Source organism: Hyla sarda, chromosome 12, assembly GCF_029499605.1.
Source record: "Hyla sarda isolate aHylSar1 chromosome 12, aHylSar1.hap1, whole genome shotgun sequence".
Taxonomy (NCBI): domain Eukaryota; kingdom Metazoa; phylum Chordata; class Amphibia; order Anura; family Hylidae; genus Hyla; species Hyla sarda.
The window spans coordinates 64700816-64844994 of NC_079200.1; the positions used below are offsets into that span (position 1 = coordinate 64700816).

At 45.0% G+C, this 144179-nt stretch overlaps 2 protein-coding genes across 4 annotated transcripts; both read right to left on the reverse strand.

Moving 5' to 3' along the window:
- Positions 1–7625: 7625 nt before the first annotated feature.
- Positions 7626–77388, reverse strand: PTK6 (protein tyrosine kinase 6). Of its 3 annotated transcripts, XM_056548262.1 has the most exons (9): positions 77174–77388; positions 76910–77005; positions 40202–40323; positions 18356–18519; positions 16342–16513; positions 14081–14239; positions 10436–10617; positions 10116–10269; positions 7626–8635 (listed from the first exon to the last, which is right to left on the reverse strand). In XM_056548262.1, exons 3-9 carry the CDS (start codon positions 40275–40277, stop codon positions 8382–8384), a joined length of 1161 nt encoding a protein of 386 aa, XP_056404237.1. In that variant the 5' UTR covers positions 40278–40323; positions 76910–77005; positions 77174–77388; the 3' UTR covers positions 7626–8381. The 3 variants fall into 3 exon arrangements, with proteins under 3 accessions (XP_056404237.1, XP_056404239.1, XP_056404238.1); XM_056548264.1 differs by lacking the exon at positions 76910–77005; XM_056548263.1 differs by lacking the exons at positions 76910–77005; positions 77174–77388 and adding an exon at positions 45903–45992.
- Positions 77389–98110: 20722 nt separating this feature from the next.
- LOC130296618 (tyrosine-protein kinase Srms-like) lies at positions 98111–116437 on the reverse strand. The gene is made up of 8 exons (XM_056548350.1): positions 116028–116437; positions 112954–113075; positions 108783–108949; positions 103862–103994; positions 103622–103780; positions 101876–102057; positions 99392–99548; positions 98111–98673 (listed from the first exon to the last, which is right to left on the reverse strand). Exons 1-8 carry the CDS (start codon positions 116411–116413, stop codon positions 98492–98494), a joined length of 1488 nt encoding a protein of 495 aa, XP_056404325.1. The 5' UTR covers positions 116414–116437; the 3' UTR covers positions 98111–98491.
- Positions 116438–144179: the final 27742 nt, after the last annotated feature.

Sequence of the window (144179 nt, forward strand, 5' to 3'; positions counted from 1 at the left end):
GCCTTGGTGGATGGAGCGAGACATAATGTCCCGCATGTACTCAATCGGATTCAGGTCTGGGGAACGAGCGGGCCAGTCCATAGCATCAATGCCGTCCTCTTGCAGGAACTGCTGACACACTCCAGCCACATGAGGCCTAGCATTGTCTTGCATTAGGAGGAACCCAGGGCCAACCGCACCAGCATATGGTCTCACAAGGGGTCTGAGGATTTTATCTCTGTACCTAATGGCAGTCAGGCTACCTCTGGCAACTGGCAAGCACATTGAGGGCTGTGCAGCCCCCCAAAGAAATGCCACCCCACAACATTACTGACCCACTGCCAAACCGGTCATGCTGGAGGATGTTGCAGGCAGTAGAATGTTCTCCACTGCGTCTCCAGACTCTGTCATGTCTGTTACAGGCTCAGTGTGCCTTCATCTAGGAAGAGCACAGGGCACCAGTGGCAAATTTTCCTATCTTGGTGTCCTCTGGCAAATGCCAAATGTCCTGAACTGTGTTGGGCTGTAAGCGCAACCCCCACGTGTGGATGTCGGGCCCTCATACCACCCTCATGGAGTCTGTTTCTGACCATTTGAGTGGACACATGCACATTTGTGGCCTGCTGGAGGTCATTTTGCAGGGCTCTGGCAGTGCTCCTCCTGCTCCTCCTTGCACAAAGGCGGAAGTAGCGGTCCTGCTGCTGGGTTGTTGCCCTCCTACAGCCTCCTCCACATCTTCTGATGTACTGGCCTGTTTCCTGGTAGTGCCTCCATGCTCTGGCCACTAAAGCAAACCTTCTTGCCACAGTTCACATTGATGTGCCATCCTGGACGAGTTGCACTACGTGAACCACTTGTGTGGGTTGTAGACTCCGTCTCATGCTACCACTAGAGTGAAAGCACCGCCAGCATTCAAAAGTGACCAAAACATCAGCCAGGAAGCACAGGTACTGAGAAGTGGTCTGTGGTCACCACCTGCAGAACCACTCCTTTATTGGGGGTGTCTTGCTAATTGCCTATAATTTCCACCTGTTGTCTGTTCCATTTGCACAACAGCATGTGAAATTGATTGTCAATCAGTGTTGCTTCCTGAGTGGACAGTGTGATTTCACAGAAGTGTGACTGACTTGGAGTTACATTGTGTTGTTTAAGTGTTCCCTTTAGTTTTTTTGAGCAGTGTATTATGCCTTCCGCTCCCTGTTTGGATCTGCTTGGTTCCTAAAATCCTTTCCCTTCTCTGCCCTTTTCTTACCTGGAAGGCCACTTAAAGGGGGTACTCTGCCCCTAGACATCTTATTCCCTATCCAAATGATAGGGCATAAGATGTCTGATTGTGGGGGTCCCAATGCTGGGGACCTCCGCGATCTTGGCTGTGGCACAGAGCAAACTTCGCTCCGTGTCGGATGACTGACAATGCAGGGCGGAGGCTCGTGACGTCACAGTCACTCAATGGTAGTCTATGGGGCGCCATCCCCCTCCCATAGACTTGCATTGAGGGGGCGTGGCCGTGACGTCACAAGTGGGGCGTGACCGTGACATCACGAGCCTCTGGCACTGCACCCAATGCTCTAAACGAACGCAGGGGTCCCCAGTGGCGTGACCCCCATGATCAGTCATCTTATGCCCTATCATTTGGATAGGGGATAAGATGTCTAGGGGCCGAGCACCCCTTTAATGCCAGTCATAACCTTAGAATTTCCCAAACGGACTACTGCAACTCTCTCCTAGGTTAGGTTTCCCCACAGGTTTTTTTCTGGTGTTTTTTGGGGTAGTGCCCATGCAGTTTTTGAGCCAAAAGTGGATCAAGTAAGTAGGAAAAGTATAAATCCTTCCTTTATATGTCCTATTCCTTTTGAATACACTTCTAGCTTTGCCTCAAAAACTGCAGTGGTTTTTCAAAAGCACCAGAAAAAACCTGCATGGAATCCTAGCCTTATGGGGTCTACCACCAACCAGCCCAATAGCAATACCTAATCCACATGAAGACCAACTTTCCTCACTATTCTATAGTCCCTGTACCATGTCAGTCTCTCCATAGTTGTCTGCAACCTATCAAATAGAATAACAACTCTTAGGGGGGATTTAATATGAGGGGCTTTTCACATACTGGCTTTCATCATCAGCACACGGGCATGCTGGATTTATGTAGAAGAGCTTGGCGCAAAATGTTTTTGCGCAAGGTGGGCATTTGCACAAAAATGTTGAGACTTTTTACTATATACACCAAAGCAGGGATGATAAGTCCCCTTTAAAGGGATTGTCCAGTCAAATACAACTATCTGCAAGAGATAAGTGTATGAATGCAGGGGCCTGACCACTGGGACTCCCCTGCAATCTCTATTACGGGATCCTCTGCTTCTATTAACTCTTCATAATATTACCACCAGCACCTATCTTTTTTCCAATTGCAACCAATTCAATGGTGTCCTACCTGGTCAACCATTTTCTGGTTACTTAGGATTAGAAAAATACATCAGTTCACAGGTTGTAAGTGGTATTGCAGCTCAGCCCTATTTATTTTCTTTGATCTAGAATCTATGTACTGCCACACACAACCTTTGGACAGGGGTGGCGCTATTTGTCTAATTCTGGACAATCCCTTTAAACCTGATGAAAAAACAGAACCCCACGCTCCAGTTTGACATGGACCAGTTCTGGTGTCTTCTCTAAAGCTTCTACACACAACACAATTGTAGATTGCAAGTTCGTATGGTCAAGTTTGTCTTTCCTCTGGTGTTGTATAGCTGCTGTTTTAGAACTGTTGCTGCCTCATTGCCATATTGTCTTAACATTAGTAGTTTTTTACAGAGGAACAAACTTACCCTCAGTATGGCTATAAAAAGCCATGTGATGTGATTTAAGATATTAAGTATTATATTTCTGCAGGTCACCCAGATGACTGGAGGCCATCATATTGTCACTGTACAGTACAGTGTGCTTCTATAGTGGGTTCTGTAGACCTTTAGATAAAGTATTTAAAGGGGTACTCTGCCCCTAGACATCTTATCCCCTACCCACAGGATAAGGGATAAGATGTCTGATTGCGGTCCCGCCGCAAGGCACTCCCGTGATCTCCGTGCTGCCCTAGCATTCCTGTTTAGAGCATTGGGTTCAGCACCGGAGGCTTGTGACATCACAGCCGCGCCCTGCTCATGACGTCACGGCCACGCCCCCTCAATGCCATCACACCCCCTCCCATAGACTTGCATTGAGGGGCATGGCTGTGACGACACAAGCGGGGCGTGATCGTGACATCAGCAGCCTCTGCCCCACATCGCCAGTCATCCGGCACAGAGCGAAGTTCACTCCATGCAACGGATGTCTGGGGTGCTGCAGCCGAGATCGCGAGGGTCTCCAGCTGCGGGATCCTTTGGATAGGGGATAAGATGTCTAGGGTTGGAGCACCCCTTTAAATACTGGGTCTACACTTTTAGAGGCGACAATTTTCTACTCCACTTTATATTACTTGAACATCTTGACCAATCATGGACCGGTGAAACCATCCTATATTTTCTTTTCTTGGAAAAATGTTAAATTGTTACAAAATCGGACAATACATGGAAGGTATCATTTTATCATGTTGCTGTACCAACCATTCCTACACGGGAATAATTTTTACATAGATACTGTATTAATAGCTACTTTGACTGCTTTCCTAAAACAACCCGGTAAGTGACTGGCATCTATTTCATGGTTATTGTACTGTTCATGTGTTAGTTCATGCAATAATAAAGGGGTTTTCCCATAATCAAAGCTTTTTTTTACCTATTTACAGGATGGATTATAAGAATTTGACTGTTGGAATCTCCACTGATAACAAAAACAAGGATCCCAAATCCATTTGAGTCTTAACAGAACAGCAAAACACTCCCATTTCTGCAATAGGAAGGGGTCCCATAGGTCAGACCCCCACCAACTAGGCACTTATCACCTATCCTGTGGATGACTTTTAGAGATAAAAGAACACTGAGTAATACAGCCATATTAACTTTTAAATAATAGTGCCATACTTTACTTAAAAAGAAAAAAAATCAACCTCTTAAGAGAGTCAAATAATAGCACCAAGGACTGCAAACATCTGTGCCGCACAGTAAACACATAATTCTGCCATATACTAGTGACATACAGTGTACAGAAAATAAAGCATTATAGTGAACACATAACATGGCTAGACATTGAAGACAAAGCATGAAAATAGAGAGAATATATAACAGTGCCATACCGTTCCTTAATCGTATCGCCATACCGCAAACACATAACATGTCATTGTAGCTAGATTACTAAAACATCATCTATGAATACAAGAGCTTTACTGACAAATGACAAAGAACATTGGGGGGCAGACATCCTATTAAAATTGAGATAGAATTCGGTGACATATGCCTTGGGCCACATGTGGAGTGTTTTAGACACTTTTTGCACTTCACTAGCCTAGCATTGTGGTAGGAAGCAGACTTGGCTTAAATGTTTCAAATTGCAACAAAATTTTGGTTTAAAAAAGTGGCACCAAGATAGACAAAAGATGTGCCATATTTAAATGCGCACCGCCAGGTTCAAGACCTTTTTATATGTTGTTCTTCTTGGCAAAACTTTGTAAGCAACTTTTATTTCCTTTTTATAGAAATCCTAGCTTATAAAAAGGACCATTTGGGGTCCTCATACCACTCAGAACATAATCCTGTCTGGCCACAGCATCATCTTTGTCCCAGCTGAGACACAGGCATGGACAAAGTCCAGAAAGTGAAGGTGGGACTAGCACTCCTCTGTGCTCACTCCTGTCCTATTCGACTGCAGCATAAAAACTGAGAGGGGGGGGATTAAAGAGCAGCCTGCAGTGATTGGATGAAGAGCAGCACAACACAGCAGACTCAGGGAGGTAGATGAGTCATTAAGAGTGAGGACACCCCCGTTGGAGCACAGAATGACAGTGAAAGAAAGTGATCAACAAATAGAAGGTATTTGTGAGAGAAATATAAGTGCTAAACACATACAAATTATATGTACATGATCAGGATAAGGTACTAAGTAACATGTTGCATTTTTTTGTGGGACATGACAGGTGCTCTTTAATATACGAGTCACTGTGATAACTTTTGTGCATCTAGTTTAGTCTACTGTCGCCTAAATTTAAGGTAGTATTAATAAATCTTCCCCATGTGTAACCATACATGTTGCTTTATAGTGTCAAGTAGTGATGAGCGGCAGGGGCCATATTCGAATTTGCGATATTTCATGAATATATTGACAATTATTCGTCCTATATTCGCAAAGTTCGCATGTTCGCTATGTTCAGTCGCCTTTTTTCAGTCGGAAAATTTGCATAAAATTTGCATGTGGAAAAAAAAATGTGCTTGGAAAATTTGCATAAACATTTGCATAAAAATTTGAATGGAAAAAAAACAAAAAAAACGAATATTCGTCATTACAAATATATAGCACTATATTCCAAATATTTGCTAAATCGCAAATTGCCGATATTCGCAGTAAAAATTTGAATTACGAATATTCGTGCTCAACACTAATGTCAAGTAGTACATACTTGTCCAGATTTATCAATCAGCCCGAAACCCTAATTGTCTGTTTTTTTTCCCACAGTAACCAATCACAGCTCAGCTTTCATATATTAACGAGCTCTTGTAAAGTTATAGCTGTGATTGGTTGCTATGGGAAAAACCAGACAATTAGGGTTTCAGGCTGATTGATAAATAAGAACCACTGTGTCCAAAAGAAAGTAACGGAAATAGAAAAAGTCATGTCAAATATCGGTCAAAAGGGAAAAAATCTAGAGGGAGGAGTTTTTTAGCACCCTTCATAGCTAGAACTTAGGATCCTATTATACGGGCACTTATTGACTGAACCGGCCAATATTACCCTATGGAGTACGTCCGGCTCTCAGCTGACAGCGGGGATTTTTTTACTACTGAAAATGAAAAATATATATTATCCGCCAGTTAATAAGCATTTGCTCGTTCATTGACTGATCTTGTCTATTTAAAAAATCATCACCGGTCAGCTATGCATCTCTCCGTGTAATAGTAGATGTGCGGCCGATGACCTGTAACACCTAAGGGCCGCATGAATGATTCAGCAATCTTTAGTGCCTACATGATGCTTGAGCTATATAAAGGGGCACCATTAAAGGGGTACTCCCATGGAAAACTTTTTTTTTTTTTTTTTTAATCAACTGGTGCCAGAAAGTTAAACAGATTTGTAAATCACTTCTATTAAAAAAATCTTAATCCTTCCAGTACTTTTTAGAGGCTGTATACTACAGAGAAATCCAAAAAAGAAATGCATTTCCTCTGATGTCAAGACCACAGTGCTCTCTGCTGACCTCTGCGGTCCATTTCAGGAACTGTCCATAGCAGAAGAAAATCCCGATAGCAAACATATACTGCTTCCTAAAATGGACAGCAGAGGTCAGCAGAGAGCACTGTGGTCATGATGTCAGAGGAAATGCATTTCTTTTTTGGATTTCTCTTTAGTATACAGCCCCTAAAAAGTACTGGAAGGATTAAGATTTTTTAATAGAAGTGATTTACTAATCTGTTTAACTTTATGGCACCAGTTGATTTAAAAATAAATAAATAAAGTTTTCCATGGGAGTACACCTTTGAACAGGATCTACACTTATTTAAAGAGCGGGGTCAGGATATGTAATAGGACACATATGTAAAATACTTTTGCACCCGCTGTATTTCTGAAGCAAAAGGCATACAAATAGAGAATAGCAAGATGAGGACCTTGGGGGAATCTTAAAGGGGTATTCCACGAAAAATCTTTTTTTTATATATCAACTGGCTCCAGAAAGTTAAACAGATTTGTAAATTACTTCTGTTAAAAAATCTTAATCCTTTCAATAATAATCAGCTGCTGAAGTTGAGTTGTTTTTTTCTGTCTGGCAACAGTGCTCTCTGCTGACATCTCTGCTTGTCTCGGGAACTGCACAGAGTAGAAGAGGTTTGCTATGGGGATTTGGTGCTAAACTGGGCGGTTCCCGAGACACGTGTCATCAGAGAGAACTTAGACAGAAAAGAACAACTCAACTTCAGAAGCTCATAAGTACTGAAAGGATGAAGATTTTTTAATAGAAGTCATTTACAAATCTGTATAACTTTCTGGAGCCAGTTGATATTTAAAAAAAAGTTTTTTCCTGGATAACCCCTTTAACCATTAACCCTTCCCATGTAGGCTCAGAAAAGCTTGATGCAGTAGAAGAGATAGGTGGTGGTAACTCTCTGGGAGGTTCCTTCTTATGTTCCTGTGGTGGTCCACATTATCTATCAATAAAGATAGAGGTGGACTAATCTGAGCAGAGGTAACATTAAAAGGGGTACTTCACTGGCCAGGGTTCAGAAGTAAATGTTCCGAACGCTGTTTTCGCGTTGTGGGGGTCAGCCACGCCCCTCGTGACATCACGACCACACCCTCTAAATGTAAGTCTATGGGAGGGGGCGTGACAGAAGTCACGCCCCCTCCAATAGACTTGCATTGAGTGTGTGTGGCCATGGTGTCACGGGGGACGTGGCCGACCCCCGCAGCACGAAAACCGTGTTTGGAACACTTACATCTGAACACTGGCCAGTGGAGTACCCCTATAAGATTGGTGTTGGCAGATCCCACCATGTGAGGAAGGGGGCCTTATTACGTACTGTCTATGAGAATCTCACTGAAAAATGAATCAGCCATGTCAGAACTAAGTTGTCTTGAGATAAGAGCCATCGGAGGTATCTGAAAGCTACTCCAGCTTCCAGAGAAGAAGCAATGGGCCATTTAGCCAAGTCTTTTGCATACAATAAAGGGGGTCTCTGCTATGGAAAATCCCTATTTGTTAGAAGGATTCCTTTACAAATAGCTGATGACAAAGTGTCCCCCAGCTGTGATCTTCAGTGATCAGTTGCAGTCTATGGAAAAACCTGGATGTAAGGGCACAATTTCCCTGTAGCGCCTCCACAGGGGAAATGAAGCATTACATAATGTCCATTGATATGAAAGGGTTCTTCATGTAATGCAGGACTGGTCCTCCAGAGTGAAGGACATTCTTTGTACCCAGCCAAGAGATGAGGATCCTCTATTAACTCCCAAAAAGTGTCTCCAAGAACTGGACAGCCCCTTTAATAGAGGAACGGATAAACAAAGAATAAGATATGTTAGAGTCCAGAGAACTGCCCTTGTATAAGGGTTTATCTATATCAGACAGCTGCAGGCGGGGTTACTAAGAAGGCCCATTAAGTCTTTATTGTGGCAAATCGCCTAAAGAAAATGTGAGCATAGATAGACTTTCCTTTTACCTTGACCTTCCAATATTTTAGGATATAGGGCAACTCTGTAGGCGCTAGTAAGATAATAGTTGCACATTGATTACTCCTTCCAGCTGTCTTGGGTTGTTGGTGGCTCACGTCTCATTGCATAACTGGCTTCTTCAACTTGTTTAGCCATTCCTTTAGCTTAGCTGGATGTTTGGGGGATTCTTCTGAGGGCTCATAGTTGGCCAGGTTGTCTATAGAGATCTTAAGGTCATTAAAGGTTGGTCTCTTCTGAGGGTTTTCCTGCCAACAATCCAACATAACCTTATAGATTTTATCTGAGCAGTTATGTGGAGCTTCCATGCGGTTGCCTTTTTTGAGGTATCGAAGCAATTCTGAGTTATGGAGACCTAGAGACAAAAAGAATAAAGCGGTTGGCAGCACTATATAAAGCCCTATATAACAAATACTTGCTGCTGCCAACTTATACCAGCTATACATACATAATTATATACCCAAGCTATACCAGCTATACATACATATTTATATACCCAGATTATACCAGCATGGCCATATCACTATATACAGAAGATATATAACTTATACCAGCTGTACATATATAATTATATACAGTATATACCCATGTTATACCAGCATGGTCCATATCACTATATACAGAAGATATATAACTTATACCAGCTGTACATATATAATTATATACAGTATATACCCAGGTTATACCAGCATGGTCCATATCCTGATATACAGAAGATATATAACTTATACCAGCTGTATATATATATAATTATATACAGTATATACCCAGGTTATACCAGCATGGTCCATATCACTAAATACAGAAGATATATAACTTATACCAGCTGCACATATATAATTATATACAGTATATGCCCAGGTTATACCAGCATGGACCCTATCACTATATACAGGAGATATATAACTTATACCAGCTGTACATATATAATTATATACAGTATATACACAGGTTATACCGGCATGGTCCATATCACTATATACAGGAGATATATAACTTATACCAGCTGTACATATATAATTATATACAGTATATACACAGGTTATACCGGCATGGTCCATATCACTATATACAGAACATATATAACTTATACCAGCTATACATATATAATTATATACAGTATATACCAGGTTATACCAGCATGGTCCATATCACTATATACAGAAGATATATAACTTATACCAGCTGTACATATCTAATTATATACAGTATATACCCAGGTTATACCAGCATGGTCCATATCACTATATACAGGAGATATATAACTTATACCAGCTGTACATATATAATTATACACAGTATATACCCAGGTTATACCAGCATGGTCCATATCACTATATACAGGAGATATATAACTTATACCAGCTGTACATATCTAATTATATACAGTATATACCCAGGTTATACCAGCATGGTCCATATCACTATATACAGGAGATATATAACTTATACCAGCTGTACATATATAATTATACACAGTATATACCCAGGTTATACCAGCATGGTCCATATCACTATATACAGGAGATATATAACTTATACCAGCTGTACATATCTAATTATATACAGTATATACCCAGGTTATACCAGCATGGTCCATATCACTATATACAGGATATATATAACTTATACCAGCTGTACATATATATAATTATATACAGTATATACCCAGATTACACCAGCATGGTCCATATCACTATATACAGAATATATATAACTTATACCAGCTGTACAGATATAATTATATACAGTATATACCCAGGTTATGCCAGCATGGTCCATATCACTGTACATAGAAGACAGGATATCAGAAATATGACAGTAACCACAATTACCTGGATATGGGTTCATGCCTTTTGACATAATCTCATATAATAAAACTCCAAAGGACCAGACATCAGACTTGAGGGTGTACTGACCATAGGCCAATGCCTCGGGTGCTGTCCATTTATAAGGCATTTCCTTGGATTGAGATACATAGACTTCATCCTGAGAAGAAAAGCAACAACAACTTTTATGTCAATGCCACAATGATGATGCACACGTTGTGCATGTGACACTGTGGCGGAACTCTGACCTCAGCGTTCGCATTCATTAAACACAGGAGCCTGGACTTCCCTACAACGTTATTTGTGGTCAGCTGGGCTTTTCTTACCTTAATAAACCTTGCCATGCCAAAGTCTGCGATCTTGCAGATGTTGTTTTTTCCAATGAGGATATTTCTGGCGGCCAAGTCACGATGAACACAACTGTTTATCTCCAGGTAATGCATTCCGTCTACTACCTGCCCTGCGATATCCAGGAGCGCGTCCAGATTTAGCTTCTCCCCCTCGCAACCTGAAGGAATATTCAACAAGGGAGGGTAAGATGCAAAATATGGGAATGAATGGGGATCTTCACCTCATGAGAGTTCATACATCTCACCACCTTAGAAACTAAAAAATACACTCTAAGGCTAGGTTCACACTGTGGAATTTCTGGGCAGAATTTCTGCCGGAGATCTAGCATAGCATTGATCAGTGTTTTCGGTGCTCTGTTGCTCCAGCCTAGATCTTAGGCATGGAGCAGCAGAGCGATGATCGGACAGCGGGAAGCGTGTTAAGAAGCCTCCCGCTAACCTCCCAGCTGTTCGGGATGCTGCAATTTCACCACGGTAGTCCCAAACAGCCCACTGAGCTAACCGGCAACTGTTTTCTCCCATTTTAGACGCCCCGATCAACTTTGATCGGGGTGTCTAAAGGGTTAATAGTGGACACCTGCCTAATCGGCAATGTTGAGTATTAGCCGCGGGTCCTGGTTGTTGATAGCAACTGGGACCCACCGGGTATGACGCGCACTAAGCCCCTGACTGCACTTTACATAGCAGGAGCCAACGCAGGATGTAAATATACCCCCTGCGTCGTTAAAGGGGTTAAATGGGGTAAACTATATTTTTTTTTTAAATCAACTGATGCCAGCAAGGTTAACAGATTTTTTAATTACTTCTATTAAAAAATCTTAATCCTTCCAGTACTTATCAGCTGCTGTATGCCCCAGAGGAAGTTGAATTGTTCTTTTCTGTCTGACCACAGTGCTCTCTGCTGACATCTCTGTCCATGTCAGGAACTGTCCGGAGTAGAAGCAAATCGCCATAGCAAACCTCTCCTGCTCTGGACAGTCCCAGAGGTGTCAGCAGAGAGCACTGTGGTCAGACAGAAAAGAACACGTCAACTTCCTGTGGATCATACAGCAGCTGATAAGTACTGGAAGGGTTAAGATTTTTAAATAGAAGTCATTTATAAATCTTTTTAACTTGCTGGCACCAGTTGATTTAAAAAAAAATGTTTTCCGTCAGAGTATCCCTTTAACGTTAAAAGAGGTTGTCCAGGAATGGAACAAAATGGATAATTTCTTCCAGAAACCACACCACTTTTGTCCACAGGCTGTGCTTGGTATTGCAGCTGAGCTCCACTGAAATGAACGATGCTGAACTACAATAACTGATACAATGCAAGGACAGATGTGCTGTTTTGGGAAGAAAAGTTGTGTACCCTGAAGCACTCAAACTCTACACACATCTTTAAATAGTCACATAAATTTCCTCCATTTGATACCTACCATATTTGAAAATTACTCCATTTACCAAAAATGGCTTCTTACCCGAGAAAAAATAAAAAAAATAAAAGTCTAGGCGTCTCCCTTCCCTGCAATCTGCTGTCCATTGCCTGTTGTTAAGGGAAATCTGTCTCCAGCTAGATTAGGACAAATAAAGGAAGTGGGATGTGGCTTAGCATGTGCTGTGTTGAGGAGAGAGGGCCTGGGCCATGTGCCTGAAAACAACTAAACCAGTCTGTAGTCTCCCACCTTTAGCTTCTTAGTTGCAGCAGTAGCTCAGTGCTAATTGTAACCTTTTTGCTGTGCTGCTGTTTATTTAACTCCTGCTTACATAGCACCTTGCAAACCCAGAAATCACAAATCCCTTCTCCCTCCACATGTCAACTATAGTCGTGTACTGTGTAAATATCCCCAGCTCCGTGCCAGCCTGTTCATTCCAGTGCACTTTCCCCAGCTCAATGTAATGGCATTGCAGAAAGGAGTATTTTCTGAGATAGGCCAGAGGTTTAAGGGAGAGGAAATTACTATGTGTGTACTACTGGCAAACAGCCAAGCTCTGGTCCCATCCTTTGAAATGGAGAGAATAAGAAACTGCTGTGCACTATAGAGGAGGGTCTCAGGAGCTTTTAATTTTATATTTTACCATTATGCCAGGGCGGCCACAATTAAAATACAAGCCTTACATCCTGATGCTCCTCCGTTGCCGATGAAATCGCTCTTCCATCTTCTTTTGGGGCCTGACATGTCACACTGCGGTTCAGCTACTGTCCGCAGCGATATCCCACCTTGGCTGGTGGTAGGCTGAGTGGCAGTGTGGTATACTGAACCCGCCTTTTTCTGGTGCCTGAACCCAATACATCACTATGCTGCTCAGCCTATCACTGGTCAAGGCGGGACATCGCTGCAGATATTAGCTGAGCCGCAGTATGATGTGTTGGGAGACCGGAAAAGTAATACCAGCAGCATCGGGGTTGCGATGGGAGATAAAGGTGTATTATGTAATTGTGGCTGCCAGGGCATAATGGGATGATAAACAATTTAGCTGGACAACCCCTTTTAAAGAGGTACTCCAGTGGAAAACATTTTTTTAATCATCTGGTGCCAGAAAGTTAAACAGATTAGTAAATTACTTCTATTTAAAAATCTTAATCATTCCAGTACTTATCAGCTGCTGTATGCTCCAGAGGAAGTTCTTTTCTTTTTGAATTTCTTTTCTGTCTGACCACAGTGCTCTCTGCTGACACCTCTGTCCATGTAAGGAACTGTCCAAAGTAGGAGCAAATTCCCCATAGCAAACCTATCCTGGACAGCTCCTGAAATGGACAGAGGTGTCAGCAGAGAGCAGAACATAAATTTAAAAAGAAACTAACTTCCTCTGTAGTATACAGCAGCTAATAAGTACTGGAAGGATTAAGATTTTTAAATAGAAGTCAATTACAAATCTGTTTAATTTTCTGGAGCCAGTTGATTAAGAAAAAAATGTTTTCCACTAGAGTACACTGGAGTACCCCTTTAATGCAAGCAGCAAGAGCATAAATCACCTTGGCACTCCCTATCTATCAAACAAATCTTTCGAAAATATGTGCTTGAAATATGTATTTGACAACTACCAAGTCTGAGATTTTTGGATCACAACTGTGGAATTGGATGAAGGGAATGATACAATAACAGTGCAGTGTATTGTCTATTCCGCTGACTGAGTTTACTCTATGGCACCATCTACAGGTACTGATGAGTACTGCACTCTGGCAACAATTAAAGGGGTATTCCAGGAAAAAAACTTTTTATATATCAACTGGCTCCAGAAAGTTAAACAGATTTGTAAATTACTTCTATTAAAAAAAATCTTAATCATTTCAGTACTTATGAGCTTCTGAACTTAAGGTTGTTCTTTTCTGTCTAAATCCTCTCTGATGACACCTGTCTCGGGAAATGCCCAGTTTAGAAGAGGTTTGTTATGGGGATTTGCTTCTAAACTGGGCGTTTCCCGAGACAGGTGTCATCAGAGAGGATTTAGACAGAAAAGAACAACCTTAAGTTCAGAAGCTCATAAGTACTGAAAGGATTTAGATTTTTTTAATAGAAGTAATTTACAAATCTGTTTAACTTTCTGGAGCCAGTTGATATATAAAAAAGTTTTTTTTCCTGGAATACCCCTTTAAGCATAGTAATATAATAACCAATATTTCCTATAAGTTACACTTACCTCTCAGAAAGTTAAGCAGGTCCCCCTTGGACAGAAGCTCAGTGATTATATAAAAAGGGTTTCCCACTGAACATACTGCATACAGGGATAAGAGGTTACGATGCCGAAGGGTCTTCAGAAATGTTGTTTCCCTTATAAAGGTTTCCTGAGTGACCACATCTGAGGAATAATGGAGAGAGCAGAATTTTAAAAGAAATGCATTTTGTATTTGCTGTTGCATTGATGTCTATGAAAAACACTGCATGTGACCGCATGAAGAGGGATACAGTGCTGTGCATTAAAGAGAGGGGCCCATATAGCAAAGAGTAATATGGGTCCTACTAAGATGCATTTTACTTGTCTTATTCTAATAGTTCACTGGTCTCCAAATTGTGGACCACTTTTTGTTGCAAAACTACAACTCCTTGCATGTTATACTGGGAGTTGTAGTGTTGAAACATTTGGAAGTCCACAGTTTTCAGACCACTGCTATAGTTAAAGGTACCTCTCATCAAATAAACTTTTGATATATTTTAGATTAATGAATGTTGAATAACTTTCCAATAGCGTGTTAATGAAAAATATGCTTCTTTCTATTGTATTTTTCCCGATCAGTCCTGTCAGCAAGCATTTCTGACTCATGCTGGAGTCCTAAACACTCAAACAGGCTGTGAACAAAGCAGGCTGGCAGCTCTGAGTGTTCTCCTTTGTGAACAAAGCAGACTGGCAGCTCGTAGTGTTTAGGACACCAGCATGAGTCTGAAATGCTTGCTGCCAGGACTGGTAGGGAGACCCCTAGTGGTCATTTCTTCAAAGTGGAAAATTAAATAGAAAGAAGCATATTTTTTAATAACATGCAATTGTAAAGTTATTCTGCATGCATTAATCTATAATATATCAAAAGTTTTTTTGATGAGAGGCACCCTTTAACCCTTCTGCGCACAGGAGGCCCCTACATCTCGGTCAGAATTGCCACATGACATCCCACATGACCCTTAGGAACTAGAAGTGGACACATATGACATTTAGACTTCTATTTCTTGCATAAGTAAGACACTGAAAGTTGAAAATCTGCATTAAATGTTTTCAGGAATTATGGACTTGCATTTAAAAGTAGAAGGTATGATAATCTATGCTACATAACATTATATTATACAACAGAAAATAAATTGTGACACTTTCCCTTTAAGAAAACGCATCATTTATATATATATATATATATATATATATATATATATATATATATATATATATTTAGTTCATGGTACAGTTGGTTTATTGTAGTCTGAGCAGATGACAGGTTTAACCTGAATATTCAGTCAGTCAGTGCTCCACATATTTGAGGTCATGGCAAGACTGGAAGCTCCATTGACTTTCTTTTTTGTAAAATGCTTCCACCTAGTGGTCAGTTGTGTAAATCGCATAATGTTTATTAAACAGTATGGTTACTTTATAAAAGTGGTCTCCAACCTGCGGACCTCCAGATGTTGCAAAACTACAACTCCCAGCATGCCCGGACAGCCTTTGGCTGTCCGGGAATGCTGGGAGTTGTAGTTTTGCAACAGCTGGAGGCTCCCTGCTCTGGAAACGCTGGTATAGACAGGGATTTACAGCTCCCAGCAGATATTTCCTACTTTTATATGTAAGGACTTGCTTTATCTATATTAGTTATCTAATTTTTCTTTAATTCTCACTTTTTCCTATTTTTGGATGACATTTTGGTGCCTTTAGAACCAATTACCAGGTTTCCATAGAGTTCTGGTCTCAACATACAATGGTTTCAACATACAATGGTCGTCCCAGAACCAATTAATATTGTAATTTGAGGGACCACTGTATAGCTATCTGAAGGTGCTATACAAAAAGACACAGTGATAATGTCACGTAGATTGCATCTTGCCCTACAGAGGCAGTAGCATTGTAAATAAAGTGCTGCTGCCGTGTGAGAACACATATACTGACCAGGTAGAAATAAAGCGCACGTCCCAGTGTTCCCCCACCTCTCACTCCAACGCGTTTTGCCCCGCTTCGTCCGAAGCGTTCTGCACATTTTGTTCAGAAAATACGGGACCGGAGGCCGTGATCGTGATGTATCGGTCACGCCCTCTTGTGATGTCACATCATGATCATTTTGTTTTGTTTGTTAGTTTGTTTGTTTTATGTTAATTGTATTAACTTGTACTTGACATGTGAACAAACACAAACTTAGGAAGAAATCTTTTGAAAAGTAGTCCCCTGAAAGTGAACATCCCCTTTAAATCCCTCCAGAATGTGTCACTCACCTTGACTAATCGTCTTGATTGCCACTTTAATTTTGAGTTTTCCAATCCAATACCCTTCATAGACCTGGGAAAAATTCCCTGATCCCAGCTTCTCTGTCAGTTCGAACTCCTTCCTGGGTCGTTCCCACTCATCAAGGGGAATTAAGCTCATTTCAGAGCCTGTAGACTCATCCTGCACAGACAATGCAAAAAACAGTGCAAAATCTATAGATATAGAACTCAACGTATGTGTGTGTATACATGTGTATATATGAATGTGTGAGATATTTCGATTAAACTTGGTACACATCTTTCTTGGAACTTCTGGTACATCTCTTGACATGTAAGAAAGATGTGTACAAAGTTTTGCCTCCTGAAGAGAATATCTTTCTGGAGGGCTGTGCAGGCCCCCAAAGAAATGCCACCCCACACCATTACTGACCCACTGCCAAACTGGTCATGCTGGAGGATGTTGCAGGCAGCAGAACATTCTCCACGGCGTCACCAGACTCTGTCACATCTGTCACATGTGCTCAGTGTGAACCTGCTTTCATCTGTGAAGAGCACAGGGCGCCAGTGGCGAATTTGCCAATCGTGGTGTTCTGTGGCAAATGCCAAATGTCCTGCACTGTGTTGGGCTGTAAGCACAACCCCCACCCGTGGACGTTGGGCCCTCATACCACCCTCATGGAGTCTGTTTCTGACCGTTTGAGTGGACACATGCACATTTGTGGCCTGCTGGAGGTCATTTTGCAGGGATCTGGCAGTTCTCCTCCTGCTCCTCCTTGCACAAAGGCAGAGGTAGCGGTCCTGCTGCTGGGTTGTTGCCCCCTCCTACAGCCTCATCCATGTCTCCTGATGTACTGGCCTGTTTCCTGGTAGCGCCTCCATGCTCTGGTTTAGGGATCGACTGATTATCGGTTTGGCCGATATTATCGGCCGATATTCACGATTTTGGACGTTATCAATAATTATCTTGCCGATAATGCCCCGGCCAGAAACCGCCACCGCCGCTGCCCTATTGTCTCCCCCATCCCCGGTTTCATAATTACCTGTTCCCGGGGTCCAGGCCACTTCTGGCTCCTGCGGCGTCCTGCGCTATTGCTGTGCGCTGTACAATGACGAGTGACGTCCTCAATGCGACGTCACCATCAGTGCGCACAGTGACAGCTCAGGACAGGAGAAGTAGCGCGGACCCCGAGAACAGGTAATTATAAAACCGGGGATGCGGGAGGCAATGGGGCAGCGGCAGTGGTTGGACTCAGGACCGGCAGGGGGAGAGAAGCGGGCGGCGGCGGTCTCTCGCCAGAGGATAGGCAGGGGGGCAGCGGTGGTGGTGGTTGGACTCATGAGGACCCCAGGACAGGCAGGGGGGAGAAGCGGGTGGCGGCGGTGGTCTCTGGCCCCGCAAAAGCTGCTGCAGTTCATTGTTTTAAAGCGCCCGCTTTAAATCATTGATCTGCAGCGGCTTCTGCGGGGCCGGGGGGAGAGAAATTGCCGATAACTTATACTGGAATATCGGTATAAGTTATCGGTTATTGGCCTGAAAGTTCACAGATTATCGGTATTGGCCCTAAAAAAATCAATATCGGTCGATCCCTACTCTGGATACTACGCTGACAGACACAGCAAACCTTCTTGTCACAGCTCGCATTGATGTGCCATCCTGGATGAGCTGCACTACCTGAGCCAATTGTGTGGGTTGTAGACTCCGTTTCATGCTACCACTAGAGTGAAAGCACCACCAGCATTCAAAAGGGACCAAAACATCAGCCAGGGAGCATAGGAACTGAGAAGTGGTCTGTGGTCACCACCTGCAGAACCACTCCTTTATTGGGGGTGTCTTGCTGATTGCCTATCATTTCCACCTGTTGTCTGTTCCATTTGCACAACAGCATGTGAAATTGATTGTCAATCATTGTTGCTTCCTGAGTGGACAGTGTGATTTCACAGAAGTGTCATTGACTTGGAGTTACATTGTGTTGTTTAAGTGTTCCCTTTATTTTTGTGAGCAGTGTCCATTAGGGTCACTCACCTTCAGGCAGGGAGTTGTCAGCAGCAGACCCTTTGCTACCGGCTTCCCTTTGTAGAATTCAATTAATTCATACAAATCCTTAAAAAAGCTGGTGGAGTTCACATGATATTCCCTGTCCTCATTCTGAAAGATCTTGAAGTGTCTCACAGTGTCCTGAGAGCGAACTGGAACATAAAGATGTATCACACTTGTTACTTCACATACATAATACTAAAGAGGTGCACTGCATTTTGGTGCTGGGGTCATAATCATATGATGACATTTATTATATTTCATTTAGTGCTTATATTGATGAGTTACTTTACTTACAACCTTATAACTCTTTAAAAGGAATATTCCTGGACATTTATATAGAGGGCCTATACTACCGTGTTTCCCCGAAAATAAACCCTACCCCGAAAGTAAGCCCTAGCAGGATTATGGGGTAGGGCTGCAATATAAGCCCTACCCCGAAAATAAGACCTAGTCCAGGGGTAATCTGCTGGCGGACCGCGGTCCAGATCCGGACCGCGGCCGCCAGTAATGCCGGCAGACCCCACATGGCCACCACAGTAATGCCCGCAGACTCCATAGCCCCCCCCCCCTGGCCGCCACAGTAATGCCCGCAGACCCGACACCGCGCCCAGCCACCAGAGCGCGGTAATGCCCACAGATTCCACATCCCCCCGGCCACCCCAGTAATGCTCGCAGACCCCACAGCCCCCCTCGGTCGGAGAAACACGGTATGGGTCTCATCGCTGGCAATCCGGAAGGAAGTGGTCTTTTGAAGAGGTTTGACTGTTTTACCTATCTTGCACAGATAAGTTATTTCCTGTATTATGCCCCAGAGCTGCGCTCACTATTCTGCTGGTGGAGTCACTGTGTACATACATTACATTACTTATCCTGTACTGATCCTGAGTTATATCCTGTATTATACTCCAGAGCTGTACTCACTATTCTGCTGGTGTAGTAACTGTGTACATATATTACATTACTGATCCTGTACTGATCCTGAGTTATCTCCTGTATTATACTCCAGAACTGCACTCATTATTCTGCTGGTGAGGTCACTGTATACATACATTACTTATCCTGTACTGCTCCTGAGTTATCTCCTGTATTATACTCCAGAACTGCACTCACTATTCTGCTGGTGGGGTCACTGTGTACATACTGTGGTGGCGGAGTGCCCGCGACCCGGCGGTCTCCGACTTGCCTTGTCCCACGCCTGCGGCGGTGGTGAAGTGGTTCTTCCAGCTGTTGGCTTCTCCATCTTCTGGAATTGGTGAGTGTTCTGATGCGGGGCTTGGCCCCTTCCCCGGTTAGTGTGCTTATGGCTGCGTTCTGTGCAGTGTTCGTCCTTTTGTTTCTGTGTGTATGTTGAGTTTGGTCTCTGGTTGGGAGTTGGGTACGTCTCTTCTTGGGTTCTGGCTGTAGGTCAGTGGTCTGAGCAGCCATCAGTTGAATGTGTATTGTGTGGGAGACCAGAGTTCTAATCCTGCTTTCCTCCTCTATTTCAGGGTGCTTTGGTAGGGTATCGTAAAAAAAAAAAAAAACAGTTTTCTGCGGTGAGTGCTCTTTTGGCCTTACGCTCTGGGTGGCCGGGGTTTGGCAGACTTGGCCCCTGCGGCTTGTTCCTTTTCCTGATTCGGTGGGTGCCGCCCAGTTACGGTTTTGTTTCTTTTGGTTTTCTCCCCCTTTTGTTTGGTTTATCTCTCCGTATTTTCCCAATCTCTGGTAGGCATGGGACTTCTGTATGTCGTTTTGGGTGCTTTAGCTGATGTGTTCGCTTGAGTCTCCGGGGGTAGGTTCGCTTGAGTCTCTGTTTGCCTTGCCTTGTGAGTTTTTCTGTTCGTGGTGGTATTCCGGATAGTGTTGCTCGCGAATATTCGCAATTCGAATATTATTCGCGAATATCGCATATTCGCGAATTCGCGAATTTCGCGAATTTCGCGCTATATATTCGTAATTACGAATATTCGTTTTTTTTTTGTTTTTTTTTTCTTCACAGTACACATCACAGTGATCACCCCTCTCTGCTTCCAGCTTGTGTGGTGTAAAGAAGGCTCTAATATTACTGTGTGAGACTGGCGTGCGAAAATTCGCATATGCGAAAATTAGCATATGCGAATATTCGTATATGCGAATATTCGTATATGCGAATTTTACCTTATGCTAATTTTGTATATACTAATTTTCACATCTGTAAATTTTCGCATACGTGAATATTCGCATATGCGAAAATAAAACGAGGATATAACGAATATGCGAATATTCGCGAATATATGACGAATATTCGTCCATATATTCGCGAATATTCGCGAATTCGAATATGGCCTATGCCGCTCAACACTAATTCCGGAGGGCGATTCTCCTGTGCTCTGCGCTTGTGGGGGTGTGGTTTGTTGATGCAAGGCTGACATGCAAATTGTGAAGCGTTCCATATTTGGTGCTCGCTTCGGCAGCACATATGTTAAAATTGGAACAATACTGAGTAGATTAGCATGGGTTCCGCATGCCGCGTTGGCGTTGGTCTGCTGCTTTACTGTGGTCAGGGTGTGATTGCGTTTTCTCTGTTTTGGTTTCTTCGGGGCTCGCTGGGTGCCCTGGTTACGGTCCTTGCTGGTTTCCTGATTGTTCCATGTGGAATATGGTTCTGGACGGAGTTTTTTCCTCCAGGTTGTCTCTGGCCGCCGAGGGTGTGTGGTATCTGTGCCCCCGCATATGTGCCCCGGGTGCGCTAAGGGCTGACGTTTCGGCTGGTTGGGGTTTTTTCATGTGTCGTGCAGTGGACAGGCCTGCTTTCTGTCCCCCGTTGCAGCTCACGGGAAGCTCGCTCTGTTTCCGGATGTGGCCGGTTTGGTTGGTTGTTGGTGTGGTTTGGTTTCCCTGTGGTGCTGCTGGGTGGTTTAGCCCTGGGTCTTGGTAGTTAGTGGGTTTCTGCCATGCTTGGGTTTTGTTAGCGCTTTTGCCTTGGTATTGGTTGTGGGACTTTGGGTGCTTGCTTCGGCAGCTCATGTTCTGGACTTGTAACGATACTGTGTGGGTTGGCTTGGCCCCTGCGCTTGGTAGCGCTCTAATTTGGTGTTACTTTTCTTCTTTTCTGGGGTGCTTTGAGTGATCGTGGCGTGTTGTCGGTCTGACATTCGGGGAGTTGTCACTGATATTACTCTTGCGGATTTCTTCCTGTGTTCGGCTTGTTGCACTTAGTGCTTCGCTGTTGTGAGTTACTATTTATTTTGGGGCTGTGCTCCCTGGGGTCGGTATTGGGTGTTGACGCTTTGTCTCGTTTTTCTCTGGCAGTGGTTCCGGAGGTTGCTCCCTCGGGCGGAGTCGGAAGGTTTGCCTGTGTGGCTGGCCCGTGGGTCATCGTGGAGTTTGGTGTGTATTTCTTGGTCCGCTTTGGTGGCTCCTGCGACTTGGTCACACTCACGGTAAGGCGTTTGCGAGTGGTTGGTGGTGTGGAGGCCGGGATGTCTACAGTGGAGGGGGGACCCGGAGGTTCCAAATGTGTCTGTGGATAGGGGATTTGTTTTTCGTACCTGGAATGCCCTTTGTAGTTACCTTCCGGGCTCTGATGTTTATTCCTATTTCGTTTTCATATGATGTGATGACGGAAGTTGACTGCTGTGTCACCTCTCCAAGGAGGTTCGAGATTTGGGCTGTGTTCTCTGTGCATCCAAATAACATTCTTAGTACATGACGCCGGGTATCTTCACCTGTTCATGTGAATCACCTTCTATTCAAGAAAAAAAAAAAGGAGAAAACAGGTGGGTGGCTTTCCCACTGTGCTGCGACCCAGTGGGGTGCGGTTGGCGCATGGCGGGGGGTAATTTTTTCTTTTCTACTTTGCGGTTGGTGGGATGTTGGTGCGTACCTAGGGGCTGGGCCCGCGAGTGGGTGGCCTTGCTGTCGGCGACCGGTTTTTCCTATCAGTTTTGGGTCACTTGGTTGCAGCTGCGGGTCGGATTTTTGGTTGTCGCTTTTGCGTCGTTTTGCTCACCCGAGGTTTGCGCTGGCTTTTTTCGGGGCAATGTGGATGGGGCACTTCCCTTCTCCTCATCTGAGACTGGGGTGTCTGTTTTTTGGGTGCCTATTTTATGCAATTTGCGACACATTAAAAAATAAATAAATAAATAAAATAAATAATAATAAAAATTAAAGGCCCCCTTTTTTGTCCGAGACTGCTTCGGCGATCCAGGTAGCGCAGCTTGTGCTGCATGGGGGTCAGCGAATGACTGTTTTTTCGGGTTGTCGTCCTATTGCTTCATGGGGCGGCTGTGGGGCGCCTCCCCCTTTTTTCTTTTTTGCTCCCCGCCCCGATTATTCAGTTTCGAGTTTTTTGTCTGTTTTGGGTTTTGCTTTTCTTTGATAGGATGGGGTGTTGTGAGTTTGAGATTCGCCCTCTTTTTGTATCGGGGCCGGCGGAGATGGCTTTCCGGAGAGGGTAGCGCAGCGCGTGGGGCGCTGACGATCTGCATGTTGCGTTGCTATTTTTGCCCAGTTTGATGTTTCCCATATGTGTTATGTTTTGCGATCGGTTTTCCGCAAGGTGGTGCGAGTGCTGCGGCTCTCTTCGGTGTATGGGTGAGTCTGAGAGATGTGTTCGCACAAGAGTTAATAAAGAAAATTAAAAAAAAAAAAAAAAAAAAAGATTAATAAATACTGTAAAATGAATGAATACAAATTAGTATAAGAAATAGGTCCTGGCGGCAGGTACCTCGGTTTTCCTGGAGAGGAAAAGTGTTGGGCGGTTTTCCTGGAGAGGAAATGTGTTGGGCGGATTTCCTGGAGAGGAAATGTGTTGAGCGGATTTCCTGGAGAGGAAATGTGTTGAGCGGATTTCCTGGAGAGGAAATGTGTTGGGTGTGTTCGGGGGGCTGAAGTGGCCCCAGGTGTTGGCTATCCAGTATCTCTTGGGTGGGGGTCGGAGCCCAGTGTAGGGCTATACTGGTCTCCTCCGTGGCGGTAAGAAGACGGTGAAAGCGGGGTCAACCCGGGGTAGACCTCCACACAGGACAGTGTGGCAGCACCTCTCGGGTTGGCAAGAAGCCAATCGGTGTCTTTGTTACAGTTAAATTGTTATTTATATAAGTAATTTTATAAATAAAGCTGTGGCCGATCCCCACCCATAAAAAAGTTGAATTGTTGTTGTGTCAGTTATTATTTAATTAATTATTGTAATAAGGGGGAGGGGTAGTTATAGCCTGCTAGGAGCTAATTGGGTCTCAACAGTCTGGAGGGGCAAGCTGTGCATAACTAGCTTGCCCCCTGACTGGTGAGCAGTTAAGGGGTTAAGAAATATACAGGCAAGGTTTTTAGCCCCCTCCCCCGTCTGTAAAAACTTGTTGGTAACTATAGTGGTATGTCCCATGGGTGGGGGGGAAGGAGTGCACCAATCAGTGGTGTAATAGTTTCCCGGGCTTTCAGGGGCCCTCCCCTGGGTATTTATAGCTGTGGTGCCTCCCTTCCCCCCTCAATCTGCCCAGGACCCGGAGTTTTGCCCTCCCTCCCTCCCTTTTTGTATCTCTGTTTATTGTAAGTCACAGCTTGGCGGTAAGAAGACGGTGAAAGCGGGGTCAACCCGGGGTAGACCTCCACACAGGACGGTGTGGCAGCACCTCTCGGGTTGGCAAGAAGCCAATCGGTGTCTTTGTTACAGTTAAATTGTTATTTATATAAGTAATTTTATAAATAAAGCTGTGGCCGATCCCCACCCATAAAAAAGTTGAATTGTTGTTGTGTCAGTTATTATTTAATTAATTATTGTAATAAGGGGGAGGGGTAGTTATAGCCTGCTAGGAGCTAATTGGGTCTCAACAGTCATGAATAACCCACAACAAATCTACACCCTCTATCCAAGATAAGTAACTAAGAAATGAGTGTACACAAATAGTATCCAAAAATAAAAATTTTATTAAATATATAAATTCATGTAGACAACAAATACACCCCCCACCCCCCCCCCCATAAAAAAAACATATGACACTCAGACAAGATTAAAAACAGCACAGTGGGGGAACACTGAGTAGAAATTAATGTATATACCGTATATATCAATGCAGATAAATAGGTTAACAAATTACAAACACTGGTAAACATAGGTATATTGTATGTTTATGCCAACATCATGCACCGACTGAATAAAGTCACATAAAAGTATACATTGCTTCTATTAAGTCTAATTTACCAGTCTATCTCCAGCCTGTCATAGTAAAGATACAAGGTAACACAGCAAAGATATATAAAGTGCTGCGTGCAACAGCACAATACTGACCAAATAAAGTAGTGTGGCCTACTCCAGTGTTCCCCCACCTCACACTCCAACGCGTTTCGCCGGCTTCGTCCGGGAGTGATCACTTTACTGTGACAGGCTGGAGATAGACTGGTAACTTATTTTATGTGGTTGTACACCTTATCCATACGGACTTAATAGAAGCAATGTATACTTTTATGTGACTTTATTAAGTCGGTGCATGATGTTGGCATAAACATACAATATACCTATATTTACCAGTGCTTGTCATTTGTTAACCTATTTATCTGCATTGATATATATATACATTAATTTCTACTCAGTGTTCCCCCACTGTGCTGGTTTTAATCTTGTCTGAGCATCAAATGTTTTTTATGGGGGTTTATTGATTATACTCACTATATACACCTATAAATATACAGAAAGCACACCAACAAATATAATAGAGCATCCTACTCTAATCTGTCCCTTCATCCACCCCACCCGCCCTCCTGTACATGGGTCACAGTCCATACAGTTCATCGTTCTCAATATCCAGTCCACAACTGACCCATGCCAAGTCCACAAACAAAAACAAAAAAACACCACCCACAAATACACCCTCCCAACCTAGAACTCCTCCTGACCAACTTTACCATTACCAGCTTTGGAACATACATAAACAAACAATACAACCCACTTTAGGCCCAAGTTTGGTGCCTGTAAGCCCTTCATAACCTTAATATCTGAAAACAAAACTAAAATCTATGGTGCACAAGCATTAGCCCACCACCAGGAAGAAGGATGGCAATCCTGATACATACAAAATTTACATTCTTTCCCTAACTGCACCCTACCTCTCACCCTACCATTATCCCTAAAGATAAACTGACCCTTCTATCACCCTAACCCTGTCCCGACATCACTGTCCCTAACCAAAACAAGGATACTCTACCCAAACGGTCTAGTACCTAGAGCACAGCAAAACAAAACCCTCTCCATAGGAGAGAAGCCCTACTGGTACCAAGACTGCCAGGGTCACCTGTGATATTCCTACAGACCTCCACCTCTTAGAGGACTTTCCGCTGTGTAGACACTAAACACCGTGCGTTCCACATGTTGAATCTAACCACTAAGCTGACTAAGAAAGAAGTGCCCCGATCACGGCCACCCAGGTTCCTGAATGCTCCTTAAGCCCACTCCGGATAGGTAAGGCCCGCAAGTTGACTCCAGCCTATAGAAGCGCCCATCCGATTGTAAACCCCTATATTAAAGGGACAATGAAGCAGGAAGTGGTCCATGCTTTCCAGCATGTCCACACACTCTTCTTGGGGGCATTCCCGGTCATCAGATCTTCTACACTTCAAATTGTCCCTCACATATAGTTTCCACTGAAAGCAGTGCCAGGCCAAGTCCCAAAACTTCTGGGGGATCCTTTTTATGTTTAAAAGATACAACCCCACCCTCAGATCCCGATCTGGGCAGACACTGAGCGCCAGAGGCTTCTGGAAGTGTGAACCCATTTGTCAAGGAACTGCCTTGACTGGGTCCTGATCTCCCTCACTCCCAGACCCCACCAACGTATTGGCTCCAGAGTAGCGTAAGCCGGAATATGCCCATGGGGTGTACGGAGGTCCTTCACTTGCCCTCCTGTCCCCCATTCCTGGAAGAAATGCTGAAACCATTCACTGCAGGAGAGTACCCACGAAGGAGCCCTCTCTGACCAGAGTTTTGTTATGTTCGTTTTGAAGAAGGTGTTCATTAAGAACACCACCGGGTTCACCATAGATAAACCCCCCTAGTCTCCTTGTGTGGTACGTAACCTCCCTCTTGACTAGATTCAACCTGTTCCCCATAACAGTTGGAAAAACAGGCTGTAGATCCTAGTGTAGTAAGCTTCTGGAAAGATACATACGCTGCCCAGATAGATAAGCAAGGGGAGTAGGTACAATTTGATCAGGTGCACCCTTTCCCTGAGGGTCATAGACCAACCCTTCCACTGGTCCATCCTGGAGCTTACCATGCCAGTTTTTAGTGGGATAATCATTATGGCTGAATGTGATGCCTAGAATTTTTGCTGACTCTCGGGGCCCTGGAAGGGTGTCCGTGATATCAAACTTAGGATCTCCCCTTCCCAACCAGAGACTTTCACACTTATCCCGGTTGATCTTCCGAGCAGCGTTCCACCTCCGACATCACCACATCGACCTCCTCTCTCTCGAGGACATGAAAATGGTTACATCATCAGCATACACTACTACTCTCTGGGCGACATCCAGCTCTGCCAGACTCCTCCCGACTCCCCCCAACGGCCCACAATCTACCCTCCGGATGAAGGGATCGATTGCAAACACGTATAAAAGCAAACTGAAAGAACAACCCTCACGGACTCTGGACCCCACCTCAAAAGAGCGGCCAGACCAACCGTTCACAAGAGGGAAACTCTCTGCCCCTGCATACAAGATCTTAAGACAATTGTGGTAGCCTGGGGTTGTAGGGTATAAGGAGTATAGCTGTGAGGTAACTAAAGGGTGCTTGTTTAACCCTTATCACTCGTGACGCCAGGGTGAGGGCTCCTCTGTACATACTTGTCCTATCGCCACCTGTCCCAAGAGCGATAGGGAAGTATTAAATAATGATTGTCCACAACCGGAGATTTTGTAGAGAACTGTCGGAACTTTTACTGCAGCTTTTATGCAGACTTAAACAGGAATAGTCCATATAACAGAGTCTATCTGAAGTTTGACAGCTGGTTGGGACCTCGTGAGTTTCTAGAGCTTAGGAGATTTATATGCGCTGTTCCACTGGATTAAGGCGATTGATATTAGGTCCAGTAGTCACGCTAGCTTTAGTGGGGATTGATATTTAAACTCACGGTTTTGCAAGTTGCGGAATTTTCAGGGTTTAGGCCTGGTCTTGTCTTTGTAAGTTGCACGGATCCACTCTCTCTCTCTCTGCTAGTCCGGAACCCAAGAGAGCTGTTACTGATTTGCAGTACAGGAGCAAGAGCCGGAGACAAGAGAGCGAGGATTGGCTGGCAGCTCCCTTATATGGGTAGGGGCTGGCATTAAGCTCATTGGTCCATACCATATGTCAATTCTCCTTAAAATTAGGATTATGGTCTGACAAGTGACTATACCATGGGACCTTGGAAGGTCCTTAAGCATAACTTAAAGAAGTAACATTAGTCATGTGACCTAAGGTCCTGCGACACTATATAGACAATTAAATATATAATTACTTATACATGTAAAAATCATAAAATTAAAGAAAGAAGAGGCGACTAGGGGTTATCCCACCAGGAGGATGCTACTGGAACAAAGTAACTCTGACTTTGGGGATCACCATACAAGGTACAGTATACCATACGGTACCGGGACACCACACAATTAACATAATTACTTGGTAAGCCATATCTCAGCAGGAGGGACCAGAGGTACTCGTGGTTCACCTGATCAAATGCTTTGGCCTGATCCAGGGACAGCATTTACCCCTTCCAGAGACCTGCACTACTCCGCTCCACTGCCTCCCAGACACCGAGAACAGCACTTAAGGTGCTTCGGCCTGGAACAGAGCAGTGCTGGGCCCCCGAAAGGAGCCGGGGTGCAAACTTCACCAGTATAAACTTATTTTAGCCAGAAGCTTAAACAGTATCTTAGCCAGAAGCTTCCTCTCCATATTGAGAAGAGCTATGGTCCTCCAATTCTCAATACGGCTGGGATCTTTACCCTTTGAGAGAAGAATCAAGGCTGACCTCCTCACTGACTTCAGCAGAGTGCCCGAGGATAGACACTCATTGAACACCTCAGTCAAGAGGGGAGCTAAAGACTCCTTAAAGGGGTACTCCGGTGCTTAGACATCTTATTCCCTATCCAAAGGATAGGGGATAAGATGCCTGATCGCGGTAGTCCCGCCGCTGGGGACCCCCGGGATCTTACACGTGGCACCCCGTTTGTAATCAGTCCCCGGAGGGTGTTCGCTCCGGGTCTGATTACCGACGACCACACGGCCGGCGGCGTGTGACGTCACGCCTCTGCACCCGTGTGACGTCACGCTCCGCCCCTCAATGCAAGCCTACGGGAGGGGGCATGATAGCTGTCACGCCCCCTCCCATAGACTTGCATTGAGGAACGGAGAGTGACGTCACACGGGGGCGGCCGTGTGGTCGCCCGTAATCAGACCCGGAGCGACCATGCTCTGGGGACTGATTACAAACGGGGTGCCGTGTGCAAGATCCCGGGGGTCCCCAGCGGCGGAACTCCCGCGATCAGGCATCTTATCCCCTATCCTTTGGATAGGGGATAAGATGTCTAAGCACCGGAGTACCCCTTTAAAAGTCCTGTACCACTAGCATGTTAAGCCATCTGAACCTGGCGACTTCTTAGGGGCGAGCCCCTCGATTGCCAGTCTCACTTCCTCTTCCCTGATTTCTTCTGCCAAAACACCAAGAGAGGGGTCTACTCCTGGCTCAGGAATGGTGTCAGCCAGGAAAACCAACATCTTGTCTCAATCCAGATCCCTCCTTCCCAAAAGGTGCGAGTAGAAGGATCTGACGACCTCCAAGATCCCTGATCTAGACCGATTCAGAGATCCCATACTATCAATAAGTCCCAAGATGATCTTACTACTCAGTGACATCTTACAGTTTCTGTAAGGGTTGGGCAAGCAGTACTTCCCGAAATTCCTTTCAAAAAACCAAACATGCGTGCCTCCTTCACCTTCCTCCATCTCTTCCTCCTCACTCCGGCAGTCATCTTGGTTACTCACTTCTCTACAGACCCGCATATTGGATAATCGATCATCAAGTTTCTCGCTGAATATACCAGCACCATCCACAATGTCCGATCTTAACTGCACAATCTCATCCACCTTTTTCTTCAGAGTTCTCACCTTGGCAGAAAATGCTGCCCTCTTGGTCTTAGCTGCATGATTTGCTTGGTAGCTTGCAAACTTTAGCTCCTCTAAGGCCTCTTAGCTGCTTGCCGAGCTGTTCATACTGTGCCATCTTGGCCTGGATTCTGGACCCAAAACTGGCCAGCAATTCTCTTGGCCCCTTTACCCCCTATTGCTGGGGTTCTGAGGAACCAGAGGTAGAAGCAATTCCTCCACTCCTTTGCCTGGAAGAGCTTCTGCTGGAAGCTTTGCAGCTCCCAGCTGAGTTTGGGGGAGGGGGCCCCACATTTCTGTAGGCCCTGGTGAGTCTTCTCACCCCCTCCTGGCTACTGGCCATTGCATGGTCCCCCAAACGCCCTGCCGGCCAAGTGCGGGGAGTGGAAGAAGAAGCCCTGGCTTCCCGGGGCTCCATAGCAGAAAACCCTGCCCAGGAGTCTGCCATACACCTGAGGAGGGGCTGATGGATTCTCTGCTTCTCTGGAAGTCTGCTGGAAGTAACAGGAGCACAGGCACACCCAACCTCACTCCAGAGCTGGACTCACTATTCTTCTGGTGAAGTTACTGTGTACATACATTACATTACTGATCCTGTACTGATCCTGAGCTATATCCTTTATTTTACTCCAGAGCTGTACGAACTATTCTGCTGGTAAAGTCACTGTGTACATACATTACTTTACTGATCCTGTACTGATCCTGAGTTATATCCTGTATTATATTCCAGAGCTGTACGCACTAGTCTGCTGGTAGAGTCACTGTGTACATACATTACATTACTGATCCTGTACTGATCCTGAGTTATACCCTGCAAGTAAATAATTGTACACAGTGACCCCACCAGCAGAACAGTGAGTGCAGCTCTGGTGTATATCACATGTTACCCCTAAGTTACATCCTATATTAAATAGAGGATGTAACTCAGGATCAGAATTAACATCTGGTATACTCCAGAGCTGCACTCACTATTCTGCTGATGAAGTCACTGTGTACATGCATTACATTACTGATCCTGCTTTGACCCAGAGTTACATTCTGTATTATACTCCAGAGCTGCACTCACTATTCTGCTAGTGGAGTCACTGTGTGCATACATTACATTACTTATCCTGTACTGATCCTGAGTTATATCCTGTAGATCTTTTATTAAAAAATGTAAAACATTACAATAATTATAGACAACACCATAACAATAATACAAACAACATACAATATATACAAGTAATGAGTCCATATAAGGATGCAGCCCTTTTTCACCTTAAGGACTGAGACCTTTTTCGCAGTTCTGACCACCGTCGCTTTACAAATTAATAACGCAAAAACGCTTTTACCGAATATTCTGATTCTAAGACAGTTTTTTCGTAACATATTCTACTTTATTTTGGTGGTAAATTTTCGGCGTTACTTGCATCCTTTTTTGGTGAAAAATCCCCAAATTTCATGAAAATCTTTCTACTTGTAAGGAAATGGATATGCCCAATACATTTTATTTTTCTTCACAAACACAATATGTCCACTTGATGTTGGCATCATAAAACGGACATATTTTTGCTTTTAGAAAAAATTAGAGGGCTTCAAAGTAGAGCAGCAATTTTCAAAAATTTTATGAAAATTGCTAAATCTGTAGGGACAGATGTTACAGAACTACAATTATCAGCATGCCTGGGCAGTCCAGGCATGCTGAGAGTTGTAGTTCTGTAACATCTGTCTCCAAACTGTGACCCTCCAGATGTTGCAAAACTACAACTCCCAGTATGCCCAGACAGCCTTTGGCTGTCGGGCATGCTGGGAGTTGCAGTTTGGCCTTCCTAGTGGTTGCCACAGTAAAGATCACTTTACTTTCACTTTCAATTCAGATCTGACCAAATCAGTTCTGACCAATGGCAGGGGATAGGAGGAGATTGCAGCACTGCAACCTCACTCCTAGTCCTCAGGATGATCAGGGCTGTCTCTGACAGCTCCGATCATCCCTATTTTCCGGGTGATCGGGTCACCAGAGACCCGATCAGCCCGAAATAGCAGAAAATCGCATGTCTGAATTGACATGCGATTTTCTGCAGTCACCAACATGGGGGGGTCTCAGAATGATTTCAGCAGGCATTCCAGTCCAGTCCCCAACCGGCTAGCGGCGGGGACTGGAATTCCCACGGGCGTATGCATACGCCCACGTCCTTAAGGACTCAGGATGCAGGGCGTATGCATACGCCCGGCGTCCTGAACAGGTTAAATGTCCATCAAAGTATTTCCTGGTCCAGCCACATTTTCACCAAACACACCACTATGATAACAACCCCACAAATGTAAACTACTAAATACTACTTAATAATAATAATAATCATAATAATTATAACCTTAATACTGATAATTAAGCTAAAATCCCCTGGCCCGGTTGCATTTTTCTCACCCAAAATAAATAAATAATTAATTTGTGTCACAAGCCACTAAACATCATAAACGGAAAATACAATTTATATTTTTGGCCCTGAGCTGGTCCCGCATCCTATGCCCCCAGTACATGATAACAGACGTCCATGAACCAGTCCAGGATATTTTGTATATATAGAGTCCCATAGAAACCCCCACCCCCTTTTTCCCACCACCCAATCTAAACTAAACCCCAACACAATGTGATAAACCAACCCCTAGAAAAAAAAATGATAAGCTAATATACAAACACTAAATATATAAACACTAAATATATATAAATACACAAACAGAAATATATACAAAATAGTACAAACTTTACAAATAACAGACAACAATGAGGCTTTCCTGCCACACAGCCCAAATTCAGCGCCTGCAAGCCCTATATTATCATATACCTACAACACAAAACAAAAAGACTAATGTGTCAGCATCAGCCCACCACCAGGGGGAGACAACAGGCTAAGGCACTTTAAAGGCAGAGCCCCTCCACAGACAAAAAGCCCTGCAAGCACCAAGCCTCTCGTACTCCAGAGAATGCACCTTCACCAGGTCACCCAGTATGTTCCTAACCACCTCTGCGACGACATTAAACACTGTGCGTTCCACATGTACTACCTGACCACTGACCTTACTAGGAATAAAGTGCTCGGGTCCCAGCCTCCAAGGTTTCTGAATGCCCCATTGGCCCATTCTGCATAGGAGAGACTGGCCAGCCTAGGCCAACCAATGGAAGCGCCCACCCTGTTGTAAACCTCTGTGTTAAAGGGACAATGAAGCAGAAAATAATCCATGCTTTCCAGCATGCCTCCACACTCTTCGCAGGGACATCACTGGTCCTCAGAGGTCCTGCACTTCAGATTGTCCCTCACAGACACACAGTTTCCCATGGAAACAGCACCAAATCAAGGCCCAAAACTTCAAGGGGACCCTGATAGAATTCAAAAGCCCTAAACCCACCTCCAGATCCTGACTTGGGCAATCCTTGAGCACCAATGGCCTCTGGAAATGAGAAGACAGAACCTTATTGTCAAGGAATTTCCTCGACAGAGTCCTAATCTCCCTCATCCCCAGACCCCACCAACGAATAACCTTCAGAACCGGGGTAGCATAAGCTGGGAGATGCCCCTGTGGTGTGCGAAGATCCTTCACTTTCCCTCATGTCTCCCATTCCTGGAAGAAAGGCCTAAACCATCCCCTACAGGAGGATACCCACGGAAGAGCCCTCTCTTTCCAGAAGTTTGCAATATTGGTCTTAAGAAAGGTATTCACTAAGAATACCACGGGGTTGACCATACACAACCCCCCTAGTCTCCTCGTACGGTAAGGAACCTCCCTCTTCACTAGGTTCAGTCTATTCCCCCATAACATTTGGAAGAACACACTGTAGATATATCAGCAAAGGGAGCAGGAATGTTTTGATTAGGTTAACCCTTTCCCGGAGGGTCAAAGACCAACCCTTCCACTGATCCACCTTCTGAGCGGCAATCTTAAGCCTGCTGTCCCAGTTTTGTTTGGGGTAATCCCCTTGGCCAAATTCAATGCCGAGCACTTTTGCAGATTCCTGGGGCGTCCAGGAGATCAAAACCAGGATCTCCCCCATCCAGCCAGAGACTCTCACACTTATCCCGGTTGATCTTGGACCCGGATGCCTTCAAGTAGCGGTCCACCTCTGACATCAACCATCGGTCCTCCTCTTGTGAGGAGACAAACACGGTGACATCATCAGCATACGCTACCGCCTTCAGAGCCAAATCCAGGTCCATTCTCACCCCCGCCAATGGTTCACAATAAATCCTCCTAAGGAAAGGATCAAATGCAAACACATACAGCAACAGGCTCAAAGGACAACCCTGACGGACGCCAGACCCAACCTCAAAAAAAGCGGCCAATCCAATCATTCAGAAGTGGGAAACTCTCTGCCCCTACATACAAGGTCTTAAGCCAATCAACAAACCCCCCTGGCAGGCCATATCTCAGAAGAACAGACCAGAGGTACTCATGGTTGACCCGATCAAATACTTTTGCCAGCCCTACCCTGCTCCACAGCCTCTCGGACACTGAGCACAGCACTAAAGGTACTGCGGCCCGGAACCGAGCAATGCTGAGTCCCCGAAAGAAGCCGAGGAGCAAACTCCACCATCCAATTAAACAGCACTTTTGCCAGAATCTTTCTGTCCCCTCTGAGAAGCGCTTTGGAATGCCAATTCTCAATGCGGGACGGCTCTTTACCCTTTGACAAGTTGATCAGTGCTGACCTCCTCATTGACTTTGGCAGAGTGCCTGAGGATGACTCCCTCTTCCCGGATCATCTCTGTCAAAACGTCAAGAGAGGGGTCTACTCCTGGTTCAGGGACAGTTTCAGCAAAGAAAGCTGATACCTTATCCCGATCTAGATCCTTCCTTCCCTCTCAAGAGGTGCGAGTAAAAGGATCTGACGACCTCCAGGATCTCTGATCTGGACCTTTTCAAGGAACCCGTACTATCAATCAGTCCTGAGACTACTTTACTATTCACTGACATCTTGCAGTTTCTGTAAGGGTCAGCTGAGCGGTACTTCTTGTAATCCCTCTCAAAAACCAAAGATGCGTGTCTGGCACTTCATCAGAAAGGACTTCACTCTGGAGATATCATCACGACTACCTCCAGTCGACACAAGGTGCTCAAGTTTCTTCCTCAGGCTCTGGTACAAGCGGTACCTGTTTAGGCTTCTGAGGCCTGAGAACTGGCGGAAGAATTTCGCAACCCCTTTTTTTGAATGTCTCCCACCACTCTGACTTACTGCTACAAAGGCCCAGCAATGGTATCTGGCTCTGAAGAAAATCCTCAAAGGACTTTCTTATCTCCACTTCTTCCAAGAGAGATGAATTGAGCTTCCAATAGCCTCTGCCCATCCGGGGGGTCTCTGTGACATTCAGAGAGAACAAAATTAAACAGTGATCGGAGAACTCCAATGGACACTGCTGAAGAGACAGCTTCCTCCTTTGAATAAAAACTGTCTATTCTGGACCTACAACTACCCCTATGATAGGTGAATCCCACGTGGTCTGGGGTGTGCCGGATGTGGACATCCACCAGACGAGTCTCACTCGCTACGCTATTAAGAGCGACGCTATCATTAGTCATCTTGTCTCAGGAACCTCCCCTGTCTTGGGGCCTCATGATAGCATTAAAGTCCCTTCCAAAGACCACCTGCCGACTTGTAAAAAGATAGGGCTTGATCCTCATAAAAAGACACTTCCGGTCCCACTTAGACTGTGGGCCATAGATGTTAATAAGGCGAAGTTCTTGTCCCTTCATGAGTACATCTAAGATCAAGCACTTCCCAATTTCTAACTCAATAACCCGTCAGCATTCTACTGCTGCAGTAAAAAAGACTGCCACTCCACCATAGGCCTCAGCTGCAAGAGACCAGTAGCCCATGCCTCCACTCCCTTCTGACTTTAAATATAGATGACATATCTGTTAACCTGGTCTCCTGCAAAAATAAAAATCAAAGGCCGCAAATCGAGCCGTATCTGACTTAATGCTGATGACATTAATGGATGCCAGTGTCAATAGAGAGGGTGCCGCCATCGAGGGTGATTGAGTTAGATGGCTTTCTTTTTCCCACTCCCCTTCTCACTCTCCACATCCGAAGAACTCTTTTCCCCCTTTAGAGATACTGAAGTATTCATCACACCAAACACATTTTTACTTTCCTCATCCCTGGACTCTAGGCCAGTCCCTTCTCCCGAGGACATAACCTCCTCAGAAGAAAAGGCCTCGGTGCCCCCTGGAAGCCCCACTGTCACCTTCAGAACCTCACCCTCAGCCTCCCCTTCCAAATAAGAGGAAGAGATGTCCTTGAGGGGTCGGAAACAATTGGAAAGGCCAATCAGAGGGGAGTCAGTTTTGCCTTCCTTTGGCACCTGGACCAGGGTGGGAGAAGATCTCAAATCTCCCCTTTTTCTACTTGTACCCCGCTTTCGTGTCTCCTTCTGACATCCCGCATAATCCTCCTCCACGCTATCTGAGGAGATGGCACCTTCCTCATTCTGGATCCTCCTGACCTCCTCATCCAGCTCATCATTCCTCAGGGTCTCAGCAGCAAGGTTGGCCTCTGGGACAGGATGAGAGGTAGTCCCGGTAACCCGGGCTTTCCCCATCATCCAATCCCTTTGGCGTTTATCAAGATGTCTTAGTTGGGCTGGGGTCTTTTTCTTGCTGTTTCTGACTGACCCCTCAGTTCCCTCCCCTCTGCTAGCCCCCTCTCCAGCAAATTTCGGCTCGTGATCTTCATCCGCTGGGGCCAAGACCACATTAGCAAAGGCTGAATGGGTGACCTAAGTCACCACACAGGTGTTACGCCTAGCGCTCCGGGTCCCCGCTCCTCCCCGGAGCGCTCACGGCGTCTTTCTCCCTGCAGCTCCCCGGTCAGTCCCGCTGACCGGGAGCGCTGCACTGTCATGGCCGTTGGGGACGCGATTCGCACAGCGGGACGCGCCCGCTCGCGAATCGCGTCCCAGGTCACTTACCCGTTCCCGTCCCCTGGTGTCATGTGCTGGCGCGCGCGGCTCCGCTCTCTAGGGCGCGCGCGCGCCAGCTCCCTGAGACTTAAAGGGCCAGTGCACCAATGATTGGTGCCTGGCCCAATTAGCTTAATTGGATTCCACCTGGTCCCTGACTATATCTAACCTCCTCCCATGCACTCCCTTGCCGGATCTTGTTGCCCTTGTGCCTAGTGAAAGCGTTTTGTGTGTCTAAAGCCTGTGTACCAGAACTTCTGCTATCCACCCTGACTACGAACCTTGCCGCCTGCCCCCGACCTTCTGCTACGTCCGACCTTGCTTCTGTCTACTCCCTTGTACCTCGCCTATCATCAGCAGTCAGAGAGGTGAGCCGTTGCTAGTGGATACGACCTGGTCACTACCGCCGCAGCAAGACCATCCCGCTTTGCGGCGGGCTCTGGTGAAAACCAGTAGTGACTTAGAACCGGTCCACTAGCGCGGCCCTCGCCAATCCCTCTCTGGCACAGAGGATCCACTACCTGCCAGCCGGCATCGTGACAACAGGTGACACCTAATCTCTGCACAAAATGCGGCAAGATGGCCTAGACCCCCACACAAGGCACATTTCTGTACCGTATAGTTTGCACTGAAGTGTGTGGGGTCACGACACCTGTGACAGAGCTTCGGCTGACCCCGGCAGAAAATCTGAATATGATCCCTACCGAGAAAGGCACAGGATGGAATATGGGTAACTGTATTTCCTGAACGCTTAAGTTTTACCAAAAACATCCAGATGCCAAACTCATCCTTGTTCTTCCGGGCAACCCCCTTCACCTCGCCATACCGTCCTAACCAGGTGATGATGTCTACACAAGAGAGTGATTCGTTACGGGTCAAAACGGTCACTCTCTTGATTTAGTTTTGACGAGACAATGCCTGCACAACAAAGTCTCGCCAGCCAGGCTCATTCTTTACCAATTCATAGTTCGACCAGAAAAGCTCAAGCCCCTCCGGCCAAACAAAACTGGTATCAAATTCAGGAAAACCATAGGGATGTATGAAGGCATAGATATCAACTGACTTGAAGCCCATCCTCAGCAAGAGCTCAACCACTTTGGTCCTTGAAGGACACATATCTTAGCCCTGCCACCGAAGACGAACCACATTCTTACAGTTACTACCTGGCCCGGCTGTTGGGAGGGACTACACCGTATCCCCCCCCCTCTTTCCTCTCGGAAGGCAGAGAGACCATGTTTCTCTATCCAGAAGGACAGATCAACTGCTCTACCTTCTATTTTGATCGATCTTTCCCCCTTTTTCAGAGCTTCCAGGAGATGTTGTTGCAATACACCGTCACTAGAGTCAGGAGACGAGAAAAGTATCCTACTTCCCCCAGCAGTGACATTTGCATAACTCCTAGGGTCTGTCACCACTAGGGGAGCAACTGGACCAGACCCTACGCTTACACCACCATTTTTAACAATACCCTTATTCCCAGTCACATCTTCACCAACACCAATAACATAATCTATAAGCACATCACCACCCTCAATGACAACATCAGCATCAACCCCAATAACATGGACCCCAACAAAAAAAATTCTAATTCCATCACCACCACCCCAACAAGAACACCACCACCTTCCCCAAAAACACTTTCGCTGGTAACATCAACTTCCATCCTCTCCCCAGTCATACACCCCGCACCCCCATTTACCTTCTCACTCACACTGGCTGGACCAGCAACAGATAAACTGTCCGCAGCAGATGTTGATGATCATGACGATGATGATGATGAATTTTCAGTCCATTTTGCCTCGGTATCACGGGGCACTAGGGCTGGGACAACCTCCGCTAGCCCTTTAATGGACCGGGCAGCATGTTTACCCAGTCTAGAGGAGGCCCCAAGCCCTGTTCTTATTAGTGCCTTCCACCTCATTAGCATTATCTCCAGTCTTTTCAATGCGATCAGCAAGATTTTCCCTTCATTTTTGGGAGCGTTCGTAACAACGTCCATAGCCACCGCAACTACCTCCAGCACTAAGTCACCCCCATCACCCACAGGGGAGTGAACTACAGCTCCGGAATCTGCCACTCTGCCCACCGCTGGGCCGCCCTCACTGTCCGGCCTTTGGGACGATGCCTTCTCTGCCCCATCCCTGCTACTGCAAACAGGCATGGAGCTCTGCGCCCTACCTGTACTCTCCCCTCACCTTTGCACCGAGTCCACTACAGAACACGGCTGGGCTGGGTAAAGGGGCTCGCATAATGACCTGACCCTGCGGCCGACTCAGGGTTTACAGGGAAGGGGGTGTAGATGTAACTCACCACTTCTTGCTGATTTGGCTTGGTCTTCTTCTTACCCCCAGGTGCCTCGTCTGGAAGTTCATCTCTGAATACCAGGTTCTCAGGGCACACTGGGGATTCCAGCATTTTGATCTGGGCCATCGGCACCCCTCCCTGGCTGCAGCTGTCACTGTCCTCCCCTGAGTCGGCAGGGGACACTGCTGGCTGCTGTGCAGGGGGCCCACTGTACGGGGCCTGCTGGTCTTGCTTCAGGCTACCAGGTGGATCTGGCTGTTGGTCTCCATCTATCTCCTCCGCATCATCCACCTGGCTCTCAGGTTGCAGCCCCATCAACCTTCTCTCTTTGTTGTCAGCCATCTCCCTGAAGCGGTCATTTTTTTCCAATTTCTCTTTAAATGGTCCACTCATCTCCCTTAACAATGCTTTACACTCGTCTAAGGCATACATTTCAGCCATTATTCTTTTTATTTGTGCCTGAATTTCTGTCTTCCTCTTCTTTGGAGGAACATCAGCCCTGGCACAGGCACACCTTAGCTCCTCCTGAAGTCTCCTGGCAGCTTTGCTGGCATCTTCATACTCACGGAGGTGACTTATTACCTGGGTGCCATAGGTGGAAATAGACTTCACCCCCACATCCTCCGATGTACAGGCTGCTTGCTGGCCTCTCCTGCTCCCCTGCGGCCTAGTCCAGGGAGCAGACGCCTGGGCCTTGCCTCCCTCCATCATCCCTGGAAACTCACTACCTCCCTAGGGAGGAGGAAGCAGACTCCAGGTGGAAAAGATGGTAACTTCCTGGAGCACAGGAGGCACAGCTGAACTGAAGCATGATGACACCCACCACTTATTGGTCAGCCCTCCAGAGCTGTACGCACTATTCTGCTGGTGCAGTCACTGTGTACATACATCATATTACTGATCCTGTACTGATCCTGAGTTACATCCTGTAATATACTCCAAGGCTCCACTAACTATTCTGCTAGTGAGGTCACCGTGTACATACATTACATTACTTATACTGTACTGATCCTGAGTTATATCCTGTATTATACTCCAGAGCTGTGTACATACATTATTTATCATGTACTGATCCTAAATTACAAATTGCAGAGCTGAATTAATATGTTTGCAGGCTGTAGAGCTGTGATCTCACAGCATTCCCTTTATGCTGTATCATTTGCACAGAGATTGCTCTGGTCATTTGCATTCACAGTTTTGCTGGTTGCTATTGGAAACAGTCAGCAAGCTTTTCACCATAGACATCCCTAACAGCCCACAGTTTTTTGTGAAGTGTCTGGTGTAAAGACAATACTTCCCCAAGGGAAAATTATCAAAGAAGCTTTGGTGCAGATATATATTCAGTACAAATAGGTAATGCAATACTTATCTAGGCATATTTTCCATTCTGGGTGACAACCCCCTATCAGAGGTAACTTAGAAAGCCTATAAGTTGTCACCCAACTTTCCCAGGAACAGAAACCACTGAAAGCTCCAAGAGTAGAAACAATAAGGTTGGTTTACCTGAAAGAGCATACAAAAACCCTTGCTTATCGCTGCCTCTTATCAGATAAGATCCCGTCATGTTTCCAGCTTTCATAAGGAGATTTACAGCCTCTGTCCGCGTCAGGTCTCCGAAAAACCATCTGTAAGGACAAGTAACAGAATAACCTCATGCTGCTATATGATGACATCACACATTAAAAGATTTAAAGGTTTGAGTAAAATGGTTTATCACTGCAAAATTATCTCAACCTTAACTACCTCATCTTGACACCATCTACATATTGTACAGAAGAGACGTTTACTTCTGTGGATGAAAAAACCTTGTGGGTTCCCCATAAATTGGGCAACATTAAAGGGGTACTCCGCCCCTAGACATTTTATCCCCTATCGAAAGGATAGGGGATAAGATGTCTGATCGCAGGGGTCCTGCCGATGGGGACCCCTGCAATCTCGGCTGCGACACCCCAGATATCCGGTGCACGGAGCTAACTTCGCTCCGTACCAGATGACTGGCGATGCGGGGCGGAGGCTCGTGATGTCACAGTCTTGACCCGCTCGTGACGTCTTGGCCATGCCCCCTCAATGCAAGTCTATGGGAGGAAGACTTGCATTGAGGGGGCGCGGCCGTGATGTCACAAGCGGGGCACGGGCACGACATCATGAGTCTCCGGCGCTGCACCCGACACTCTAAACGAATGCCGGGTGCAGCAAGGGAGATTGCGTGGGTCCCCAGCGGCGGGACCCCGCGATCAGACATCTTATCCCCTTTCCTTTGGATAGGAGATAAGATGTCTTGGGGCAGAGTACCCCTTTAATGCAGTAGACAATTGTCATGAATAACTCTCAGGTTCCACTTTTTTCTAAGAAAGTTGGATGACAAAAGATATGGCTGCCAGTATGACTTCAGGTAGGGTTCTCGATGCTACACAACATTCTAAGGCCCTAAATGGGATATAAAGTGAAAGGGGCTACATGTAGGGAACCATGTACAATATGCTGGATGATGTGTCTGAACCTTAACAGTAGGGGGCAGATGAAAGTATGGCCCAAAAGGTCAATTGCCCCAACCAACTAGTGACCTCCACCATCTCCACAAGTGTGTAACATTCATTATTGTGAAGGTGCTAGAACTCTTTTCAATCCTATTGTAACTGGCGGACCCACAAAGTTTACCCAAGGATTCCACTAGACCTTTATTTTAGTCCAGTAACTTGAAACCCTGCATGGTGTCTTTGTTTAAAAGAACCAATGAAGAATCCCCCACTGGTGTTATCTTCGGTCATTGGAGAAGACAAATGTAGATGTAGAACAGCAGAGATAGACTCTCAAGGCAACATGAAGAAGCCAATGGGGAGCCTAAAGACCCCCAACAGAAGACTTGTTTTAGTAGTCACCAGAAGAGATAAATGACAGGCCTGCTAATAAATTGCTGGAATTTTCCCAGTAGTCATGTGGCCAGTGATCTGTGATAAAAGAGCAAAGTTCATAAAGATTGAGCTTAGTCGACACAAAAATTCCCCAGAAACTCTATGAAGAAAGCTGCCAAGATATTTTTGCAGTAGATTACATATTTCTTAATGGAGAAATAAGGTCATATGTAGCACGTTGGCATTTGCCTGGGTGGTATTGTTATTGTAGAATGGATCATGCTAGAACTACAAAGGAAATTGTGGTGTGCCACTCTAGTGGGTAGTGGCAGGGCCACGGGTGTTGCAGTGAGTGGTGGGATCAGATGTTATTAACCCCGGGGGGTCGGATGGTATTAACCCCTATGTGTTTGTGATGCCAGTGTGGTTTTCGGGTTCCGGAACACCACACGCCCGGATTATCTGCTATCCCATGTGCTAGTAGTTGTTACGCCGAGCGCTCCGGGTCCCCGCTCCTCCCCGGAGCACTCGCAGCATCCTCTCATTCGCAGCGCCCCGGTCAGACCTGCTGACCGGGTGCGCTGCAATATCTCTCCCAGCCGGGATGCGATTCGCGACGCGGGAGGCGCTCGCTCGCGATGCGCATCCCGGCTCCCGTACCTGACCCGTTCCCCTCTGTCTTGTCCCGGCGCGCGCGGCCCCGCTCCTTAGGGCGCGCACGCGCCGAGTCTCTGCAATTTAAAGGCCCACTGCGCCACTGATTGGCGCAGCAGGCCTAATCAGTGTTATCACCTGTGCACTCCCTACTTATACATCACTTCCCCTGCACTCCCTTGCCGGATCTTGTTGCCATTGTGCCAGTGAAAGCGTTTCCTTGTGTGTTCCTAGCCTGTGTTCCAGACCTCCTGCCGTTGCCCCTGACTACGATCCTTGCTGCCTGCCCTGACCTTCTGCTACGTCCGACCTTGCTCTTGTCTACTCCCTTGTACCGCGCCTATCTTCAGCAGTCAGAGAGGTTGAGCCGTTGCTGGTGGATACGACCTGGTTGCTACTGCCGCTGCAAGACCATCCCGCTTTGCGGCGGGCTCTGGTGAATACCAGTAGCAACTTAGAACCGGTCCACCAACACGGTCCACGCCAATCCCTCTCTGGCACAGAGGATCCACCTCCAGTCAGCCGAATCGTGACAGTAGTGAATAAAGAGTCCACAACCAGTTGCAGGTAAACGGAGGCTTTACTGAATAGAAGACAGGTGTAATTATCTTCACAGCTATGGACAGATTATCCCAGAGATGTATATACACAAAAAAAAGTAGGTGAAACCCACACCTCAAAATGTAAACAAAACATGGCTTATCAGCATAACATATCCCCTATAAAATAAGCCAATACATTTTCACCAAATTTCATATGCAAAATTTATTTTTATTTAAACATGAAATTTTACCCAATAATGACCCATAAAAACAAACACACATAGGATGATTAAAATATTTTTTTAGGATGGAGGAGCACAGTGCAGAACAATTTAAACAAACAATTCATGTATTCAGATGTACACATATAGCAAATAAATAAATGAAAAATTCATAAGGAAAGGTAATAAATATGTATATGTACCATGACTTTAAAGAGCCAATTTTTCTATAAGACGCACTTTTTGGTGCGTCATATACGGCGAATACACACTTATCGCGGCGGTCCCTGCGGCCATCAACGTCCGGGACCCGCAGCTAATATAGGACATCACCGATCGCAGTGATGCCCTCTATTAACCCTTCAGACGCAGCGATCAAAGCTGACCGCCGCGTCTGAAGCGAAAGTAACATTATTCAACACTGTTCAGTCGGGCTGTTCGTGACCGCCGCGGTGAAATTTCACCGCGGCGTGCCGAACAGCTTACAGGACACCGGAAGGGACATTACCTGCCTCCTCGGTGTCTGCTCCGTGCCGGGATCCCCTGCATGGCCGGCGACGTCCCGTCATCCAATAGGAACGACGTGCGTGATGACGGCGACGGCGAGGGAAGAAGACGTCCGGAGCGTCAGGGACACCACGGGGACGTGGCGACAGCGATGGAGCGACATTCAGGGCAGCGGTGACGGGTCCGGAGCGGCGGGGACACGTGAGTATTACCTCCTATACCAGTGGTCTTCAACCTGCGGACCTCCAGATGTTGCAAAACTACAACTCCCAGCATGCCCGGACAGCCAACGGCTGTCCGGGCATGCTGGGAGTTGTAGTTTTGCAACATCTGGAGGTCCGCAGGTTGAAGATCACTGTTGGGTTCAGAATCTTTTTTTTCTAGATTTTGCACCTTTAAAATTGGGTGCATCTTATATGCCGGTGCGTCCTATAGGGCGAAAAATACGGTAATCAACAAATCAATATATATGGCATGTAAACAGGTATAATATTGCACCGTATATAAGCGTAGCAAGATAATGTAAATAGAGGTAGTAAACACAGACTATATTGCACTAGTAAAAGAAATGAAGCTGCAAGGTAAATACCTATATTGCACTAGTATAAGATATATTGCACTAACAATAAAGTGCAATGAGTGATAGGACTGGCACTACTACTACTCATTGCACTTTATTGTTAGTGCAATATTTCTTTTACTAGTGCAATATAGTCTGTGTTTACTACCTCTGTTTACATTATCTTGCTATGCACCTTATATGCAGTGCAATATTATACCTGTTTACATGCCATATATATTGATTTGATGATTAATTTGGCTCTTTAAGGTCATGGTACATATATATATATATTTATTACCTTTCCTTATGAATTTTTCATTTAATTATTTGCTATATGTGTACATCTGAATACATGAATTGTTTGTTTAAATTGTTCTGCACTGTGCCCCTCCATCCTAACAAATATTTTAATCGTCCTATGTGTGTTTGTTTTTATGGGTCATTATTGGGTAAAATTTCATGTTTAAATAAAAATTAATTTTGTATATAAAATTTGGTGGAAATGTATTGGCTTATTTTATATGGGATATGTCCCAGAGATCTCAGCAGCACACTTGGTCAACAAAATGGAGGCTCTTAGCGCACTTTTTGATCAAAACGTGTCCCCCATCCACCACGTGGAGGTGGCCTCATATAGGATGGGACCCTAACATTCACTTACCTCAGGCTGGGCGACATGCTGGATCCACTAACAACCTAAAACCACCTCCTGTGAAATAGGGGAGGGGATGCACGGCTACAGGGGGAGCCACGCCCCCCCATATTGCACAGCAAAAACAAAATGAAACTAAAATGTAGCCAGCACCTAGCCCAATACACGGGTGCACGCTGCTGTGGCAAGTACAAGACAAGTAAAAAAACAAAAAAGAGAATGGCAGCAGCACACTTGGTCAACAAAATGGAGGCTCTTAGCGCACTTTTTGATCAAAACGTGTCCCCCATCCACCACGTGGAGGTGGCCTCATATAGGATGGGACCCTAACATTCACTCACCTCAGGCTGGGCGACATGCTGGATCCACTAACAACCTAAAAATGGGGGGGAGTGGCTCCCCCTGTAGCCGTGCATCCCCTCCCCTATTTCACAGGAGGTGCTTTTAGGTTGTTAGTGGATCCAGCATGTCGCCCAGCCTGAGGTGAGTGAATGTTAGGGTCCCATCCTATATGAGGCCACCTCCACGTGGTGGATGGGGGAGACGTTTTGATCAAAAAGTGCGCTAAGAGCCTCCATTTTGTTGACCAAGTGTGCTGCTGCCATTTTCTTTTTCTTTTTTTACATGTTTTGTACTTACCACAGCTGCGTGCACCCGTGTATTGGGCTAGGTGCTGGCTACATTTTTGTTCCATTTTGTTTTTGCTGTGCAATATGGGGGGGGGGGGAGTGGCTCCCCCTCTAGCCCTGCATCCCCTCCCCTATTTCACAGGAGGTGGTTTTAGGTTGTTAGTGGATCCAGCATGTCGCCCAGCCTGAGGTGAGTGAATGTTAGGGTCCCATCCTATATGAGGCCACCTCCACGTGGTGGATGGGGGACACGTTTTGATCAAAAAGTGGGCTAAGAGCCTCCATTTTGTTGACCAAGTGTGCTGCTGCCATTTTCTTTTTTTTCTTTTACATGTCTTGTACTTGCCACAGCAGCGTGCATCAGTGTATTGGGCTAGGTGCTGGCTTCATTTTTGTTTCATTTTGTTTTTGCTATGTCCCAGAGATGTGACCAGTACCCACAGTGCCTCGTAGCTTGCTGGACCAATACTTGTAAGTAACTTGACTTGGACTTGTAATTTAGACTTGGCTGTCATTAGACTGGACTTGACTATGTGCAGGACTTGACTATATGCAGTGACAGCAGACATAGACTTGTAGACTTACTGGAGAGTTGTAGCTTTGTGGAACTCCAGATGCTGAACACTTATCTCTAAGGTCTCTGGTAGCTGCTTAAGCAAAGAAGTTGATGTTACTCTCAGAAGAGTCTGAGGAAAGAGAGTGAATTAAAAATGGCTGCCCCTTATATAGTGAGGTGGCTGGACTACAGCCCATTGGTCAAGCTGTGGGTCATAGGTTAAACCTGGTGCTCTCTGGGAGTACATGTTGAAACAAATCACATAACTGCATAACATAACATGTGATCAGGTTTACTCACAGGTCCGTGGAGTCCTCCAAAGGTCCTATATACTATCTATACATTAGAATCCTATCTATGGTCTTAAGGTAACATACACAACATTTAATAAACCAGCAAGATAACACAAGGAGTCCCTGCATGGGAGCCCCCAGGTCACTGGGGGACTCAACCTGACAGGGCCTACAGGTAATACAGGACTATGTACCTGTAGTGGGATGCCACAAAATCATAACCTAGGGCAATCAGGTTACTGACACCTACACACAAAAAAATTCAGCCTAACTGCAATGCCATGTTGGGAACTCCCCACATCAGATACAATGTAGCATTTAAGGGGGTTTCTAACTTAAAACACTTGTTTCCCATCCACATGATAGGGAATAAGTATGAGATCACTGGGGGTCTAACTGTTAGGATCCCCAGCAATCTCAAAGAATGGAGACCTGTCGGAAGGTCATGCATGTGTGAGGTCGCTCCTTTCATTTTCTTTGGGAGCGCAGGAAATAGCCTAGCTATTGCTGGCCAATCTCCGGTTCTCTCATAGGCAATAAATGGAGCAGTGACTCATTCCTCCATTTTTGAGATTGCGGGGGTCCCAGGGTTTGGACCCCCCGCAATCTGACACCTAATTCCTATCCTGTAGATAGGATATACATGTTTAGGTAAGAAAACTCCTTTAAAAGGGCTATCCTTTAGGTCAGCAGATTACATCCAAACAGTTCCACACCTGTCCTCAGGTTGTGTGTAGTATTACAACTCCTTTCACTTCAATAGAACTGAGCTGTGATGCCACACAAACTAAGGAAAAGAGTGGTAGTGGAAGAATCCAGCAATGTTTTTTTTCTAATTCTGGATTACACCTTTGAAGCACTTTGAAGGAACTCAGTGTTGCCCTTGAAAAGATAAAGACAACGTGAAACAGCTGGACCAAATTAAAAAGAAATAATTATAAATTAATTATGCAAGATTACAGTTAAAAACACATATACATAGCATCTCCCACACATCTAATCAGCATATGTGTCACGATGCCGGCTGGCAGGTAGTGGATCCTCTGTGCCAGAGAGGGATTGGCGTGGACCGTGCTAGTGGATCGGTTCTAAGTCACTACTGGTTTTCACCAGAGCCCGCCGCAAAGCGGGATGGTCTTGCTGCGGCGGTAGTGACCAGGTCGTATCCACTAGCAACGGCTCAACCTCTCTGACTGCTGAAGATAGGCGCGGTACAAGGGAGTAGACAGAAGCAAGGTCGGACGTAGCAGAAGGTCGGGGCAGGCAGCAAGGATCGTAGTCAGGGGCAACGGCAGGAGGTCTGGAACACAGGCTAGGAACACACAAGGAAACGCTTTCACTGGCACAATGGCAACAAGATCCGGCGAGGGAGTGAAGGGGAAGTGAGGTATAAATAGGGAGTGCACAGGTGAACACACTAATTGGAACCACTGCGCCAATCAGCGGCGCAGTGGCCCTTTAAATCGCAGAGACCCGGCGCGCGCGCGCCCTAGGGAGCGGGGCCGCGCGCGCCGGGACAGGACAGACGGAGAGCGAGTCAGGTACGGGAGCCGGGATGCGCATCGCGAGCGGGCGCTACCCGCATCGCGAATCGCATCCCGGCTGGAGACGGTATCGCAGCGCACCGGGTCAGTGGAGCTGCCCGGAGCGCTGCGGTAGCGAGAGAGAAGCGAGCGCTCCGGGGAGGAGCGGGGACCCGGAGCGCTCGGCGTAACAATATGCAATTTGATCAGATAACAGCCCTGTCTTTTATAGTGTAAATTGTCCATTATAACATCCGGAGACAAAAAAAACATCTACATTGCATAGTCTTCTTATCCTTATTCCATATGGTTCTTGGCAGGGTGTGATCACATGGGCGTATTACACTCATAAGCAAAACTTAGAAGGAGTACATTATGTAAGAAAAACCAAAAATCCTCATGACAAAGCAAAGTGTAATTGTTTCATTGTTTTTTAAGAATCCACTTGATATTAAACTCATTAATTGATTTCTTTAGCACCCTAGGATAGATTACACAGCCTTTTCATGAACAAAAGTTTAACATAGAAACATAGAATGTGTCGGCAGATGAGAACCATTTGGCCCATCTAGTCTGCCCAATAATCTGAGTCCTATCAATAGTCCCTGGCCCTATCTTATATGAAGGATAGCCTTATGCCTATCCAATACATGTTTAAACTCCTTCACTGTATTTGCCGCGACCACTTCTGCAGGAAGGCTAAGTTTGACCTTGAGTGTAGTTGTTCAACCATGACTATGAGGTTACTTGCTGAATGCTATGCTGATACAGGAATGGAACAACCAAAAATCAAGTAGCAGTCAATGGATGCCAATGAGTCCAAATTAAGGGTCCACTTCCCATTGTTACTGATGCACGTGAAAGAAACCATGGCCACATGCTGTAGTCAATGATGCATGGTTTTGCTTGAAAAATGTGGTATTGCCAGCAAAATCACGAGGGCATTGTCCACCACGTGGGCATTGTGTGCATGTGCCAGGAGCAATGTGCTAGCCGCAATTGCCCACTTCTTCATTCTTGGTCATTCCAAGAGTCTGTCGCCTGTTAGATCTATGTGCTGGAGACAGCAAAACCACAACTACATAGACCACCAATCTCTTTGGAGTCTGTCCATGCCTTGCATTGATGTCTATAGGGGCAGTGCAATGCTCTAATCTTCCTGTGGTGGTGCTGCAGTGAAAGTGAACACTTGCTGCAAGATTCCTGCAGAGATTTCAGGGATTGCAAGAAATATTAGCAGGTGGTTGGTAGGAACTGTTTATCACTCATCTTAGAATGTCTTTGTACGATGAAAATGAGCATTCCTCTTAGATTACCAGTGTGACAAAGGCTTAACCCCTTAAGGACCCAGCCATTTTACACCTCAGGACCCGGCCATTTTTTGCAATTCTGACCACTGTCACTTTAAACATTAATAACTCTGGAATGCTTTTAGTTATCATTCTGATTCCGAGACTGTTTTTTCGTGACATATTCTACTTTAACATAGTGGTAAAATTTTGTGGTAACTTGCATCCTTTCTTGGTGAAAAATCCCAACATTTTATGAAAAATTTGAAAATTTTGCATTTTTTTAACTTTGAAGCTCTCTGCTTGTAAGGAAAATGGATATTCCAAATAATTTTTTTTTTATTCACATATACAATATGTCTACTTTATGATTGCATCATAAAATTTACGTGTTTTTACTTTTGGAAGTCACCAGAGGGCTTCAAAGTTCAGCAGCAATTTTCCAATTTTTCACAAAATTTCCAAACTCACAATTTTTCATGGACCAGTTCAGGTTTGAAGTGGATTTGAAGGGTCTTCATATTAGAAATACCCCACAAATTACCCCATTATAAAAACTGCACCCCCCAGAGTATTCAAAATGACATTCAGTCCGCGTTTTAACCCTTTAGGTGTTTCACAGGAATAACAGCAAAGTGAAGGAGAAAATTCACAATCTCCATTTTTTACACTCGCATGTTCTTGTAGACCCAATTTTTGAATTTTTACAAGGGGAAAAAGGAGAAAATGTATACTTATATTTGTAGCCCAATTTCTCTCGAGTAAGCACATACCTCATATGTCTATGTAAAGTGTTCGGCGGGCGCAGTAGAGGGCTCAGAAGCGAAGGAGCGACAAGGGGATTTTGGAGAGTACGTTTTTTTGAAATGGTTTTTGGGAGGCATGTTGCATTTAGGAAGCCCCTATGGTGCCAGAACAGCAAAAATCCCCCACATGGCATACCATTTTGGAAACTAGACCCCTTGAGGTACGTAACAAGGAATAAAGTGAGCCTTAATACCCCACAGGGGTTTCACAACTTTTGCATATGTAAAAAAATAAAAATAAAATTTCACTAAAATGTGTGTTTCCCCCCAAATTTCACATTTTTGCAAGGGTTAATAGCAGAAAATACCCCCCAAACATTGTAACCCCATCTCTTCTGAGTATGGAGGTATCCCATAAGTTGACCTGAGGTGTACTATGGGTGAACTACAATGCTCAGAAGAGAAGGAGTCATATTTGGCTTTTTGAGAGCAAATTTTGCTCGGGGGCATGTCGCATTTAGGAAGCCCCTATGGTGCCAGGACAGCAAAAAAAAAACACATGGCATACCATTTTGGAAACTAGACCCCTTGTGGAACGTAACAAGGAATAAAGTGAGCCTTAATACCCCACAGGGGTTTCACGACTTTTGCATACGTAAAAAAAAAATAAAAAAAATCACTAAAATGTGTGTTTCCCCCCAAATTTCACATTTTTACAAGGGTTAATAGCAGAAAATACCCCCCAAAATTTGTAACCACATCTCTTCTGAGTATGGAGGTACCCCATAAGTTGACCTGAAGTGCACTACGGGCGAACTACAATGCTCAGAAGAGAAGGAGTCATATTTGGCTTTTTGAGAGCAAATTTTGCTCGGGGGGCATGTCGCATTTAGGAAGCCCATATGGTGCCAGGACAGCAAAATAACCCCCACATGGCATACCATTTTGGAAACTAGACCCCTTGAGGAACATAACAAGGCATAAAATGAGCATTTACCCCCCACTGGTGTCTGTCAAATCTTTGGAACAGTGGGCTGTACAACATTTTTAATTTGCACAGCCCACTGTTCCAAAGATCTGTCAGACACCAGTGGGGTGTAAATTCTCACTGCACCCCTCATTACATTCCATGAGGGGTCTAGTTTCCGAAATGGGGTCACATGTGGGGTTTTGTTTTTTTTGCGTTTGTCAAAACCGCTGTAACAATCAGCCACCCCTGTGCAAATCACCTCAAATGTACATGGTGCACTTTCCCTTCTGGGCCTTGTTGTGCGCCCCCAGAGCACTTTGTGCCCACATATGGGGTATCTCCGTAGTCGGGAGAAATTGCGTTACAAATTTTGGGGGGCTTTTTTCCCCTTTACCTCTTGTCAAAATGAAAAGTATAGGGCAACACCAGCATGTTAGTGTAAAAAGTTTATTTTTTTTACACTAACATGCTGGTGTAGACCCCAACTTCACCTTTTCATAAGGGGTGAAAGGAGAAAAAGACCCCCAAGATTTGTAAGGCAATTTCTCCCGAGTACGGCGATACCCCATATGTGGCCCTAAACTGTTGCCTTGAAATACGACAGGGCTCCAAAGTGAGAGAGCGCCATGCGCATTTGAGGCCTGAATTAGGGATTTGCATAGGGGTGGACATAGGGGTATTCTACGCCAGTGATTCCCAAACAGGGTGCCTCCAGCTGTTGCAAAACTCCCAGCATGCCTGGACAGTCAACGGCTGTCTGGCAATACTGGGAGTTGTTGTTTTGCAACAGCTGGAGGCTCCATTTTGGAAAGAGTGGCGTACCAGACGTTTTTCATTTTTATTGGGGAGGGAGGGGGGCTGTGTAGGGGTATGTGTATATGTAGTGTTTTTTACTTTTTATTTTATTTTGTGTTAGTGTAGTGTAGTGTTTTTAGGGTACAGTCACACGGGCGGGGGGATTACAGCGAGTTTGAGCTGCCGTGCAAAATTTGCTGCATCGCAAACTTGCAGCCCGATACTCACTGTAAGCCCCCTGCCCATGTGAATGTACCCTGTACATTCACAGGGGGGGGACCTCCAGCTGTTGCAAAACTACAACTCCCAGCATGCCTGAGAATGTTTGGGAGTTGTGGTTTTGCAACAGCTGGAGGCACACGGGTTGGGAAACACTGAGTTAGGAAACAATGTTTCCCAACCAGTGTGCCTCCAGCTGTTGCAAAACCACAACTCCCAAACATTCTCAGGCATGCTGGGAGTAGTAGTTCGGCAACATCTTTAGAGCCAGATGTTGCCGAACTACAACTCCCAGCATGCTTGGAGTTGTAGTTTTGCAACATCTGGAGGACTACAGTTTGCAGACCACTAATACTGTGGTTCCCAATCTGTGCCCTTCCAGATGTTGCAAAACTACAACTCCCAGTATGCCAAAACTGTCCAGGCATGCTGGGAGTTGTAGTTCTGCAACATCTGAAGGGCCAGATGTTACAGAACTACAACTCCCAGCATGCCTGGACAGTAAGGGCATGCTGAGGATGTGTAGTTTTGCAACATCTGGAAGGGCACAGTGGTCTCCAAACTGTGGACCTCCAGATGTTGCAAAACTGCAACTCCCAGCATGCCCAGACGCCAAGAGCTGTCTGGGCATGCTGGGAGTTGTAGTTTACAGGGTCCTATTACAGCAATGCATGTCGCTTTACGGCGACGTGCATTGCTGTAAAGGGCCCGACCGTGGCTGAAGATCTACTCACCTGTCGCCGCCGCCGTCTTCATCGTCTGGATCCGGGTCTTCAGGGACGAGGTAAGTACCGGGGCCGGTCCCCAGCACTCCCCCGTCCCCCGCCTCGTCCTCCGGTCTTCCTCCCGTCCTCTCCGGACTTTCAGGGGCCGGGCAGGACGGGAGGAAGTAACCGCCCCCCTCCTGCGATTGGTCGGTTAACTAACCGACAGATCGCAGGGGATCGGAGGAGGTGGCCGGCTTGCCACCTCGCTCCGATACTCCAGCATGGTCCTGGCTGCCTGTGACAGCCGGGATCATGCGAAATTACCAGGCGGTCGGGTCCCAGAGACCCGATCAGCCCGGTATCGCCGCAGATCGCAAGGGCGATTTTCCTTGCGATTTGCGGCGATCGCCGACATGGGGGGCCTACATGGCCCCCCTCGGCGTTTGCCCTGGATGCCTGCTGAAGGATTTCAGCAGGCATCCAGTTCCGATCTCTGCCCGGCGAGCGGCAGAGACCGGAAAACGCCATGACGTATGCATACGTCATGGGTCCTTAAGACCCAGGGTGTGAAGACGTATGCATACGTCATGGGTCCTGAAGAGGTTAAAGGGGTACTCTGGTGGAAAACTTTTTTTTTTTTTTTTTTTAAATCAACTGGTGCCAGAAAGTTAAACAGATTTGTAAATCACTTCTATTAAAAAATCTTAATTCTTCCAGTACTTATTAACTGCTGAGTACTACAGAAGAAATTATCTTCTTTTTGGAACACAGAGCTCTCTGCTGACATCACAAGCACAGTGCTCTCTGCTGATATATCTGTCCATTTTAAGAACTGTCCAAAGTAGGAGAAAATCCCCACAGAAAACATATGCTGCTCTGGTCAGTTCCTAAAATGGACAGAGATGTCAGCAGAGAGCTCGTGATCTCAACAGAGAGCTCTGTGTTCCAAAAAGAAAATAATTTCTTCTGTAATATTCAGCAGCTAATAAGTACTGGAAGGATTAAGATTTTTTTATTAGAAGTAATTTACAAATCTGTTTAACTTTCTGGCACCAGTTGATTAAAAAAAAAAAAGGTTTTCCACCGGAGTACCCCTTTAATAGAAGAGGAGCACTGTAGTGTACAACTTAAAAGCACCCAATATAATGGAAGGAGGAAGAGATCAGTGATGGATCTGCCTCTCACAATGCGCAGCTTTATCTGGTTTCTGTGGCTGATTTGTGCGTCACCTCATAGCAACATAAACACAAGGCTTCTGGGTGCCGGGAAAGCCCCAAAATATTGGCCGGGGTTTAATCTTTCACCATATCCTTCTCCGTAGTGCAGATATTCTCTTCAGGCAGCTCCTTTGAACCTGAAGATCAGGTTTGAGTAGAATTTGATTCATGCCGTCCGAGCAAACCTTGAACAGTCATGCTACTTGTACTTTCCTACATAGTATCTCAGTGAATTTCAGAAGCATTTATAGCCAATAAAATGCAAAATTCACACCTCCATAAATTTCTGACCACTGCATGCACAGCCAGTGAAAACTAAGTCAGTGTAGCAAAAATGACTTGAAATACAGAGATGTTAAAATTACATTTTTTTTGTGCAAAGCTGTACATTTAAACAAATATGTGGACAATATGAGGAAAAAAGTCCATGAGAAATTCCCCCATATTCTACATGTTGAAAGAAAAAAGACTATGGGGGTAGATTTATCAAAACCTGTCCAGAGGAAAAGTTGCTGAGTTGCCCATAGCAACCAATCAGATCACTTCTTTAATCTTTCAGAGGCCTTTTCAAAAATGAAAGAAGGAATCTGATTGGTTGCTATGGGCAACTCAGCAACTTTTACTCTGGACAGGGTTTGATAAATCTCCCCCTATGTTATCGGCTCATAGGTATTAGAACAATATTTACGTTGGTATATTGCGCGTTACTTTAGCTAACAGCTATTTCTCTTGACTCATTCATGCTCAGCTGGGCCAAGCATGCATGTATAAATAATGTTAAAGAAGTAGTAGGCAGCACTCACCAGGTTCATTTCAATCTTGACAGAAAAACAGCGTGGAGCACGGTCGCACGACCGTGCTCCACTCTGTTTTTATGTCAAGATTGAAATAAAGTCGGTTTTGCACAGAAGAACCTGGTGAGTGCTACCTACTACTTTAACATTATTTATAAAAGAAGCGTTTTGTGCCTTATGGGTTCAGCACCCAGGTGTGCACTTAGATGTTAGATGTTGTCCTTCCTACCGAAGTACTTAAAGGGGTACTCCAATGGAATTTTTTTTTTTTTTAAATAAACTGGTGCCAGAAAGTTAAGCAGATTTGTAGATTACTTCTATTAAATCTTAATCCTCTTAAATCTTAAATTACTTCCATTAAATCTTAATCCTTCCAGTACTTATCAGAAGCTGTATGCTCCACAGGAAGTTCTTTTCTTTTGCATTTTCTTCTCTGTCTGACCACAGTGCTCTCTGCTGACACCTCTGCCCATGTCAGGAACTGTCCAGAGCAGGAGAGGTTTGCTATGGGGATTTGCTCCTACTCTGGACAGTTCCTGACATGGACAGAGGTGTAAGCAGAGAGCACTGTGGTCAGACTGATAAGAAATTCAAAAAGAAAAGAACTTCCTATGTAATATACAGCAGCTGATAAGTACTGGAAGGATTAAGATTTTTTAATAGACGTAATTTACAAACCTTTTTAACTTTCTGGCACCAGTTGATTTAAAAAAAAAAAAAAAAAGTTATCCACTGGAGTACCCCTTTAAATGGGGCAATAGAAATCAGGGTTAGCAGTGCCAAGCATACCTGTCTCTTCTGTATGCCAAGCATGCATGTGTTTTAATGGGGGGGAGTAAACTGCCACCACACTCCTTCAGTGGAAGATTATCTCCCTGAATACAATCGGATGGGGCATTTGAATTCAACTCACCCAACCTCATCTGTCAAGGGACACTAAATGGTTGTCCAGTCCAGCTAAGTTGTGGCGATTTGTGTATGGAGACCTTTACAGTGCAGTTTGCTTATAAGGCTGCGTTCACATCACGATTTCTCCATCCGACTTGAGTAAACGATTTTATAACTTAAAATGGTATGAAATCGTTTATTAAGTCGGATCCATTGACCTCCATTAAAAAATCGGATCAATTACACACATCCGATTTGATCCACATCCGATTTCACACGATTTTTGTTCAGGTCTGAAATTGTGGCCAAACCTGATTTCAGACTCGAACAAAAATCGTGTGAAATTGGATGTGGATCAAATCGGATGAGTGTAATTGATCCGATTTTTTAATGGAGGTCAATGGATCCGACTTTATATAAGATTTTAAGTTATAAAATCGTTTACTCAAGTCGGATGGAGAAATCGTGATGTGAACGCAGCCAAAGTCAGTTCAAAAAGACTGACAGGACGCACCATATAATATAACAAAGCTGACCTTATTAGACATAGTAGTTAAATATTGTCCATGCTGTGATGTATTATCTTTTTCCCATGCAGAGAGTAATAACAGCGTGGAAACCATCCAGCCTCAAAATGACAAATTCAGCTCCGCTACATCTGTAGAGTCACAACAAACATTTACACAGATTCCTCTTTAGTGAACCAATACATTGTGTCATGCTAGTTCCATGTGTTGACATAACCTACCATATGTTCTGTAGTTCTGGCATACTTACGGCTGCGCTTCCACCGTTCCTTCTGGCGCCAAATAGTTATATGGCACAAGTCCCTGCTCTCTGTTGCCGTCTGCTCTCAGTCTCTCCACCAGCCACCAGTCTCCGGTCGTGTTCACAGCTTGAAAACGTTCTCCAGCTTCGAAACTCAACTGTTGATGGCAAGTACCCTTAAAGTCCCATTGGCTTACATATGTATGGGATGGCCGTATCACTTCTTCATAGTCACCCATCATTTATGGACAACTTTACAACCTGACATATAATCAGCTAGGAAGAGACTGTGTCACCTCAACTGCCTGGATTCTCTAGTTCGGTAGTCATTATAAGATGAGTGTCAAAGAGAAAGCCTTGAAGACGAAGGAGGCAAGGTCTTGTGAATATGTAAATTTCCAGGTAATTCTGCAAAGTGTTTGCTGGCTTCTGGCATTGGAAATATTACTCGTACTTCCTCATTGCTATCACTGTTAGAAGTCACACACCTTGCAAGGGAGGAGACAAGTGAAGGAAATTCACCTGTTGTTATGAAGGAGGAAGAAAACACAGAGAAACAGCATTTCACCTACAAGATGATTATTTAGTAAGACTATTTAGTCAGTCAATAGTACTATTTAGAAAATCTATGATGTCAAGTTATATAAAGTATTCAGCCAATTCTGCATCTGGAAAAGCTCAAAAAAGACTTTACCCAGACAAGGGATTCTTGAATGACAAATCTAATGTAGACATGTAAGACAATTTCCATATCACAGTATAACTGGGTAGAATTGTCATTGAATTGTGACGTGCAAGGTTTTCAATGGAAAGTCCGCAAGATTTCGGCAAAAAGTTTGGACTAAACTAGTTTGAACTAGACCTGAAAAAGTTGTATATAACACTAAGGGGGAAATTTATCAAAGAATTTAGACTGTTTTTTCCTGTCTAAATTTGTCTCACAGAAAGTCGCTGTCACGATTCGACTGGCTGGAGGTGGATCCTCTGTGCCAGAGAGGGATTGGTGTGGACCATGTCGGTGGACCGGTTCTAAGTTGCTACTGGTATTCACCAGAGCCTGCCGCAAAGCGGGATGGTCTTGCAGCGGCGGTAGCAACCAGGTCGTATCCACCGGCAACGGCTCAACCTCTCTGACTGCTGAGATATGCGCGGTACAAGGGAGTAGACAAGAGCAAGGTCGGACGTAGCAGAAGGTCAGGGCAGGCAGCAAGGATCGTAGTCAGGGGCAACGGCAGGAGGTCTGGAACACAGGCTAGGAACACACAAGGAAACGCTTTCACTGGCACAATGGCAACAAGATCCGGCAAGGGAGTGCAGGGGAAGTGAGGTATAAGTAGGGAAGTGCACAGGTGAAGGTACTGATTAAAAACTCATGCGCCAATCAGTGGCGCACCGGCCCTTTAAATCGCAAAGACCCGGCGCGCGCGTGCCCTAAGGAGCGGGGCCGCGCACACCAGGAAAGCACAGACGGGGAACGGGTCTGGTAAGCGAGTCGGGATGCGCATCGCGAGCGGGCGCGTCCCGCATCGCGAATCGCATCCCGGCTGGGAACATTATCGCAGCGCACCCGGTCGGCAGGTCTGACCGGGGCGCTGCGATTAGGAGAATGCTGTGAGCGCTTCGGGGAGGAGCGGGGACCTGGAGCGCTCGGCGTAACTGACCATCTTGGATGCCAGAATTTTTTTCACCGAAAAAACGTCAGAGGACCCGGAAACTGGAGTGGGAGAAACAACTTTGGGAGAGAAGCGGTTAAGGATGAGTGGTTTAAGGAGAGAGATATGGAAAGCATTGGGAATACGGAGAGAAGGAGGAAGAAGGAGTTTGTAAGAGACAGGGTTGATTTGGCACTTGATTTTGAAAGGACCAAGATAACGTGGTCCCAGTTTATAACTGGGGACACGAAAGCGGACATACTTGGCGGAGAGCCATACTTTGTCTCCGGGAGAAAAAATGGGGGGATTTCTTCTTTTCCTATCGGCATGTTTTTTCATCCAGGATGAGGCCTGTAAGAGAGAATTCTGAGTCTCTTTCCATATGGTGGAGAAGTCCCGAGTCACCTCATCAACAGCGGGCAAACTAGAGGGCATGGGAGTGGGAAGGGGGGGAAGGGGGGGAAGAGGGTGACGGCCATACACCACGAAGAATGGGGATTTAGCGGAAGATTCAGAGACTCTGAAATTGTACGAGAATTCGGCCCATGGTAGATCTGCCCAGTCATCCTGGTGTGAGGAAACAAAATGTCACAAATAGTCACCCAGAACCTGATTAATTCTTTCTACTTGCCCATTGGATTGGGGAGGATAAGAAGACGAGAAGTTTAATTTGATTTTGAGCTGATTACAGAGGGCCCTCCAGAATTTAGACACAAATTGTAGCTTCTATCCGAGACGATATGCGTAGGCAGCCCGTGAAGGCGAAAAATGTGTATAAAAAATTGTTTCGCCAACTGAGGCGCAGAAGGAAGACCTGGAAGAGGGATAAAATGTGCCATCTTGGAGAATCGATCAACGACCACCCAAACAACTGTGTTGCCATGGGATAAAGGTAAGTCAGTAATAAAGTCCATACCAATCTGAGACCATGGTCGTTCAGGAACAGGCAGAGGATGGAGGAGACCAGCAGGCTTCTGGCGAGGGGTCTTGTCCCGGGCACAGACTGTACAAGCCCAAGCCCCCACGAAATCAACAACATCAGCTTCCAGGGTAGGCCACCAATAAAATCGAGAGATGAGCTGGATGGATTTTTTGATGCCAGCATGGCCTGCGAGGTGTGAGGAGTTTCCCCACTTGAGAATCCTGAGGCGCTGGCGTGAAGAGACGAAGGTCTTCCCTGGAGGGGTTTGTCTGATGGAAGCTGGAGAAGTGGAGATCAGACAGTCCGGAGGAATAATGTGTTGCGGGGAAGCTTCCACTTCAGAGGTATCCGATGAACGAGAGAGGGCATCAGCCCTAATGTTCTTGTCAGCAGGGCGAAAATGAATTTCAAAGTTAAAACGGGCAAAGAACAACGACCACCTAGCCTGGCAAGGGTTCAACCATTGGGCAGACTGAAGATAAGAGAGATTCTTGTGATCAGTGTATATAATAACTGGATATTTGGATCCCTCCAGCAGGTGCCTCCATTCCTCAAGCGACAATTTTATGGCCAGTAGTTCTCGATCACCAATGGAGTAGTTTTACTCCGCCGGAGAAAAGGTCCTAGAAAAGAAACCACAAGTAACAGCATGCCCGGAAGAATTTTTTTTGTAGGAGTACTACTCCCGCTCCCACCGAGGAGGCGTCTACCTCCAGCGAGAAGGGCTTAGATGGATCAGGTCTGGAGAGTACGGGAGCAGAAGAAAAGGCAGTCTTGAGACGATTGAATGCGTCTTCCGCTTGAGGAGGCCAGGACTTAGGGTTGGCGTTTTTCTTGGTTAGGGCCACGATAGGAGCCACAATAGTGGAAAAGTGCGGAATAAATTGTCTGTAATAATTGGCAAACCCCAAAAAACGTTGGATAGCACGGAGTCCGGAGGGGCGTGGCCAATCCAATACGGCTGATAGTTTATCTGGGTCCATTTGTAGTCCCTGGCCAGAGACTAAGTATCCTAGGAAGGGAAGAGATTGACATTCAAAGAGACATTTCTCCATTTTGGCATATAATTGATTGTCCCGAAGTCTCTGAAGAACCATGTGGACATGCTGGCGGTGTTCTTCTAGGTTAGCAGAAAAAATCTAAATATCGTCTAGGTAAACCACAACACAGGTATATAGAAGATCACGAAAAATTTCATTTACAAAGTCTTGGAAGACGGCAGGGGCGTTGCAAAGCCCAAAGGGCATAACCAGATATTCAAAGTGTCCATCTCTGGTGTTAAATGCGGTCTTCCACTCGTCCCCCTCCCTGATGCGGATGAGATTATATGCACCTCTTAAGTCCAGCTTGGTAAAGATGTGGGCGCCTCGTAGGCGATCAAAGAGTTCCGAGATAAGAGGTAGGGGATAGCGTTTTTTTACAGTGATTTTATTAAGTCCGCGGTAATCAATGCAAGGGCGTAAGGAGCAGTCTTTTTTGGAAACGAAAAAAAATCCAGCTCCGGCAGGGGAGGAAGACTTGCGGATAAACCCCTTTTTAAATTCTCTTGGATGTACTCCGACATGGCTTGTGTTTCCGGAGCAGACAGAGGATAGATTCTGCCCCAGGGTGGAGTAGTACCAGGGAGGAGGTCAATAGGACAGTCATAAGGCCTGTGAGGAGGCAAAGTCTCTGCTTGTTTTTTGCAAAAAACATCAGCATAATCTAGATAGGCCTTGGGGAGACCAGATATCGGAGGAACCACAGGGTCTTGACTGACAGTACAGGGAGCAGGCTGAAGACAGTCCTTGTGGCAAGAAGTACCCGGGTTCTTGATTTCCCTGGTGGTCCAATCGAGGGTTGGGGAATGGCGTTGAAGCCACGGTAGTCCAAGAAGAATTTCCGAAGTGCAGTTAGAGAGGACCAGAAATTAAATTTTTTCGTGATGGGGTCTGATGCACATTAAGAGGGGTTCCGTGCGGTAACGCACAGTACAGTCCAATCTTTCATTATTAACAGAGGCGATGTAGAGGGGTCTGGCGAGACTGGTCACCGGGATGTTGAACCTGTTGATGAAGGAGGCCAAAATAAAATTTCCTGCAGATCCGGAATCCAAGAAGGCCATAGCTGAGAAGGAGAAGGTAGAAGAAGAAATCCGCACAGGCACAGTAAGACGTGGAGAAGCAGAGTTCACATCAAGAGCTGTCTCACCTTTGTGCGGAGTCAGCGTGCGTCTTTCCTGATGTGGAGGTCGGATAGGACAATCCTTCAAGAAATGTTCGGTACTGGCACAGTACAGGCAAAGGTTCTCCATGCGGCGTCGTGTCCTCTCTTGAGATGTCAAGCGAGACCGGTCAACTTGCATAGCCTCCACGGCGGAAGGCACAGGAACGGATTGCAGTGGACCAGAGGAGAGAGGAGCCGGGGAGAGAAACCGCCTCGTGCGAACAAAGTCCATATCCTGGCGGAGCTCCTGACGCCTTTCGGAAAAACGCATGTCAATGCGGGTGGCAAGATGAATAAGTTCATGCAGGTTAGCAGGGATTTCTCGTGCGGCCAGCACATCTTTGATGTTACTGGATAGGCCTTTTTTAAAGGTCACGCAGAGGGCCTCGTTATTCCAGGACAATTCGGAGTCGAGAGTACGGAATTGGATGGCGTACTCGCCAACAGAAGAATTACCCTGGACCAGGTTCAGCAGGGCAGTCTCGGCAGAAGAGGCTCGGGCAGGTTCCTCGAAGACACTTCGAATCTCCGTGAAGAAAGAGTGTACAGAGGCAGTGACAGGATCATTGCGGTCCCAGAGCGGTGTGGCCCATGACAGGGCTTTCCCAGACAGAAGGCTGACTACGAAAGCCACCTTAGACCTTTCAGTTGGAAACTGGTCCGACATCATCTCCAAATGCAGGGAACATTGTGAAAGAAAACCACGGCAAAATTTAGAGTCCCCATCAAATTTGTCCGGCAAAGATAAACGGAGGCTGGATGCGGCTACTCGCTGCGGAGGAGGTGCAGGAGCTGGCGGAGGAGATGATTGTTGAAGCTGTGGTAGTAGCTGCTGTAGCATCACGGTCAATTGAGACAGCTGGTGGCCTTGTTGCGCTATCTGTTGCGACTGCTGGGCGACCACCGTGGTGAGGTCAGCGACAACTGGCAGTGGGACCTCAGCGGGATCCATGGCCGGATCTACTGTCACGATTCGGCTGGCTGGAGGTGGATCCTCTGTGCCAGAGAGAGATTGGCGGGGACCGTGTCGGTGGACCGGTTCTAAGTTGCTACTGGTATTCACCAGAGCCCGCCGCAAAGCGGGATGGTTTTGCAGCGGCGGTAGCAACCAGGTCGTATCCACCGGCAACGGCTCAACCTCTCTGACTGCTGAGATAAGCGCGGTACAAGGGAGTAGACAAGAGCAAGGTCGGACGTAGCAGAAGGTCAGGGCAGGCAGCAAGGATCGTAGTCAGGGGCAACGGCAGGAGGTCTGGAACACAGGCTAGGAACACACAAGGAAACGCTTTCACTGGCACAATGGCAACAAGATCCGGCAAGGGAGTGCAGGGGAAGTGAGGTATAAGTAGGGAAGTGCACAGGTGAAGGTACTGATTAAAACCTCATGCGCCAATCAGTGGCGCACCGGCCCTTTAAATCGCAAAGACCCGGCACGCGCATGCCCTAAGGAGCGGGGCCGCGCACGCCGGGAAAGCACAGACGGGGAACGGGTCTGGTAAGCGAGTCAAGATGCGCATCGCGAGCGGGCGCGTCCCGCATCGCGAATCGCATCCCGGCTGGGAACATTATCGCAGCGCACCCGGTCGGCAGGTCTGACCGGGGCGCTGCGAATAGGAGAACGCTGTGAGCGCTCCGGGGAGGAGCGGGGACCCGGAGCGCTCGGCGTAACAGTCGCAGTCTAAATATGTGCGACTTTTCTGAGACTTTTGCTGTAGAAGATTTTTGGAACATGATGCATGCAAGTCTATTTTAGACGGAAATGCATTGGAAAATGCATTGGTGCTGAATTTATCAAGTGCCATTTTTGTGCGACAAGTCGCATCTGCCCAAAATACGCTGAAATGTCAGACCATGTTGGAGCAGGTCTAAATGCAGTTTAAGCTGTAGACCCTGAAGTCTGAGCACAGAATTTATCAAGGGCTGTGAGACCTTTGATAAATTAGGAGCACAATAGACAGGAGACTACCACATACGCTGGTCTATAAGCATACCCAGAATAGACTAGATTAGTAAATGTCCCCCTAAGAGTCCTAAAATCCCTGTATGACACTTTAAGCTATGTTTAAGGCAACGTTTATGTCAAAGTTGAGGCAACATGTATAGCTATGGGTAAAGAGATAGGGGGGTATTTATCAATTTTGCCTATTGACAGTTTCTTTTTACCCTTTTTTTATTTTTTTTCACTTTGGTTTTTGTGGACTTGCACCAAATTTATCATTTGGTGCAAGTTGTTAGTAATTTTAGTGTAAATGTTGAAATCAGCTATTCACAGCGCCATTTACACAGAACTTACCACCACAGAGGACGCGTATTTTACCCTGTAGAGCAGCCATTTCGGAGTCCCTCCTGCAGTATATCAGCAAGCGACGTGAGTTATTTTCTTTTGTGGGGTTTATAGTCACCATGTGAAATGGATTTTATTTTCAACTTGGGTATTTTTTTTTTTTTGTTACTTTAGTGCAGTGGTCTTCAACCTGCGGACCTCCAGATGTTGCAAAACTACAATTCCCAGCATTCCCGGACAGCCGTTGGATGTCCGGGCATGCTGGGAGTTGTAGTTTTGCAACATCTGGAGGTCCGCAGGTTGGAGACCACTGCTTTAGTGCTTACCTTTCCTGAACCTGTGTGGCCATGTCCAATGCTGGCTCAACGGAGGGTGAAGGTTCCTCAGAGACAACTATGTCGCAGGATAGTATTGCGCAGCCCTGGAGGCGTTGCTGCTTTCACAAAAAAAAATTTTTTAATGTACATTGACGCCTTTACATTTTCTGACATGGCTAAATGTGTTTTCCATGTGCAAAATTTCTTGGTGGGGATTTGCGCCCAAAAAATGTGATTTGCGCCAAAATTGGCGCAAATGATGAATTACTGACTAAAGTTGAAATCACACACAGGACAGTGTGATTTTGAGAAAGTTGTAAAAATGACAGTGGAGAAGATGCACCAAACTTTGGCGCAAAAAGACACTGCGCCAAAGTATTGCACCAAAGTTACGTTAAAAAAACACATAAATCCTTTGATAAATACCCCCCCCCCCCCCCATAGTACCCGATGACAACTGTTTAACCACAAATTGAAGTGTTTCGTTTTTAGTGTGATTTATTTGCACACATTCTATGTTGTCTGCATGCAGTGAGCCTGAAAAGTGTAAGGGGTTAACATTCTCTACTCAAAAGTTCTGGTAATATGTCACATGTCTACCCATTAAGTTTATAGTCTTTGGTCCTAAAGCACATGTTCAGGCCTTTAGAGGGAGATTTCCTCCATCTTCAATATTTCAGCAAAAGGCAACACAGGTTCTACCTGTCTAGCATGTCCCACTACAGGGGTTCCACAAGTGGTAGCATTAGACACAACTGCAAACCTAACATGCCCTATCACAATGAAAAGACAAGGTGCAACTATCCCTCCATGACCTGGCCTGGTCAAGATTCACAACTGGGGATACGATAAAGTGACCTCATTTGGGATGGACCCTACACTATAGATATGCCTCTCTTGGGCTAGTACTAAGCCTACAATTTCTGGGCATGTAAGATCCAGCTATTTACTACTTAAAAACACCTGGTGGAATGGGTGGAGTGCATGAACCAAGATGGAGGCAGCCACTCCCTCCACATATGTGACATAAAAAGAAAATATGTCCCAAATGAGGTCACCTTATCGTGGTGGGATGGTACACACTATTTGGCCAAATGGTAAGCTAAGAACCTCTATTTTTCTCTTTAGCAGTATTGCAATGAAAAAAGTGTCATATTACACATATATCTTAGCACTAGCATTATGTTGCTGTAATTCTTTTGTTTGTACATTTAGTTCAGCTGCAGCAGCTCGCACTTGTATACTTGATATATATAATTGTTTGTAGGATGTGCCGACCAATTTTTTCTTTTTATATTACATATGTGAAGGGAGTGGCTGCCTCCATCTTGGTTCGTGCACTCCACCCATTCCACCAGGTGTTTTTAAGTCGGGAATAGCTGGATCTTACATACCCAGAAATTGTAGGCTTAGTGCTGATCCCAACTGAGGTCAATTATCGTGGTGGGATGGTACACACTATTTGGCCAAATGGTAAGCTAAGAACCTCTATTCTTCTCTATAGCAGTATTGCAATGAAAAAAGTGTTATATTACACATATATCTGTGTGCTATATAGTGTGCTTCTGTCATTCTTTTGTTTCCCATTGGACAAATAACCTAGTACAGATTACCAGTCTAGTACAAAGTCTCAGTGATAAGTCAGGTCTCAATTCCTCAGTCACAAGTCTCATCTCAAAGGACAGTGGAGAACAAGCCAATCACAGAGCTAACACATAGTAGGTCCAGGTTACCGAAAAGTCTCTGAGTTTTACACGTACCACAAGGGAGAGAGATAGTCTGCACGCCACGGTGCCAGCTCACAAACAGCCGGGTGGTGACCACAGGGCCGGAGTATCGTGACGTCCCGACTCCGCCCCCGTGGGCCGTCACGCCCCCTCCCATAGACTTGCATAGCGGGGGATGATGTCACACGGGGGCAGAGTAGTGACGTCACAATACTCCGGCCCCATAGTCGCCACCTGGCTGTTTGTGAGCTGGCTCCGCGGCGTGCAGCTCAAACAGGTGGATGGCGAATACAAGATTGCGGGGGTCCCCAGCGGTGGGATCCCCGCGGAGAGACATCTTATCCCCTATCCAAAGGATAGGGGATAAGATATCTCAGGGCCGGAGTACCCCTTTAAAATTTTGGGACTTGACTTGGAGCTGCTTCCATGGAAAACTGTAAGTGACAATTTTTGAATACCAAACTGTAAGTGAGGGACAATTTTGAATACCATTTATTTAGCACATATAAGCAAAATCCATTAAATTACTTCATAACAACACTTTGTAACACCACCTTCTCTCCTTTGTGACTTTTCTGCTCTAAAATCGCAGTTGTGAAAAAAATGTGCAAAATATAAATATTTTTTTAACCCCTTTTGGACACAGGGTTTTTCTTATTTTTGCACTTTCGTTTTTTTTTCTCCTCCCCTTCTAAAAATTGTAACACTTTCAATTTTCCACCTTACATATAAAGCCTTGTTTTTGCACCACCAATTTTACTTTGAAATGGCATTAACAATTTCACCACAAGATCTACAACGAAACAAAAAAATATATATTTGTGGGACAAAATTGGGGGGGGGGGGGGGGGGACGCAATTTTGTAACTTTTAGGGCCTCCTGTTTCTACCCAGTGCACTTTTCTGTAAAAATGACACATTCTATGTATTCTGTAGGGCCATAAAATTGAAATGATATCCAACAAGGCTTCTTTCACACTGCAGTGTGATGTCCATCGGGGAACCCTAAGAGAATAGCAGGAGGAAAAATAAATCATGCAACCCCCATAATAGTGAATGGCATCTGTCGGGACCCATTGTTTCTTGTTGAGCCCGGTCAAAAATAACGTGTGTTAAGGCACATAAAAAAGTGTCTGACGGACGTTTGTAGCAGTTTGAAAGGGGCCTTATATAGGTTTGATTAGCATGTTTAAAATTGTCCTCTTCTGACCGCTCTAACTTTTTTATTTTTCCATATACGGGGATGTGTGAAGGCTAATTTTTTCATCACGAGAGTTGTAGTTTGGAAACAGCGAGACTCCAGCTGTTGCTAAATTACAACTTATATCTTTCCCAGATAGCCAAAGGCTGTCTGGAAATGATGGGGTTGTAGCTTAGCAACAGCTGGAGGCCCCCTGTTAGAAAAAGCTGGATTATAGGCTATAGGCACTATAAATGTACTAACCAAATTTCAATTTTTTTTCTTATTATTTCAGATCCGTTTATGCAGAGGACTTCTTCGGATTTGGTGTACCACTTCGATGCCCAGCGGTTTTTATTTTTTGTTTAATATTAATAAAATGGTTAACAAGGGTTTGTGGGGGAATGTTTTTTGGACTAAAAGTTTTTTAAAAGTGTTGTTTTTTTTTTGTTTAAATTTACTTTACAGGCTTAGTAGTGAAAGCAAAAACAGCTAGCACTAACCCCCAATTATTACCTCGGTACCCACCACTACAGGCGTGCATGGAAGAGCTGGTATCAACATGCCCGGAGTGTAATAAAATGGCACTCCTGGGCCTAGACAGTAACAGGCTGGCGTTATTTAGGCTGGGAAGGGCCAATAACAATTGTCCTTGCCCACCCTGGTAACGTCAGGGTATAATAAAAAAAAAAAAACATGTGGGGTTCCCCCTATTTTAATTCTCAGCCAGATACTAACTAAACAGCAACACCCTGATGTTACCAGGGTGGGCAAGGACCATTGTTACTGGTCCTCCCCAGCCTAAATAACGCCAATATTACTAGCCATTACAGGAGTACAATTTCCAGCATGCCCTGTCAGTGAGGACATGCTGGGAGTTGTAGATGGAACAGCTGGTAGTTGTGGGCGGGTGGCCGGGCAACGGAGCTGGCCGGCTGCAAGGAATATGAAACTACACTGTAACTTCATAGTTCCCGGCCTGAGCTGTAATTGGCCGAGACCGACCAGCCAATTACAGCTCAGGCCGGGAAATATGAAGTTAACGTGTAGTTTCATATTCCTTGCAGCTGGACAGCCCCACTCCCCGGCCACCAGCCTGCAACTACCAGCTGTTGCAACTACAACTCCCAGCATGTCCTCACAGACAGGGCATGCTGGGAGTTGTACTCCTGTAATGGCTAGCCGGTGGGTGGGAGATCTGGAATGGGGGCTGCTGCGAGCGGCGAGGCAAAGATAGGCGGCAGTGAGGCAGACGTTACACACACGGGAGGAGAGTGGCCGGGGTGGGGATGATTGCAGGGGGGAGGGGGGTGTTGGCAATTGGCAGGGGGGGGTTGTTGGCAATTGGCAGGGGGGGTGTTGGCAGGGAAGGTTTGGTTTAATGTGTTATATGTATTTTGTTTTTGCATATATTGTTGTAGACTATGTGCCTTTAGGAAAATGGTGTTAGATATGGCTCATTCTCATGTGTTGATGGGGCATCTAGCTACAGATAAGACCAGGGAGTGTATCTTTCGGAGGTCCTATTTGCCAGGTTGCTTTTTAAAAAAAACTATGGTAAATCTTGTCCTAACTGACATGTAAATGCTCCCATGTCTCAGTTCGGGAGCCCTTAGGGTGCCCCTTTCTGTCATGGAGGTGCTGTTTGACAGGATTGCCACAGATATAGTGGGACATGAATACATTTTATTAATTCTTGATTATATAAAGGTTTAATAACGCCTTCAAATCCATGTTAAAGGGGTACTCCACTGGAAAACATTTTCTCTTAAATCAACTGGTGCCAGAAAGTTAAACAGATGTGACAATCACTTCAATTAAAAAATCCCAACCCTACCAGTGCTTATCAGCTGCTGTATAATACACAGAAAGTTCTTTTATTTTTGAATTTCCTTTCTGTGTGACCACAGTTCTCTCTGACGACGCCTCTGTCCACATCAGGAACTGTCCAGAGCAAAAGAGGTTTGCTATGGGAATTTGCTCCTTCTCTGGACAAATCTTTACATGGACCGAGGTGTAAGCAGAGAGCACTTGTGGTCAGGCAGAAAGGAAATTCAAAAAGAAAAAAACTTCCTGTGTATTATACAGCAGCTGATAAGTACTGGAAGGATTGGGATTTTTTAGTTGAAGTAATTTGCATATCTGTTTAACTTTCTGGCACCAGTTGATTTAAAAGAAAACGTTTTCCAGTGGAGTATCCCTTTAAAAAAAAGTTGTTGACAAAGATGGTAAAAATTTGGACTGTCTGTTACTGTATTTGCTCTTCTCTATCGGGGAAGTTTCCTAGGCTATCCACAGGGTTCTCACCATTTGAATTGTTGCACGATAGACACCCTTGTGGCTAGCTTGATGTGGCTAAGGAGACTTGGGATTTGGAGGCTACCCCATATAAAATGTAACTGATCAAGTTACACAAATGCAAAAAAAGAATTGTGGACAATTGTTCAGCTAGAATTAGGGAGTTCAAGCTAGGTGACCGGGTTCTAATCCTGGTGGCAACTATTGAAAGCAAGTTTTTGACCGGGACCTTTTGAGATCTTGGCTAAGGTTGGGGAGATAAACTAAAAAGTTCTTTAGCCAAGAATAAGGAAATCAGTGCAGTTATATCATGTAAACTTGATTAAACCTTGGAAAGAAAGGGAGTCACCGACAGCATTAGTTTGTGCTACTCCACTTCCTCAACTAAAGTACAATAAGGTGAAAGTTGCTGATACCTTATCTTGTTTCCAAGATTAGGGAGTTTTTGCAACAGAATAAGGACATGTTCTCTCAATGGTCAAGCCCAATTGTATTAGTCCCAATACCAAATGGAGGCTGGCGCTTCTTCAATGACTTTCAGAAACATAATGAAAAATAAATGCCTACCATATGTCAGAGAGGTTGAGTTAATTGAAAGGTTAAGTCCAGTGAGATACATAACTACTCTGTATGACACAAAAGGGTTTTGGCAAATACCTTTAGCAAGAGAGGCTTCTATTCCATCTTGGTATCTTCAGTATGTCAGATTGCCACATTTCAAAGGGTAACGGATCAGATTCTCATTCCCCTCAAGTAATATGCAGCAGCCGACATTGTCATCTTTCAGATTGGAGAAGCCATTTAAGTAAAGTTCAGTTGGTTCTAGACTCCCTTAGAGAAGCTGGGTTTACTGCCAACCCAGAAGCTTGCTAAATGCTTAGGTTACATTGTGGGGAGAGGGATAATTGAGCCTAAAGTCAACAAAGTTGAGGCAATACAAAACTGAAGAAAAAAGAAAAGAGCATTTGGTAGAAAACTCCACTCATGTGAAAAAAAATATTCAGATGTAGAGAAAGAGAGTGTCTAGCAATAAAGTGGGTTCTGGGGGCGTGGCTTGGCACACTGGCGGACGGCAGCAGACCTTGAGAACTCTGGCCGGGCCATCTTTTTCAGGGCAGTAGGAAGACTATGGGAGGCAGGCATAAACATAAAAAGAAGTCTAAAGCTGCCTCGACGTCCAGGAATCCACCCATACCATTACCGCATTCTTCCACCCCAGAGAAGAGAAACATGGGGCTCAGATGCAGCGGGCCCCATCCCCGTCATCCTCCTCAGAGACGTTGGCGGTGTGCAACACTGCGCAAGCGCAGCACTCAGAAATGTGGGAGGTGCCCGCTCCATACTGTGACATGCAGAACTGCCGGGAGGCCAGTCCCGCTGCTCCTGTGGAGAAATTCAGCACATCCCCAGACTCAGGTACGCAACCAGCCCCGGCCCCACAGCCAGATCAGCGGCTCTCCACTCTTACCTCCATGGCTGCTCCTCCTCAAGGTGGAACGCTAGCTCAACTGCTCTGCGGTGGCTGTGTGGTGTTCCGGTACCGTATTACATACCGTACCTAGTGTAGAGGTCCCCAAAGTCAGAGTAACTACATTCAGGTAGGGTTCCTCAGGTGGGACAGCCCCTAGTCGCCTCTCCTCAAGTCTAATTCTCTAATGTTAATACATTATATATTTTATAATAATGTATAGTGCTTACCTTGTTTAGCGTCGCAGGACCTCCGGTCATGTGACCATGTTAATAACCTCTATGGTATGTTGGAGACCTTTGGAGGTCCTTGGGTCACGTGTTACCCACAAGCCTTTGTAATGGTGATTGACATCAGTATAGACCAATTAGCACTAGTCCAGCCCCTGCCCATATAAGGGAGCTGCGTCCAATTATTGCTCTCTTGGGTTGCTGCTCTCGTGGATGCTGGACTGACAGGACAGTTCTGCGCAACTTTCAATGACACGCTAGGCCTGAATGCCTGCCGGCGTCAGCTGAACCAAAACCGTGAGTTCTAATCTAAATCCCCGCTAATGCTAGCGTGGCTACTGGACCGCAACTAAACCCCTAAATCCAGTGGAACAGCGCAAAATACTAAAAGACTCTAAATGCTAAAGTCCCAACCTTTGTCAATCTCCAAGGATAGCAGTTGTTATGCTTAGAGACTGTTCTGTTATTGAAGCTTGCACAAATTCTTTGGTAAAAGTTAATCCTGTTTCAGAAAACTCTCTGGTTGTGGACAATCTATTATTATATACCTCCCTATCGCTCTTGGGAAGGGTGGCGGTAGGACAAGCATTACTGAGAAGCCCTCACCCTGGCGTCACGAATAGCAAGGGTTAACAAGCACCCTTTTGTTACCTCACAGCTACGCTCCCCATACCCTACATCCCCCAGGCTATCACAGCTGCATCTCCTCAACCTCCATCTTCACTACCACAGCTCACTGTCTTGGAGCTGCGGGAAGTTCCTGCTAACAACAGCTCCATGCATAGGCCCCAGGCTGCCTGTGACTGCCACCTTGCTGTTGATGAGAGGGCAGTCCACATCTCTGCTAAGCAGCAGCCCCTTCCCCCTCCTAATAGGGGCACATCTGAATTCACCTGGCATCAAGTGTCAAAAGCCTCTCATGTCCCACATGGTGCTCCACACCAACAAACAACCTTGCCTCCTGTTCCAGTATCTCAGTTAACTCATTCATGTCTCCTTCCATTTATTCTCCATATGGAGCAGCTCCTGTCACTGTAGTTCATATGGACTCTGGTGCCTCGGCATCTAGTGGGGAATCTACTGACAGTGCTAACCCACCGGAATATTGGGATGCCAGCCCCCCGGCAAAGAAAAAACTCTTCAAGACACAGCTGAAACATGTTCCAACTGGGAGACAGGGGTCTGACTACTCATCTTCTGATGATTCCAGACAGAAATCTTCAGGCTCTCGCACTTGCTTACTCGTACACCTACATCTGCGATGCCACCTGATGCACGTATCCAGTTGAATGCATCAGATCCGCCACTACCGTCACCTGAGATGCTGGCGCATACACTAAAATATCATCCAGAACTCCAAACTCTCTTGGCCTTACTTCCCACAAAGATGGACTTGCTGGACTTGCTGAGCTACGAATCTTAAATTGGCCTGGAAGGCAGACCTGGGGACTGTTTGCTTGGATGTAACACAATTTAAACGGCAAGTCCGCAATCTGGAACAGTTCCGCTCCTCTATTACCTCACAAGTTGAAGATATCCGTTCTACCACTTGTTGGCTTCATGCATGGCAAGCTTCTACTGTCATTGATGATTTGGATAACCGAAACAAGAAAAATTTTGTAGGATGATAAAAGATCTGCATAATTTCAACAAGCTCAGAAATCATTTCTTTGTACATTCACTTTTTGTTACAAAGCTTCCAATCCTCTCTACAGTTAAAGAGTACTTGTCATCAAACTATATTTTCTAAACTAACTAGGATTATATTCCCTAACACCCCTCCTACCCTTATTTTTTTTTTTTTGTCATACCTTTCCCCTTGTTCACATTGGCCCTCATTTACTTAGAAAATCGGGTTTTAAGTCTATCTTGCTTTCTTACCCGATTGCTTTTTTCCCCTGGTATTAATTATTATGTCGCATCCTGTTTGTCGCACGTGGGTTTTGTAGGTTTTGGTTTCCAACTCCTCTGAGTTGTCGGGAAAAAATCCACAACAATTCAACAGGGGTTACGCCCCTTTTTCGGGTTTGGGAAAATCCACATCGGGTCCGTCGGGAAAAAATGTTGCATCGTGTCGCAGACTGGCGCACGTTTAGAATAGTAAATGAGGGCCATTGTGTGAGCTCCCGGCAGGAGAAAGTGGACATTCCCCTGCAGGCGCGACATCACTGAAGCCTGCGAGAGCTGTGCCTCACCATGCTCGACTTGCACTTCCTGAGTTTGGTCTCTTGCCAGGCCGGGAGGAAACCACACTAACTCTTTGACTTGCCGAAGGGAACAGAACAGAGTTACCTAGTGGCAATTTTTTCAATCACATTAAAAACATATAAAGGTTAAGAATTTTAACAGCAAGTAAATTGTAACACACACATTTCAGGAGACAGGAACCCTGGTGGATGTGGATCCGCTGAACCATACCAGATTGCTACCCCTGGCACGGCTTGACCTCACAGGCGGCTGAGGAGATGCAAGGCACAGGAGGGATAAGACAGCTCGTAGTCAGGAATGCAGAAGTTCAGGGCAGGAGGCACAGTAGAGTAGTCAGGAATGTAGCAAATGGTCAGTAGGCAGGCAGCAAGGAGCAAGGTCAGGTCATGGAGCAAGGGATCAGATACACAGCAAGGCAATAACAGGAATGCTTTCTCTCACGCTCAAGGCAACAAAGATCCGGCAGGGAAGTCAGGAGGGTGGAGGAATTTATCAATGAGCCACAGGTGAATTACACTAATGAGTGCACTGGCCCTTTAAAACTTAAAGCTCCGGCATGCACGCGCCCTAGGGGATGGGAACACGAGCGCCAGAGCAGAGAGGCAGAGGCAGGGGCAGGAGAAGCACCAGGTGAGTGAAGGACTGGGGCTCGCATGCGGGCGTGTCCCACGATGCGAGTCCCAGCCCCGCCGGCAGCAGCAGGTAACCGGATCATGAGCTCACAGCCAGCGTGTGCGGCCGGAGCGCATAACGTAACATAAATAGCAAAGTGTCTTATAATTATATAAGGAAAAATATATTAAAAGTTTAATTTGGTAACAGTTACTCTTTAAGTTACCATAAATATTTCTGCATGAAGCCACTTCTAGGTCAAACTCACTGTATATAGATTTATATAGCCAGATCTGTGGGCAATGACTCATGAAAACTTGAGATATCTGGACAACAGCACATGAAAAGCTTGAGAATCAGGAGTCAGGACAGCATTACATGAAAACTTTTGACAGTGCCTCTAAACAAAGGGACACATGAAAACTTAAAGGAGTACTCTGGTGCAGAGTATTCCTGCTCCGTCCTGCCTGGGCTGCAAAAAAATGAAAATAAACCATCTCTCACCTTCCTGGGTTCCCGCGGAGCGCCACTACAGCTGATCGGTCCTCCGGTCCATCCTCTTCATACTTCCGGGTGTAATGAAGCATCACATAGCGCTCAGCCTATTATGGGCCGAGGCAGAACATCGCGGCTGCCGGCAATAAGCTGGGCACCATGTGACGCTTCGTTACACCCGGAAGTATGAAGAGGATGGACCGGAGGACCGATCAACTGTAGTGGCGCTCCGCGGGAACCCAGGAAGGTGAGAGATGGTTCATTTTTTTTGCAGCCCGGGCAGGACGGAGCAGGAATATTCTGCACCAGAGTACTCCTTTAAGGGCTAAGGACATTAATATCTGGAAAGTTGAGGCCTCAGGAGAAATGAACAAATGGAAATTTCATACTGCCTGCACCAAAAATCCATTGCAATTTGTCTTACATGACTCAGGCCACATTTACAATGTGTTTTAAACACTTTTGAGACACTCTTCACCTTACTTAATAAAGGGGTGGGGCTTACTGGAAAGTGGGCTTGGTTTTGGTGAAAGGGGGCAGGGTTAGATACACCAAAAATGTGTCAAATTATGGCTTAAAACTAAGCCAATTTATAGATGTAAAAACTTTCCCTAGACAGTCTAAAGCTTTTCAAACAGCCTATGACATTGGATCACGCTTGTAGGCTGTCTAGTTTTTAAGTGTACGCCATCTACGATTAGATAGTTTAAGGACAGTATCATGCGGAAACTGAGAACAAGAATACTTACATATGGATTTACAAAAGGTAAGCATGGTCAGTTTAATCTAACCTGAATCATTATGCAATATCCAAAATGAGAAATCGTGCATATCAGATTGATCCCAATAATGACATAGCGACAAGCCAGAGAACAATGTGCCACATTTTTTACTTCTAAGTATGCCAGACCATCCACCACCTGGCTGGCAATGTGCATGAGCTGAGGGTCAGTTAGGAAAGGTCCTTCTTCCCCTGTAAAGGAATTACAAACCTGCACAATAAAATCACATAATTGTTTACTAAATTCTTTATCAGAAATCACATAAATCACCACTTAGACCAATGTATTTTTGGGGGATGTCCAGTTCCATAAGGATATATGTCATGAGGTTAAACTAAAAAAACATATAACTGAATCACAACCTTCAATCACAAGTCTGTATTTTAGAGAAAGTGATTTTATTAAAGGTCTAAAATAAAGATATATTATATAAATAAAAAAAATAAAAAAAACTGTGCCAACCACTGTGCCCAAAACAATATTCACTATGGAGTAGAGGTCTGTTCCCAACAGATGGCCAATACTAACACAGAGGGAAACAGCAGGGAGAGGGGGTGAAAACAATGGGAGGAGCAAGGTAGATGTGCCCGCTATTTCTCTAACCCCCTTACCCTTCTTACCCTGCCTTTTGAGGGACAAACCTTCTTAAAGAAGATGTCCAGCAGAAAGAAACGTATCCCCTATCCGGACCGTTGGGACCCCCCCCCCCCCCCCCCCCCCAGTGATCTCCCGTACGGGGCCCCGGCTTTTTCACACACAGCACGTCAGCTAGTCCAAACACACCCCTTCCATTCATCTCTATGGAAGAGGTGATGATACAGCGTTTGTGTGTCTCTGCTTCTCCCAAAGAGATGAATGGAGGGGGCGTATTTCGATCAACTGACTTGCTGGGTACGAAATGTGCTTTAACAGAGACGAGCCAGGGCCAAGCAGGGGCCCCATACGGGAGATCGCAGAGGGTCCAAGTGTCCCCCTCAGTAGGCAGAAGTGTCCCCCACATTAAGCCAGCAAAGTCCCCTACAGTAGGCAACAGTGTCCCCCACATTAGGTCAGAAAAGTCCCCCACAGTAGAGAGCAGTGTCCCCCACTGTAGAGGACACTGCTGCCTACTGTGAGGGACACTGCTGCCTACTGTGGGGGACACTGCTGCCCTAATATGGGCCATATTAAGCCAGCAGTTTCCCCCATAGCAGGTAGCAGTAGTACACCAATCATGGACAACAACACACCACCCCCCCAACCCCGCCCACCACCAGCCCGCATACAGGTATACTAACCTCCTGTGGCTCTCCTTTTCTGTCTTCCTCCCTCTTCTCTCCTCTTTCTTTCTCTTCCTCTGCGCTCTGGCATCTGATGACATCACTTGGAGCTGCAGGAGCGCAGAGGAAGAGCTCAGCATGACCTTTTGTGTTTCCTGGCTAAATTTTTGTAGCCAACGAGCACAAGAGTGATTGACAGGGTGAGGTGCCAATGGCTCTTCACCCTGTGAAACTTCCCAACAAGCTCAACATTTAACTGTAGATGCCTCATAAGAGGCAGTTACAGTTAAATGCGCGACATGGGGGGGCCATTCCGGGATTGCAGGACATCCCCGCAAAAGCAGGAATGTCCCGCCGGATCCGGGACGGTTGGGAGGTATGTTATACTCCAGAGCTACACTCACTATTCTGCTGTTGCAGTCACTGTGTACACATTACAATAATAATGAACAATAACATAAAAATACAGTACAATTAACATATACAGCGGGGGAAATAAGTATTGAACACATTACTATTTTCTCACTAAATATATTTCCACCAGATGTTGGTAATAACAAAAGTAATCCATACATACATAAAAGCAAATAAGCTTAGAAATTAAATTATGTGTAATAACGGGGTAAAGTATTGAACATGCTTATTGATATTTATTTAATACTTTGAACAAAAAATGTTGTTGGTAATGACAGCTTTAAGGCACCTACGGTATAGAGAATTAGTTGCATGTAATTTGGGACTTTGACCCATTTCTCCAAGGGCAGCATGTTTTTTAAAATTTGGAGATATATTGTGCAACAGGATAAAAAAAATTGCAGAAAAGTCATACAGAAGGAATTATGCAAGGTGGTTATCTGAAGTGATTTATTGTTTTCTACTTACATGTGCCAAATTTATCAACCCTCGTGCAATAATATGATAAAAATGTCACATGTAAGCAAAACCAAAGCAAACATAAATGGCTTCAAAACACACTTTCTAAAGGCACACAATGATAAATGTCCCTCATGGGGTGTTTTATGGTATCCAAACCGTAAAATTTTTCTCTACCTGACAACATTTCTCCCCGTATTTCACTGGCTTTTTTATCATGCGTTTTATTCAGCAATGGAGTCTTGTTTGGTGAGCGTGTATACCGCCCATGGCGGGGGGAGTACATTACTTGCTGTTTTCATTGAGACGACAGTACCTGCTAATTCCAGGTCTTTTTGAAGTTCTCCCCAAGTGTCCTTGGCTCTTGGACAACTCTTCTGATGATTCTTTTCACTTCTCTTGTGAGGATGACCTGTTCGAGGCAGATTTATGGTAAAATGGTCTTTTCTCTTCCGTATTATGGCCCCAACATTGCTCACTGGTACATTCAGAGGCTAAAAAATGCCCCAGTAACCAATGCCAGTGTTATGTTTTATAACATTTAGGTTGTATAGGTCTTGAGACAGCTCTTTGCTTTTACCTGTCGTGTCCCGGTACAGAACATGGTTCTGTACAGTCCTAAAGTCCCCTTAGGTGGAGTTCCCTCAGGTCCACAGGGCTCTCCTGCAGGGTCCCCCTAGGTCATTATTATGATTTCTATTGTACATTAATTCTGTTTGTTAATTTCAAGAATTGTACAGTGAATATAAACTATGTCTACAGGTTATTAGGATGTTTAAACTGTATAGGACCTTCCTAAGGTCATGTGATATGGTCATGTGAAATGTGATCACCTGATACCCAGAGGCACAGGTAACCACAGGCAACCAGCTACCAATGGGCTTTAGTCCAGCCCCTGATATATAAAGGGCTGTAGCCTCCACACTAGGTCTTTTTAGTTCCTGGACAGTAACTAAACAAACACATCCAACTCTAATAACAATCCCCACAGGTGCAATTTTATATTATTAATAATAACAATAACAACAACAATAATAATTATTATCATAGCATAAAAACTTGTTGATAATAGCATAACTAATATAACAACTAAAATCCCTGGTCCGGTTGCTGAATGCTCCAGATGAAGTTGTGTAGTTCTTTCTAGTCATGTTGCCACATTTTGCCTCTTGAAAACGCAGTGGAGACGGCGAAACATGTAGAGGCGGCAATTTAGTGTTTTAATTCGGTGTCAGTGTTGGAATGTTGGGCTGCTGCAGATCCCTTGACATTGAAGCTATATTGCTCTAATCATACTCATACTATCCTACCTGACATCCTAATTTTAATCATCACCTTGCTGGGTTTATTTCTATTTTAATAGTATACATAATAAAGGTTATATTTTAAAGGGGGATTAATTAGAGGTGTTTTTGCACCCCGGGCTACGGCCTTGGGGTTAGGAGTTTAGTTTTTTCTTTCTAGTCTGACCACAGTGCTCTCTGCTGACACCTTTGTCTGTGTCAGAAACTGTGCAGAGCAGGAGAGGATTGCAATGGGAATTTTCTCCTGCTCTGGACAGTTCCTGACACGGACAGAGGTGGCAGCAGAGAGCACTGTGGTCAGACAGAAAAGAACAACTCAGTTTCCTCTGGAGTATACAGCACCTGATAAGTACTGGAAGGATTAAGATTTTTGAAAGAAGTAACTTACAAACCTGTATAACTTTCTGGCACCAGTTAATTAGAATTTTTATATTCCTCTGGAGTACCCCTTTAAATTCATGTGCCTTGCCTTTTTCCCCCTCCTTTTTTGTATTTCTGCACTGTATAATTTGCACTAAAATGTATATGGTTGTCATATTTTTTACAGAGCTTCTGCTGCTCTGGGAGAAAATCTGGATATGATCCCTCCCGAGAAGATTGAATATGGGCAACTACATTTTCTGTATGTCTATATTTTACCATAAACGTCCAGGCCTTTGACCGGTGCCTAACTCACTTCCATGGCCAGATTCATAAATAGGCATAGTAGGCATTTGCATACAGGTACCCTGCCACGAGGGGGCGCCAGTCTAAATATGTGTATGCTTATTTTTGTATATCGCAGCCCTGTTAAAGTGTCCCTGTAAGCCACTAACAGTGACATCTGTGCTTTTCTGCCTCTAGTGCCTAGCCCGAAACTTGTCAGACTTAGGCAAAGTATCTACTTGTTTTTTTGGGGGGGGAAAAACACCTAGAAAAACGCCAATTCTGCCGCATAGCGTTTTTTCAGCCAAAAAACGCTGCGGCCGGATGTTAGCTATAAATCAGCCAGCAATCAAAAAATTATTTTTCAACTTGGTGTTTTTCAGTTTGGCGTTTTTTTTTTGGTACTTTTGGCGTTTTTCACTCTTTTTTTAGCTCCTTGGCGGTTTTGCAATGTCACAGCATGTTGAGCCAATGGTGTTTTTTACCCCTGAAAATGGCAAGAAAAACGCCATGTGGGTTTTAACTTTGGTGTTTTTACAGGCGATTTATATTTTTTGGGGGACTTTAGCGGTGCAAAAAAGTGATGGAGATACCTTTTTTAATAAAATGTCGTAGGGTACCATTTAAAAGAAAAAAAAGATGTATCAAAATATATCTTTTTTAAAACAAAATTTTTATAAATTTTTAAAACAGGGATCAATTTTTGTGGGCAGGCAGGGCACAAAAAATGTTGCTGACAATAATAAAAATGTATTGTGTGTGTTTTTCACTTCTTTTTCAAAATTTTTTTAGGTAGTACTACTACTCCCAGCGTGGAACACACTGTTCCATGATGGGAGTAGTAGTTACCTGTACTAATTGACAGATCGCCCCGAGTTCCGTTGCGATACTCTTGTATAATGTATAGATGCGGTGGCCCCTCTTCTATGGTCCCCTGCACTGCCGTATATATACACCTATTCATATTTCCCGCAGAGAGCTGTGATTGGCCAGATGGTTCCAGCCAATCACAGCTCTCTGTGGGAAATATGAATAGTTGTATATATACGGCCGTGCAGGGGACCATAGAAGAGCGGCCGCCCGCATCTATACATTAAAAAATATAAATTTCATAAAATACTTTTTTTTTTTCTATCACTACTACATCCCTTTTTTTTTTTTTTTTTTTTTTATGGTACCCAACAAATTTTGTGTACCAAAAAAATGCCAAAGGGGCCAAAAAAATGCAATTTCCACTCAAATGCAAAAAATGGCAGAAAAAATGCAAGAAAAAAAGCCAAACACAGGAAAATGCTGTGGCTTTTTTTCTTGCATTTTTTTGGGCACAAAAAAAAAACTAAGCATAAATTTAGCCTTATATGTTTGTCCTCAGTGTGGTGCTGCATCTCTGAGGCTGAGGCCCCGCCTGCATTGTTCTCATTGCAGCAGAGACTCATGGGAGGCTGCTCAGTCAGGTCCAGATACCACAGGATTATTGCTGCTCAGTCAGGTCCAGATACCACAGGATTATTACTGCCCAGTCAGGTCCAGATACCACAGGATTATTACTGCTCAGTCAGGTCCAGATACTATAGGATTATTGCTGCTCAGTCAGGTACAGATACCACAGGATTATTACTGCTCAGTCAGGCCCAGATACCACAGGATTATTACTGCTCAGTCAGGTCCAGATACCATAAGATTATTGCTGCCCAGTCAGGTCCAGATACCACAGGATTATTACTGCTCGGTCAGGCCCAGATACCACAGGATTATTACTGCTCAGTCAGGTCCAGATACCATAAGATTATTGCTGCCCAGTCAGGTACAGATACCACAGGATTATTGCTGCTCAGTCAGGTCCAGATACCACAGGATTATTACTGCTCAGTCAGGTCCAGATACCATAAGATTATTGCTGCCCAGTCAGGTACAGATACCACAGGATTATTACTGCTCAGTCAGGCCCAGATACCACAGGATTATTACTGTTCAGTCAGGTCCAGATACCACAGGATTATTGCTGCCCAGTCAGGTCCAGATACCACAGGATTATTACTGCTCAGTCAGGTACAGATACCACAGGATTATTACTGCTCAGTCAGGTCCAGATACTATAGGATTATTGCTGCCCAGTCAGGTCCAGATACCATAAGATTATTGCTGCCCAGTCAGGTACAGATACCACAGGATTATTACTGCTCAGTCAGGTCCAGATACTATAGGATTATTGCTGCTCAGTCAGGTCCAGATACCACAGGATTATTGCTGCTCAGTCAGGTCCAGATACCATAAGATTATTGCTGCCCAGTCAGGTACAGATACCACAGGATTATTACTGCTCAGTCAGGTCCAGATGCTATAAGATTATTGCTGCTCAGTCAGGTCCAGATACCACGGGATTATTGCTGCTCAGTCAGGTCCAGATACCACAGGATTATTGCTGCTCAGTCAGGTCCAGATACCACGGGATTATTGCTGCTCAGTCAGGTCCAGATACCACAGGATTATTACTGCTCAGTCAGATCCAGATACCACAGGATTATTGCTGCCCAGTCAGGTCCAGATACCACAGGATTATTACTGCTCAGTCAGGTCCAGATACCACAGGATTATTGCTGCCCAGTCAGGTCCAGATACCACAGGATTATTGCTGCTCAGTCAGGTCCAGATACCACAGGATTATTACTGCTCAGTCAGGTCCAGATACCACAGGATTATTACTGCTCAGTCAGGTCCAGATACCACAGGATTATTGCTGCTCAGTCAGGTCCAGATACCACAGGATTATTGCTGCCCAGTCAGGTCCAGATACCACAGGATTATTACTGCTCAGTCAGGCCCAGATACCATAAGATTATTGCTGCTCAGTCAGGTCCAGATACCACGGGATTATTGCTGCTCAGTCAGGTCCAGATACCACAGGATTATTACTGCTCAGTCAGATCCAGATACCACAGGATTATTGCTGCCCAGTCAGGTCCAGATACCACAGGATTATTACTGCTCAGTCAGGTCCAGATACCACAGGATTATTGCTGCCCAGTCAGGTCCAGATACCACAGGATTATTGCTGCTCAGTCAGGTCCAGATACCACAGGATTATTACTGCTCAGTCAGGTCCAGATACCACAGGATTATTACTGCTCAGTCAGGTCCAGATACCACAGGATTATTGCTGCTCAGTCAGGTCCAGATACCACAGGATTATTGCTGCCCAGTCAGGTCCAGATACCACAGGATTATTACTGCTCAGTCAGGCCCAGATACCATAAGATTATTGCTGCTCAGTCAGGTCCAGATACCACGGGATTATTGCTGCTCAGTCAGGTCCAGATACCACAGGATTATTACTGCTCAGTCAGGTCCAGATACCACAGGATTATTACTGCTCAATCAGGTCCAGATACTATAGGATTATTACTGCTCAGTCAGGTCCAGATACCACAGGATTATTACTGCTCAGTCAGGTCCAGATACCACAGGATTATTGCTGCTCAGTCAGGTCCAGATACCACAGGATTATTACTGCTCAGTCAGGTCCAGATACCACAGGATTATTACTGCTCAGTCAGGTCCAGATACCACAGGATTATTGCTGCCCAGTCAGGTCCAGATACCACAGGATTATTACTGCTCAGTCAGGTCCAGATACTATAGGATTATTGCTGCTCAGTCAGGTCCAGATACCACAGGATTATTACTGCTCAGTCAGATTCAGATACCACAGGATTATTACTAATGTAGAAGAAGAACAAGTGGCACTGCCAGTAACCACAGGGTCTAACAACAAAGGATACACTTTGGAGGTTTACAACAGATAGGAACTTGCACATGGGGTCCCATCGGAGGTGCTAGGTGAAACAGAACGATATCAGTAAAAGAGCAAACATAGAAAAAAACCACACCTGCACTCACCGCAAGGGTACCGCAATTCCGGCCTCACTCAAACGGTGCCTACAATCCAAGATCGGGCATATCAGAAGTGGAGCGCTCAGAGAAGGCGACTGCCGGCGGTTTCACGCAATCACTATGCGCTTCATCCGGCCTCATTCACGTCATCGCGCTGTGCAACCTAAAATAGTGCACCTGCTGGGATCATGTGATCAGGATGACGTATGCCACAAACCAACAGGTAAGGAAATAATGAGAAAAACTAACCTAAACCTATTACCATATATACTATTAGAACACTACTTTTAATGAACTACCTTAAAATTATAGAAATGGAGATAGATCCAATCTATCATTAAGCCCCATTGGGCCCTGTGCATCCAAAGTGAGAATCCAATGAGCCTCAGCTCGCAATAAAGCCCGTCTCCTATCTACATTGCCCTGCCTACTATTGATGCGCATAAGGCCACCGAACTTCAAATTTTCGCAGTCTCCCTTGTGTACTTCTTGCATGTGCTTAACAAAACGAGGGGATCCTCCTCCTTTCCTCACCGAATAAAGATGTTCGCGGAACCGCACTCTCAATTGGCGTTCCGTCTTACCAATGTAAAACATTCTACATTCACATATCATGAAGTACACAACAAAGGAGCTGCGACAGGTAATTAATTCTTTAACAAAGAAATCAATACCTCCTAATATACCTACAGTAGAATTAGCATTATACTTGCAGAAGGTACATGACCCACATTTCTTATTACCATATGGAAAAATTTTTGTAAGCCAATTTTCTTGTTTTTTCTCTTGCACAATATATTCATTTTTCTTTTTCTTGATTAAATCATGGATAGTCCGATTCTTTTTAAAGGTCACTATAGGTTTATTTTCAGAACATTCTGTAATATCAGGGTCCGAGGCCAGGAGATACCAGTTCTTATATAATGTAGATCTTATTATTTCATTCATAGGGCCATTTTTGAAGGAAAACACATAACGTTTATTCTCCTTCTGAGGAGCATCCTTTTGCTGTCTGTTCCTATACAATAGTTTCCTCCTATCCAGGGGGTAAGCTCTCTCATACCCTTTTTGGATCACTTTATCAGGGTAACCCCTCCTTGACAACCTCGAGGCTAATTCACTTGCTTGCTTTTCAAAGTCCTGAAGGTCACTATTATTTCTTCTAAGCCTCAGGAATTGACTATATGGAATCCCGTCTTTCACTTGCGATGGGTGCGAACTATCATAGTGTAAAATCGCATTCTTCGCCACCTCTTTCCTAAAGCCTTGTGTGACCAATACCCCATCTCTGACTAGTAACTTTAAATCCAAAAACTCCAGGCTGTCACCTCCAAAGACACTTGTGAACATCATATTCATCGTGTTAACTGAGTTAAGATGCTGAACAAAGTCCTCAAACTTTTCTCTGGTATCATCCCACACAATTAGGACATCATCCATATATCTCCAATAGGCTTTAATGTGTTTTACATAAGGGTTACTAGAATTATAGATATACATTTTCTCAAAAATCGACAGAAATAAATTTGCGTATGAACATGAGGTAGGACTCCCCATGGCCGTTCCTTTACACTGCCTATAAAACTGATTATCATATTGAAAGGTGTTATTCTCCAAGATAAATTCGAGGGCTTCGCAAATAAATTTCACAAAATCTTCTGATTTATCTGTGTATAGTAATACATCATGGATGGCCCGTATACCCACATTATGAGGTATCCGGGTATACAGCGCCTCTACATCAATAGAAGCCAGAGAGAAACCATCAGTCCAATGGAATTCGTCCACAAATTTCAGGACATCACTCGTGTCTTTCAAATACGAGGGTATCTCACTCAAAAGTGGTCTAAGTACCCAGTCCACAAATTTCGAAAGGTACTCAGTCACCGAACCCACCCCCGCGACAATGGGTCGCCCAGGGGGGTGGGTGCGGGACTTATGAACCTTGGGGAGCAAGTACCAGCTAGAGATTGCTGGGTTAACTGGCACTAAGCGTTCCGCTAACTTCTGGTCTAAAACTCCCTTCTCTACATAACCTCTCAAAAATGAACGTAGTTTCTCTTTGATCCTATTGGTAGGATTACAAGGTAGTTTCTCATAAGTACCATGTCCATTCAGCTGACGCATCGCCTCCAGATCGTATTGTGCTGAGGTCCATATCACCACACTCCCTCCTTTATCAGCCTTAGACACACATAATTCTTGGTGTTCAGATAACCAATGTAAACCCTTCTGCTCATCCTTTGTCAAATTGCATTGTGCTTTGGGATATATGAGTGCTTTAATGTCCTTTTTAACAGCCTTGAAAAATAAATCAATCGGTCCTCCTGGGGTTAAAGGTGGGTTGAACAATGAAGGATTCCCTCCACAAAAACGACTACTCTCACTAGTGGCCTCAGGGATACTACTACCAAAATCACCTACATCTGCAGCTAATTCTGCTAACACTTTAGTGCATTCTAATTCCTCAGTACTAAAGCCAAAAAAAGGGGAAAAACCTAACGGACCTACACTGCATGGTAAATCACTTTCAAATTTCTGCTGACCTATTTTATTAGGTTTCTGTGCAAAAAATTTATCCAAATTAATTTTCCTTACTGCTTTGTAAAGGTCGATTTCAAAACCTGGATAGTTGAACTCCTCCATGACACCAAAATTCAGACCCTTAGAAAGGACCTGTAATACTTCTTCTGGAATAATAGCGTCAGTAAGATTTTCAACTATATTCTCAAATGAGACTAATCCCTCCAAGAAAAAACCCTTGCGTTTTTGATAAAACCTTCCTCTGGGTTTTTCTCTTTCTACCTCCTCTCCTAACCTTCTTTCTAAAGGGAGACCCTGTGGGTTTTTTACTCCAGAACCCTGTTCACCTGTGGCTTCATCAGACGCACTTGTCTCAGACTCCGTCGTCCAATAATCCTGGCTTCGTCGTTTACGATAAAAAATTTTCTTGTTATTGTAATTATAATATCTCCCTGATTTTCTTCCTTTATTCTGACTGTTCCATGAAAAAACATTATTCGTATCGTAGTCACGTATATCGCGAACAAATTTATCCCTCTTGATTTCTTTAATTTCTATTTGCAAGAGATTCATCTTTTTCTCCAAATTTTTAAAAAATACGTTTCCTTGATTATCTGACATCCTAGTTTTAATTTCCAGTTTAGCTTTATTCAATTCCTCAGTGATTTTAATATGCTCCTGCTTGTGCTGTTCCAAGACAATCCCCACTAAATTAAGAGCATGTTGCATATGTGCTTTTTTCCATGCATCTACAAACATTTCACTGTCCTGGAACTGAGAAGGAACTTTAAAACTTCTCAACCCTCTTGGGGCTCGGCCTGCTTCCACATAGGCTTGCAATGAATTGATAGACCAAAAGTGACGTGCTTCTTTATCTGCAAGTGAATACACCCGGTGCTCCAGTGTTTTAGTGCTTAAAATTTGCAGCTCGTCTTGTAAATTACAAGACGAAAAAAACGCTCCCGCATCTTGTCTGCCCGCATCAGGTACTAAGTCCCCATCCTGTACTGCAACCTCCATGTCCATATAATGCCCCTTCAACTAGCGTGCTCAACTCAGAAATACAAAGAAATAAAAACCAATGTAGAAGAAGAACAAGTGGCACTGCCAGTAACCACAGGGTCTAACAACAAAGGATACACTTTGGAGGTTTACAACAGATAGGAACTTGCACATGGGGTCCCATCGGAGGTGCTAGGTGAAACAGAACGATATCAGTAAAAGAGCAAACATAGAAAAAAACCACACCTGCACTCACCGCAAGGGTACCGCAATTCCGGCCTCACTCAAACGGTGCCTACAATCCAAGATCGGGCATATCAGAAGTGGAGCGCTCAGAGAAGGCGACTGCCGGCGGTTTCACGCAATCACTATGCGCTTCATCCGGCCTCATTCACGTCATCGCGCTGTGCAACCTAAAATAGTGCACCTGCTGGGATCATGTGATCAGGATGACGTATGCCACAAACCAACAGGTAAGGAAATAATGAGAAAAACTAACCTAAACCTATTACCATATATACTATTAGAACACTACTTTTAATGAACTACCTTAAAATTATAGAAATGGAGATAGATCCAATCTATCATTAAGCCCCATTGGGCCCTGTGCATCCAAAGTGAGAATCCAATGAGCCTCAGCTCGCAATAAAGCCCGTCTCCTATCTACATTGCCCTGCCTACTATTGATGCGCATAAGGCCACCGAACTTCAAATTTTCGCAGTCTCCCTTGTGTACTTCTTGCATGTGCTTAACAAAACGAGGGGATCCTCCTCCTTTCCTCACCGAATAAAGATGTTCGCGGAACCGCACTCTCAATTGGCGTTCCGTCTTACCAATGTAAAACATTCTACATTCACATATCATGAAGTACACAACAAAGGAGCTGCGACAGGTAATTAATTCTTTAACAAAGAAATCAATACCTCCTAATATACCTCCAGTAGAATTAGCATTATACTTGCAGAAGGTACATGAGCCACATTTCTTATTACCATATGGAAAAAATTTTTTTTTTTTTCACCCTTGCGGTGAGTGCAGGTGTGGTTTTTTTCTATGTTTGCTCTTTTACTGATATCGTTCTGTTTCACCTAGCACCTCCGATGGGACCCCATGTGCAAGTTCCTATCTGTTGTAAACCTCCAAAGTGTATCCTTTGTTGTTAGACCCTGTGGTTACTGGCAGTGCCACTTGTTCTTCTTCTACATTGGTTTTTATTTCTTTGTATTTCTGAGTTGAGCACGCTAGTTGAAGGGGCATTATATGGACATGGAGGTTGCAGTACAGGATGGGGACTTAGTACCTGATGCGGGCAGACAAGATGCGGGAGCGTTTTTTTCGTCTTGTAATTTACAAGACGAGCTGCAAATTTTAAGCACTAAAACACTGGAGCACCGGGTGTATTCACTTGCAGATTAAGAAGCACGTCACTTTTGGTCTATCAATTCATTGCAAGCCTATGTGGAAGCAGGCCGAGCCCCAAGAGGGTTGAGAAGTTTTAAAGTTCCTTCTCAGTTCCAGGACAGTGAAATGTTTGTAGATGCATGGAAAAAAGCACATATGCAACATGCTCTTAATTTTGTGGGGATTGTCTTGGAACAGCACAAGCAGGAGCATATTAAAATCACTGAGGAATTGAATAAAGCTAAACTGGAAATTAAAACTAGGATGTCAGATAATCAAGGAAACGTATTTTTTAAAAATTTGGAGAAAAAGATGAATCTCTTGCAAATAGAAATTAAAGAAATCAAGAGGGATAAATTTGTTCGCGATATACGTGACTACGATACGAATAATGTTTTTTCATGGAACAGTCAGAATAAAGGAAGAAAATCAGGGAGATATTATAATTACAATAACAAGAAATAATTTTATCGTAAACGACGAAGCCAGGATTATTGGACGACGGAGTCTGAGACAAGTGCGTCTGATGAAGCCGCAGGTGAACAGGGTTCTGGAGTAAAAAACCCACAGGGTCTCCCTTTAGAAAGAAGGTTAGGAGAGGAGGTAGAAAGAGAAAAACCCAGAGGCAGGTTTTATCAAAAACGCAAGGGTGTATCTTGGAGGGATTAGTCTCATTTGAGAATATAGTTGAAAATCTTACTGACGCTATTATTCCAGAAGAAGTATTACAGGTCCTTTCTAAGGGTCTGAATTTTGGTGTCATGGAGGAGTTCAACTATCCAGGTTTTGAAATCGACCTTTACAAAGCAGTAAGGAAAATTAATTTGGATAAATTTTTTGCACAGAAACCTAATAAAATAGGTCAGCAGAAATTTGAAAGTGATTTACCATGCAGTGTAGGTCCGTTAGGTTTTTCCCCTTTTTTTGGCTTTAGTACTGAGGAATTAGAATGCACTAAAGTGTTAGCAGAATTAGCTGCAGATGTAGGTGATTTTGGTAGTAGTATCCCTGAGGCCACTAGTGAGAGTAGTCGTTTTTGTGGAGGGAATCCTTCATTGTTCAACCCACCTTTAACCCCAGGAGGACCGATTGATTTATTTTTCAAGGCTGTTAAAAAGGACATTAAAGCACTCATATATCCCAAAGCACAATGCAATTTGACAAAGGATGAGCAGAAGGGTTTACATTGGTTATCTGAACACCAAGAATTATGTGTGTCTAAGGCTGATAAAGGAGGGAGTGTGGTGATATGGACCTCAGCACAATACGATCTGGAGGCGATGCGTCAGCTGAATGGACATGGTACTTATGAGAAACTACCTTGTAATCCTACCAATAGGATCAAAGAGAAACTACGTTCATTTTTGAGAGGTTATGTAGAGAAGGGAGTTTTAGACCAGAAGTTAGCGGAACGCTTAGTGCCAGTTAACCCAGCAATCTCTAGCTGGTACTTGCTCCCCAAGGTTCATAAGTCCCGCACCCACCCCCCTGGGCGACCCATTGTCGCGGGGGTGGGTTCGGTGACTGAGTACCTTTCGAAATTTGTGGACTGGGTACTTAGACCACTTTTGAGTGAGATACCCTCGTATTTGAAAGACACGAGTGATGTCCTGAAATTTGTGGACGAATTCCATTGGACTGATGGTTTCTCTCTGGCTTCTATTGATGTAGAGGCGCTGTATACCCGGATACCTCATAATGTGGGTATACGGGCCATCCATGATGTATTACTATACACAGATAAATCAGAAGATTTTGTGAAATTTATTTGCGAGGCCCTCGAATTTATCTTGGAGAATAACACCTTCCAATATGATAATCAGTTTTATAGGCAGTGTAAAGGAACGGCCATGGGGAGTCCTACCTCATGTTCATACGCAAATTTATTTCTGTCGATTTTTGAGAAAATGTATATCTATAATTCTAGTAACCCTTATGTAAAACACATTAAAGCCTATTGGAGATATATGGATGATGTCCTAATTGTGTGGGATGATACCAGAGAAAAGTTTGAGGACTTTGTTCAGCATCTTAACTCAGTTAACACGATGAATATGATGTTCACAAGTGTCTTTGGAGGTGACAGCCTGGAGTTTTTGGATTTAAAGTTACTAGTCAGAGATGGGGTATTGGTCACACAAGGCTTTAGGAAAGAGGTGGCGAAGAATGCGATTTTACACTATGATAGTTCGCACCCATCGCAAGTGAAAGACGGGATTCCATATAGTCAATTCCTGAGGCTTAGAAGAAATAATAGTGACCTTCAGGACTTTGAAAAGCAAGCAAGTGAATTAGCCTCGAGGTTGTCAAGGAGGGGTTACCCTGATAAATTGATCCGAAAAGGGTATGAGAGAGCTTACCCCCTGGATAGGAGGAAACTATTGTATAGGAACAGACAGCAAAAGGATGCTCCTCAGAAGGAGAATAAACGTTATGTGTTTTCCTTCAAAAATGGCCCTATGAATGAAATAATAAGATCTACATTATATAAGAACTGGTATCTCCTGGCCTCGGACCCTGATATTACAGAATGTTCTGAAAATAAACCTATAGTGACCTTTAAAAAGAATCGGACTATCCATGATTTAATCAAGAAAAAGAAAAATGAATATATTGTGCAAGAGAAAAAACAAGAAAATTGGCTTACAAAATTTTTTCCATATGGTAATAAGAAATGTGGCTCATGTACCTTCTGCAAGTATAATGCTAATTCTACTGGAGGTATATTAGGAGGTAGTGATTTCTTTGTTAAAGAATTAATTACCTGTCGCAGCTCCTTTGTTGTGTACTTCATGATATGTGAATGTAGAATGTTTTACATTGGTAAGACGGAACGCCAATTGAGAGTGCGGTTCCGCGAACATCTTTATTCGGTGAGGAAAGGAGGAGGATCCCCTCGTTTTGTTAAGCACATGCAAGAAGTACACAAGGGAGACTGCGAAAATTTGAAGTTCGGTGGCCTTATGCGCATCAATAGTAGGCAGGGCAATGTAGATAGGAGACGGGCTTTATTGCGAGCTGAGGCTCATTGGATTCTCACTTTGGATGCACAGGGCCCAATGGGGCTTAATGATAGATTGGATCTATCTCCATTTCTATAATTTTAAGGTAGTTCATTAAAAGTAGTGTTCTAATAGTATATATGGTAATAGATTTAGGTTAGTTTTTCTCATTATTTCCTTACCTGTTGGTTTGTGGCATACGTCATCCTGATCACATGATCCCAGCAGGTGCACTATTTTAGGTTGCACAGCGCGATGACGTGAATGAGGCCGGATGAAGCGCATAGTGATTGCGTGAAACCGCCGGCAGTCGCCTTCTCTGAGCGCTCCACTTCTGATATGCCCGATCTTGGATTGTAGGCACCGTTTGAGTGAGGCCGGAATTGCGGTACCCTTGCGGTGAGTGCAGGTGTGGTTTTTTTCACAGGATTATTACTGCTCACTCAGGTCCAGATACCACAGGATTATTGCTGCCCAGTCAGGTCCAGATACCACAGGATTATTGCTGCTCAGTCAGGTCCAGATACCACAGGATTATTACTGCTCAGTCAGGTCCAGATACCACAGGATTATTACTGCTCAGTCAGGTCCAGATACCACAGGATTATTGCTGCTCAGTCAAGTCCAGATACCACAGGATTATTGCTGCCCAGTCAGGTCCAGATACCACAGGATTATTGCTGCCCAGTCAGGTCCAGATACCACAGGATTATTGCTGCTCAGTCAGGTCCAGATACTATAGGATTATTACTGCTCAGTCAGGTCCAGATACCACAGGATTATTACTGCTCAGTCAGGTCCAGATACCACAGGATTATTACTGCTCAGTCAGGTCCAGATACCACAGGATTATTGCTGCTCAGTCAGGTCCAGATACCACAGGATTATTGCTGCTCAGTCAGGTCCAGATACCACAGGATTATTACTGCCCAGTCAGGTCCAGATACCACAGGATTATTACTGCTCAGTCAGGTCCAGATACCACAGGATTATTACTGCTCAGTCAGGTCCAGATACCACAGGATTATTACTGCTCAGTCAGGTCCAGATACCACATGATTATTACTGCTCAGTCAGGTCCAGATACCACAGGATTATTGCTGCTCAGTCAGGTCCAGATACCACAGGATTATTACTGCTCAGTCAGGTCCAGATACCACAGGATTATTACTGCTCAGTCAGGTCCAGATACCACAGGATTATTGCTGCTCAGTCAGGTCCAGATACCACAGGATTATTACTGCTCAGTCAGGTCCAGATACCACAGGATTATTGCTGCCCAGTCAGGTCCAGATACCACAGGATTATTACTGCTCAGTCAGGTCCAGATACCACAGGATTATTACTGCTCAGTCAGGTCCAGATACCACAGGATTATTGCTGCTCAGTCAGGTCCAGATACCACAGGATTATTACTGCTCAGTCAGGTCCAGATACCACAGGATTATTACTGCTCAGTCAGGTCCAGATACCACAGGATTATTGCTGCTCAGTCAGGTCCAGATACCACAGGATTATTGCTGCTCAGTCAGGTCCAGATACCACAGGATTATTGCTGCTCAGTCAGGTCCAGATACCACAGGATTAGTACTGCTCAGTCAGGTCCAGATACCACAGGATTATTGCGGCTCAGTCAGGCCAGAGGATTACTGCTGTTCCTAAGGACTCCTAAGGGAAAAATTTAGGGCAAGCTACAGAATGAGGTTGGAAGCCATATTTACATTACTTCTCATTACAGGGTCAGAGTCTGCATTTATTCCAAGCCAAGCTGCAGGCATTGAAGGTGTTAATAAATGAAATAAAAGGTGCTGAAAGGTGCTGACAGCTTTCACAGGCTCCTAAATTGCCCATCTGCTTAGAACTGCAACCAGAATGCAGAAAATGTGCCACTCAGGAGTCTGGAAAAGCTAGGTAAGATTCTTTAGATTCTTTAGCACTTGGCACTTGTCAGCAATTTTTTTTTTTTTTATCATGTCATTTATTAACGCCTTAAATGCCTGCTGCTTAGAATAAACAATTTTTTAATTTTTCAGTATAAACTGTGAATATTAGAGAGGCTGATTTACAACCCCTGTGGAAGCCACATTAGCTAAAAAAAATTTCCTATTGTTTTTAATAGGTTTGTGCTGCTCTGTGCACAATGCTGAATTTCAGCAACGGAATTACTCTGGGACGATCGACATGCGACAAAACAAACAGGATGTTCAGCCTTTGAGCAGAGTTCTGCTGTAGAATCCCATAGAAGTCAATTATGCTAGTGTGGTAGGCCTCTGGGGTAGGGGTAGTGTGGTCAGGGTGTTGCTTCAGTATATCAGGGGTTAAGGTTAACCCTATCACTCGTGACGCCAGGCTGAGGGCTAGTATGCTGAGGTAATTCATACGGCCTATCGCCGCACTTCCCAGTAACGATAGGTGCAGCAACGGGTTGCGGCAGCTGATAGCCGTCGGGACCACCCAGCTATGACGCGGGGTAAGCTAGACAGCCTTTGACTGTCCAGGCATGCTGGGGCTTGTAGTTTTGCAACATCTGGAGGCACCCTGGTTGGGAAACACTGGCCTAAAACAGTGTTTCCCAACCAGGTTGGGAAACACTGTGCCCGGCCTCCGCCCCACCTTACTGTAAGGGCATGCTGGGAGTTGTAGTCCTGCAGCTGGGGGCAGGGGACAAGCTTGTCACTTGCCCACACATCTCCTGCACCACACAACTACAACTCCCAGCATGTCCTAACTGTAAGGGCATGCTGGCAGTTGTAGTCGTGCAGGGCGGGAGATGTGTGAGCAGGTGATAATAAATGTACTAACCCATTTTTTTTGTTTTCTTCTCATTTCAGATCCGTGTATCCTGTGGACTCCTTCGGATTCAGTGGACTACTTCGATGACCAGCGTTTTTCTTTGTTTGATTTTAATAAAATGGATAATGAGGGCTTGTGGGGGAGTGTTTTTTGTAATAAAAATTTTTTAAAACCTGTTGTGTTTTTTTCTTACTTTTCTAGACAAGCTTAGTAGTGGAAGCTGTCTTATTGACGGAGTCCATTACTAACCTGGGCTTAGCGTTAGCCACAAAAACAGCTAGCGCTAACCCCCTATTATTACCCCGGTACCCAACGCCACAGGGGTGCCGGGAAGAGCCGGTGCCAACAGGCCTGGAGCGTCAAAAATGGCGCTCCTGGGCCTAGGCGGTAACAGGCTGGCGTTATTTAGGCTGGGGAGGGCCAGTAACAATGGTCCTCGCCCACCCTGGGAACATCAGGCTGTTACTGTTTGGTTGGTATTTGGCTGAGAATGAAAATAGGGGGGACCCTATGCGTTTTTTTTTTTAAATAAATAATTAAATATATTAAAAAACCGCATAGGGTCCCCCTATTTTTATTCTCAGCCAAATACCAACCAAACAGCCTGACGTTACCAGGGTGGGCGAGGACCATTGTTACTGGCCCTCCCCAACCTAAATAACGCCAGCCTGTTACCGCCTAGGCCCAGGAGCGCCATTTTTGACACTTCGGGCCTGTTGGTACCGGCTCTTCCCGGCACCCCTGTGGTGTTGGGTACCGGGGTAATAATTGGGGGTTAGCGCTAGGTGTTTTTGTGGCTAACGCTAAGCCCGGCTTAGTAATGGACTCAGTCTATAAGACAGCTTCCACTACTAAGCCTGTCTAGTAAAGTTAAATAAAAAAAAACACAACAGGTTTAAAAAAAAATTTATTACAAAAAAACACTCCCCCACAAGCCCTCGTTAACCATTTTATTAACATCAAGCAAAGAAATATGCTGGTCGTCGAAGTAGTCCACTGAATCTGAAGGAGTCCACAGGATACACGGATCTGTAGAACAAGTAACCAAAAAAAAAAAAAAGTGTAAGTACATTTAGGGAGAAAAAAACTGTGTTAAAAAAATGTAACACACACACACACACACACACACACACACACACTAAACGCTGTTTACCACTTCTGAGCCATGACTACAATTTACAGTGATCCCTCAACTTACAATGGCCTCAACATACAATAGTTTCAACATACAATGGTCTTTTCTGGACCATCGTAAGTTGAAACCAGACTCAACATACAATGTACAGACAGTCCAGATCTGTGAAACGTGTCAATGGCCGGAAGAACCAACCAATCAAAATGGGCATTCACTGGTAAAATCCCTGTATTACTGAAGTGTATGCACTGACTGGTGTCTGGTATTACATGTTCTGTACACTTTACCTGTATCAGGGTTAGCTGCTCTTTTGGACACCAGGTGAGGGCGACTCCATTACTTGTTTGGGACATTGCCTGTACTGTACAGGACCCCTGAAGAAGCTACTGTCCTTTACATAGACCAGTGTTTCCCAAGCAGGGTGGCCCCATCTTTTGCAAAACTACAACTCCCAGCATGCCCGGACAGCCTTTGGCTGTCCAGGCATGCTGGGAGTTATAGTTTTGCAACAGCTGGAGGCTCCCTGCTTGGGAAACACTGACATAGACAGTAATTTACAGCTCCCAGCAGATCTTTATTACTTTTATATGTAAGGATTTGCTTTATCTATATTAGTTATCTACTTATAACCAATTACCAGCTTTCCATAGAGTTATGGTCTCAACATACAATGGTTTCAACTTACAATGGTTGTCCTGAAACCAATTAATATTGTAACTTGAGGGACCACTGTAGTTATTGAATTATTTAGATGTGGTGAAAAAGCTAAAAAAAAAACTCAAAAACAAAAGATCCAGAAGGAAACCTGGCAGCCAAACTATAACAGACTATTTTTTCTACTACATGAAGTAAATTTCCCACTTTTGCCTATATGTGCCAAATTTATTAATGCTGTGCAACAATTTAGTAAATTTGCCGCACATAGTCAAAAATGAAGTAGAAAAAAACAGGGTAAAAACCAGACTACATAGTAAAAGATTAGTAAATGCCCCTCTATAAGATGGTGTAAAAAAAAAAAAAAAAAAAAAAAAAAAAAAAAAAAAAAAAAAAAGTTAATTAACCCCTTCCCTAATAAAAGTTTGAATCACCCCCCTTTTCCCATTTAAAAAAAAATTAAACAGAAATAAACAAACATATGTGGTATCTCCGCTTGCGTAAATGTTCGAACTATAAAAATATAATGTTAATTAAACCGCACAGTCAATGACTTACACATAAAAAAAAAAAATTTCCAAAATCATATTTTTGGTCACTTTGTATACCCTAAAAATTTTTATAAAAAGCGATCAAAAAGCCCCACCAAAACAAAAATCATACCAATAAAATACATATCATGGAGCAAAATATTAGCTCCCTGTATATGGAAAAATAAAAAAGTTACCTATAGAAATTAGGTATCCTTGTAACCATATGGACCTACAGAATAAAGATAAGGTGTGATTTTTACCAAAAAGTGCACTGCATAGAATCCGAAGCCCCCAAAAGTTACAAAATGGCTTTTTTTTTTCTTTCAATTTTGCCCCAGAAATATCTTTTATTCGGTTTTGCCATAGATTTTGTGGTGAAATGGTTAGTGGTATTACAAAGTAAAATTGGTGACGCAAAAAACAAGCCCTAATATGGCTTGGAGGTGAGAAAGAAAAAACGAAATCGCAAAAAAGAAAAATGGCCCGGTCCTTAAGGGGTTAAACTTCAATCCTAAGATTACTAAAACTGTTCAATGTTGTGCTGGAGACTCAGAGAGCCAATCAGACAGCACGGAGGCAGGAAGGGACCTTTTGGGCGACATGAAAGCTAACTGATCAGCCTCACCAACCAACCATCCATAGTAAATTAACTGCTTAGGGCTCGTTCACATGGGAGGATCCACAGCGTATTTTACGCTGGGGATCCGTCGCCGATGGACCCCAACAGTTTGAGATGTGCCTGCTCTGAGTGGCAATCCGCCGCTGCAAGCAGACACACTGAGATGTGCAAGTCACTGCGCGCAGGAGCAGTATACTTGCACTGCTCTTGGCCTAGCTCAGGAAGCAGGGGGAGCCGCCTCAATGTCAGTACACCACGCATGCGCGCAACGACTCGCACATCGCAGCAGTGTGTCTGCTCATAGCGACGGACTGCCGCTCCATCTGAGCCACACTGTAGGGGTCCATCATTGGCAGATCCGCAGGGTAAAATGCGCTGTGGATCCTCCCGTGTGAATGAGCCCTTAGAAAGCGTTAGTCCCAGCGATCAACTTTACAGATTTATAGGGTTAATAGCCATCTAGGGACATTTCCATAATTTCCATGCTGAATTTCTATAGCAGAATTTTAGGCGAAAGACAGAGAGACCTTGCCACCTTTCTAGAAGGATACATCAATTTCTCTACTCCGTACATTGATCGACCTTTCCCCTCCAAGAGCAACTTTTTCCAACAATCCAGGAGCAATCCATTAATGAACAATGCTTTTTCCAGCATGATGGAAGAATACGTCACAAGGCAAAGGTGATAACTAAGTGGAATGGTGGCTAAAACATAGAATTTTTGGGTACATTGCTGGGAAACTCCCTATATCTCAATCCCGTTGAAAACCTGTGGTCAACCCTCAAAAGTGCCTGGACAAGCAAAAACAATGAAATTGTTATAAACTCCAAGAACTGATTGAGAATTGTTCATCAGGATTTGGCCAAGAAGCTGATCTCCAGTATGTCAGAAGAGTCAACGCTGTAAATATTTAGGGGGAGATTTATCAAAACCTGTCCAGAGGAAAAGTTGCTGAGTTGAAAGAAGTGATCTGATCCCTCAGCAACTTTTCCTCTGGACAAGTTTTGATAAATCTCCCCCTTAGTCTTTCCTTAAACTTAACAATAAGTTTAAATGCTTAGAATTGTACTTCAGTAACCATAGAAACATCTGGCTAAAAGATCTAAAATCACTGAAACAGCAAACTTTGTGAAAACCAAAATGTGTGGCAGTCCCATAACTTTTGGCCACGACTGCATTATTATAGTAATTATATTCCTGTACATAGGAGGAAGTATTATAGTAGTTATATTTGTGTACATAGGAGCAGTATTATAATAGTTATATTTTTGTACATAGGAGACAGTATTATAGTAGTTATATTCTTGTTCATAGGGGGCAGTATTAGAGTAGTTGTATTCTTGTACAAAGGGGGCAGTATTATAGTAGTTCTATTCTTGTACATAGGAGCAGTATTATAGTAGTTATATTCTTGTACATAGGAGCAGTATTATAATAGTTATATTCTTGTACATAGGGGGCAGTATTATAGTAGTTATATTCCTGTACATAGGGAGCAGTATTATAGTAATTATATTCCTGTACATAGGAGGAAGTATTATAGTAGTTATATTCTTGTACATAGGGGGCAGTATTATAGTAGTTATATTGTTGTACATAGGGGACAGTATTATAGTAGTTATATTTGTGTACATAGGAGCAGTATTATAGTAGTTATATTCTTGTACATAGGAGGCAGTATTATAGTAGTTATATTCTTGTACATAGGAGGCAGTGTTATAGTAGTTATATTCCTGTACATATGAGCAGTAAAATAGTAGTTATATTCTTGTACATAGGGGGCAGTATTAAAGTAGTTATATACTTGTACATAGGAGGCAGTATTTTAGTAATTATATTCTTATACCTAAGGGGCAGAATTATAGTAGTTATAGCTGAATAGTGATATTATATTTTGTGCTATAAGTGTGCTCAGAGCTAATGTCACTTTCCATCCTCAACTCAGTTCGAAGCTCATACGAAGTGCATTTCAAGGTAAGGAGAACAATAAATCTATACATTATGGAGGTGATATCTGGAATAAATATTAGGAATGTTGTACTGTTTTATAAGATGTGACAATGTTCAGTTTTTTTTATCACATTTTCAAAGTATTGACAATGTAAAATGATACAGAAATTTTCTTGTCATCTCTGGAGATTCTGAGTACAGGGGAAGTGTGGCCAGACATGTAACCCTTTCCTGCACACTCATTCCTCTGTGGTCACCTTCTCACTATTTCAAGTCTTGATGGATAAAAGTTTCCTCTAGTGTACGTTACAATACGGTGTATAATTTTGTCCTATTATCAGCCTATAGTAGGGGTATACGCCACCCTACTGACAACTTCCATCCTCCATATTCTACATTGTTCCCAAACTTTGACTTCCTCTTGCAGCTCAGGGTTGTCTTTCTTCATCGGATTGTCCTCTGAATATTTGTAAATTTTTCCACCAACTCTTGGAAACTTGGCCGATCCTGCGGTTTGTCCATCCAGCAAAGCAGCATTAATTTGTACATCTCATTGGGGCAACCCTGAGGCTGCGGCAGCCTGTAGCCTTGAGTGACTTTTGTGATTACGTCCCGGTTGTTAACTCCTATCAAAGAAGAAACACGTATGGGTCAGAAAAACAAGCAGTCATAAGTTTACTCCAAAGCAGGGCCAGACTGGCCTGCTGGGATAGCGGGAATTTTCCCCTTTAGGCCATCCACCCTGTGAGCAAGCTGGGGCTGGGGCCGGCATTCTTATGTAATGTTTGGTGGTGAACGGGACCCGGCACTCAATGAGGATTCATTTCTATGGGAGCACCAAAAAGACCTGAGTACAGCTCTCGAGCACCACCTGCGCTCCCATAGAAATGCAGCACAAGCCTTCTACCTGTAGATAACATGCGCTCCTCACTGAGAGGGCCAGGGTCCCATCCTGGAGATCACAGGGGGGGGGGGGGCCGCGGTCAGACCTTCCACTATCGAAGGGATATGTTGTTTTTGCCGGAGTACTCATTTAAGTTCACGCCCATCTGACTGATTCCTTGAATTATTGTACTTCAGTAACCATCACATAAACTATAAACCCTCATCTCGCAGAAACCGAACGGCGTTTAGAAAAAACTATAAAAATTTGTGCGATCACGGTGCTCTAAGCTATTTAATAATATTGCAATCAATTTTTATTCGGTTTTGCCACAGGTCCTCTTTAATTGTGATCTCCTCAAGAATAAGGCTTACCCCCCCCTTTACCTATTCTGTCATATAGAATAGGTCCACCTCTAAATCTCTACCCCCCAAAAACATTATTCCTCCTGCCTTTAATACCTTTATATGGAATATCTCCAAGCATATAAATTTCAAAGATGACAATTCCAAATGACCACACATCCGATTTGGTAGAATATTTGCAGTACATTAAAGCTTCTGGTGCTGTCCATTTTATTGGGATACTACGATTGTTTTCTGGAGAATAACAGTCATCCTGGAATAAATGTAGAGTAAAATTTGAAGAAAAACTGAGTAGCCTATAGTTACTTGTATAGTTTCAGTTGTCCTATTGATCTTTAAGGGAAACTTTTTCAAGAAATGTTTAAAAGTCAAAACTCTATAAATCCCCCTCTTGGTAAACGGACAAGTTATTTAGTTTTCTTCTTGTAGTAATACATGGCTTTTATAGTTATGGTTCCCAGTCCATCTATATATTATTTTTCATTTTCCAGTTTCTGTTTGTAATGTATTTATCATCGTTTGTTCTCTTTTGTGAAACATGGCTGCAGTGCCTTGTATCATCATGATAAAAGTTGACAACATCCAAAGTTTAAGTGGCCCCTGAACTAGTTAGTGTAGGCTACCTCTATGATGTTTCCCATAGCACACACTCAGGAGCTTAAGACTAGCTGCAACGATGTCTGTCACTGCACACGAAGAGAAGAGGGATCCTGCTCCCCTATATCTCTATAACACACCCTCAGAAGAAGAAGAAGCAGCAGCGTGGAAATTATAGAGCAGTACTGACCAGTGTAAGCTGTGAATCCAGCACTAAGGTGAGATATAACTTGCACTACAAGCTGCAGCTACGTCTCTAGGTGTCTCTCTAGCCATCCCTCCCTCTCCACCTTATATGAACAGTTGTAGACGGGTAACTCAGGCTCAGGAGGAAGGGGAAGCAGGAAAGGATCCTGATAAAGTGGAGAATAAGGCATTTTATTTGACATTTTACAGATTTCCTTCCTTTGGTTGTACTTTTCATCATGCAAAATTTGTAGAAACGGTAGTGCCTATTTAATTTCTGTATCCTATATTCTATTGGATTTATTGGATTTATTTTTTCATATAGAGCTCCAAAATCTCTGCTTCCCTCCCCACAAATTAATAAAGTTAAAGCGGTATTCCGGGCAAAAACATTTTATCCCCTATCCAAAGGATAGGGGATAAGATGCCTGATCACGGGGGGCCCGCTGCTGTGACCCCGCGTGATCTCCCTGCAGCACCTGCATTCAATGTGGGTGCTGAATCTCCAGTTTTGGAAACCTCTGGGTTTCTGGGACTGGGGACGTGACGTCACACCACGCCCCCTCCATTCATGTCTCAGCAGCAGGCCCCCTGCGATCAGACATCTTATCCCCTATCCTTTGGATAGGGGGATAAAATGTTTTTGCCCGGAATACCCCTTTAAATTATAAAACCCTGCTTGCTTGCAGCTGACACTAAAGCTATGTTTACACCTCTGAATTTCCATGCGAAATTCCGCTTGGCCTTCTGCATGGAAATTCTGCTGCAGCAGAGTCCCGTTGAATTCAACAGGATTCTACTGCACTGTGCACATGGCAGAATTTCCATTCCAGATGTTTCTGGCATGGAAATTCTGAATTCTGTGTCTGCAAAGAAAATAAACCTGCCCATTGTTTCTGCGGATTCCGCACGGAATGCATAGCCTTGTTATGCTGGCGCCAGTAGTCTCCAGAATGCCCACACAGAGATTTTCTGTGCGGACATTCCGAGGTCTGAACATAGCCTAAAGGGAACTTACTACCTCAATAAATGGGAGCTGTAGGAATCTGTCTTCAGTAAACTTAATCTAGTGGTGGCTGTAAGCAAGGTGATTTAAGGTTAAAGGTGTACTCCGCCCCTAGTTCATTGCTCTGTGCAGCTGAGAAAGGGGGATGCTGCAGGAGAGATCACGGGGGTCCCCAGTGGTGGGACCCCTGGGATCAAACATCTCCTTTTGGATAGGGGATAAGATGCCTACTGGCGGAGTACCCCTTTAACTATGAAAAAAAAGGGGATATCTATATATGGTGTTTTTGACCTTAGAGTAGAAAAAAAAAAAACACAAAAATCACTTCCAAAATACAGTTTATGTGGCATTTCTTGAAAATAGTGGGTTATCATTTCAAGTTTTTTTTTCCTTGCATTTTAATCATGTGACTCAAGGATATGTATTGAATGGGGTAAAAATGCCAATGTTTAACCCACATTGCATTTTTTGGGGTGTTTTTTTTTCCCTTCTTTTTTTCTATGGGAGAAAAAAAATTGCTGAATTACTGAAAAAACGCCATAGTTTCAGCATGCTGCGATTTTTGGAAACTGCCACTAAGCATAAAAACACCAAAAGACACCAGATGGGTTTGGAATTCTCGAATTTGCCTATTGGCTTCCAGCTGGCATCTGACCATGGCAATTTCTGCCCCCAAAAAACGCCATGCAGGGAATTGGGTGCCTAAGGCTGTACGGGTGCTGAAAGTTGTAGTTTTGTACTAGCCTTAGTTGGGAAACACTATACTGATAGGAGAGTGGACTGTGGATCACCTTAAGTATCCGAGCCAATCCAAAATCAGCAATCTTGCAGATTAGGTTTTCTCCAACAAGAACATTTCGTGTAGCCAGATCCCTGTGCACAACATGTTTCTTTTCCAGATACTCCATACCATCCGCCACCTGACAAATAATGTTAACAAAGTGGGCATTTGTAAGCCGGCTGCCTTCAGTGCCTGTAGAGACATGAATTTGGGTCATCTCTATCATAGTCATAGTTTCATAGTAAAATCTACAATGTCAACCTTCTTCTGTCAAGTTCTTAAAAATTCTGTTTTGCCATTATTTTTAGGAATATCTGCCTTTAAGAAAACTGGGTAAGAACAGATGTGGCCACTAAGACAACTTACCTATTGGTTATCATCCCTAAACCTCAAGTAGGTCTTAAAGGGATACTGCGCCCACAGATATCTTATCCCCTATCTAGCGGCGGGACCCCCGTGATCTCCATTCAGCACCCAGGTGGCTGGAGAGGTTTATGGGAGGGGGCGTGATGGCCGTCTCACCCCCTCACATAGACATAAATGAAGAGGGTGTGGCATGATGGCCCAAGGGGGCGTGGCATGATGTGCGGCTGCCCAAACCCTGCATTCTAAACAAACTGTTTAGAATGTCGGGTGCGGCACGGGTGCTGCACGAAGATCGCGGGGGTGTCCCAGCCATGGTACCCCCCGATCAGACATTTTATCCCCTATTCTTTGAGTAGGGGATAAGATGTCTGTGGGCGGAGTACCCCTTTAATATGCTCTGATATATACCCTTAACTCCTATACTGTTTTGTAGCATATCCAGTATGGGGAAAAAGGGTAATAATTGACCAGCTATTATTATTCAGTGAGGAAAGCAATATGATTCGGACCCACCGCCAGCATGCCACTAACTTGTGACTCATAATAAAAATGGTGGATCTGTTCACAGCAGCCTGTTGACTGTTTCCATCCTCAAGCATCCTCACTGTTGCAAAGAGGCCCAAACAGGACATGGTGTATATTAAAAAGTGGTAGCCTGTGTGATATCCAATCCTATTCTAATTCATAAGGGCATCACACCTGTCCTCAGGTTGTATGTGGTATTATAACTTGGGTCCATTCACTGCAATAAAATTGAGCTGCAATACCGCACCCAAACTACGTACAGGGCCGTTTCTGAAATAAATCAGCAGTATTTTTCTAATCCTGTTAGATGCTATTAAAGTGCTTGTGAGAAATCTAGAACCTAAGAAGAATCTATGACAAATAATAAGAATGCTGGATCTTTCAACAGCATCTTGCTAACTTTTTACACTCAATACATTTAGAACTCTCTACAGAGACATGTCCATGTAGTACCCTGTGGTTAAATGATGAACCTGTGGATAACTTTGTGGGTGGACCCTTGAGTAAGTGACTAAATAAAAGGTTGTGTAGTCTGATTATCGTGGACACAGTTGTCTCTTAGGCTAGGTTCCCACTACGGAATTTCCGTCTGCAATTCCGCTTTTAAATTGCAGGTAGAAATTCCGCTTACTAAAATGTATTGTATAGTGAATGGGTTTCCGTTCACAAATTCACACTTTGGAATTTGTGAACAGAAAAAACGCTTAAAAATTTCCGCCTGAAGAATGGCGTTGCTGTCTATTGAAGACCACAGTGTATGCGCGGTCCTAGTGCCGACTGATTCAGTCGGCGCTGGTCGCACTCAGAATCTCCGGGCGGAATGTTTTCCACGAGTCTTGAAGACTTCAATGTCATCTCTCTTTACCTTTCAAGTAGTCATTGAGGTTTCCTTTGACCATAAGCTCAGTGACAATGTAGACAGGTTCTCCGATAGAGCAAACAGCCAATAACTGGATAAGGTTCCTGTGACACAGATTCTTCAGAGCATTTATTTCCTTCTCAAAGTCACTTCTATTGAGGTCATCTGTAAGGGGAAGAAAATCCTGTAAGGTGGACATCGCCTAAACTTGTAGCCATAAATTCATACGTTTTAACAAGAACTCACCTTGTTTGAAGGTCTTGATGGCCACTCTTTCTGTGTCATTCCAGATACCTTCATAAACTTCTCCAAAAAATCCTTGTCCCAACTTCCTTATTAATTTGAACTCTGAACGTGACCTCTCCCAGGTTTCACTGACCTAGAAGAAGAGAAAGTCACAAGGTGTTCTTTAGTCAACTTAAAAATGACAAGTTGAGTGCTAAAAGAAATAATAACCAAGAACGTGCTAGAAACCCTATAAACCAATCAATATGTGGAAACCTCTGAATTTTCTTCAATATCGATAAGACTATTATAATTGTATATATATATCTGTGCAGAGCAGGATCAGACTGGCCCACCAGAGCTCCATAGGATCCTTTGGTTGTCCAGAGTCTGACATGAAAATGTGAATATACACTCTAAGGTTTTTGGGAATTTTTACAAAAGTAACATACAAGTTCTTGTGGGTATATCAGTACCATAGCTAGCCGGAGGCAGAGTGCGCTACAGCCCAGGGCCTACTTACATGGTGATGCCCCCTCAATGTGCATAACATTGGGTTTACATGGTTAAAAGTGCCTCCTTGCACCCCTTTTAACTATATTCATATCCTAAGAATACCAGTTCAGTTAAAAACTATGAAGCAGGCATCAGCTTTTTGCCCCCCTATACACACTAACAGGCTGAAGGCTCAATACAGGATAGCATGATGTCATAGCATCTTCCTGCACCAGGGCACTTACAATTCAGGTAATGTGTCTGGAAGAAGCCTATGACCAGGACTGCTTTACTCATCATGGGAACTCATCATAGGGGAGTATTGTTTTACTATATGGAGACATTCTGCCCGTCATGGGAACAGGGTTAGGTGAGTACTGTTTTACTATATGGAGACACTCTGCCCATCATGAGAACAGGGTTAGGTGAGTACTGTTTTACTATATGGAGACACTGCCCATCATGAGAACAGGGTTAGGTGAGTATTGTTTTACTGTATGGAGACACTCTGCCCATCATAGGAACAGGGTAAGTTGAGTATTGTTTTACTGAATGGTTACACAAAGTGAGCACTTCAACTATGTGGATCACTATAACTATGGAGGGGGAGCAGTTTATCTGTGTACTAATGGGCACTGTTACTGTCAGGAGGGCATTATGGTGACATTTATTATGCTTGGGAGCACTTTTTTGGGACGAGGGAACAATGCGGCACTTAGTGTATGAGCAATAGGGGGCACGCTATTACTTTGAAGATGGAACTAAGGGGCACTGTGAAGGGCCCATAAGGGGACAATGTTAATGTGAGAAGGGCATTTAAGGAGCACTATCGTTGTGTGGGGCACAAAGGGGGCATCATTGCCATACATTTGTGAATAGGAAGAGAGGGTGTTGGAAAAGCAATGAGTCAAAGTATGGGCCGCACACACAAATTCAAGTCATAGCTAAAAAAAAAGTCCAAGCGTGGAGCTCCATTTTCATAAAATTTCTGTCTATGAAGTTTGAATGGAAATAGTCATATAATGTCTCAGCTTCCCAGAAAAGCAACAGTCAATTCCTGAAATACTCTGTGCTTCTGGGGGACCCTGCTCTTCCTACAATAACAATTGTCTATAAATCTATTTATCATCTGTTTACACTGCCCTGTAACACGAAGCAATAGATCCTTATTGAAGATTTATCAGGATCGGCCTACTGAAGACTTCAATTCTCACATTACAAATTCAATACAATATTTCAGTGATAGCAAAACCCTAAGGCAGCAACTCACATTACAACCACTGGGTGGCTACATAGACACACATAGTATAAACAAGTCGATGTAGATCAGTATTTCCCAACCAGGGTGCCTTCAGCTGTTGCAAAACTACAACTCCCAGCATGCCTGGACAGCCTTTGGCTGTCCAGGAATGCTGGGAGTTGTAGTTTTGCAACAGCTAGATGCACATTGGTTGGGAAACACTGCTGTAGAGTATTGCAAATCCATGTTTTCCTTAAAGGGTACCTCTCATCAAAAAAACTTTTGATATATTATAGATTAATGTATGCAGAATAACTTTACAATTGCAGGTTATTAAAAAATATGCTTCTTTCTATTTAATTTTCCACTTTGAAGAAATGACCACTAGGGGTCTCCCTACCAGTCCTGGCAGCAAGCATTTCAGACTCATGCTGGAGTCCTAAACACTATGAGCTGCCAGTCTGCTTTGTTCACAAAGGAGAACACTCAGAGCTGCCAGCCTGCTTTGTTCACAGTCTTTTTGGCTGTGAACAAAGCAGGCTGGCAGCTCTGAGTGTTTAGGACTCCAGCATGAGTCAGAAATGCTTGTTGATAGGACTGGTAGGGAAAAATACAATAGGGAAAAATACATATTTTTCATTAACAGGCTATTGGAAAGTTATTCAACATTCATTAATCTAAAATATATCAAAAGTTTATTTGATGAGAGGTACCCTTTAAAAGACTCATTTTGTCCCAGACCTATTGAGAAAAGGCAGTCTAAAAAGAAATGTAAGGAAAGACAGAACTGCCTTCGGTTCTCCTAAAGGCATCTATAGGATGTAGATGGTGAACTTTGATATCGTTTTAAGATGCATAAACCTCATTATACTAATTTAAGGGTTACTATCATTTAATAAATCTTTTGACAAGTCATAGAGACATTTCAAAGGTTCTGATCAGTCAAGGTCTGGGTGTTCAGACCTTGACTGATCACTACAACTACCTACTGGGGGCTTATCTACAGAGAGAAACTATCTACTGGGGACCTATCTCCAGAGAGGAGCTATAGAACTTCTATAATACTTCCCCTATGTACAAGAATATAACTACTATAATACTGTTCCTATGTACAAGAATTTAACTACTATAAGACTGTGCCCTATGTACAGGAATATACATAAATATAACTACTATAAATACTACTATAATAAAATAATATAACTACTATAAATACTACTATAATACAAGAATATAACTACTGTAATACTGCCCCCTTTGTATAAGAATAGAACTATTATAGTACTGCCCCTATCTACAAGAATATAACTACTATAATACTTCCCCTTTGTACAATTATACAGCCTGCTATGGACAAGTATACAAATACTATAATACTGTCCCTATGTGCAATAATTTAACTACTATAATACTGCCCCTATGTACAAGACTATAACTACTATAATACTGCCCCTACATACAAGAATATAACTACTGTAATACTGCTCCTATGTACAACAATATAACTACTATAATACTGCCTCCTATATACAAGAATATAACTACTATAATACTGTCCCCTATGTACAAGAATATAACTACTGTAATACTGCCCCTATGAACAAGAATTTAACTACTATAATACTGCGCCCTATGTACAGGAATATAACTACTATGTTACTGCTCCTATGTACAAGAATATAACTACTATAATACTGTCCCTACATACAAGAATTTAACTACTATAATACTGTGCCCTATGTGCAAGAATATAACTACTATAATACTGCCCCTAAATGCAAGAATATAACTACTATAATACTGTGCTCTATGTACAAGAATATAATTTCTATAATACTGCTTAGTCAGAGGAAACGCCGTCCGGCACGAAACTAGTCCTGGCGTTCATTCCCCTCTATGTCCTCCACCTCATGGATCTATCTCCGATGATCTGAATAAATTTACATCTTCAAGTTTATACAGTGGGTGAGTGCGGTTTCTCTATTTTTCTCCTTCTCCGTCATATAACTACTATAATACTGCCCTCCTATGTACTAGAATACAACTACTAAAATACTGCCTCCTATGTACAAGAATATAACTACTATAATACTGCCCTCCTATGTACTAGAATATAACTACTATAATACTGCGCCCTATGTACAGGAATATAACTACTATAATACTCTGCCCTATGTACAAGAATATAACTACTATAATACTGCCCCTAAATACAAGAATATACCTACTATAATACTGTGCCCTATGTACAAGAATATATTTTCTATACTACTGCTCCTTTGTACAAGAATTTAACTACTATAATATTGCGCCCTATGTACAAGAATATAACTAGTATAGTACTGCCTCCTATGTACAAGAATATATCTACTATAATAATGTCTCCTATGTACAAGAATATAACTACTTTAATACTGCTCCTATGTACAAGAATATAACTACTATAATACTGCCCTCCTATGTACAAGAATATAACTACTATAATACTGCCCTCCTATGTACTAGAATATAACTACTATAATACTGCCCCTATGAACAAGAATATAACTACTATAATACTGCCCCTAAATACAAGAATATACCTACTATAATACTGCGCCCTATGTACAAGAATATATTTTCTATACTACTGCTCCTTTGTACAAGAATTTAACTACTATAATATTGCGCCCTATGTACAAGAATATAACTAGTATAATACTGCCTTCTATGTACAAGAATATATCTACTATAATAATGTCTCCTATGTACAAGAATATAACTACTGTAATACTGTCTCCTATGTACAAGAATATAACTAGTATAATACTGCCTTCTATGTACAAGAATATATCTACTATAATACAGCCCCTATGCACAAGTATACAACTATGCTACCTTTCTCATACCACACTGTAGCTGCTGTTTTACTTTATTATTACAGTATTAGACTTCACATGTGTAGAATAGTAATAGTTTACTCCTTAGACAAACACACCATAACTGAGTATATACAGCACACACCCCATTCTGGTAATGCATGTTACAATTATAGCGATAAAATATGTTATTGTATTTTTTAATTATAGTGTTGCAGTATAGTAAGTTGTGTTGTGTTGTGTTATTGTTTTGTTGTGTTAATGATTTTTTTTAGTTATATCATAGTTACAGTAGTTGTGTTCTGGTCTTATGTTGTTGTTACAATGTCATTTCTAATATCATTGTTACCTCCACCACACACGGATGCAGCAAGGGACTTTTCAGAAGCTTCCAGTTTGTTTTATGGAAGATGATAAGTTGATGGATAGTGGAGAAACTTCTCCCATCCTGGAGGTAAAATTCATTCTTGGAGTTGATGTTGATGCGGAAATGTGTGACTTTTTTCTCATTGCGAACTGAGGAAAAATAAGAATGTCAAGAAGCCGCTGCTAAAAACCAGATGGATACATTAAGAACAGCAATGTTACTCCAGCCAAAAAAAGTCAGAATTCACCTTAATCTGTATGCAATGATCTCCCCCTAGTAGCAGCTGCAAGAAAAAGAATTTATAATTTAAAGGATAGGGGATAACATGTCTGATCGTGGGGGTCCCGCAGCTGGGACCCCTGCAATCTCTGCAGAACGCTGGATGCTGGCGGCAGGGGTCGCAATGTCACGACCACGCCCCTTGTGACGTCACACCACACCAAGTCTATGGGAGTGGCGTGGTTGTGACGTCATGACCCCCGCCTCCCACTCCAAGCGTTCGGAGCAAAATGTTCTGAATGATGGGGCAGCAGAGTACCCCTTTAAAATATTGTCTGTGCAGGGGATCTGGAGTTCTGTATCAGACCTCTGACCACCCTAGACCATGAGAGGTACCAAATTTAACCCCTCACTACACTAGATCTGAGTGATACAACTAGTGTATCACAATTTGAAACCCCTTCACCACCCTACACCAGCAATCATTTTGATATCCATAAACATTGAAGACCTTTAGGAATATAACCATTAACTCTTTACCCAAGATCATTGGTATTCAAGCATACTGGTCCCATCTCTGTGACCCAATTCTCAAGAATGTCGGTCCCCCTAATCCGATCCGGCCTGGATGTGATTGGCAGAAAGCCAGAACCACCCGAGTGGGAAATTATACACAGTTTGCATAAGTCCCTATGATCAGAAAGATATCACCCATCCTGTGGATAAGGGTTAACTTTTAATCTTGTTGTGACCCCTTTAAGTTATTATGAACCAGCAATACTATCACTAACCCTTAACACCAAGAACTCTGTCTGGTATTTACTTGTATGGGATGGAGCTGCAATACCAGGCATGACCAATGAAAAGAACAGCGCTGATTCATCTAACTGTTTTTTTTATTTTTATTTCATACAACCCCTTAAAGGGAAACTGCGGTACTTAACTTCTTATACTTTATCCACAGAATAGGGGCTCTTGCCAGGCGCCCCAATGTTCTGAAGATTTTTATTCAGAACATTAACTCTCCTTGTGGACGGAGCGGCAGTGGTCGAAATGCCCTCTGTCACGATCACACCCTATCGGTCCAGCTAAGACGCTAGAGAGAGTGTGATGGTGCAAGGGTTAAAGCCGCCAGACCTCTGGGTATCCACTACTAGTCCCAGCAAGTCACCAAATTAACCCTTAGATAAATGTGTTTCCACCAGAGCTGCCTTCAGAAAGGTGAGCTCATATATTTAGAGATCAAAGACCAGAGCTGATTAATTAAACATTTAATCTGATAAAAGGTAGCACAGTGCTATGCATAAAAATAAACAAATGACATACAGTTACAAAAATATGAAAGAGTTTGGCAAGACAAGTTCAGAAAACAAAAGATGAAGTTCTTACAGCATGATGATATAGCCCTCCTTGGGAGTGAGAGTCCAGCTCTTGTCAGCTTTTTGCCCAGCCTTGAACAACAGTTGAGTCCAGCATTTTAAGTCTTATCTGCCTCTTTGGAGGGAAACTCCATTCCCCCCTCCCCTCTGATCCCACCAGGTGGGGCATCTCTCTTCCTGACCCCTTATCTCTTTGATTATATGATGAGACCAGAGTGCATGACTTCAAAAGGAGATACCAAACAAACAGCCAGACCCCCAATAAAATGCAATACACAAAAAACAAAGGATACACTGTCTGAATGACCCCTCACCCATTTCTTAGTTTATACTCAGATTTACTTATAAAACACATGTATGTTTCCAGAATCAGGCCTTGGGCCTGACACCCTCTCCATACACTGTCTATGGAAGTGCCAGAGATACATGAGCGCTGTACTCATGTATCTTCGCCCCTCCAGTAGAGATGCATGGAGGGGAAGTGTCGAACACTGCTCCGTGTTGTGGTGAACACTGCTCAGTGTATGGAGAGCAGGGGCGTTGGCAGGAGATCGCGGGGGGGGGGGGGGGGGGTCTGGCCGCTGGGACACTTATCCCCTATCTTGTGGATAGGGGATAAGAAGTTGAGTACTGGAGTTCCCCTTTAACCCATTCAGAAGGCGGTGCATATGGGTTCGCCCTTGCGTCCTGGTACTTAACCCCTAAAGGACCTGGGATTTTTCAGTTTTTGCCCTTTTGTTTTTTCCTCCTTACCATTTAAAAATCTAAACTCTTTCAATTTTGCACCTAAAAATCCATATGATGGCTTATTTTTTTGCGCCACCAATTCTACCTTCCGTTTCTACACAGTACATTTTCCGGTAAAAATGACACCTTATTTTTTATTCTGTAGATCCATACGATTAAAATGATACCCTAGTTATATAGGCTTGATTTTGTCGTACTTTAAAATTGTGATCTTCTGACCCCTATAACTTTTTTATATTTCCGCGTATGGGGCGGTATGAGGGCTCATTTTTTACACCATAACCTGAAGTTTGGTGCCATTTTTGTATTGATCAGACTTATTGATCGCTTTTTACAAATTTTTTTCATGATATATAAAAAGTGACCAAAAATACGCTATTTTGGACTTTAGAATTTTTTTGCGCGTACGACATTGACCGTGCAGTTAAATTAATTATATATTTTTTATAATTCGGACGTTTCCGCATGCGGCCATATCACATATGTTTAATTTTATTTTTATTTACACAGTTTTTTATTTTTTAATGGGAAAAGGGGAAAAGGGGGGCTATCACGCCCCCTCCCATAGGCTTGCATTGAGGGGCGGAGCTTGACGTCACATGGGGGCGGAGGCGTGATGTCACATGCAGTCGGCCCTGTGGTCGCCCGTAATCAGACCCGGAGCGAACACGCTCCAGGGACTGATTACAAACGGGGTGCTGCGTGCAAGATCACGGGGTCCCCAGCGGTCAGGCATCTTATTCCCTATCCTTTGGATAGGGGATAAGATGTCTAAGCACCGGAGTACCCCTTTAAGGTCTTGAATTAGCTGAATACGTTGACACCTTATATTTCAGCAGCGTGCTTCCCTCCCCGGCCGGCCGCAAGATCTGACTTATGCGCTCCATAGACTAGAATGGAGCACATTAGTCAGATTTTGTGGCTGGCCGGGGAGTGAAGCACGCTGCTGAAGCACTTCACCCAGCTATATCTCACAAAGCATTTCAGCTCTGAATGTGACAACTGCAGGGATTGTTACATCACATTCTTATCCTTTGATACTACATTGAGTAACCTGAGAAGAGGATTGATAAGAGCCCGCGCCGCTCCTCAAATGATAATGTATGGACCTTTGGCATTTGACGGTGTGACCCAAGTATGAGCATACCTTTGAATGACTGATATAGAAGGAAGCAACATTGTGACTATACTGTACTGTACTACATTGCATCTATACTGTATCAGTACGTGGGAGTAGGTTGTGTTACAAGATTAACCTTTCTGTTTAAAGGGAAATCCCCCCCCCCCCCCCTTTAAATTGCATTTCTTCCATTTCTCCTTATCCATTATTTTTGAAAATTAGAGGAAGTCTATGCCCACGGACTCCAGAGTCCGCAGTGTAGGACACTATATGGCATGCTTGTTTACTCTTTTGACGCTGGTGATTTTTGGGGGATTCTGCTGGCACTCTTCATAGGAGGAACTCTGCTTGTATTGGGGGTAATTCTTAATAGTAGGCAAGTGTGCCATATTTACAGTAATGTAGCCAAATAATGGTCTAGGCCAGTGTTCTCCAACCTATCTTGGTTGAAAACTACAACTCGCATCATGCCCTGATAGCCTTTGTCTGTCAAGGCATTCTGGGTGTTGTACTTTTGTAAAGACCATCAGTGCATGATGGGTGTTGTCGTTTTGCAACAGCTGGAGAGTCAGAGGTTGGAGAGCACTGATTTAAGCACAGAAAGTGTTATAAATTACCCAGGTGATGTCACTGCTCCCTTTACATAATATTCACCCTGTATGTATACACTATTTCTTCTTACATTTACCTGATAACGAAAAGAGTCCATGATTGGTATCACTGGGCCGCACCAGGTAGGAGCCATGGGCATTAGGAGGGGACATCAGCAATCTCTCTGCTTCTAATCTATTGGAAACCTCTACGTACCAGCTGAGAAAAGAGAAGTTGAGATTAGGGAATGAATTACCTGTAAAGTGCAATTTACAACAAGTACAACAAAATAAGGGGAAGTTCACAGTGATGGGTTTTGTCCGCTGCCGCCGGGGTAGTGATTTCCGCTTGAAGATATAATGCAATGTCTGTTCATAGACAGAAATAACAACAAGGCATTTGTCACATTTCCATTAGGCTACAGATGGAAGGGCATTTGGCAGCTCTTTAGGGCACGGCATGCATCTCATAAAAATGTATTGAGTCACACAATGGGTGCAGCTCAGGGCCATGTTGGGGCACTATCATGTTCTGCTATGAAGAGCTGTCCAATATTCCACAATAAAAGTAAATAGCAAAAAACTTTCCTTTCTACTCACAGAGCACATTGAAAACCAGTGCATTTGTAACCCTTTCTTCCCCAAATGTCATCTATAGCAGTGTACTATGTAATGGTTTCCTGCCGCGGAAAACCCACAGCAGATTTTCCTGCAGAAAAGCCGCAATAGTGGCAGATTTGAGTATTTTTTATGCGGACCCACCAAAGTCAATTGTAGCAAAATCCACCATAGGTTTTGTTCAGCAGATTATGTCCATGTGAATGTACCCTTAATCATCAACCCAGCACAGTGTCAGCCTATACACCAGCACTATGTCATGGCATAGTAGCGAGGAAGAGATCCTGCGCTGTGATTGAACAGGTAACTAAGGGAGGAAGTGCCTGTGTGTGTACTACTTGCAAATAGCCCAGCCCTGGTTCCACTCCTTTAAATAATGAGAATGAAAAATAGCTGCACATCATGGAAAGGTTTCTTTATAAGTTCAATAACAACAGTCAAAGCCCAAATTTCACCAAGCAACAGGTGTTTAAAAATCTTTTGAAAGGACACTTTTACTATCCCATTTCAAGCAATGTCTGCATGAAGATTTGGAGCTTCAAAATGCGATATGACAAAGCTGCATTGCCAGAACACAAGAGGGAGAGTGTTGTCATGGGGAAACTGGAGCAAGGGAAAATGTCAATTAATGATTTCTTTACTAAGATATTGAAGAGATTTGGTATTGGTATTTTTAGTTTTTTCCTCCTGGAAGACAAGATGTCACCTGCAAGGATCAATGAGTTTCTATAAAGAAGTATAAAAAGAAGGAAATATAGACATAGACTCTGCATCTGGCTGAAAAGGACATAGAGTGACCTCCCGACCCACGATGGCTCCGACATACGATAATTTCAACATACGATGGCCTCTCAGAGGCCATTGCATATTGAAGGCAGCGTCAACATACGATGCTTTTGTATGTCGGGGACATCGCATAAACGGCTATCCGGCAGCGCAGACTACATCAGCTTCCGCCGGATAGCCGTTTACGGTGCCCCGTGTGGTCCGGAGATGATCACTCACCTGTCCCCGACGTTCTGGACCATCCTCTTCGGGATCCCCATCAATTGCCGTCGCTCTGCGTCGTCGTCATCCAATAGGAGCGGCGTGCGCAGCGACATGATGACGGCGATGGAGAGCGACGTTCCCGGCCAGCAGAGATGGTCCGGAGCAGTGGGGACACCCCTGGGACGCAGCGACAGCGATGGAGGGCGACATCCAGAGCAGCGGTGACGGTCTGGAGCGGCGGGAACAGGTGAGTATAACTGCCTATTCTTTTCAGTGCACGGATCCCTCAACATACCATGGTTTCAACAAACGATGGTTCATTTGGAACGAATTACCATCGTATGTTGAGGGACCACTGTATATGGAGGGACCCTGTCTGCCAGCTGCTTTTGGCAAACTGACATCTTACTGAGTTGACCTGCTGGAGTCAATGGGGGAGATTTATCAAAACCTGTCCAGAGGAAAAGTTGCTCAGTTGCCCATAGCAACCAATCAGATCGCTTCTTTCATTTTTCAGAGGCTTTTTCAAAAATGAAAGAAGCGATCTGATATGTTGCTATGGGCAACTTCATAAATTTTCCTCTGGACAGGTTTTGATAAATCTCCCCAAATATCACTGGACCTCCATTCTCTATTGAAATAACATCTAAAACCAGAATTAGTAGAGGTTTAGCACACACTACAGAGCTCCACTGTCACTTTATTCTTAATAATGGGGGGGTCCGAGCTGACCTTCGGATAGGGGATAAGTTATAGATCGCGGGGGTCTGAGTGCTGGGGCCCCCCGCGATCTCCTGTATGGGGCCGCGGCAATGTACAGGAAAGGGGGGGTTCCGTCCCCACATGACACGGCCGCCGGCATGCCCCTCCATGTATCTCTATGGGATTCATGGAGGGGGCGTGCCGGCTGCCACGTCATGCAGGGATGGAACGCCCCCATTTTCTGTACATTGCTGCGGCCCCATACAGGAGATTGGGGGGGGGGGCAGCACTCGGACCCCCTGCGATCTATAACTTATCCCCTATCCTTCGGATAGGGCAGGCATAGGCAACCTCCCATGATGCTTTGTCAGCATTTTGGCTGTAAGAGAATCATGGGAGATGTAGTCCAAAACATCTGCAGTGCCAAAGGTTGCCTATGCCTGGGATAGGGGATAAGTTCAGAGCACTACAGATCTCCTTTAAAGTCAGCTTTATACAAGGAGTCAGCATCTATGCAGAATTTCTGCCATCTGAACATAGGGTGTAACATATGGAATGAAAGGAAGAGTCAAGTGACCTCATTTTCCCACACTCATTCATTTCCACACTTGGATAAACCCTCAGGGCAATGGTGAAAGCTATTAGAGATCACAAACAGGAACACAAGAACAAATAAGTGGAGTTACAGTACCCAGAGAGCACGACACCTAATGTTCTACAATTACTTACTCCCACTTCCATACTACCTCTCCTGTACGTCAGTCTTTTCTGCAGTTCTGGCATCAGATTCACGATGAACCAGAAGGATCAGGATGAACAAGGCTACAAACAGAATTGTAATTGAAATCTTCTGGCTACTTACTCCTCATTGCGGAGTCCGTGATCATCATCATCAAGGCAATAGTTATTGGGTTGAATATTACAGTCAAGCGTTACTTGACTAGGAGTGAAACTCAAAGACGATGTATAATTTGCTGGCACCAGTCCCATCTCCATGGCTCCTGTTAGTTTCCTGGCCATGATATAATCCCCCTCATCCTTGATCACACACAGTTCCTCCCCAGCTTGCACACTCAGTTCTTGCTGGTCCCTGGCTTCGAAGTCATATAGCACCTGTACAATGTCCACACTTGGCTTCACGTGATCTATGGTGGACACAGATGGTTCCAGCGTCTCCACTGGAGGTGGCCAGATTTTATTCCATAGAAACACCATACATGGCATATAGTTCTTAAAAAAGTCCTCCATGCTTGAGTCAGGTGTGTGTGCCAGCCTAGGTGTGGATCACCCTCCCCTCCGCATGCTGACTGCTGCCTCCTGACCTGTGCAGTTATTTTTCATCTGTTTCACTTCCTGATCACCTGAAGCTTTTATAAACAAAAGTAAAACTCTTGTTCTGAACCAGGAAGATCATACTGAAGGAATGTGGCCTGACCAGTATTTCTGCTGAAAAAGGGGGGGCTAGCGTCATAGCAGAAGGACCGAGATGACAAAATATCCACAGGTTATAGTTATAAGTCAGTGATTCCTCATTCTTGGGTGAAATAGTATACAGATGTAGCAGTGCTGAGTTTGTCATTGAGTTGATTTTTGTGCACTATGATAACTTTGGGACCCACAGTCCTAAAGAAACTGATGTATATACAGTAGAAAATAAAACAAAAAGAGAGACCCACGCCAGGGTGCCTAGTGTGAAATCATTTAGCCTCTTGGAAGGTAATGGTGTGGGAGGTTTATAGCTCCCCCAAGTAGTGGCTGCTAACCTGGAGCAAGTGAAAAACTTGCATATCAACCCAAATAGTGGGTTACAAATGGTGGTACTGCTGCTGTGCCTGGAGGAGAACCAGTCCTGATAAATGCAACGTGGTGTAGAAGACAGAAAGAAGACCCTTGGAGTGGCACTGAGAGTATCCAGAAGATGAATAAAAAATCGTACCAGAGATGCGGGTAATGCAAAAACACTGGAGGATTTTGTTGGAGATACAACAATAAAACTGTTAGGATTCGGCTAGCTGGATGTGGATCCACTGTGTCAGCGAGGGATTGGCGTGGACCGTGTTGGTGGACCGGTTCTAGGGTTGCTACTGGTTTTCACCAGAGCCTGCCGGAAAGCGGGATGGCCTTGCTGCGGCGGTAGCAACCAGGTCGTATCCACCGGCAACGGCTCAACCTCGCTGACTGCTGAGAAGGCGTGGGACAGAAGGACTAGGCAGAGGCAAGGTCAGACGTAGCAGAAGGTCGGGGCAGGCGGCAAGGTTCGTAGTCAAAGAGGATAGCAGGAGATCTGGAACACAGGCTTTGGACAACACTAAACGCTTTCACTGGCACAAGGCAACAAGATCCGGCAAGGGAGTGCAGGGGAAGTGATGTAATATGGACAGGGAGCAGGTGGAAGCTAATTAGGCTGATTGGGCCAGGCACCAATCATTGGTGCACTGGCCCTTTAAATCTTAGAGAGCTGGCGCGCGCGCCCTAAGGAGCGGAGCCGCGCACGCCAGGACGTGACAGCCGGGGACCGGGACAGGTGAGTGACTTGGGATGCGATTCGCGAGCGGGCGCGTCCCGCTATGCGAATCGCATCCCCGCCGGCAATGTCAGTGCAGCGCTCCCGGTCAGATGACATGTTTCGGGGGTGCCACCCCCTTCTTCAGATCAGGATCTGAAGAAGGGGATGGCACCCCCAAAACACATCATCTGTTTTATTGTTTTATCTCCAATAAAATCCTCCAGTGTTTTTGCATTGCCTGCATCTCTGGTTCGATTTTTTATTCATCTTCTGGATACTGGCAGCGCCACTCCAAGGGTCTTCTTTCTGTCTTCTACACCACGTTGATATATATATATATATATATATATATATATATACATATACACATACATAACAGAAGGCAGCAACACTCTATATAGACAGACAGCTGATAAGCAAGAAAAGACAGTCGGCACTATACAGACTTCTTGTAACAGCCCTTCACCGCTGCGTACACCCGCAGGATCCACCACGCCTCTGACCGCAGCATGTAGTGGTGCTCAATCCACAAAGATACAGTCCCAATGTCAGAAGCAATATCGCTGAGAAGGAATGGAAGATGGCACTCACGTTCAGCGGGGAAAAACTTGGTATTCTTTATTGATGGGGTAACAAAGCCATAAAAACAGGAGCGGTGCTTGGGACGACAACTGTTTCGCAGGTGCTACCTGCTTCAACCAGCCCCTAGGCCACGACGACCATTTTGCAGATGTTACCTGCTTCAACTGGCCCCTAGGCCACGATGACCGTTTCGCAAGTGCTACCTGCTTCAACTGGCCCCTAGGGGCCAGTTGAAGCAGGTAGCACCTGCAAAATGGTCATCATCCCAAGCACTCCTCCTGTTTTTATGGCTTTGTTACCCCATCAATAAAAAATACCAAGTTTTTCACCGTTGAACGTGAGTGCCATTTTCTATTCCTCCTTAGCGATATTGCTTCTAAAAAGACAGATCTCCCAAAAATGGGTTAATCGGAAAATGCGGGTGCAAACAAAAGATTAGAGACCTGGTCTAGTAAGTCCCTCTCAGATTCAGGATATAGTTCAATGTTTCAGTGCAGCACTCCAGGTAAAAGTGAAAATAGTGAAAAAATGAATTTCATCATTATCGCCAAAAACAGCAACGTTTCGACTCATGTCCAAGTTGTCCTCCCCCTACCTGGGGCTATTCCTGTTAGGTCTTTTTATAGAATTCAATGCAGTTCTTGATGTATGAAAGCATGGGGATAGGCACAAAAATGGGAAAAACATTATTCTAATGAGTGGCACCCAATTGATTAATTCAGCATTGCTACATCTGTCAGTGATGACCTGTATGACTATAAATCTGGTAATACTTGTACAAATAGCATCTTCTGGGAACATATAGACACAGCGGAGTCCTTTTCTTCACTTCATCATGAGGGTTTTCTCACTTTATCAGCCAGTTATACTCTTAATCTCAGATGTAGCAGAGCGCCAGGAAGTAGCAAACCTTTATGTAGCGGTGGAACTATCCTTTAGTCACAGAGTCACCCAGGCTTCATAGAAATACATGGTATCTGTTCTTTCTTTCCCTATCTGGGGTTCCTACCGTTCTTCATTGAATTGTAGTACCATTTTTATTGTCTTTCAATACTGCCAGTGAATGGGAACATTATTTATATCCAGATGCTGACACTTTCTTTAACTTGCTACTCTCCAGCTGTTAAAAATCTACAATCTGATGGCCATAGCCTGTCCGATCATCGTGGGAGTTGTAGGTTTTCCAAAAGCTGAAGAGCCACTGGTTGGGAAATATTGGTGTAGACAATACTCTATGAGCTAAACACATATGAGCATCAACACATATTTTTCTCTGGTTTTGGGTTCCAGGTTCACAGCTCGTACACTTACTGATACAAAGTAACAAGCTTTTACCTAATAATAATATTAAATAATAATCCCATTATTAATATAAATAGAACTTGTCATCACTCTGATGAGTCCCTGTCCCCATTGGGGCTCACAATCTAAATTGTCCTATAAGTATGCTTTGGAGTGTGGGAGGAAACCCGAGTCTGAAAACAGAGGGAGAACATACAAACTTTTTGCAGATGTTGTTGGTGGGATTTGAACCTAGGACCCAATCGCAGCGGCAAGGCACAGTGATGCCCTCACCTTTGCAGTGGGTCTAGGTAAAAATTATTACCAGTGTTAGACTATGTACAGTACAATGCAGACTTATGGATATAATAAAAATTATTTGGGTGGCTCACACTATAATTATATATGAAATATATACCCAGGTGACCGTGATGCAGGATACCCTATGTGCCAAACAATACAATTTCTAAAAAATAGGGGAAGTAGACCTACTATCAAAAACAATGATAAAAATATTGATTTAAAAAGAGATATTAATGGTTAAAAACCACCTAATCACATTAAATAGTCACTGGTTAATATAAAGACTCTGGTTAAAATAAAGCGCTTTATCTGTCACCAGGGATTTTCATGTCCCGTAATAGTATCGTATGATGTATAAATTGCACCAAATAGAATGTATCCTCTCCGAGAGACACTTATAATAACTTAGTCACAGTCTGTATCAAGTTATTTCAGATGGTTTGTGGTGCTGATGTTGTAGTGGTGCATGAAACTGAGGGATTCCAGTGCTTGCAAGGATATGTTCTCTTTCATAGGTTTATGTATAGGTGGTTTTGGGGTGCACTGGACTGGACTAAACGTGTCCCTTTTATTTTTTTAGTAACAATAAAGATCCTGGGAGGGATCCTGTTCCTGCAAACATTCCCAGGGCTGTAGTCACTACTCTGCTGGTGTGGAGTCACTGTATACAGTATATACTCATGTACAGGGTAAGTATTTAAGGGTAATTAAGTAATTGTACACAGTGACCCCACCAGCAGAACAGTGAGTGCAGCTCTGGTGTATATCACATGCTACCCTTAAGTTACATCCTCTATTAAATAGAGGATGTAACTGAGGATCAGAATTAACATCTGGTATACTACTGAGCTGCAGTAACTATTCTGCTGGAGGATTCACTGTGTATATACATTACTTATCCTGTACTGATCGTGCGGTATATCCTGTATTTTTCTTTAGGCGCTCCAGCAGAAATGAATGGAGTGTGTGCCGTCTACCAGTAGACGACACGTGCACCTTACTGAGCATTGGGTTCCAGCAGTCGAACCCCTGCAATCATCCACTTTTCACAGGATAGGGGATAAGTAGCTAAGTTAGTTTTGGCTGGAGTTCTCCTTTAAAGGGGTACTCCGGTTGAAAACATAATTTTTTTTTTAATTGCCTGGTGCCAGAAAGTTAAACAGATTTGTAAATGACTTCTATTTAAAAATCTTTACCCTTCCAGTACTTTTTAGCAGCTGTATGCTACAGAGGAAATTCTTTTCTTTTTGAATTTATTTTTTGTCTTGTCCACAGTTCTCTCTGCTGACACCTGATGCCGTATCAGGAACCATCCAGAGCAAGAGAAAATCCCCATAGCAAACCTATGCTGCTCTGGACAGTTCCTGACATGGACAGAGGTGTCAGCAGGGAGCACAGTGAACAAGACAAAAAAGAAATTCAAAAAGAAAATAATTTCCTCTGTAGCAAATCCGTTTAACTTTCTGGCACCAGTTGATTTCAAAATATATATATTTTCCACCGGAGTACCCCTTTATCCCCTTAAGGACTGGCCAATGTTTTGGAGGGAGGTTTTGTTTTTTCCTCCTCACCTTCTAATAGCCATAACTCTTTCAATTTTCCACTTACAGACCCAAATGAGGACTTGTTTTTTGCACCACCAACTGTTCTTTGTAAGTTCTTTGTAAGGACTTCTTTCTATCACCAAATCTACAGCAAAATGAAAAAAAAAAAAAAATATAATATATTTGTGGGGGAGAAATAAATAATAAAAAACTATTTAGCAAATTTTGGGGGGCTTTCGTTTGTACACAGTGCACTTCCCGGTACAAATGACATGTTACATCCATTCTGTAGGTCCATATGATTAGAATGATACCCAACTTATATAGGTTTGGTTTTATTTTACTACTTATAAAACATTATGGGGGAGATTTATCAAAACCTGTCCAGAGGAAAATTTGCCCAGTTGCCCATAGCAACCAATCAGATCGCTTCTTTCATTTTTAACAAGGCCTCTGCAAAATGAAAGAAGGGATCTGATTTATTGCTATGGGCAACTGGGTAACTTTTCCTTTGCACAGGTTTTGATAAATCTCCCCCTATAACTTTTTGTACGATAATTAGTATGTCTAAAATTGCCCTCTTCGGACCCCTATAACTCTTTATTTTTCCGTATATGGAGATGTATGAGGTTAATTTTTTGCAACATGGTGTTTAGTTTTTATCGGTATTATTTTTGTTTTGATGGGACTTTTTATTCATTGTTTTGTGGTATATGAAGCGACCAAAAATTCACAATTCTTGACTCTGGTATTTCTTTACGTTTACGCCATTGACTATGCTGTTTACTTAACATTATATTTAACAGTTAGGACATTTACACATGCAGCAATCCCACATATGTTTATATTTATTTTTGTAAATAAATTTATTTTAAAAATGGGAAAAGGGGGGCAATTTAATCTTTTATTAGGGAAGGGGCTTATTCATATTGATATACTTTTTTTTAACACTTCATTTACTATTTTGTAGTCCCCCATAGGAGATTATTTCCTGCAATCTTCAGATTGCATACACTGAACAATGGTGTTACTTAGAACAACATTAAACAGTGTTATCAGCGCCCCATTACTACAGCCTGCCGTGACTGGCTGCAGCATAGGAGTGTCGATTGTACAGCAGGTGACTTCCCTACGTTCCTGTGATTATCTTTGATTGTGGCATCTAAAGGGTTAATGCTGGACATTAGCTTGATTGGCGATGTCCGGTGCCTTGCCATAGAATGAGATTTGACATAGAATGAGATGCTCCTCCTCCATCACATCCTATTGGCTCACACTTGTCACGTGACATATTTAACCATCACACATCGACGCGCACAGCAGTCTGTTTGGCTATCACAGGGAGAGGATCTCCTCTCCCTGTGATAGCTGAAGCTGCACGGAGCCATCCAAAAGCAAATCTCATTCTATTGCAATTCACACAGACTGCGCATGGCCAGCTGGCCTCCCTACGCAAATTGCGTAGGGAAGGAGAACTGAGCATGCGCAATACTAACTTTAGCCCTATGCTATTTGTGTAGTGCTGCGCCTGCGCAGTACTACTTTACCTGCGCCCGATGCTCTACTGTATGTTCCCCGCTCCCTGAGAGTTAACGGGGGACAGGGAGTAGAGCTGCGGGCATGGGGTGTAGTAAGCGCTCGCGGGGAGGCACGCTGATGACAACGCTATCGGGCATAGGGATCCCGATAGCGCTGTGGATCTATTGCGCTCGCGGGGAGGCACGCTGATGGCAGTGCTATCGGGCATAGGGATCCCGATAGCGCTGTGGATCTATCGCGCTCGCGGGGAGGCACGCTGATGGCAGTGCTATCGGGCATAGGGATCCCGATAGTGCTGTGGATCTATTGCGCTCGCGGGGAGGCACGCTGATGACAGCGCTATCGGGCATAGGGATCCCGATAGCGAGGTAGATCGATAAAACAGTAAATGTAATAAAAGAGTAAATGTATGAGCTGAGTAAATGTATGAGCTTCTGTGCCCCGATTGAATCGGGCCACAGAGCCCATGTGAGCTCCGTGCAGCTTCAGCTGAATCGGGCCACAGAGCCCATGTGAGCTCCGTGCAGCTTCAGCTGAATCGGGCCACAGAGGCCATGAGAGCTCGGTGCAGCTCTGCGCAGCTTCAGCTATCACAGGGAGAGGAGATCCTCTCCCTGTGATAGCCAAACTGAGACTGCTGTGCGCGTCGATGCGTGACGGTTAAATATGTCACGTGACAAGTGTGAGCCAATAGGATGTGATGGAGGCGGAGCATCTCATTCTATGTCAATGCACCTGCATTAGCCACGGGCGCCAGCTGTGAACAAGCGGATATGAAGCCAGCTCAGCTACTGGACTCACTTTATACCTCTGCTAGGCCGCTGCACAGTTTAAAGACAGTGTTCTGCAGCAAGGGGTTAATCTTGTACCTTCATGAGAACAAATAATCAAAACCTTTATATTTTCCGAACCTGCTGGTAATGGTGATCATGATAGCACTGGGCTTCATTCCATACAGTGGTCCCTCAACTTACAAGGGCCTCAGGTTCCAATATTTTCAGCATACAATGGTCTTTTCTGGACCATTCTCAACATACAATGCTATGGACAGTCCAGATCTGTGAAATGTGTCAATGGCTGGAAGATCAAAGTGGACATTTCACTGGTATAACACTTGTATTACTGAAGTGCATGCACTGACTGGTGACTGGTAAGGCCTCCCTACAGTACAGGGAGGTATTACATGTTTTGTACTATTCTCATACCTCCCAACCGTCCCGGATCCAGTGGGACATTCCCATTTTTGGGGCCATGTCCCGCTGTCCTGGAACGGCCCCCACATGTCCTGCTTCTGTGCACAAAGCCTCAGTGTGATCACTACTCACAGTACTGAGGAGCCCCAGAGATCATGCAGTGTCTGCTCTGTCATGTGATCTCCCTGAGCTAAGAGCACTCATTGGTCCTGCAGCCTGGGAGAGGCACCTGCATTAACCAATCAGAGGCTTCCTGTTACAGGGGGAGGTGCTTGCAGATGGAGGAGCACATCGGTCTATGTGTGGAGAAGAGGATCAGAGGTACAGTGCACTATGTCAAGGATAATAGTAATGGCTGATATAGAGACTGTACTGGGCAGAGGAGAGACTGATGGCAGCTTCACTGAATAGAGAGAAGCAGAAACTCTAGGGTAGCAGCTGTGAAGGCATGAACCCTCCTAACACATGGAGGGTGCCCCTCCACCCACATGTATGCTGTATTCCCCCTCTAACATGGTGCCCCTCCACCCACATGTATGCTGTTTACCCCCCTCTGTCATGGTGCCCCTCCACCCACATGTATGCTGTATTCCCCCTCTAACATGGTGCCCCTCCACCCACATGTATGCTGTTTACCCCCCTCTGTCATGGTGCCCCTCCACCCACATGTATGCTGTTTACCCCCCTCTGTCATGGTGCCCCTCCACCCACATGTATGCTGTTTACCCCCCTCTGTCATGGTGCCCCTCCACCCACATGTATGCTATATGCCCCCTCTGTCATGGTGCCCCTCCACCCACATATATGCTGTATGCCCCCTCTGCCATGGTGCCCCTCCACCCACATGCATGCTGTTTACCCCCCTCTGCCATGGTGCCCCTCCACCTACATGTATTCTGTTTACCCCCCTCTGCCATGGTGCCCCTCCACCTACATGTATGCTGTTTACCCCCCTCTGCCATGGTGCCCCTCCACCCACGTGTATGCTGTATGCCCCCTCTGCCATGGTGCCCCTCCACCTACATGTATGCTGTTTACCCCCCTCTGCCATGGTGCCCCTCCACCTACATGTATGCTGTTTACCCCTCTCTGTCATGGTGCCCCTCCACCCATATGTATGCTGTATGCCCCCTCTGTCATGGTGCCCCTCCACCCACATGTATGCTGTATGCCCCCTCTACCATGGTGCCCCTCCACCCACATGTATGCTGTATGCCCCCTCTACCATGGTGCCCCTCCACCCACATGTATGCTGTTTACCCCCTCTGCCATGGTGCCCCTCCACCTACATGTATGCTGTTTACCCCCCTCTGCCATGGTGCCCCTCCACCTACATGTATTCTGTTTACCCCCCTCTGCCATGGTGCCCCTCCACCTACATGTATGCTGTTTACCCCCCTCTGCCATGGTGCCCCTCCACCCACATGTATGCTGTATGCCCCCTCTGCCATGGTGCCCCTCCACCTACATGTATGCTGTTTACCCCCCTCTGCCATGGTGCCCCTCCACCTACATGTATGCTGTTTACCCCTCTCTGTCATGGTGCCCCTCCACCCATATGTATGCTGTATGCCCCCTCTGCCATGGTGCCCCTCCACCCACATGTATGCTGTATGCCCCCTCTGCCATGTTGCCCCTCCACCCACATGTATGCTGCATGCCCCCTCTGCCATGGTGCCCCTCCACCCACATGTATGCTGTATGCCCCCCGTTGCCATGGTGCCCCTCCACTCACATGTATGCTGTTTACCCCCCTGTCATTGTGCCCCTCCACCCCACATGTATGCTGTATGCCCCCTCTGCCATGGTGCCCCTCCACCTACATGTATGCTGTTTACCCCCTCTGCCATGGTGCCCCTCCACCCACATGTATGCTGTATGCCCCCTCTGCCATGGTGCCCCTCCACCTACATGTATGCTGTATGCCCCCTCTGCCATGGTGCCCCTCCACCTACATGTATGCTGTTTACCCCCCTCTGCCATGGTGCCCCTCCACCCACATGTATGCTGTTTACCCCCCTCTGCCATGGTGCCCCTCCACCCACATGCATGCTGTATGCCCCCTCTGCCATGGTGCCCCTCCACCCACATGTATGCTGTATGCCCCCTCTGCCATGGTGCCCCTCCACCCACATGTATGCTGTATGCCCCCTCTGCCATGGTGCCCCTCCACCCACATGTATGCTGTATGCCCCCTCTGCCAAGGTGCCCCTCCACCCACATGTATGCTGTTTACCCCCCTCTGTCATGGTGCCCCTCCACCCACATGTATGCTGTATGCCCCCTCTGCCATGGTGCCCCTCCACCCACATGTATGCTGTATTCCCTCTCTGCCATGCTGCCCCTCCACCTACATGTATGCTGTTTACCCCCCCTCTGCCATGGTGCCCCTCCACCCACATGTATGCTGTATGCCCCCTCTGCCATGGTGCCCCTCCACCCCACATTTATGCTGTTTACCCCCCCCCCTCTGTCATGGTGCCCCTCCACCCACATGTATGCTGTTTACCCCCCTCTGTCATGGTGCCCCTCCACCCACATGTATGCTGTTTACCCCCCTCTGTCATGGTGCCCCTCCACCCACATGCATGCTGTACGCCCCCTCTAACAGGGTTCCCCTCCACCCAGATGTATGCTGTATGCCCCCTCTGCCATGGTGCCCCCCCCACCCACATGTATTCTGTTTACCCCCCTCTGTCATGGTGCTCCTACACCCATATGTATGCTGTATGCCCCCTCTGTCATGATGCCCCTCCACCTACATGTATGCTGTATGCCCCCTCTGCCATGGTGCCCCTCCACCTACATGTATGCTGTTTACCCCCCTCTGTCATGGTGCTCCTCCACCCACATGTATGCTGTATGCCCCCGCTGCCATGGTGCCCCTCCACCCCACATGTATGCTGTTTACCCCCTCTGTCATGGTGCCCCTCCACCCACATGTATGCTGTATGCCCCCTCTGTCATGGTGCCCCTCCACCCACATGTATGCTGTATGCCCCCTCTGTCATGGTGCCCCTCCACCCACATGTATGCTATATGCCCCCTCTGTCATGGTGCCCCTTCCCACATGTATGCTGTATGCCCCCTCTAACATGGTGCCCCTCCACCCACATGTATGCTGTTTACCCCCCTCTGTCATGGTGCCCCTCCACCCACATATATGCTGTTTACCCCCCTCTGTCATAGTGCCCCTCCACCCACATGTATGCTATATGCCCCCTCTGTCATGGTGCCCCTCCACCCACATATATGCTGTATGCCCCCTCTGCCATGGTGCCCCTCCACCTACATGTATGCTGTTTACCCCCCTCTGCCATGGTGCCCCTCCACCTACATGTATTCTGTTTACCCCCCTCTGCCATGGTGCCCCTCCACCTACATGTATGCTGTTTACCCCCCTCTGCCATGGTGCCCCTCCACCCACATGTATGCTGTATGCCCCCTCTGCTATGGTGCCCCTCCACCTACATGTATGCTGTTTACCCCCCTCTGCCATGGTGCCCCTCCACCCACATGTATGCTGTATGCCCCCTCTGCCATGGTGCCCCTCCACCTACATGTATGCTGTTTACCCCCCCCTGCCATGGTGCCCCTCCACCTACATGTATGCTGTTTACCCCTCTCTGTCATGGTGCCCCTCCACCCATATGTATGCTGTATGCCCCCTCTGTCATGGTGCCCCTCCACCCACATGTATGCTGTATGCCCCCTCTACCATGGTACCCCTCCACCCACATGTATGCTGTATGCCCCCTCTACCATGGTGCCCCTCCACCTACATGTATGCTGTTTACCCCCTCTGCCATGGTGCCCCTCCACCCACATGTATGCTGTATGCCCCCTCTGCCATGGTGCCCCTCCACCCACATGTATGCTGTATGCCCCCTCTGCCATGTTGCCCCTCCACCCACATGTATGCTGCATGCCCCCTCTGCCATGGTGCCCCTCCACCCACATGAATGCTGCATGCCCCCTCTGCCATGGTGCCCCTCCACCCACATGTATACTGTATGCCCCCCGTTGCCATGGTGCCCCTCCACTCACATGTATGCTGTTTACCCCCCTGTCATTGTGCCCCTCCACCCCACATGTATGCTGTATGCCCCCTCTGCCATGGTGCCCCTCCACCTACATGTATGCTGTTTACCCCCTCTGCCATGGTGCCCCTCCACCCACATGTATGCTGTATGCCCCCTCTGCCATGGTGCCCCTCCACCTACATGTATGCTGTATGCCCCCTCTGCCATGGTGCCCCTCCACCTACATGTATGCTGTTTACCCCCCTCTGCCATGGTGCCCCTCCACCCACATGTATGCTGTTTACCCCCCTCTGCCATGGTGCCCCTCCACCTACATGTATGCTGTTTACCCCCCTCTGCCATGGTGCCCCTCCACCTACATGTATGCTGTTTACCCCTCTCTGTCATGGTGCCCCTCCACCCATATGTATGCTGTATGCCCCCTCTGTCATGGTGCCCCTCCACCCACATGTATGCTGTATGCCCCCTCTACCATGGTGCCCCTCCACCCAGATGTATGCTGTATGCCCCCTCTACCATGGTGCCCCTCCACCTACATGTATGCTGTTTACCCCCTCTGCCATGGTGCCCCTCCACCCACATGTATGCTGTATGCCCCCTCTGCCATGGTGCCCCTCCACCCACATGTATGCTGTATGCCCCCTCTGCCATGTTGCCCCTCCACCCACATGTATGCTGCATGCCCCCTCTGCCATGGTGCCCCTCCACCCACATGTATGCTGTATGCCCCCGGTTGCCATGGTGCCCCTCCACTCACATGTATGCTGTTTACCCCCCTGTCATTGTGCCCCTCCACCCCACATGTATGCTGTATGCCCCCTCTGCCATGGTGCCCCTCCACCTACATGTATGCTGTTTACCCCCTCTGCCATGGTGCCCCTCCACCCACATGTATGCTGTATGCCCCCTCTGCCATGGTGCCCCTCCACCTACATGTATGCTGTATGCCCCCTCTGCCATGGTGCCCCTCCACCTACATGTATGCTGTTTACCCCCCTCTGCCATGGTGCCCCTCCACCCACATGTATGCTGTTTACCCCTCTCTGCCATGGTGCCCCTCCACCCACATGCATGCTGTATGCCCCCTCTGCCATGGTGCCCCTCCACCCACATGTATGCTGTATGCCCCCTCTGCCATGGTGCCCCTCCACCCACATGTATGCTGTATGCCCCCTCTGCCATGGTGCCCCTCCACCCACATGTATGCTGTATGCCCCCTCTGCCAAGGTGCCCCTCCACCCACATGTATGCCGTTTACCCCCCTCTGTCATGTTGCCCCTCCACCCACATGTATGCTGTATGCCCCCTCTGCCATGGTGCCCCTCCACCCCACATTTATGCTGTTTACCCCCCCCCCCCTCTGTCATGGTGCCCCTCCACCCACATGTATGCTGTTTACCCCCCCCTCTGTCATGGTGCCCCTCCACCTACATGTATGCTGTATGCCCCCCCCTCTGTCATGGTGCCCCTCCACCCACATGTATGCTGTTTACCCCCCCCTCTGTCATGGTGCCCCTCCACCTACATGTATGCTGTTTACCCCCCCCTCTGTCATGGTGCCCCTCCACCCACATGTATGCTGTTTACCCCCCTCTGTCATGGTGCCCCTCCACCCACATGCATGCTGTACGCCCCCTCTAACAGGGTTCCCCTCCACCCAGATGTATGCTGTATGCCCCCTCTGCCATGGTGCCCCCCCCACCCACATGTATTCTGTTTACCCCCCTCTGTCATGGTGCTCCTACACCCATATGTATGCTGTATGCCCCCTCTGTCATGATGCCCCTCCACCTACATGTATGATGTATGCCCCCTCTGCCATGGTGCCCCTCCACCTACATGTATGCTGTTTACCCCCCTCTGTCATGGTGCTCCTCCACCCACATGTATGCTGTATGCCCCCGCTGCCATGGTGCCCCTCCACCCCACATGTATGCTGTATGCCCCCTCTAACATGGTGCCCCTCCACCCACATGTATGCTGTTTACCCCCTCTGTCATGGTGCCCCTCCACCTACATGTATGCTGTTTACCCCCTCTGTCATGGTGCCCCTCCACCCACATGTATGCTGTTTACCCCCCTCTGCCATGGTTCTCCTCCACCTACATGTATGCTGTTTGCCCCCTCTGTCATGGTGCCCCTCCACCCACATGTATGCTGTATGCCCCCTCTGTCATGGTGCCCCTCCACCCACATGTATGCTGTATGCCCCCTCTGTCATGGTGCCCCTCCACCCACATGTATGCTGTATGCCCCCTCTGCCATGGTGCCCTTCCACCCACATGTATGCTGTATGCCCCCTCTGCCATGGTGCCCCTCCACCCACATGTATGCTTTATGCCCCCTCTGCCATGGTGCCCCTTCACCCACATGTATGCTGTTTACCCCCCTCTGCCATGGTTCTCCTCCACCTACATGTATGCTGTTTGCCCCCTCTGTCATGGTGCCCCTCCACCCACATGTATGCTGTATGCCCCCTCTGTCATGGTGCCCCTCCACCCACATGTATGCTGTATGCCCCCTCTGCCATGGTGCCCCTCCACCTACATGTATGCTGTATGCCCCCTCTGCCATTGTTCCCCTCCACCTACATGTATGCTGTTTGCCCCCTCTGTCATGGTGCCCCTCCACCCACATGTATGCTGTATGCCCCCTCTGTCATGGTGCCCCTCCACCCACATGTATGCTGTATGCCCCCTCTGCCATGTTGCCCCTCCACCCACATGTATGCTGTATGCCCCCTCTGCCATGGTGCCCCTCCACTCACATGTATGCTGTATGCCCCCTCTGCCATGGTGCCCCTCCACCCACATGTATGCTGTATTCCCTATCTGCCATGGTGACCCTCCACCTACATGTATGCTGTTTACCCCTCTCTGCCATGGTGCCCCTCCACCTACATGTATGATGTTTACCCCCTCTGCCATGGTGCCCCTCCACCCACATGTATGCTATATATACCCTCTGTCATGTTGCCCCTCCACCCACATGTATGCTGTATGCCCCCTCTGCCATGGTGCCCCTCCACCCCACATGTATGCTGTTTACCCCCTCTGTTATGGTGCCCCTCCACCCACATGTATGCTGTATGCCCCCTCTGCCATGGTGCCCCTCCACCCACATGTATGCTGTATGCCCCCTCTGTCATATTGCCCCTCCACCCACATGTATGCTATATGCCCCCTCTGCCATGGTGCCCCTCCACCCACATGTATGCTATATGCCCCCTCTGCCATGGTGCCCCTCCACCCCACATGTATGCTGTATGCCCCCTCTGCCATGGTTCCCCTCCACCCACATGTATGCTGTATGCCCCCTCTGTCATGGTGCCCCTCCACCCACATGTATGCTGTATGCCCCCTCTGCCATGGTGCCCCTCCACCCACATGTATGCTGTTTACCCCCTCTGTCATGGTGCCCCTCCACCCACATTTATGCTGTTTACCCCCCTCTGTCGTGGTGCCCCTCCACCTACATGTATGCTGTATGCCCCCTCTGCCATGGTGCCCCTCCACCCACATGTATGCTGTATGCTCCCTCTGTCATGTTGCCCCTCCACCCACATGTATGCTATATGCCCCCTCTTTCATGTTGCCCCTCCTCCTACATGTATGCCCCCTCTGCCATGGTGCCCCTCCACCCACATGTATGCTGTATGCCCCCTCTGTCATGTTGCCCCTCCACCCACATGTATGCTATATGCCCCCTCTGCCATGGTGCCCCTCCACCCACATGTATGCTGTATGCCCCCTCTGTCATGTTGCCCCTCCACCCACATGTATGCTATATGCCTCCTCTGCCATGGTGCCCCTCCACCCCACATGTATGCTATATGCCCCCTCTGTCATGTTGCCCCTCCACCCACATGTATGCTGTATGCCCCCTCTGCCATGGTGCCCCTCCACCCACATGTATGCTGTATGCCCCCTCTGTCATGTTGCCCCTCCACCCACATGTATGCTATATGCCCCCTCTGCCATGGTGCCCCTCCACCCACATGTATGCTGTATGCCCCCTCTGTCATGTTGCCCCTCCACCCACATGTATGCTATATGCCCCCTCTGCCATGGTGCCCCTCCACCCACATGTATGCTGTATGCCCCCTCTGTCGTGTTGCCCCTCCACCCACATGTATGCTATATGCCTCCTCTGCCATGGTGCCCCTCCACCCCACATGTATGCTATATGCCCCCTCTGTCATGTTGCCCCTCCACCCACATGTATGCTGTATGCCCCCTCTGCCATGGTGCCCCTCCACCCACATGTATGCTGTATGCCCCCTCTGTCATGTTGCCCCTCCACCCACATGTATGCTATATGCCCCCTCTGCCATGGTGCCCCTCCACCTACATGTATGCCCCCTCTGCCATGGTGCCCCTCCACCCACATGTATGCTGTATGCTCCCTCTGTCATGTTGCCCCTCCACCCACATGTATGCTATATGCCCCCTCTTTCATGTTGCCCCTCCTCCCACATGTATGCCCCCTCTGCCATGGTGCCCCTCCACCCACATGTATGCTGTATGCCCCCTCTGTCATGTTGCCCCTCCACCCACATGTATGCTATATGCCCCCTCTGCCATGGTGCCCCTCCACCCACATGTATGCTGTATGCCTCCTCTGTCATGTTGCCCCTCCACCCACATGTTTGCTATATGTCTCCTCAGCCATGGTGCCCCTCCACCCCACATGTATGCTATATGCCCCCTCTGTCATGTTGCCCCTCCACCCACATGTATGCTATATGCCCCCTCTGCCATGGTGCCCCTCCACCCACATGTATGCTGTATGCTGTATGCCCCCTCTGCCATGGTGCCCCTCCACCCCACATGTATGCTGTTTACCCCCCCCCCCTGTCTTGGTGCCCCTCCACCTACATGTATGCTATATGCCCAAAAATATGCCAAAAATTTCCTTTTTTTTGTTTTCGCCATTCACCTTGTGGTCAAACTTACATATTATTTTGATACTTTAGGTCGGCCTGATTACACCAATACCAAATTTTGTTTATTTTCCGTCATGTTTTAATAATTAATTACATTTTTTTTTCAACTTTTTAATAAAAAAAAAAAAAAAATATATTTTAAATTTTTCTGTAAACTGGGCTGTATAAGGGCAAATTTTTTGGGCCGTAATATGCTGTTTGTATTGGTACCATCTTGGCATTGATCAGACTTTTTGAGCACTTTTTTACTTAATTTTTTCTGGGATATGATGTTAATAAACATAGAAAACGCAATTCTGTGTTTTTTTTTTTTTTTTTTTACGGTAACGCCATTTACCATACGGGATATAAAATGTTATTTTTTAACAGTTCAGTCAATAACGCACCAATACCAAATATGTTTATTTTTATTATGTTTACATATTTGTATATGGAAAAGGGGGGTAATATGAACTTTTAGGATCCGTTAACACGGGCAGATTTATTTGCGGGTTTCCTGCTACATATTTGAAAGGGGGCAGGCTCTTCTCGTCTGTCCGCAGCAGATTTTACGAGGTGGAGTTTACGCTGCGGAAAATCCGCTGCAAGCCCCATTGAAGTCAGAATGGTCTGCGGCAGATTTTCCGCAGCGGAAATTCGGCAGCGGACAGCCGAGAAGAGCCCGCCCCCTTTCAAATACGCAGCAGGAAACTCACAAATAAATTCACCTGTGTGAACGTACTTCTAATATGGAAGGGGTTAATGGGTGTTTTAAAACTTTTTTTTTTTTATACACTTTTTTTTTTTTTAGGAGGAATCATTTAGATTCCTCATACAGATCAGTTCTATTGAACTCCATTTGATCTGTGTTCATTTGATTGAACCTGCTCAAGGCCGGCTCAATCAAATGCAGATTTATGGGGGCAGCCATTGATGTAGAGGTAAGGGTACGTTCACATCGCCGTTTGCCCCCGTTCCGTTTAAAAAAAAAAACGGATTTAAAAAAAAAAGATAGAAACGGCTGATCAAACGGGTATCAGTTTTGAAGCGTTTGTAACCGTTTTTAACCCGTTTTTATTTTGTTTTCAATGAAAAAATCAGCCACCTACAGACTCCTGCAGCCGGGACTAGTACTACTCCCATCATGGAACAGATTTGTTTCCATGATGGGAGTAGTAGTTACTGGCTGCAGGAGTCTGCCGGCAGCTGGGGAGGCTACATTAGTGCTTGTACTACTACCCCCATCATGGATCAGACTATGTTCCATGATGGGGGTAGTAGTACAGGGGCTGAGGGATTGATCGCACCGGGTCTCACTTCTGAGATCACCGATGTATTTTACTTTCATTTCTAAATTCCCCGTGGGAGCTCTGAATGGCCCGTACTGAGGAGCCAATCAGGGCTCCCTGCGGGGATTTTTAAAATGGACAATGTATATTAAAATTGCTGTGGGGGGCAAGATATATAGCGCTATATATCTAGCCCCCCAGCACATTTATAAAGATATAACCCCCGCCAGCACAAAAATATATATATATATATATATATATATGTGTGTGACCCCCCCGCCAGCACATTTATAATGTAACCCCCGCCTGCGCCTTTATAATTATATACAACCCGCCAGCGCAATTATCAATATATACCCCCCGCCAGCGCATTTATGTGAGCCCCCGCTGGTGCATATGTCATTACTGCAGTGCGATGTATGAATAGTATTTTACTCGCAGAGCATCGCACCAGCTACTGCCGGCGCGATGCTGCTGATAGAATACTATTCATACATCGTGCTGCAGCCTGCAGGGGCATATTATATAGAAGTGCTGTGGGGGCCAGATAATACTATATATCTGGCCCCCACAGCACTTCTATATAATATGCCCCATGCAGCGCGATGTATGAATAGTATTCTAGCAGCAGCATCGCGCCGGCAGCAGCTGGTGTGATGCTCTGCGAGTAAAATACTATTCATACATTGCACTGCAGTAATGACATATGCACCAGCGGGGGGCCACATAAATGCGCTGGCGGGGGTATATATTGATAATTGCGCTGGCGGGGGGTATATCATTATAAAGGTGCAGGCGGGAGTTACATTTTAAATGCGCTGGCAGGGGGTAACATATATATATATATATACTGCGGGGTATATATTTTTGCGCAGGCGGGGCTTATAGCTTTATAAATGCGCTGGGGGCTAGATATATAGCGATACATATCTTGCCCCCCACAGCGCTTTTAATATACATTGTCCATTTTAAAAATCCTGCAGGGAGCCCTGATTGGCTCCTCAGTACAGGCCATTCAGAGCTCCCTGCGGGGAATTTAAAAATGAAAGTAAAATACAGTACATCGGTGATCGCAGGGTTGCGGACCATACCACCCGCTCCCCTGCTTAATAACTTCTGATCGGATCGGGAGTCAGAAGTGAGACCCGATGTGATCAATCCCTCAGCCCCTGTACTACTACCCCCATCATGGAACATAGTCTGATCCATGATGGGGGTTGTAGTACAAACACTAATGTAGTCCCCCCAGCCAGCAGACTCCCGCAGCTGGGGAATTACTACTCCCATCATGGAACAGACTTGTTTCCATGATGAGAGTAGTAGCAGTGCCACAACACTGTAGGAGTCTGCTGATGTCACCTCTTCTGAGTATGCTCAGATGTAATTACGGATATTTTAAACCCGGATGCAAACAGATGACATTAAAGGTTCATCCGTTTGCCATAGACTTCAATGTTAAAATTATGATGTCCATTTTTTCTTCAGTTTTTTTCACGGAAGAAAAAATACTGCATATGCAGTTTTTTTCTTCCATGAAAAGAACGGAAATGAGTGCAAAAGGGTGCAAAGGGATGTAAACGTATTGTAAAAAAAATCTCATTGACATGAATGGGATTTTTTTTAAACCGTTTTTAATCCGTTTACAATCTGCAAAAACGGAGCTGAAAAACCGGAGGCAAACGGCCGTGTGAACGCACCATAAGCCCTCCGGCTACCTCCACAGGGGATCGCCCCCTGTGATCGCTGTCGGGGGGCGATCCACCCCACTAGACCACCAGGGATGGCTAAAGATCCCTTTAGACACCGCTGTCAACTTTGACAGCGGTGATCTAAAGGGTTATTAGCTGGCCGCGATCGCCGTATGCCGTGCTATTAACGGCGGCCCCCGGCTAATGAAATCGGCCGGGGGGCGCCGAGTATGGAACGGGCAGGAGTCAGGAGCCCGCTCTGTACACCCTGAGCACCGGTGTGAGGTGCAGACTTGCGTCCTATGCAAGCCTGCATTCGCTCCCGCACCTCACATCGGCGTTATGAAAAAAAAAAGGGGCGGGAAATCGGTCTTTCCCTGCTAGCACGATACAGGGCTAAAGCTATGAAAAATTCACCTGCCCGGCGCCTGGAACTACATGTCCAGAGCGTCGGGCGATAGGATTTCCACATCCCTGTAGTATGCCTCCTCTGTCATGGTGCCCCCCACCTACATGTATGCTGTTTACCCCCTCTGCCATGGTGCTCCCCACCTACATGTACGCTGAATGCCCCATCTATCATGGTGCATCTTCTTTTCTAACTTACTTCCTCTAGATCAGCATTTCCCAATCACTGGCATGCTGGGAGTTGAAGTTTTGCAACAGCTGAGGGCACCCTGGTTGGGAAACACTGATCTAGACCTTGACTTTGTAATTGTTGGTTTAGTTGTATGCATTTGTATTGTGTCTGTGTGTGGCGTGCACCAGCCTCAATATATCATACTCAATGACTGTCTCCTACTCACATTGCTCTTCCCAGTCTTGTCTCCTTCCCCTGCCGCCTCGCCGCCATTTGTGGAGCCCGCTCTAATCTCAGCCTGCCCTGGTGGATCCTCATGTTCTCCTGCCGGCCTGGTAGGTTAGAGAGCTGCCCCCAATGTTACTGTTCACACACAAAGCGTGCTGTGCTGGTGCTGTCTGCCCCCCCCCCCCCCCCAATGTGTATAGCAGTGTGTAGTGTACGTTCCTATGCAGGTTGGGGTATGTATAGAGAATTGCACCCTAGTCTTTAGTACAGACAAGGGTGCAATGCTCTGCACATACCCCCACCTGTATCGGAATGTACACTTCACACACACAGCTATACACATGGGAAGTATGTGCAGACTGCAGAGCATTGCACCCTAGGGTCTTCTAGTGTAATGCTCTGCAGTCTGCACATACCCTAAAATTAACCCCTTCCCTAATAAAAGCTTGAATCCCCCCCATCCTTTCCCATTTTTTAAAATAAAATAATGTAAAAAAAAAAGAATAAATAAACCTATGTGGTATAGCTGCGTGCGTAAATGACTGAACTATTAAAAAATAATGTTAATTAAATTGCACGATCGATGGCTTACACATAAAAAAAAAAATACTAAAGTCCAAAATTGAGCATTTTTGGTCACTTCATATGCCATAAAGAATAATAAAAAGCGATCAAAAAGTCCCATCAAAAAAAATGGTACCAATAAAAACTACAGACCACGGTGCAAAAAATGAGCCCCATACATCCCCGTATAAGAAAAAATTCTAAACTTATAGGGGTCAGAAGATGACAATTTTAAGCGTACTAATTTTGGTACATGTAGTAATTTTTTTAAAGTAGTAAAATACAACCTATATAAAATATACATGGGGAGTATGTGCAGAGCATTGCACATTAGTGTTTGTACATTCCCATGTTAGCAGGAGTGGGCAGGATTAGACAAACATTTTAGCGGGAACAGGCGGGATTGGACACAGCTATCTAGGTGGGGTCCACCTACAGGGGGCATCTATCTACGGGTGTCAACCTACTCGAGGCACCTATATAAAGGGGGAATCTATGGTAAGGGACTTGTCTACCTACTGGAACGACCTAATTACCCAATAGTGGAACCTATCTACCTACTCTTAGTGGGAAACCAAGGGGCATTACTACTGTTTGGGACACTATAGGTCTTGTAAAAGTGCAGAGCCTAAAATGTTTTTTTCTGTCAGGTTCTCCATGGATGAATTGTAGCTGGAAATCGTAATGACGGTCTGGGCCGGAGAGAGAAGAAAAAGGAAAGTAAGCGACGATAAGAGAAGACGTCACCTGCGACGTAGACATAGTCTGTTGTGGTAATGATGGGGGTCTAAGTCTAAGGTCTAAGTCTAGGAGGTCCTCCTAAACTTAGATTACAGACTCACAATATTATTGCTGGTATTCCCATTCTGCACGTGTGGGCGTGACTGAGGGACTGGCAAGGGGTGTGGCTGCAAATACTATTAGGGGGCGTAACTTGTCCCTCTTTGCTCTCAGCAAAATTTGGGAGGTATGTTATTCTTTACATGTGTCAGGTTTAGCTGCTCCTTTGAACATCATGTAAGAATGGCTCCATTTTACTTTATTAGAACACTGGGGGAGATTTATCAGATCCTGTCCAGAGGAAATATTGCTGTGTTGCCCATAGCAACCAATCAGAGCGTTTCTTTCATTTTTAAAAAGGCCTCTGACAAATGAAAGAAGCCGTCTGGTTGCTATGGGGAACTTAGCAATTTTTCTCTGGACAGGATTTGATAAATCTTCCCCACTGTGTGCACTGTACAGGACCCTGAAGAAGCTCCTGTCCTCTACATAGACCAGTGATTACTGCTCCCAGCAGATCTTTCTTACTTTTATATGTAAGACCTTATCTGTGTTAGTTATCTATTTATTTGTCTTCAACCTTCATTTTTCCTTTTTTTGGATGACATATTGGTGGCTTTAGAACCAATTACAAGGTTTCCACAGTTATGGTCTCAACATACAATGGTTTCAGCATACATGGTGGGCCATTTCTATGGATACACCTTAATAAAAGGAATGGTTGGTGATATTAACTTCCTGTTTGTGGCACATTAGTATATGTGAGGGGGGGAAACTTTTCAAGATGGGTGGTGACCATGGTGGCCATTTTGAAGTTGGCCATTTTGAATTTAACTTTAGTTTTTTCAATAGGAAGAGGGTCATGTGACACATCAAACTTATTGGGACTTTCACAAGAAAAACAATGATGTGCTTGGTTTTAACGTAACTTTATTCTTTCATGAGTTATTTACATGTTTCTGACCACTTATAAAATGTGTTCAATGTTCTGCCCATTGTGTTGGATTGTCAATGCAACCCTCTTCTCCCACTCTTCCCACACTGATAGCAACATGGCAGGAGAAATGCTAGCACAGGCTTCCAGTATCTGTAGTTTCAGGTGCTGCAGAATGGGCAAAACAAAAATTGGAACAGGACCCTCAGTTTACGCAGAAGATCTTGTTCAGTGATGAGGCAAACTTTTATGTGAATGGTGAAGTTAACAAACAAAACCACCGCTATTGGTCTGACACTAACCCACATTAGATAGATCCCTCCAAGACAGTTGGAACACAAAAATTGATGGTATGGTGTGGTATATGGGGTACAAAGATAGTGGGGCCATTCTTCATTAATGGAAACCTCAAGGCCACTGGATATGCAAAATTGCTACATGATGGTGTGTTTCCCTCTTTATGCACTGAAGCTGGCACATTCCCTGAGTTTTTCCAGCAAGATGGTGCACCACCACATTATGGGTGTCAGGTCCGAGCATTCCTAGATGAACAGTTTCCTGGAAAGTGGATTGGTCGTTGTGGGCCAGTTGAATGGCTCCCAAGGTCTCCCGATCTGAGCCCCTTAGACTTTTATCTTTGGGGTCATCTGAAGGCAATTGTCTATGCTGTGAACATACGAGATGTGCAGCACCTGAAACTACGGATACTGGAAGCCTGTGCTAGCATTTCTCCTGCGGTGCTGCTATCAGTGAGTGAAGAGTGGGAGAAGAGGGTTTCATTGACAATCCAACACAATGGGCAGCACATTGAACACATTTTATAAGTGGTCAGAAACTTGTAGATAACTCATGAAAGAATAAAGTTACGTGAAAACCAAGCACATCATTGTTTTTCTTGTTAAATTCTAATTGAGATTAGATTCACATGACCCTCTTTCTATTGAAAAAAACAAAAGTATGATTCAAAATGGCCGCCATGGTCACCACCCATCTTGAAAAGTTTCCCCCCTCACATATACTAATGTGCCACAAACAGGAAGTTAATATCACCAACCATTCGTATTTTATTAAGGTCTATCCATATAAATGGCCCACCCTGTACAATGGCCATCCTGGAACCAATTAATAGTGTAACTTGAGGGACCACTGTATGTTACAACCCCCGGACTACAAATAAGGGTCCTATTACATGACCTGACCCCACACTTGAAATGAGCACCTATCTGGTAGATCAGTGCTCCATTAGAGTCTTTGCACAGCTAGAGCACCGTGTAAGGAGGGCTGCACGAACCATTGCTGAATTCATATGGGAGAGTGTTGTGGGCATTGTGCCCTCCTTAGATGTCTGTGTGCAGGTGGGGGGGGGGGTTGTGAGCTGTGATCATATATCTACTCTCAACAATAGATCCTGTGTTACATGTGTACATTATCGGTCATACTGGTCCTTGTAATCCTGTCAGTGATGATAATAAAATAATAGAACAGATCAGGAAGTGTCATCTTATTATCTGGACTAGTGGAAAACTACAAGGCCTGAGGGGGTTTCGAGATGAGATGGAAACTTAAAAAAAAAACGTCACCAACAATTCTTAAAGTAAAAATACACATTCCATGACAGACTGAAAAGAATATACACTATCTATTATAACTCTACAGTAAATGTCATCCAGTAGGACACCTTCAAAACACAGAGTGGGAGATTTATCAAAAGATGTCCAAAGGAAAAGTTGCCCAGTTGCCCATAACAACAAATCAGATCTTTCATTTTGTAGAGTCCCAACCAGGTAATGGTATACAGGTATGTGTGAGACCTGGCTACAGAGACGGCTGGGTCCATGTGCAAATACTGTGAGGTGCTGGTATTAGATAGTGAATTGTAAGTCCATAGAAGTATCAGAAAAAAATGCACTTTTATTCCGTGACCTTCCGTATGATGAAGGCAGGTTGGGGACGTGGAGGAGCTAAAGAGAGGATGCAACTAGTTTTGCGCCCTAAGGCGCTAGCTTGACAGGTGTTAGCTTGACAAAGCGCCTTAGGGCATCCTCTCTTTAGCATCCTCTCTTTAGCTCCTCCACGTCCGCCACCTGCCTTGATCAAACGGAAGATCACAGAATAAAAGTACAAGCTTTCAGCATCTACAGTGGGTGAGTACGCTTTTTTCTGATACTTCTATTGACTTATAGTAGTAATATTCTTATACATAGGAGACTGTATTATAAAAGTTATATTCGTGTTCATAGGAGGCAGTATTATAGTAGTTATATTCTTGTACATAGGAGGCAGTATTATGCAGAAATTTATTGCCTACCTGAAATTTTCTTTTCCTGAAGTCCGTAGGCGGCACGAATGGGTTAAGTTTAATTGCTAACCCGGAAGAAGAGCTTACAACTAGCAATAGAATTAGAGACAAGTTAATCAAATTAAAGACACATGTATAGCATGCATAAAGGTACCAAGGAAACACTAAACACATGTATCGTATGCAGCAATGTATTTTAATGGGGGGGGGGGGTATAATTGTGCCGCCTACGGACTTCAGGAAAAGAAAATTTCAGGTAGGAAATAAATTTTCTGCTTCCTGTACGTCCTTAAGGTGGCACGAATGGAACATGCAAGCAGTGCAAAGAGTAAATTGAAAAGGGAGGGATTACTCTTGGTTTAAAGCCCCTTGAATCACGCTAGAGCCAAAGGCTGATCCAACGGCCGATGCAACATTAAGCCTATAGTGCTTCACAAAGGTGTTAGGAGACTTCCATGTTGCTGCTTTGCAGATTTGATCCAATGGCACGTGGTATTTCTCTGCCCAGGAAGTAGCTGTGGATCTGGTTGAGTGTGCCCTCAGGAGAAGCGGAGACTCTTTTCCATCCAACACGTAACAGTGTTTGATAGTATCATGAATCCATCTGGCCAAAGAAGATTTACTAGCCTTTTTCCCTCTGTTTGGGCCTTGAAACTGCAGGAACAAAGCCTCAGACTGCCTGAAGGATGCTGTTCTATTCAGGTAAGTGACAATAGCTCTTTTGACATCCAGAAGATGAAGATTGTTATTGGACTCATCCTTGAAGACAGGTAAGATCATTTCCTGGTTGATATTAGATGTAGAAGGCACTTTGGGAAGGAACCCTGGCATGGTTCTGAGGACAACTGAATCAGGCAGTATTCTGAGATAGGGTTCCCTAGACGATAAGGCTTGAAGCTCAGATAACCTTCTGGCTGATGTGATAGCGACTAAGAAAAGGCATTTGAAAGAAAGCCACTTCCAAGCAGAATCTTCCAGTGGCTCAAATGGGTGTTCACATAATTTTCTGAGAACCAAAGGCAAATCCCATGCGGGAATAGGGTTATGAAAAGATGGGCGGAGCTTGTTAACAGCCTTGAGGAATCTTGAAATTAGAGTATTTCTGGAGAACAAACCATTCAAGTTGGAGTTAATAGCTGTAATATGGACCTTCAAGGTGTTAGGCTTGAGGCCTTTTTCAAAGCCATCCTGTAGAAACTGAAGAATAGATGTAATAACATCCGGAACACATTTTTTCTTGAGGCACCAGGCATTATATAATGACCAAACTCTGTTGTATATTTTCAAAGTAGCTGGTTTTCTAGACGCCATCAGAGTAGAGATTACCCTCTGAGAGAACCCTTGATCCGTCAGACGTCGGCGTTCATGAACCAAGCCGTAAGTTGAAGCCTCTGAAGATCTGGGTGAAACATTCCCGACTGGACGAGTAGATCTTTTTGAATTGGTAGCCTCCAAAACATTTCCTTTGAAAGAGATAATGCAAGCGGAAACCAAGCCCTTCTGGGCCAAAAGGGCAGGATCACAACTGCCTTCACTCTCTCGTCGCGGATTTTCTGCAGGACTCGAGGAATTAGCGGAATCGGGGGAAAGATGTAAACAAAAATCCCTGTCCACCTGATCGTTAGTCCATCCACTGCTACTGGACCTCCTATTCTCGAGAGAGAGCAAAATTTCAGGAGCTTCTTGTTCAGATGATTGGCCATCGCATCCAAAGTTGGAAGGCCCCACTTCAAGGTCAACATTTTGAAGATAGTTGGATTCAGTCCCCACTCACCTGGACTCACATGGTTCCGACTCAACCAATCTGCCCTGGTATTCTCTGAACCTCTGATGTGGACTGCTGAGATTGAAAGAAGGTTTATTCTGCCCAGGCCATTATCCGAGCACATTCTTTTTGCATAGAATGACATTCTGTCCCCCCCTGCTTGTTCAGATAGAACACAGAGGGGAGGTTGTCTGATTGAATCTGGACAGCTTTCTGAAAAATCCAGGGTTTGAAGTGGAAGAGGGCTTTCCGGACAGCAGTCAATTCCTTCAGGTTGGACGACATCTTCAGTTCCATTTGGGACCAAGGCTTCTGGACCCACCAGTCCCCGACATGGGCACCCCAAGCTAAACCCGAGGCATCCGTCGTGAGGACCACCGGAATCTGATTCCGAAGAGATCTGCCCTGAGAGAATCGATTTGGATGCAACCACCACCTCAGATCTTTCTTCAAGGAAACAGGAATTTTGATGAGGTGATCCAGAGAATGTAAGGACTGGTTCCACCTGCTGAGAATGTGATCTTGTAGCATTCTGAAATGGGCTCGAGCCCGAGGCACAGCTTCTAGGGAGGAGGTTAGCATCCCTAATATCTTCATTGCTTCCCTCACTGAACAAGAGTCTGATGCAAGAAGATTTCTGACCCCCAACTGGAGATTGACCGCTCTCTGGTGAGATAGGAAGAGCTTCATCTGGAGTGTGTCTATGGAGTACCCTAGGTAAGATATTACAGTGGAGGGGGTTAGGCAGGATTTCTTGATGTTTACTAAAAACCCGTGGGTTTTGAGAAACTGAAGAGTAGTGTTCAAATGAAGAAACAACAAGTCTTGACTTGGGGCCCTTATTAGCCAATCGTCCAAGTAGGGTGTGACTGAGATTCCTTGGAGACGAAGGGCTGCAGTGAGAACTACTACAATCTTGGTAAATACTCGGGGAGCCGATGTGATGCCGAAAGGTAGACATGTGAACTGGTA

Excerpts from the sequence above, each read along its gene's own strand:
- PTK6 (XM_056548264.1), bottom strand. The coding sequence starts at position 40,277 with ATGAAAGCTGGAAACATGACGGGATCTTATCTGATAAGAGGCAGCGAT. Across the intron at positions 10,618-14,080 it reads CCTGCTTAACTTTCTGAGAG|GTTGCGAGGGGGAGAAGCTA; the intron begins GTAAGTGTAACT and ends ATATTCCTTCAG. Across the intron at positions 8,636-10,115 it reads AGGCATGAACCCATATCCAG|GTCTCCATAACTCAGAATTG; the intron begins GTAATTGTGGTT and ends TTTTGTCTCTAG.
- LOC130296618 (XM_056548350.1), bottom strand. The coding sequence starts at position 116,413 with ATGGAGGACTTTTTTAAGAACTATATGCCATGTATGGTGTTTCTATGG. Across the intron at positions 113,076-116,027 it reads CACGGACTCCGCAATGAGGA|CTGGTACGTAGAGGTTTCCA; the intron begins GTAAGTAGCCAG and ends CTCTTTTCTCAG. Across the intron at positions 108,950-112,953 it reads TGGACTCTTTTCGTTATCAG|TTCGCAATGAGAAAAAAGTC; the intron begins GTAAATGTAAGA and ends ATTTTTCCTCAG.